Source organism: Scleropages formosus, chromosome 3 (assembly GCF_900964775.1).
Source record: "Scleropages formosus chromosome 3, fSclFor1.1, whole genome shotgun sequence".
NCBI classification, from domain to species: Eukaryota; Metazoa; Chordata; class Actinopteri; order Osteoglossiformes; family Osteoglossidae; genus Scleropages; species Scleropages formosus.
This window is the reverse complement of record NC_041808.1, coordinates 34,205,412-34,349,590: the sequence shown is the minus strand read 5'-3', so window position 1 is coordinate 34,349,590 and position 144,179 is coordinate 34,205,412. Positions and strand designations below refer to the sequence as shown.

Sequence of the window (144,179 nt, the reverse complement as noted above, 5' to 3'; positions counted from 1 at the left end):
TTCTCCAATGACTTACATCTCATAGAAAATAAAACTTGTGCATTAGATCAGGAGAAAGAGGCACTTGGATGCAGACGCGTGATTGTTAACTTAAGGACAGTTAGTTTGTTTCTTTGCACTATATTTGCACCAGTGTTCATCACCCGAGTAACTGCATAAGTACCCGCAATAACGACTTCTTAGAAATATATAGAGACACTTTGGACTCGCTCTCGCAAATAAGACCATGATGTGCAGGTGGGCACAATCACGACGAATATGCGCGTATTTACGCGGCTCCTGCATTTCGATAGGAGTCGGAGGGTTTATTTCCCTGCTCTCTAAACTAAGCGACACTGAATGGCGCTTTAAGTCGCTCTCGCAAACCTTCAGCGCATTCGCGCAGCTATTTAAAGACGCCGCAGTTGAAGCGCAGCTCTCGTCACGTCGACTTTGTTACTTCAGCAGAAGGCAGAAGCAGTGAAATCAGATAAGGGTTTTAACGCTGAGCGCTTCCTTAGAACCGGCTGGGTTAGCAGCCTGCTTTGAAGGCGCTTCCATGGAAATAGAGGTTGCGCAGGCGGGGCGCGCAGCTCTCTCACGAACCAGCGCAGAGGAAGCAGACGAGCACGAGGGCGGCCGACATCGAGGGGACGCTGCTGCGTCACGTAGCTCATGCGGCAGACAGGTGTGCGGAGGGGGGTGGTCGGTTCCTGTGTCATCGCTTTCTGTTCAAAATGCATTAAAAACTTCAGAAAACGTTTTAAAGCTGAATCGCGTTACAGCGACGATCCACGCAGTTCTCAAGTTCTGCTCATGAACGCGTAATCGATGTGTGCCGAGCAAGAACTGTGTGTGTGTGTACAAAGTATGGTTGCGCAACACCGTGTGATTAAACGTTACGCCGAAGGGTTGTGCTTACATTTTGGGTTGGGTTTTTAAGAACAGCGAGAGTATTTAGGATTAAAAATGAGGTTTTTCCCGGCTCACTGGAAGTTCCTCAGAAAGCCTTATGAACACTGGGAGTTTAACTGCTGTACACACGTTTTTACATTGCTGCCAAACACTTCTATCCAAAAGTGATATGCCTTTTCACATGTATGCATCATATGTCCATTTATAAGAACGTTTCAAGCATTTGCATCACTCGGTTTATTCAGCCATTGAAGGCAGAGGCACTGCAGATCAGGACGTAAGGGGAGGATGAGAGGAGCTCCTGGTCGCGTGTACTCACCTCTGCAACCGAACACCCATCGGGGGTCCCTGATGGACCCTCACGCCTTTCCCCAATGTGGTGGCTGGTGCTTTGACCCTGGGAAATGGTAAACAGAGAAAAGCAGGGTGAGCGTCCCTTTGTAACACTTTGTCTTAATTGTTTCTGCATCCTAAAGTACTTCACCTCATTGTTTCCATAGCGAAATAATTTTTTAGAGGGCAGGGTTGCTAACCCTGCACTCAGCCTTCCTCCTTTCTCATCCAGGCTTAGGACCGTTAATGGCAGAGTTCATGAGCAAAGTTCATGATGTGGTGGCTTTGGTCTTGTTCCTCCATTAACACAAACATCAAAATCAGACTGTACAACAGCACCATGATCCCAACAGCCATCCCTGCCAGTGAAACCTGGATTACGAAAAGGATAGCCCACAAACTGAACGTTTTTCACCAATACGGTTTACATCAAATTTTGGGTATCTCCTACCTCGATCAGGTCACAGACAAAGAGGTGCTACCACATAGTGGTCTGCTGCAGCTGGAGGACACTGTTGCTGAACGATGAATGTGACGGGCGGGTCACATTTTGCAACTTCCTGACTAGAGACTTCCAAAGGTAGCGATGCGATGAGTGCCGCCAAAGGGAAAGCGCAGACAGCATCAGCCACTGAAAACGTGGCATTCCACCTTTCGAGAGGCCCTCAAGACCATGAACATATAATGGACAGATGCTGAGATCATTGCTGTCAACAGAGCCCATTGGAGAACACATGTTGCCCAATACGTCAACCGACGTGGGAGGAACTAACTAAAGTACTTCACCTCACTTCTTCTGACAAATTGAAAGTGCTATCAAACAGCTTGTAAAAACCCTAGTTATCCTCAGCATGGCCAGTATGGCAAGGTGATCGCCAACAGAATCCTTCTTTACTGCTAAACTATGGGCACTCCTCCTGTCAACACTCGATATCAAACAAGTGGCTTCCCGTCACAGCTGGCTATTCATCTGCCCAGCAGCTTGAACATGGGTCAAAGATCAGAGATGCTTTTTTCCCTCTGTAGCTCAGTCTTTGCCCTTGCTTGTCTTGTGTGAGGTAAATTTCCTCTCGGTATCCATGAAACACAGCCTTAAGGAAATCTAATGAGAAAGGGAACAAGTAGCTTATCACTTCTGCTTCAAATGTGAGAGGGGTCTAAGAAAGTGGAGAAGCTGAACACAAGCACCATGGCAGGAATCTAAGAGTGAGAAAATCTCAGCCCAAATTAACATGCCTTTTGTTTTGGGGCATTACACAGAGCAGTGGTCTGGTACTGTACACTCTTGTGCCAGATTACGTGCACATAGACACACACACACACATTTTCCAAACCGCTTGTCCCATACGGGGTCACGGGGAACCGGAGCCTACCCGGCAACACAGGGCGTAAGGCCAGAGGGGGAGGGGACACACCCAGGACGGGACGCCAGTCCGTCGCAGGGCACCCCAAGCGGGACTTGAACCCCAGACCCACCGGAGAGCAGGACTGTGGCCCAACCCACTGCGCCACCGTGCCCCCGCTCGTGCACATAGACATACAACACAAATTCATAAACACGCACATATCACTCAAATCTAGAATGTAACGCTTGCTGCATTCCTTTCCCTTTAGGTCTACACTAATAAAAAAAAGATCTACCAGGCTGGCCGGTATCCAGCGCACAAAAAGAAGTATGGGGTTCTAATCCCACTCAGAGAGCGGTCACCAGCAGGTCAGGCAGTGCACCAGGGGTGGGGGCTGAAAGAAAGATGAGGGGAAAGTGTTGTATTAGTTGATGGACATTTGGTGTTGGTTGGCATTCTGGGAATCTTCATCACTTGGTCTATTCCCATTTGTTTGGTTGGACTGCATTCTGTCCACTCCATAGGACACAGATCCATCACCAAGTCCTGACGTCTACCATCATTCACTTTCAACTGGCACACTTGGGTCCTGTTCTTGTGTCTCAAAAATGTACTGTGGGGTTATATACCCTTCAATGTACAAAAATGCTCCTTTTATTGGAGACAGACATTTGGTACAGAAAGGAAGAAGGGTTTGGCACACATTTTGAATACGGCCAAGTGTAATCCACTTCTTACGCCAAATATGTCCCTCCCATAAATTACGTAAAGAGCAAAGGTGCCTTAGGGACACATATAGCATGGTGTACAAACTGTGCCGTGGAAAAAGAGAAGTTCCACTTGCTGCTGCTTGCTGGCCTGTAGCTCAGAAGTGAAGGAAGTGGTCACCCCCTCAGGTTTTTTCTCATCCTTGATCAGCCTTCTGGAGATTCCAGTGTCTTCCCTGTGAGACAGAACATCTTTTTTCCTTTTGCCTATATTCCACGCTTGGCTGCAGCCCAGAGCTTATGCGTGTTTTACACCACAGACTGGAACAGCCGTAGAAGTGGTTCACACAGGAAGAGCCCAAGCCCATAACCCCATTAACCCACGGAGACAATGGACTCCCTCATGGGGCACTTCAGACTGACTTCTTTTCGGCCACGGCGGTAGTATTTTTCACTTGGGAACTGGATCCCATCTGTGCAGTGACATTGTGCACAGGTGTAAATTCCACATAGGGGACGAGCTGGTGTCCCTGTGGAGGTTCAGTAAACATGTGCCGGAGAGATGAAGAACAATATATTTTCCATGCTATTTTCAGAGCAACATGTGCCTGGCGATTCAGTGGTGTCTCCATTAATCATTGTTATGCTATTTCACTTTGCAGGATTTGTAAAGCACTTGGGTTTGGGGGAGTTCAACACAGGAGTGTGGTACAGACTGCCTTCAGAACCTGTTTTCTGCCACTGTCTCCCTTCACACTTCTAATTTTTGGTGTTTGTTCTTATTTTGCAGCCTTTCGATAAAAGGCACTGCTCACAATGTTCCGCTCTCGAGAATTATGGATAAAGCAGTTCGTATAACAAGGAAAACATGGCAGAGAATGAGTCGAGAATGATTATGCGAACCATCTGCTTTCAAGAAAAAATCAGATTGGGCGCATGTCATGTTTAGAGTGAAACTGCTCAGTTTAGATTTCTGAGATAGGTTTTGTTTTGGAATTACTTTGTAAATCAGTGCCAGATGCAGCAGTGATTAAATTAGAGGTTCCTGGGAAATCACTGACAAATTTCCTACAGACTGCATTGTATCGCTGTCTGCATTTTGCAGTGCAAAGACCCACTGAGTTTTTTCCCCCTTCTATTATTAGTGCTATTTCTTCGCAACTTATACTTGTAACCGGTACCTTACAGTTCTATCCATGAAAGCAACATGGATTAGATCATTTGTTGCCTTAACATATGACATATTTTAAATCAGTTCATTTTGAGGATTTAGCTAAAACTTTTAGTTTCCTATGGTGTCCAATAAAATTTCACCTGAAAGGTGACATGAAGTGTAACAGCAATTAGTGGCTGCTCTAAGTCATTATTCACTCGTATGAACTTTAATATTTTGATTTTCATGTGAAAATGGAACAAATGGCATGGGTAATCAAAATTAAACTGGAAATGTATGAGATTTGTGCGTTGTGGTAATTATCCAATACTTGATAATCTGCTATTTTTTAAGGAAGTCTGAGAAAATAGCTCTCTGAATAGGCTGAAACCATCATGAATTCAAGAGCATATCACTGCATCATGGCTCAAGCCTGACAGTTTCTAGGAGAAAGAAAAGAACACAAAGAACAGGTTTCAGTTTGGTAGAAAATAGTGCTCTTTAATATAAATTATTGAAATGTCTTCAATATAAATATGTGCAAAGTTGTTTTGATTCGTTACGTTTCCAAATATTCAAGCCATTACAGCCAGAACACCTGGCTCTGCATGTGGATAGAACATCTTTATAAAAGACAAAGAAAGAAAGCAAATTAACATCTGGCCCTTCCGTTGACACAGATGGAGAGCACATCTCTCTTCGGAAGAAAGGGAAAATTAAAAAGAAAAAAACATCTGCAGGCTGGATCAGGTGTCTGGCCCAGAAAATGAACACTAGTGTGTTCTCTGGGATACATTTTCCACGTATCGGCCGCCGCAGTTCATTGACACATCAGCCTGTACTCCAGCCAGCAATCGAACCATTCCGCTCCAGAACCAAAACCATGAACCCATGCGATGCCCGGGCCTGCAGCCAGATCCACAGAAATATTGATGCGCTCACAGTGTAGCAAAACTGAACACTAGGTCCACCTTCAGGACCCTCTCTTCATTCATGAGTTTCTTCAACACGAGTCACTAGCCGTCACTGCACCGAACCGCCGCCCCGTTCTGCTTTGAGGTTTTCTTGGAGATCACTGTTGTTGTTACATTGTCTCCACGAAAGGCACAGATCATGAGAATGTCCACTGAGCAGTGTCCCTGGACTGTGTGTGGAAAGCAAGGTTGTGGCACTGCAGAGACACGTGTGGAAGCATCCAGTCTTTTGCTTTGTTCTGACAGCTCGGGTGATGTGGTGTCCCCTAGAGTCACAAAGCAATCCTTGGAGGCCTTCCTCCACCCAGTGTCTCGTGCAGGATAACGGGTCCTAAATGGTCAAATGCCAGGGGTGGAGGGAGGAAGAAAGAGGTTTGATTGGTGGCTGGAACACAGCCAGGTGATTAGCAGCACATCTGGTCAGCAGTAAAATTCTCGGGGAAAAACGAAGAGGCGGGTGGCCTGTGCCGTCAGTCAAGTGTCCTTCAGGCAGAGCAGACCCTGTTTGTTCAAAGGCCTGGTGGTTGAAGCAGGACGCCACAGCGATGCGTCCTCCATGTCTCCATCTTGGCCACCGTTCTACCTGCCGCAAGAACATGGTGACTGGTGACTCCCGTCCTACTGGCGATGGTTGGCTCTCATGGGCCGAACAACCCATCAGCTGTGACCGGGGGAGCCACCTGCCATTGCACGAGATGCTCTGATACCCCCCCCGGGGGACTGTGCCTGTCAGAGGTCTTGGCCAAGGCTCTTTAGATGGGGGCATCATACTCCTGTAGGAACTCCTTGAGGGGGAGAGGCAGCTGGTCCCTTTTGCCGGATATGTCAAGGTGTCCATTCACTGTCTTGCGGCAGAGGTGCTGCAGAGAGGACAAGTTGGTGGACAGCGGGCGCAGCAACTCCAGGGGGACCTTCTCGCTGCCTGAGTGGATGAAGTAGGTGCTGCGGGGTCCCCCCCCGTTGACATTGCCTCTGGGGGGCATGTAGTGGTGCACCAGCTTGAGCACGCAGTCGAAGCGCGGTGCGGCCTGCGAGCTCTTGGGGTCACTCTGCAGGAAAAACGTGGTGCCATCACACTGGATGCGCAGGTTCTTGGGACCTGACGCTGTCTTGACACTGAGTGTGAAGAAGTGCCGTCTGTCAGAGCTGTCGCGCACCAGGAAGGTCCCGGCCGGCTCCGGCCCCAGCAGGCTGTTGGCCTCCTTCCCACTCATGGGGCCCCAGTAAAAGCCGCTCTCCTGCAGCTTGCCCACAGCGGAGAGGATCAGCTGGTACTGCAGCCTCGAGCTGAAGGTCTTGTAGTGATGGGGTGGCAGCCGCATGCTTGTCTCGAAGGGGCTGCTGCTCATGGCGGAGTCAAACTTGCTGTGTGTTACCATGGCGCTGCGCCGTGCCCTAGGCTGGCCGATGGCAGCACGCTGGTCTTGGAGGACGGGTGAGCGGAAGGCAGATGGCAGCCCTCGGGTGCTCTGTCCTGTCAGAACATCTGGAACAAGCGCTCCTTGCTCTAGGACCCTGGGCAGCTGCAGAAGAGAAGAAGGCAAAGTTTGCATCAGATGTCAGCACACTCCGCAGAAGAGGAGGCATTATTATTCTCCAAACACAAAGTGTTGTTGAAAATGAGCTCAAGGAGCCTGTTCAGAGAGAAAGTGTGGAAACACTCTTGTGGATCCAATCGCACGCAGCTGTCTGGCGCGCGCGCGCTCATCCGCAGTACCGTAAACTCATTATCACTCAACCCAAGTTTCCTGGAAGTGTAACCCGGGACAGCCCGCCTCGTGCTGCTCAGAACCGCCTGGCACCTCGCGCTCCGGTCGGTCCTTTAAAAAGCGGCTGCTGAGGGTTGGGCAGCGCGAGCCCCGCCGGCTCCTGTCCCGTCCTACCGTGTCCGGCCCAACCTGAGCCCCGTCCGAACCGAACCGTGTGCCCTCCACACAAGCGCGAAAAACATCCTTTATAATTTCTTTGTCTCTCACTGCGTGTGTGTGTGTGTGCAGCCGCTGCTCAGTCTCAGGAAGTCCAAGAAGAGCGAGGAGTGAGAGACAGATGAGATAGTTACCTGAAAGATGTCTGCCCGTCTGGACAAATTTTCTCAACTTCGTTACAACGAGAAAAAAGTCGTTTTTCTCTCCGGTTCTGTGCTGGCGTAGTCGCCGCGCCGGGTATGTGTACCGCAGTGTGTGTGTGTAGCACTGCCGCGCGTCTCCGCTCGGTCCCTGCGGCTCTATTTAAGCGCGCCGCCGCTCCGCCCCCCTTCCAGTAAGACGGCCGCTTCTGGTAAAGCGCACTGTAATAAGGTTTATGAACACACACTCGCATGCACACACACGCCCAGAACTAATCATGTTCTTCCTCCCCCCGCTTTTTTTTTTCTTTGCGGGACGATTCCTGGTATTCACAGAGAGAAATGACCCTTTGTGACGGTTGCGAATTTTGAAAAAAAAAAAGGGAAAAACAACAATTCATTGTCAGTTTATGGCGCAAGATCGAGTTCAGGAATACAAGGGAAATACTATTTAAATCATGTACTCCATTTAGTGAATGCAAGCGCAGCATTATAAATTAATATCTTACTGTTAAAATATATTTTTGTAGTATTCACTTGGAACGATTAATTGCTAATGTTACAGTGAAACATGGCTTTGCGGATGTTACACCGCATTTTACTGCAGTTTTGTGAAGCATAGGGACTCCGGCATTATTTTAGCTCCGCAAACCAGTCTCTGAAAGGCTACAACTGCGCCACCTTGTGGAAGGAACGAACACCCAACGTGTGCGTCTCACTGCCCTCCCGAGGCTCCTTCATGGACCTTCCCAGTATAAACTGTCTGATTACGTTTTATGTAACAAACATATTAAGTATGCAGTCAGTGAGCATATCTATCTATCTATCTATCTATCTATCTATCTATCTATCTATCTATCTATCTATCTAGCTATCTCATTAATCATGTGTTTAGTCTTAGGGAAATCATGCAGTGGACCTATTCTAAAGAAGACTCACTTCTCTAAAACCTGTCAGTCAGCTGCTGTGTCATCCAGGAAGTTCATTTACATGGTAGAATTTTTAACTGCACCTTATCATTTCCCAGGAATGGCTGTCAGACTCCTCTGGAAGATGATGATTGTTTTTTTTTTTTTTTTTTTTTTTTTGTTTCCTTCCCTTTGAACCTTATCATTCACTGATTGTGCATGAGTCTGACTGGATATCTTTAGAGGCTATCATCAGCACAGTTTAAAAAAAAAAAAAAAAAAACTTCTGCATTCGTTTAGGGTTTTGTCCGATTAAAAGATTAACATTGCTTTCATTCATTCATTCAGTGTACTGAGGTTCAAGCATAGCCATATTTACTTTTGTAAGCACACAAGGACATGCTGGCAAAATCCACTATGCCCTGTTTGTACTGTATGTTAAAGAAAACAGAGGAAAAAATAAGGCCCCTTTTATGTGTCATTTTAGATTTTCATTTGGATTTTCTGGAAGGCATGAATTTGCTGTGCTGAACATTGTGGATGGTTTTCTTGGAGGGAGGCATGGAAAGGGACATTTCATCCTCACTTGCAATTGTAGCCTAAATATTTCACATCGAGGGCACATAAGCAAGGAGTGTCACAGAATTTCCTTAATTTTTTCGGGTAGGAGCGCATTCTGCCTCTGCGTTTCGCAGTTCCAAGCACTTACTCTGGCCACTTGCCCACGGATAAACCCTGGGAACGAGAGATACCCGAGGTCTTCAGGGGACAAAGCCGTGGAATTGGTTGTGTGATTCAAAAGTCTGGAGTGTGCTTCTCGGGACATGCCTTAACAGGAATGACTCAAACAGAGCAGACAATCCTGTGGCGTGTGTGTGCTGGGGAGGTTCTTTACTTATTTTCATGAGATTGGAGGCCACCAGCTGATGCTGGAGAAGTGAGTCAGCTTGCGGGGCGGTCAATTACTGTTTAATTCTTTTTATTTCCTGATAGCCTAAGGTTTAGTCCTAGTCACACACAGATGGTCGCTCTGTGGGTCTGTTAGGGGAAATGGCTGCTGGGTACTCAGGGAAAGCCTGAATACAATGACTCCTCTGAGAAGAGGAAGAATTGGCACGTCCAGCGAATCGATGACCCCATAAAGGGAAAATGATGTGTGCAGAATATTGTGGCTCAGCACCAGGTGTTCCTTTGCTTCAGATTTACTATTCTTTTTTTATTATTCTTGAATCATATTTTGTGCTTTACATGCAGGATGTAAGCCACCCTCAACACCATCACCCCAGAAACATCTGGCATGAGAAGAAGAAGGCTGGTTATGGAACTGAACTATAGACCTTGTCCTGGCACTGACAGCCACAGTCAAGGACAAACGGCCAAACGACTTAGATGAGAAGCCCTTTATTCTACCAGCCCGTCTCACTTTTGGAGCCAAAGCTCTCTACGCTGCAGAGAATTTTTTCAGTAAGAAGCCAAGCTCTCCTGACCTTTGGCTTGAAATCAGAAGCTGCTTACAGACTACTTCAAGTGAACTTCCAACATCATGCCAGTGTTTGTCCCTGCTGTGGTTTTTCTCCTACGGATCCCTGGCTGAGCTTGTCTGCTGTGTTCCTGGGGCACAATGTTGTTGCACCTTAGTGATTCACAGAAGGCCTAACTGTTCAAAAATTCTCCATGTGTGAATCAGGATTAATGAAGGTTTCACTGATTCTTAACAACAAAGCGATTGCCTTTACAAATATGCAAGAATATGGCTGAGTGGCAAGTCAAGTAAAATTAAAGTCTCATTAAACAATAGTAATAGTTAACTGTTTAGAATCATTTATAATAAATGACTGTCACCTTTGGATTCTTAATAGCTGCCCTTTTTAAGTCAACACATTGTTACACCCCAGAAGGCGAATTTTACCCTGTCAGCTAAATGTAATTCACATTTATTCATTTAGCTGATGCTTTTTTCCAGAACAACTTATAATGTTAAAGTACTTACCATTATTTACCCGTTTATACAGCTGGGTAATTTTACTGGAGCAATGCTATGTAAGTACCTTGCTCAAGGGTACTACCACAAGAGGTGTCCCCAGTAATAATAATAATAATAATAATGTAATATACACACACACATTTTCAGAACCGCTTATCCCATACAGGGTCACGGGGAACCAGAGCCTACCCGGCAACACAGGGCGTAAGGCCGGAGGACACACCCAGGACAGGACGCCAGTCTATCGCAAGGCACCCCTCGCAGGACTTGAACCCCAGACCCACCGGGAAGCAGGACTGTGGTCCAACCCACTGCGCCACCTCACCCACCAATGTAATAATAATGTAATAATAATAACCCTAACCCAAACCCTATGTTAAGGAGCACCAAGGAAAAAAAGGTTCACCAGATTTCTCTGATGGAGAAATGATGGTGCTGCTACATCCATAAAAATGTCCTTAACATTATTGGCTATAGTAAATATGCAGGTGCGTTAGTTATTTATTTATAAAAGCACCTAATGAGTAACTGCAATGATGATTACAAATGATATATAACAGCTGTGTGTATGTTCTAGAATAGTCAATGGTAGTTTTTTTCACTCAGGATGTACTTTCCAGTAATGTTTGCTTCTGCAAGAAATATGGTTTATGTGAAGTCTGCCAAAATGCAATGGAAAGTGAAAAAGACTTCAAAATGTCACAGCGCTATAAAATAAACAGCGTTGATCAGTGAGTAAATGAAGAAACGGTTCCACTGATGCTAGCTGATAGCGCAAGACCAAGAAGGTTTATGAATTGGAGAAAGGAGAAGGTTCCCAGTTCAGGATGAGAGATTTCTTAAGACTCATTGCAATCAGTGATGGGTGGGGAGAGGGAATCTGCTCAGATGATTTGAAAGTCACAATTATCCCTGGACTTTCCTGAAAAATAACTCCTTTTGTGGAGACGCTGGCATGGCTGTTTACCATAATTGTCAATGTTTCCTCAACAAATGGCTCCACAGCACACCATGTTGCACCACAAAATAAGCTCCATTTCAGGTGTCAGAGTTGGGCCTTTCTTCAGTTATGAACAGGGTCACTTCCTCTAGGGAATAATAAAATACATCAGGGGAAGCAATAAGGCTTTGTGGTGAGAACCAGTATCTGTGAAAGAACATTGAAAAATTACATTTGTTGTGTCCCCACAGTTGTCTAGGGGTGTAACATACAGTTTTTGTATCAAGTTATGGGTTATGAACTGAAGAGACAACAAACAGGGTGCACCAATAGGAGTGTGTGTTTAATGTTCTTGTAAAACAGCAAATAATGAAAGTGCACAAAATAAAGAGCCAAAAAGTAAACCTTACAAAAGTGGACAGAATGCAGAGGGTATTGAAAAACACAAGGAAAACCCTGACTAACCTAACCCTTTTGGACACAAAACTTTCTAATGCAATGCCTGTAAACAAAAAGGGTTCGAAACCCAAAACGAGGTCTTCTGCCAACTTCCTGACTACACTACTTTTATATCACCAAAAAAGAAGAAAACAAATAACCAAACAGATGTACAAGCAGTTTACAAGTGGTACAAATCAAGAACGAAGCAAAAATATCAAAGTGACGGTAAGAAGACAGAGAGCACTATGGAAATCACACTAGAATATTTTTCCATTCCAAGCTCCTCTAATGAGCTCCAGGAAGTTGCTTTTGAACCTGTGGGAAGTCCTGTCTTTCTGCTGCAGCAAATTATGTCTATCACTCCTGGACTGACACTGATGGACAGGTGCGACTCCAAATACAAGTCATGGGGGGGGGGAATGGATGTAACATACTCGATCCCTTCGTCTGAAAGAAGAGTATGGCACTACGTACCTTGAGATGAATGTGAATAGAGCTTCTCAATTCCCATCATGCACAAAAATGGCACTGCTAGCAGTACTGCTGCTATACATGTAATTCTGCTCCTACTTCATCTAGGTCTGCTTCTGCTGCTCCTGCAACAAATGCATATGATAAACATTTCATTGATTAAAAATGAGACACTTAGTTGGATTTTACCATGCATGGTTCAGTTTTGGGGGCACAGTGGCGCAACAGGCTTGGCCAGATCCTGCTCTCTGGTGGGTTTGGGGTTCAAGTCTCGTTTGGGGTGCCCTGTGACAGACTGGCATCCTATCCTGGGTGTGTCCCCTCCCCCTCCAGCCCTATGCCCTGTGTTGCTGGGTTAGGCTCCGGCTTGCTGCGACTCCACTCGAGACAAGCGGCTTCAGCCAATGTGTGTGTCAGCTGAGTTTTACAAAGAGGGCAGAAAGGTTATTGAAAGGATTATATGACTTATATACACTGTTTTTACATTACATCTATTAGTTTAGCAGATGCTTTTCTGCAAAGCAACTTAGAGTCATTTACTCTTTTATACAGCTATATGATTTTACTGGAGCAATTTAGGGTAAGTACCTTCCTCACAGGTACTACAGCCAGAGGCAAGACTCAAACCTTCAACCTTTAGGTCCAAAGGCAGTAGCTCTAATCACTACACTACCTGCTATCACTTCTATGCACTTTTTTTTTTTGCACTCGTGGCTGTTGTACAGACTGAAGGCACTTCACAGAGGTTTTAATGTAAATCCCACACCTGTAAGGAGAGATGAAAGGATACAAGGTGTGTGTGAGAGAGAGAATGGCACAGTAATGGAGAAATACTTAGGCACCAAAAGCCAGTGTGCATTTCAAGTGTGAATAGTGATGCAGTCTGATGTGGAAAAGCAGCATGTCTCCAAGTCACAGACACAACGGGCAGCTGATTGTGGTTAGAACAGGTTGCAGGTTCAAGTCCCATCTTCTGTTATAGTACCCTTGAACAAAGTATTTACCATGAATTGTTCCAGTAAAATTACCCAGCATATAAAAAGATAAATAATAGGTATCTTAACATTGTAAGTCTCTGGAGAAAAGCATGAGGTAAATAGAAAACAGTGGAAAGGAGAATTTGCACATACACTCTGTGGTAGAACGTTAGCAATCAGGGAAAGAAAGGGGTCAAAGAAAGCGTGAATTTCTCCGATTGCAGCACCGACAGGAAGAAATCGTTGCGTACTGCAGTGACTCCGCGTTGCTTTTCAGGCTTTTCAATGTGGCATCAGATCAGTATTTGTTCGTACCTTGATTTGCCTGTAAACCCTTCCCATGAAGTTAGTCAATCCTTCCAGTGACTTTCAGCCTCTGATGCAAATTAGGTGATGAAGGAGTCACATTTTGGAGAGACATTATGTTTAGACTATCTAAAGAAGGCCAATTAAAGGGCCATAGCAAAGTGTCCCAAGTCACTGGAGCTGGAGATGTTATCCGGTTTGCATTGATTCCACTCAGTTGTGGGTCACCGTCATCATGGCTGGAGTTCCCAGCAGCTGTGAGTGCGCTGCCCTCTCTCAGGCCTGTGTTGTTTGCCACGTCAGTCAGAAAGGGCTCCCAGGCTGGTACAGGATGAGATGTACCACTCAAACAATGATGCCAAAACATGGCAATGACCCTATTTTGGTTTACTTTTTATTTTTTGTTTTCTCTTGTTGTCGTTTTACAGGTTATTCCAGTCAGACATAATGATCTCTCACATGACTCGAGCAGAGCGGATCACTCTGTCAAAACTGAATTTCCATGTATTTACGGGAGGCCACATGGCATGACCTTCCCTCTGTGTGGACCTTTCCCATAAAGTACGCATCACGCAAATGGCAGCAGCCAGAAGAACACGGATCGCTGTGCTGTCATAGCTGAGGTGGGACCAAATGTATTTCAGAAAAGAAAAGAGCAACGGTTTACGGTCTGCAATGTATTATGTACGTTGCTTTGGAGAAAAGCGTCTGCTAAACGAAAAAATGTAAAAGTAAATGTTGACAAGCGGAATGTTTGGCTGGTGCATGACTCAGGCCACATTCCCTTGGCCTTTTGATAGGATTACTGTAAGCGAACAGGGGAACAAACAACTGGATCTGCAGAAACCACAGCAACCAACTGCTGTCTAAAATATCGCCAACACAAAATAAACTAGACTGCAGGGTTCGGGGGTAAAATGATCCCAAATGCTGAATACTGGTTCATAAAAACGTCCTGGTACTGTAATTTAGACACAGAAAAGATGCAAGGGCACAGTGCAGGCAGTAGGTATCATGTCTAAGCTCACTTAAATACCCCTGGCCCCAGGATGCTGACCTTCTCACGCCTGGGCCATGGAGAAAGCTTTGACTTCAGCTTTGTGGCACCACGTAGATGCATAGCCCCTGTTCCTTTAGAAATACAGTTGTTAAAACTATCATATTTAGTTGTGTTAGCAGATGCCACTTTCAGAAGCATGAAAGTGAACCCCTGGCAATTCTGATAGACACATTAGCACATGGCTGAAAGTACAGCTACAGAACGAGTATTACCTACAACTTGAACCGCAAACCAGACACAACTCTAACTTTTGTACTTTTTTTGCGAACTGCTATGGCTTTGCTAATTTCTGCTCAACAGCACTCCTAGGGGCCAGACACCGGTATGGCAGAGCAGAGTGAAGGGCAGCAGCATGATGAATGACACAACTGGGGTAAAATTAGTCTCCTGGCTGCCCGAGGCCCCCGAAATAGTCCTCTGATGTCACACTCCTGGTGGTAAATGATCCGCCTGCACTGGAAAAAGGAAAAGGCATCTTTACAGCAGCGCCGGGGAGACAGAGAGAAGGGGCGAGCGACTGGTCTTCAGTGGAGCACCTTGTTAATGTTTAAACAGTGTGTTGCTGGAAGTGAAGAGTGACCGGCTGCTACCCCTCTCGTTCGTCCACTTTCCGGCACAGCTCTGTGGGGTGAGTGCAAGAACGGGTAGAAATTGAAGATATCCAACACGAGTGCACATACTCATCTCCAATCAAACAAGGACGCTCGCCGACACACTCTTACATACATCTGACTCTCTCACATAGAAACACACATGAACAGACCCATGAGCTTTTTTCTTTATCCAGACCTTCCTCCCCTCCTCCGACCCGTGCAAACAAACTTTGTTCTGTCTTTGCACGTCTTAGTATTCCTTTACAGATGCAACCCGATTCTCCTCAGTGCCAGTAACACACTGCCCTGCTGCCAGAGTGGGTGGAGCTCTGGGATGTGACCATTTGCTGTTATACACATCTGAACTGCTCCTCGTGGTCAACCACCTCTTTGACCGTGACTTTGCCTATCCATTTAGAGCTTCCTTATGGAATGAAGCGTTGGGCCTACAGCAAGTGGGTACTCAGAATTACCAATCAGGTGTCAAACCCATCAGCCTCCGCTGCAAATGCAATACTTGAGTCGTTATGCTTTCAAGAAGTCTTGCAAAGACTGAGTGGTACATGAGAGAGGAGATCTTTTTTCACCTTTTGATGCTCACAACAAATCCTTGATGTATTCTCTGAATGGGACAAATGTTTGTGAAGGGGGATTACTGGGGAGCTCGGTGTGTGATTGCTAAGACATGGTTCTGATCCCCAGGGATCTGGTGCAAGCATGTCCTCCTGTTGTTCAGTGTTCTCCCCACAGCACTCTCTGTTCCAAAACTGCTGCTTCCTTGGAACAACCCGTTCTTGGCAACTCCCTCGTGTGCTTCCTGCCCCATCGCTCCTGGAGGCTGCTAGTGGTACTGATCTCATGGGGAGAATGTAGAGGGGGGAACGTACACAAACAGTTTTAAAAGATGCTCTCACACTTTGGATTGGTTAACAGGGCGGTTCTGCTGTAACTACTGCTTTCTTCACACTGGTGTAAATTACATCAGTTCCCCTCCAGGGAAGAGTGCTCTTAAAGAACACACTGTACTGACTGTACTGGAAATGGACCAGTCATCCTGTGAGAAGTTTGAGCAGTGTGTGCTAAGCAAAGTATGTCACCTGCTCCGCAGGAATGTCCGAGGGTGGCCGCCGTGACCAAATAAAGGGTGTTTTTTTTTCTGCAGAAAACCTCCAGGATCAAGCAAGTGGAAGAACAAGAAGGGCTCCTCAAACAGACGGCTACCGCAGCCCTTCTCGTGAGTCGTCTGGGTGTGAGGCTCTGTTGCAGGATTGCTTAAACAAGTCACAACCAAGTAGGGGGGCCGCGGTACACTGTTGACTGCCAGCTCTGCTTCTTCTTGTTCAGCACAGAAACAAGGGCTGCAATGAAGAGAAAGACTCTTGAAAGACTCTTGAAATGGTCCCAGTTGTTGGACAGCAAAACCAGACACTGTGTCCTGGTGGAACTATCAGACATTTAGACTCATAACAATAATTGTGTGTTTTTTTAATTCCTCCTGGCTCACACCATAAGCTCCCTTCATAATTATACTGTTGAGTCAACAGGGAAAGAAAAATAAAACTGGAACTTTGGTAAAACTCAGCCGAGCTCTGGGAAATTAGATCTGTATCATCCGTTTGGCCTTGAAATGTATTCTCTGTGTACATTGACTTTGTCTCTATTGTCATGACTCAGTCCTGTTTCCAATAAAAAAAAAAAAACAGATTGTTTTAACACCTCATATGTGCCCAAACAGTGAATAGTATCTACAGCGCAGCCTTAGTGTTACTAGTAGAAAATAAAATAAAAAGTCCTGGTTACAGCACTGTTGGATGTGATGTCAAAAAGCTTCATTTGTTCCCCTCAGTGAAGCTACAGTGCAATAGTGAAAGTTTTAAAAAAATCTGTGATACACTTATCACTACCACCCAAAATTTCCTTTTGCCCCGAATGCTTGTATTTATGTCCTGCTCCCTTGTGTATCTATATATTTGTCTAGGTACACAGCTACATATCTATCTACATTGATTCTGCGATAGGCTCTGGACCCCTGCGACCCTTACCAGGATTAGTGGTAAATAAAAATGGATGCATGGATAGATGCATTTCTATTTGTGGGCCCCTTTTTTTTCTTTTTTTTTTGAAATTGTTAAGTGCTACTTCTTCGTGCTTTTTTTATCAATGGAGCTGGGACGAGCAAAGATGATTTCTGTGCAAACTGGGGTCATGCATTGTAAAATAATCTTAAATAAAGTTTTTTACTTTTGGGTAAAAATCTGGACACTTGAAGAACGTGGGTGGGTTTCCGGTGGTGTGGAGGGGTTAACCAGAAGCCGACTACAAAATTCAATTTGACACTGTCAAAGTGTGTGTGTGTGTGTGTGTGTGTGTGTGTGTGTGTGTGTGTGTGTGTGTGTGTGCTCAGTGAGGCATGCTTCCGTGCAGCTTATTAGATGAGGCACCATCTTGCTGTCTTTTCCAGGAAGCCCAGGTCAAGTCACTTTAAACAGGACATGAGTGAAATGTGTTAATAGTGACCATGAGGAATGGATCATCTGCCCAGTGCCAGGCTGACCTGCAGGTCTTCTAGGGGACGCTTTAGCATCCTTCAGCTGCACTGCGTTCTTCACTGTGTCGCACCAATCAATAAAGCTAAATCCTCTAAATAAACCTAAACATTTCCAGCATCATAAATGTATGTTTTTTTATTTGTAACTAATTTAGCTGACACTTTTTTTCCTATGTGACGTACAGTGCTGGGTTTGTATACTGTGTAGTTGGTGAATAAGGTGTGTGGGCTGATAACACTACACAGAATTCATTGGAAGTCGCGTTGGAGAAAAGCTTCTGTTAAATAAATAAATGTATACTGTACCAAAGATTGTTCACCCATTTATATAGCTGGGTACTCATTTAATTGAACTACATCAGGATTTAGAACCCAGCTCAAGGGTGTCAGAGCAGGAGCAGGAATTTGAACCCAGATCCTTTCATTGCAAGGTGTCTGCTCCAACCTTTACCGTACCCCTGTACATTCCTCTTTGAAGTTCTAAATCTGGTCAGTAATCTCCAATTGAAATGACTATTAAGGAAAGTCCGTGGAAGAACACAAACTCTTAAAACCTTCAAGCCTTCCAGAAGAAGTACTTCTTAAAGAGCTATTAACATCCTTACGGACCCTCCTTTCACATATATATTGTCTACAGTACATATGCGCTTGACTCCAAAGATCATACATGTCTATAAATGCACATTCTGAATTCATATGAACGTAAAATGTGTATGCCGGTAACCATGACAATGTTCAACCTTTCCTGGACTGGGACTTGAGCAGAGAACAAGAGGCGGGGGTTGCTTTGCGATTGCACGCCGAGGAATGACACAAGCAGAACAACAGAGAGCCCACCCTCAGCAAGTGGGCTCTGAGTTCCTGGAAGTGGGCGGGGCCTCGGCGACATTGAAATGAGCCCCTCTTGCCCCTCCCCCTGCCTGGCCTGCCGTGCTTCCTCATTGGTCACCGGCGATGTCAGTACAAGTATGCTAATGAAGAGCACAGACCCAGACGACCTGAGGCCGCCTCTCACTTTACTGCACGCACAGTTGATTTTTTTTTTCTTCTTCTGTTTTCTATTTCTGCTCCTGTGAGGTCATTTACAGTCAGCGCGCCTCTGGGCCCCCAGCCCTGCCACCTGGAACAAACACTGACGACACACAGAAACGACAGTGCCGGGATTCTATCTCACCCGCAGCACAGGGAAATTAGCTGCATTCAATATCTGAAAAGGAAGACGTGCCACTGCGCTTAATCTAGAGCGAAGAGTGTCCGGGGCTTAACACCACATTAGTGATAAAGCCTATTAGAATGAGTGACGGCAGCGCTCTTGTTGCAGTTTCAATTAAAACCAAATTCATCTTATCCATTTATAGAACTGGATTTTGCACTGATTTTGCAGATCAGATGAAGGATGTCACCGAAATTATTCCAAGCGGCACTCATCATGAAGCCAAACCCATGCGTTTTTTAGCCACTACGCCACCTGCTGTTTGCAGTCTAACCTGTGCTGCCCTCTCAACAGCAACCAATAATCACATTGCGGCTTAAAAAAAAGAAAAAAAAAACAATGCCAAACAAGCCACAAGATAATATTCTCATTTACTTAGCTGGCACTTTTATCCAAGGGGGTATAAACTTCATTCACGCTCTTCGTGTGAGCAGGTCATGGTATCTGGAGAGCGGTTAGAGTCCCCTGAGGGCTCTGAAGATCAGCTGTTACAGTCTCATCAACACTGTGCCCTGAAAATCGAGACTCATTACACATGACCACGATACCACGATCAAGGAAGCCCAACAAAACCGAACAGAATGCAAGGAAACGATCTGCAACGAATAAATACATACGTGACCGAGAGCCGGTGGAATGGAATGGAAGGGAAGGGAAGGGAAGGCCGTGTGCACCTACGCCCGGCTTTAAGAGCCATGTTGATTTTATGGCGCGAGACCAGTCTGTACTTTCCCATGTGTGTGATCACCTGACTGGGAATTTCAGTCCAGGGTTCAAGGCAGTGTGCTTTTAGAGAAAGAGATATCACGTTACCTGGAAGTTAACAGTGCTGTAAATGAAAGTGTTACCACCATGTGAGCAGTTCCTCATATTAAATTAAGGCAGTGGTTTTTTTTTTTTTCCTATTGGTAAACCGGTCCAGGAAAGCGAAACGGCTTTTGTTCCTTCATCGTTATACCTTGTCACAGGTATCCCTACACCTGGGCTTGCTTTGCACTGCGCTCTAAAGCCACATGAGAGGTTCGACTCGCTGCCTTTGAGTTACAGGTTCGTACAGGAGTGCTGGTATAAACCTGTACAGCGAAGGGGGGTCTGGACATCTTTCCCAGAATCCACATGGAGGACATCTAACAGCAGCTCCTACACAGGATGAGACTCTGAGCTGTGTAGGCTGGTGGGAAGGTGGTGCAGGCTTCTTCAGTTCCTGTTGCCAGTACCTACAACCCATTTAGGGAAGTAAAACATTCGACGGGGTTTCGTACCATTGAGCTAATTATAGGAAAGCGACTCAGCTGGGGAGTGTGGGTTATTTCCCCCATATCTGCGCAGTTATAGGAAACACACTCTGGAGCTGAAAAAGGCCACAAGTCACGGGCGAGAGGTGCTTCTCGATGCACGGCTGCAGCAGGGCAAGTGTCACAGCACTAAATGGGAATCAAAAAGTCGTCTCACGGACATGGCTGGTGTGTAGGAGACCTTTCCATCACACGTTAGCGACTCTCAACCCTCTACCTCTCCCTCAGCCTGCCCTCGGTGACTGGTTCTGACTGCAGCAGCCGGCGCCATCCATGGAGGGGACCTGCTGGTGTGCCTGAGCATGTGGGGCATGGATATAAGTCTCTGTGTGTATGTGTAAGTGTAAGAGAGGGAGAGAGAGAAGATAACAGTGCAGATCGCATGGCCTGTGTTATAAAGCCCTGCTCAGATTCCAGAACGGACAAAACCCGGGCTCGCTGCGGACGTAACCACGACGCATGGTGAGCGAAATTCCTAAGTTTTTACACTTCCAGGATGCAAAACATGAAGTGAAGGAGCCTCTGAAACACACACATTTTCAGAACCGCTTATCCCATATGGGGTCATGGGAGCCTACCCGGCAACACGGGGCGTAAGGCCAGAGGGGGAGGGGACACACCCAGGACAGGACACCAGTCCGTCACAAGGCACTCCAAGTGGGACTCGAACCCCAGACCCACCAGAGAGCAGGACTGTGGTCCAACCCACTGCGCCACCGCACCCCAGCCTCTGAAGCATCAGGGTCCTAATTTACAAATAACCTCGGAGGAGATGAGCTGCAAGAGATCTGCTTCTGGCTTCACGTCCTGGTTCCCTGTTGAGTCGCGATTCCTGGACTGGTTGATCTCAGAAAACATCCTGGCAAAGCAGCTGCTTCGTACATCTCGAGCGCGTAGTCAAATGAGCCGAGCGAGAGCTGATCCCCGATAAACGCTCAAGGGGTTACTGCTCGAGTGTAACACATTTTCCGCTGAGCGATGACACAGTGAAACTAAGTGTTTTCCGGCAACCAGCAGGTGTTGCTGTGTGTGAGACAGAAGACAGAACGTGTCATTTCCACTGTGCCCAAGATCTGGATCCATGACAGGTCAAGTGAACAGGACTGATCATTGCTGAGGGAGAGAAGGGAGTTGGAAGTCTGGATAGTTTCAGAAATCCCACTCTTCTTTGCTAATATGGGGCTGAAGAGCAGTTGCCTGGCCCCTTTGCAGGAGAGCTATCAGAGAACACCTGTCCAAGGCCTGTAGCAAACCCTGATCGTTCGCTCTAAAGCTCCACCTCGACTTCTAGAGAAGTGGCTCATTTCTTTACTGTCTGACACAGAAGACTTTCTTCCCCTTTGTTTTTCTATTTTTTTTTTAAATGCACCTGCTCAGCTATCTTGTGTCATTTTCTTAGGAAAAACCATTAAGTAAGAACTTGAAACTCCTTTTGTATATACTGGGGGGGGGGCATCATTGACTACAATGGTCCTTTCTTTTACTTTTCACCAGTGCTGAAGATCCATCTTTCTTAAGGTAAACAGCTGAGGCAAACAGCTTACGGGGGTTTTACAACCTTGTCACAGGGCATCACAGTCCACTTCTGCACATCCTGTAGTTCCACAGTCCCTCTGTGGCGCACAGAGACTTGGGGAACATGCTTCTCTTGAACATGATCCCCTTTAGTGCCGTGCAGAACGGCACACAAATTTTGGCCTTGCACAGAACATTCAGTCAGCGTCACCGGTGCAGATGTCCTCTCCAGTTCCCTTTCCCACATTCCATTCCCTTAGCTAAATTCCTGTTTGGCCACATCCTTGTCCTGGGGGCATTGAATTTAGATAACTTGGGGGGGGGGATACAGGACACTGATGCAGTACGCTGCAGCCAGTAAACATTTTAAAGTTTATATTATTCCCTATTTTTTCTTACACATACTGCATTACGAAGGGATTGTTTAGTCTTGCAGGCTTTAGCAATTTCTTTGGGACATTACAACAAGAGTGTAAAAAAGTTTGCTTCAACTTAACTCTGGTTGCAGAGATGGATAAGAAAACATGCAGGCCTGCTGGACAGGACATCAGGTAGAGTAGGGGTTTGTGCTGCTGCTTTTGACCCCACAGGTTCAAATCCCATCTCTTCCTCCACTAGCCTTCAGCCAAATACAGTTGTGTAAATGGTTAAATAATTGTAAGCTGCTTTGGAGAAAAGCATCAGCTGAAAGTTCAAAAAAAAAAAAAAAAATTCTAATGCAAGGTAAAAAGTTCAGTACATGTTATTAGTGGCTCTGCAGATTGAAACCATGTTGTAAGGGTCCCAAAGTGGTGTGGAAGCACATGCAAAGACTGCTCCCTGGTGGACATTCTGCAGCATTGCAGCCCTTGCATTTGACAATTTAAATTTCATAACACATCAGAAGGTTCACTCTATAAATGTGCAAAATTAGGCCTTGCTTTTTATGAATTTAGCTCATAAACTGAGAATAAGCATCCTCAAAATGCCAGTGACAGCCTTGCACCCGGTGCGTAACCTCAGCGTCTACTGCTCAGAGTTGGTGTACAGCTTTAGTGCGACCCTCCTCTACTGCCTAGGGTGCAGCTGGAACAACTCAATGTCACAGAGTCCATCACTATGGCAAAAATGGTCCTTTTTTGGTATTTACTCATCTTTTTACCATTTCAGGTGAAAGTTTTCATGTCCGTTTCACTAGCTGAGAACTAGTGCTTGCGGGCATCGTACCCCAAAGGAAAGGCCTGATGTGCTCCAAGTTATTGGAACTATTCCATCCAAGTTTGCACTCCCCACATGGTTTCTTACCTTCTATTTACTGTGTGGAGTTTACACTTTCCCAAGATGTGTTTCAGGTGAGCTGACACTAATGAAACTGTTACACTGCTCTGGTGTATGGATGGATCAATTATTGGCTGTTTAGTGTAGTGTCAGAGGCTCACTGGCTTTCTCACGCAGGGAGCAAAAAAAGAAAATAAAAGCAGCACACAGGAATAGTGCAGGTGGCTTAAGGTCTAGTTTATTTTAAAAACTACCTCCTTACTTCAGTTGGAGTTTTCCTAATTGGAAGGGGTGGTTTCCTTAGTGCTTCAGTGACATTTCTCATCTTTAGTGACTCATCTTCTCCACATTCTTTTAAATGTTACAAGCAGTGTGTAATGTTGCCACATCTTACACAAAGTGCTTCGGCTCAGCCATGGTGGAAAAGAGGCTGAACAGAAATGACTGAATAGGAGCCAAGCTCCCTCTGTCCCTGCTGTGCATGTGGTGTTTGTAGAACACATTTGGACTATAATGTAATACCACACACTTTTCACCTCCACTTCAGAATCAGGCTATGCATCTGAAGAGGGCTGATACTGAAACCTCTTTATGGAGAACGAGTCATTTTCCTTTTCTCTTCCAGAAACCATTTCTTGGTTAACATACTGAGAAAAGTACCAACTAATTCAGTTGAAAAACATGTGAAGTTTATGAATTTTATTTCACTTAAAGTCCTAACATACATGGTAATAAGAATTCTGAAACAAAATCAAAAAGACAGGAAAAACCCTTGCAAGTAAATGAAAAAACAATATAAAAGTCAGAAAGCTCTACATTCAAAGTATATACAATTGATAAATAGACAAATACTGTCAGTCTTAAAATTAAGGAGGAAAAATGTAAATCGATCAGTGCTCTGAAATGTAGAAAACAAAAAATGTTTCTCAGAACAAAAATGCAAACAAATTGTTTTCTGTACAAGCAAAGCTGCAGTTTTTCTGAACACTACAACATTGAAAAGTAACCAGAAAATATAAAATGTAAGTTCGGAGAATCATCCAACGCCAATTTGTACTTTCACTGCGTGGAACAGCATAGCATACAAAAATTCCAAAACAAAACTTGCGCTGCCCACAGAAGACAGGCTCAAACTGAAATCCCTGCACTGTGTTCGACATGCGATCGTACATGTGATTGGTGAGGCATTAAAAGGCAGGTTATTCTGAGCCGAGATGCCAGCAGAGTGACGCCAAGCTGTTCGTTTGATGCCTTGTCAGCTAAAGTCACAAGAGAGGACTTAGCTCGCCTGTTTCCATTCACATTTCTGATCAGCTGTGGATGCAGGGGCACAGGTAGGAACAATAATTACAGGACTCCATCTAAACCCAGAAGAACTGGAAGGACCTCCAGCTGAGTCTTATCACTTCTGTGTAGTTGGCAGAGTCCAGATACCAGACCAGCTAAAGTGACCCCTGTCGGTGTGTATCTGGCATTGATGGAGGAACCTCAGCCACATCCCAGACTCCAGACAAAGTACTGACAGGAATATCTTCACAAACCCATCAGTCAAGGAAAATCTCCTCTGAGCAAGTGTGGTGAGGGGGAGGAGCAAGAAGGGAGAGAGAGAAGAAAAAAAAAAAAAAAAAAAAAAAAAAAACCTACATCTCTGCATATTGTTCTCAAACGAGAAGATATCAGCAGGTTATGCTGACCCTTAGGGCCTCATAACAAAACATTTTCTAAACCAATCTAACCAACCAAAAAACCATATACAGTGTTTGCTGTAAAAATAAATGCATATTCCCTGTGTATCTATAACCAATGAAATATATGCGCTTGGTTCCGTTTGTCAGTTCTGGTGCAGTTTGTCACATTTCATCAGACCTGCTGAGTTCATAGAAACGTGTGTGCGCGCGTGCTAGAGACCATACTTATTTGGTTTGATCAACTGAGTAATGTCACTCTTTTGGATTAAGCTCCTTTGTGCACTGAGGGTGCAGAGGGGCACAGGACCCACCAGGGATGTCCAGGACAGAGCAGAGAGGCAGGTGAGTCCAATGTGAGAGGCACAAGAGAAGGGGGCGGGGGAGAGAAGGCCTCCCAGTGAGGCCGCAGCACCCGCGCTGCGCTAATCTTCTTCCAGTGCTTCAATCCAGGAGAGATACACTCAGCTCAGATCGGTCAAGTGCAGGGTCCAGTCTAGTGCCTCTTCATGGAGGAGACCTTCTTCTTGCGGGCAGCTAACATTTCATAGAAGGGGTCTCTGCTGATGGCAGCCCTGTCAAAATAAGAATTTATTTTCACTGCTTAGCTCAAAAATAAAGTGACAGTTTCATAGTATTACTCTATTCATCACCTCTATCATTGTGCACCTTTCCTCCAAAATGCTCCAGCAGGGATGGTAGTGTGTACTCGTCTGAGCCCTTAAACACCATCGCTATGTGACCTGGATGACCGACCCTCAACTAAAACTCAGCTGGTACAATACTTATATAACCTCCATCGTTCCTACATGTCCATTTTGATGGCTCTCATTTCATACACAAGTGTCTCTCCTGACACACTGAAGCCATCGCAACCCATTCCTGCAGATACCTCTTGTGCATCATCTGCAGGACTGCCTCATATCTCACAGCATATACCACATAATCCCTGGTCCACAATAGTGTTGTCCTGCCTGGACAACTGCACATCCTATTTGTCTGGTTCTGGCATCTGCAATCAAGACTCAAGAATGCTGCTCATGACCTGTGTTTGATAGGAAGTGACATGAAGCCAATGGAGCAGGACAAGGAGGGGAGATATGTGGGAACGTGTTGACAGGTCAAGGTATCTGTACTCCAGCACCTTCAGGACCTGGTCATCTACATCCTACACTTCAGCAAAAGCACTGTGCTTCTCCTCCACCATCCTCTTGCCTCCTTGCATGAGGTCTTAACTCTAAAGTCCATTGACTCTCAGTCTCGGCCATGACTTTGCATAACTAACTTCCTCTTTCCCTCAGAACTGCTGAAAAACTTCCAGCATTAAAATAAATGTCAAAACCAATCATTTTAAAACCATTTTCTCTCGCAACAGTTACAATCACACCATCTGTTAGCATCTAAATGCAATTTATTTTTATACAGCATTTTCACAGAGTAAATTAGCATTTACCTTACATCTTTGTCCAAAAGAGGTTACAATGAAAGGTTTGTACATTATTTATATGTGCATAATGCCATGTTCTTAAATAAGAACAGGATTGAGACAAAGAACCTTCAGCTTCCAAAGTAATGCCTGAAACTTCACCCAAACCTGCAGCCCTAGTATCTCACCTACGGTCATGCACCTTCATTAGAGTAATTTACGTTAAATATTCTTCATCCACACACGTTTGCATGCACCTCCACAGGCACATGCACCATTCATACACACAGAAAGTCAATACTCACTTAATGCTGTTGATCCATTCATCCTTCTCTTCCGCAGTTGGGGCAGAGATGCGGTAGAAGGTGTGATTGCCCTCTACCACACGTCCATCAGCCTCGGTTTTACAGGCCTTGATCACTTGATCTTTGTTGTCTGGGATGAAGAGCTCGAAGCAGTTCTGTGGCATACACACCACTGTTAGACATACTGGGGGTATATAGTGCTTATGAAAACAGCTTCACATAAAAATCATAGAGATTGTATCTTACAGGCTTCTTGTCCTCCACCTCCCGAATACTGAGATTCTCCAGCGGAATGATTCCTCTGGGCTCCTTGTCCTGTCAAATGGAAGGAATATCCAGAAGTTCCACACATTTACATACTTTCTCTGCCAGCTCTGACATTCTCAGACTTTGGTTCACAGTTCAATTAGTGTGCAGCTGAGCTGGACCACTTAGTATTGATATTATGATTATTATTACACCTCTGACCCTGTACCTAAGGTGACTAAAGATATCAGTTATGGCCTAGCAACAGTGGGCTACATCTTAAATGGCTCCCAATAAGGACCAGGAGATTGAAGCAGGAGCACCAACATGCCTGTTGTGTATATTATGGGAATGCTGTAGGTTTGCGCAAACAAAGGCCAGAGTCTGTTAGAAAGCTCACCAATAAATATACCACCCTCCCAAAGATAGTGTATGCATCATTTTCAAATGACAGCATGGGCTATAGACACAGTGTCCTAAGCTTTCGTTCCTCACAGCAGACTTGTTACACCACTAAAGCAATTCACATGGTAGCTCATTTCCAAAATTTTTACTTGTCTACAGATTAATCTAATATCCTGAAGTAAGCAGGGATGTAAGAATACAAAACTTTTGGCCACCATCTGCTCTCCTCTTCGAAAGCAGATAGCTGTGCAACACCACTCAGAAGCAGCTCTCCTCTCAAGTACTCACCGTGGTGTACTCGAAGTAATAGAGGCAGTTGTCTGTCAGGATGAACCATCTTCTTTTCCACGTTTTCACGCGGCCACCTGGGAGGCGAGAACTGAGATCAGTGGGGGTGTTCAAGGCTCAGGATGGGTGGCTGAAGAATCAGGGCACACAGCAGGAGGCAGGCAAGAGACAGACAGACCAACAGAAAATGCAGCACCTGTCCTGTAGCAGGATGAGATATGAACTCCCCTAGCAGATGTCCGCACGTTCTGTCCCCCACCCCATTCACCACATGTTTCTCCTGTGGACCACTATGCATGCAGAAGTACCTGTACATCACTGTCAAGGTTTTACAGATGAGGAATTCTGGGTGACGGGAGGCAGGGGGAGGAGGAAAAAAATTGGACTGATGAAAACGAGGAACTTTGGAAATCTAACTATTGTTGATGAATGACACAGCCCATCCTATCTGTAACGGATGTCACAGAAAAGATCAAAAACATCAACAGGTTTCAGCACTACAAGCCATGCTCTCCTCTTACGTGAGCACAAATAGTTACCTGAGCTTTTGAGATTGAGATAGACCTGTCCAGAAAAAATTATATTGGGCTCAAGGATGCCTGAGCTAAGGACTCACACTGATTCTTCATGTTTAAACAGCAGAGCGCATGGGTGACTGGGATTATTGCCTTATGTAAACAATATCGCACCCTGGTTCTTGCTTTTGTGCAAGGGTAATTAGTTATTCTTTCAACAAAATATCACACCCTGGACAGTCATTGGGTGGCTTATACTGCAACCTCCCAAGCACTTTTTTTTGCCCTGTATGAACCTGTAAGCTGTCTTGGACAAAGACAACAGCTCAAGAAAGAAATGATGAAAAGAACAAGGCAGAGCCCCTCCCTAACAAAGCACACAAGTACAGACCCTTGCCATTATGTGTCAATCAGACAAAATACTAACATCACCAGAGAATATTATGAGTTCCAGAACACTCCGCCATCATGCAGTTAGCGTATCGCCAGTTGACATTAGCACTGGTCACCACCACTACAAAGTAGCATCAGAAAAGCACTAGATGAGTACAACAGGATCTACGGTCACATCTAACACATAGCAGGGACAAGTCATTTTCAGAATTTTTTTTTTTAAGACAATCCACATCAAATCTTTGGATGTTTCTAAGCCAGGGGTGGGACACCGCAATAGACTAATGACACGCAGGGTGGAGAGATGGCATGAAATCTTATTACAGTCATGGGCCAGGCAGTGACCAGAGGCCCTTGTCGATGATTCCTTCAGCATCAGCCAGCCAGGAGGACAAGCAGGAAGCCTCCACAGAAATTTTCAGCGTGACATTTCTGTGACTGAGGCACTGGTGCTGGACAGGAGTGGAGGAACATGGGGCTGGAGCTGCAAACAGACTGGGGGGCCCAGAAATCCCAGGACACCCAAGAACAGCCCCTTGCTGTCAGTTGTGCCGTTAAGTCACGTTACAATACATTGTGTAAAAACAACACGGCCAAGAAGAGGGTATAGGGGGGGCTTTTGCTGACACTAGACAACCACTTAACCACAGTATCTCAGATATGAATGTTCTGCTTTTTCTACAAGTCAACAACTGACTCAGTATCCCAAACAAAATAAGTGGTAACAGCTACTAAAGAGTGGAGAACTGGAATGTATTGTCTACTACATTATGAATGTTAAAGTCTGGCAAAATTTCAGAAAAACTGGAATTTTTTTTTTTTTTTTTTTTAAAAGAAAAAAAAAAAAAAGAAAAAAATTTAATGCTACGTGGAAATGCACGTACCAAAGCAAACCTCAGACAGCATAAACCACAGTAAAACTGGTGTGGACAAAGGTGGTTTAAAAATTATTTTCCAAGTCCAACATCAATCAGCGTGAACTGCAATTGAGGAAACGGGGACATAAGTGTAAACTAACTGACCTGGAAGTAAACAAACGCAGGTCCTGCACCGAGGGTGCACTGAGTCACAGGAGGACTCGACTGCACATGTGCAAGAGAACCCACCCCCATTCCACTGAAGTCCAGCACCACACTACACTACACAGCCACTTTCTACGTTCCCTAATAGCACAAAGAGGAGCAGAGCTTGGGCCACATTGGTTCAGATGCAGTATTCCCCTTTTCTTCCAATGAAAGAGCACATGGCAGAGAACTGACCTTAAATTCATCCAATTGGTGAAAAAAAGCTTAGGGAAACAAGGTGTTGCCAGGGGAGAGCAGATCCATGGCAAGAGAAAAATAACTCCAAAAATTGTGTTCACACATTTTCTTTAAAAAAGTAGGATAAGGCATTTAAAATGCAAAAATCACATTGAGAAGATAATGCTTTAAGCTCTTTATTGCCCACCTCTCTTACAAAGAAGTAGTTATTGGAGTTCCAAAGAGGATACTGCAGCTACCAAGAGAGAGACCCACAAGACTGAACACCACAGCAAACAGGAAGAACGTAGTCTCCACAGCCAACAACCCCGGCAGCAGACAGGCCGGCTGTCTGTGGGGTCCGGACTGCAAGTGCCCTGGTAACCACACAGCAACCACACAGAGGCAGCAATGCACGTACAAATCGTTGGCTCGGAATGAAGGACCGCACACAGACAGAAAACCAGATTCTTTAAAAACAAAACAAAAAAAAAAAAAAAAAAAAAAGAAATGAGAAATCTTTGAGTTTACAACCCAAAGAAACAAATGACAGTGGAAAAGAATAAAATTTAAAAAGCATGGCGGACCACCAGAAGCACCCGAGAGCAGAGCGATGGGCAAATTTGAGGAAGGGCAGATGTACATACCTCCTGAGGAAAGACAACAGCCAAAATCATGGAAACAAACAAACAAGGAACGAGGAAGAAAGAAAACAAAATGAAATTAAAATGGTAATAAATCATTATACTGTTCACTTGGGACACAAGATAAGCTTAGTGCAATGCTTTACAAACTAGGCAATTTAGCTGGTGGCTTTGTAGAACATGCAAAACAAATTTAAAAGGCTTAATTTAAAAACTGCATTCATGTACCAAATTACAGCTATACACACACTATCATAAATTTAGATTAACAATGAAAACGTACTAACAATTTCAAGGAGCGATTCAGTTACTAATACAGATGACTGACAATTGCACTAATTGGCCACCAGGGGGAGCCCCAATGCAATCAAATGGGGCAATACCAGCACTAGGACTGCTTCTTTGACAGAAGCTCCATAAACACACAGGTTGGAGGAGCTGCAAAGCTTGTAACACTGCATCGCACTGAACATCCTCTGGACCCTGCGAGGCTTTCAGGAACACTAACTGGCCTAATTTGAGTGGTCAGTCTGGAAAACCTCAGCCTGCTGCGGCAGCAGTGGAGAGCAGCAGTGTGTTCACTGCCCCCATGGCCCAGAGGATTGATCCCACTGTTAAATTAGGGTACTCTGTGATTCTGGGTGTCAGTTTCATAACAAAGGACACTTCAAACGTAACCACATTACCACAGAGTTAACCCATACTAACCCAATAAAGACAGGAAGAGAAATTAAAGGTCAAGACGGCACACGTGAGGTCCATTGTTTGGATGGGTGGTGGTGTGTAGACAATTTTTTGTCATCAGGAATCATTTAGTCTCAAGATACATTTGAGGTCTAAACCAGAGCACTACACAAACAATATTTTTAATACAACTTGTTCATGGTCTGGATGTTTAGGATGTGAACATGAAACAATGAATACAGAAAATCTAAACAGTGCTTGTGTGTGTGTGTGTGTGCGTGCGTGCGTTATGATGAGGAATCCACCTGTGACAGTGCAGCCTTAAAGTTACATGCACAATGGCTTCCATAAGAAGGTGTGCGTCTTCAAAGTCATCAGTTTTTGGAGACTACATCCTTGGTGGTAGCACTGATGTTCATATACACCTGGGGGTCAGAGGTCACAGCAGGCAGCTTCAGATTCACACTCACCCAGTTTGAGTAGCCAGCCCTCCCGGTCAGGGTTGAAGAATGTGTGCGTTAGATCATTGCCGTCATCCTCAGGGATTTTAAAGGGTTCGTTTTTGATGCTGTCGTAGAGGTTCTGAAGGGGGGACCAGCACGCACAAGAGGTCCACGTGATGACAACACGACAGAACAAAAGCTATCATGCCAAAACACACAATCATAACACTATTGTGAGTGAGGAAGAGAACAGGCAAAGTTGCGCTGACCCGCAGTAATTCATCAGGCAGGTCGCCCCCGTCGTTTATGCCTCGGTTCATGGAGATGAAGCGTTCCAGTGTGGGCTTGTCCTTCACATTGGGATTGTGGAGGCTGGTGTTCAGCATGATGATGGCAAAGGACAGGATGTAGCACGTGTCTGTGAAAGACACAGTACTGCATAACTGTGTGTCTACCAACAGAGAGCAAACCAGCCACTTCTCACCAGTCTTCAGCACAACCCTCTATTAGGACTGACAGAATGTTGTGTGTCAGACAGACATGACTGGTTAATGCACACTGAATATACATGCCCGTTACACGGTTTAGGGTGGGGTGCTAGGACAGGGGCTGGGTGTGATTCATGCAAAGGTGTGTGTGTGCGCGAGAGAGAGAGAAAGCATGAACACGTGGCAGTGAAGGACTGCTGTGTGACAAGTTCTGGTGACATAGCACTGCCAAGCTGTTTGTCCAAATCAGCAGGAACAAACAACTAGTTCAGCTCTTTTATGTACCCTGTGGCATCAACGTGCCAGGGGGACCCTTCGGCAGTTAGATCTGAAAATGCCCAGAGACAGGGAGTGGTGTGGGATGGTCACCACTCTGTATCGAGCATGCACGTGTGCGCACACACACCTGTGGACTGGAAGACTCCAGGATTACACTGGCAGTAGCGCTGTGCAAAGGCTTCCATCATACGGTCGATTTTCTGTGCTTCTCCTGGCAGTCGGAAACTCCACAAAAATTGTCTATAGGCAGACAGTACAGAGGAGGTCAGCAATGTCGGTTTTATAAGGGCCATGGTGGAATACTAATAATTAATGGAGCCCCTAGGTTAATGAGTCCAGTGGCGGGTGTCTCACCTGAGGGCCTGTACCAGGTTTAGGTCTGTGAATTCATGCAACTCCACAAAGGCGTGGAGAACAAGAATGTTGAACTCATCCCTGCAAGAGAAAGGCGCAAAGAGAGCATTTCAGGCAAAAAAAAAAAAAAAAAAAAAAACAGAAAAAGCAGGGATGGGGGTGGTGCATATGTGGTGTGAGGCTTGGGCTTTTAGCATCTTCACACATTTCCTGTGAAGCATTACATCACTCCTGACCCCGGTGACTTGTGAGCAAGAGATATCACACATGGGACTGCAGAGCTCCCTTGGGTGGTGGTGGGGGGGAAATTCTGCCACTTAAGATGGCGTTAAATAAAATACTAGCCTGTAACATATTCATGAGGAGCTACCACTGTCACCCCTTCTTCACTAGTCACAATCTCAGCTTCTCCCATTAATGTGCTCATATCAAACTTATAAGAAAGGTGAGGCCAGGGGGGGTGCCATACATTGGCAGACTACATATAAACCTTTGTGTACAGTCTTCATAAATATGAAAAGGTTCATTAATAGTAGTTTGTGCTCATCATTTAACAGGAGTGTGTGAAAAAGATGTACCTCCAGGAGATGCGCGCACACACAAGCAAAACAAACAACAAAACAGGAAACTGTGGTACAAACCTCTCCCCCAGGTAGTCACCAATGGCTGTCTTGTTAAGCCCCTCCCCCTTGTACAGGAACTGAGCAATGTCCTCACGTGTGTTTTTCAGCAGTTCGTTCTCAATAAGGAACTGGATGCCCTATTTGGAACAAACAAAAAAAAAAAAACCCATCATGTGGGCAAACCACCATATCTAAGCAATCAGATCAACATAAACAACCAACACAGGCATGCACGCGAGCACGCACATGCACAGACAGACAGACAGACACTGAGTGATCAGTCTGTTTCTCATTTTCAAAGTGCTTTACCTTTTTCGGGTCCATGTTGAATTTCTTCCGGCCCATGGCCACCTGTTTGTTCCTCTGCATGTTCTTCCTGCAACACAGTGAGACCAAGACAAGCTCAGAGACAGTCATCATTACACAAAGAAATCATTAATACCACCACATTTTGTATTACACAAGCCACACATTTCCAAAACAATAAAATTAAGAAGCTTTCCAAAGAATAGGACTAGCTAATCTTACGGTATTAGAAGCACTGCATGTCATTCCATAGGGAGCCAATAGATTGTTTACCCTCAATTAGCCAAAATGCCAGCCATAAATAAAATAGCTCACTGGTTTGCACAGATAAATTCCTGGTCTTTATGTTGCTTAGTAATACTTGAGGTCATCAGCTAATTTAATACGTGCCATTGTCTCTTGTTCTTAAAAGGACTCCATGATGCAATAAGATGCACTAAAGGAACTGATGGGTGTGGCACTGACTAATGTGATGGAAAAAATGCTGAGGACCTTTACTGTCATCACAAAAACATTCAAACAGAAAAAGGGATTGTGGTGGGGGTGGCTTTTCTCAATGACCTTTGTAGATGCTATGACTATTCGCCAGGGTTCATTAGGAAAAAATGGACAGGAATGGGGATTTCAGTAGTGAGAATCTGAGGTTTAGGAACAGAGTGAATTTTAGCCAGATAGCTGGTTTAAAAAAAAGGTACTAAAGCAACCTGCAGTTAAAAAGAAAACCAACAGAAATTAAATGCCGTCCATTCGGAAAACTCGGCTGGAGCATACTTGTAAACAAATGGCAATGACTAAACTTTGAAAGTCTCAACATCTCTACTGGTGTCAAATTTTGACACTTCTGTGTATCTGAAGCAAAGCATATCACCTTATGCACTGAGTTACAAGCACAACTCCTGACCAGGTTATTGTGGAAGGCAGACAAGACTCCCAATACCCAAAACCACCTCAATACTCCTCTGTCCAACCCAACAAGAATTGCTGTGGTTTTCCTTACAACAAGAGGGGAAAACATTTCAAATTTGACCATGCAGACTTCAGGCCAGGCCCAGGATAAAGCCAGATCCCCATCAAACCAAACACCAAGCAATATTTTCTTTTTTGTGATCACCAATCAGCAGGTTTGCAGGCACATGAAGTGATCATGCACTGAACATTAGTATGTAAACAAGACAACCTTACCTCTCTTCAGTGGAACCCAGGTTCTCAATCTCACTGGTCACCTCTGCTATCTCATCCTTGAGACGCTGTGGAGATGGTGGGGTGAGTAAAGGCAACACGCAAAACGGTCATCCTTTCATTTATCATCAGGAAATTAATGGTGAATTATGATGAAGGCGCCACCCCAAGCAGGGGGAGGTACAAAGGTTTGCATGTCAGCCCATATGAGAACCTGAGCAAAACGCGTGTGGTGTTGTCTCGAAGTCTGCGGATGAGTATTTATTTAGCAGTGTGAACTCTGCACAATGCTGTCTTCAGTGGGTCATGACCTTTGACCCCTCTCACACCAGCCCCCAGGATATTTGCTTGTTCTCTTCCTGGCTGTAAGCCATCTGATGCTCTTCTACACGCGAGCGCCCTAACTGAAACTGACAAGGCGGCCAGGTCTAATAACGGAGGACCTGCAGGAATCTCTTCTTCCAAATAGCTTGTTTACCCAAATCAAATCACGTGATAAAGAAACTGGCTGACAACCTCTAAGCAAGTGAGAGCAGTAGGAAGGCAAATCTGATTCTGCACCCTATAGTTATCAGAGCACATGGGTGTCCTGCTACCCCTACAGGCAGACGGAGAGAAGCAGAAGGCTCTGTCCAGGAACACTCGTGGCCAGCGTGCCCTGGTGTACAGAATTAATAGTCACACAACCTGGGATTTTTTGTGCCAAGTAGATGTAGGTTTAAATATGTTCAATGAAAACCTCGTTGACTGTATTGCTGACTGTTCGCTATGACTAGTTACGCATCACCAAAACAGAGGTGCTGTGAAACAAGGGGATCCAATTTGAGAGACAATGACCAAGCAGCTGACAGGGATTAAAGTCCAGTTTTTGGCAACAAGGGCAACTGAATTGCTCCAGTGAGCACCTCTGACATTAAATCAGTCCAAATTAATTAACTGGCCCAACATGAAACTATATATTGGCAGCAACTGTCTATAGTGGGGATGGACAGATTCATGGATGGGTGGGTCAACAATTTAAGGAAGAAAATGAAGTTATGCAGCTACAGAGTCAAAATAAAACCCAAAACATCAAGTTGCCACAAATGGACATCTGTGGAGGGTGTCCACAGACAACACAGCCTTAACACTACCCATGTTTTGGGGACCCACCAGTGCCATCCTGCACTCTAAAGCATCCATGATATTCATAAGGGATCTTCTAATGGCACTGTAAAGATTTGTGGTACTTGGATTTTTCATTATGGAAGGCATCTCAGTGGGACTACATATTAAATCAAACGGCGCTGGAGCTCAAGGCAGGCTTGGTAAGACGTGCCAAGTCCCTGAACAAAAGGGAGGTGACAGGTGTGAACGCATGTGTGCTTTTCTTGGAGTTTTCAAAGTCAACCGTTGCGTTACATTTTGAGATTGCAGACATGAAATCGGAGCACATGTGCAAACATGCAAACAGGGATACCAGAAATTCCACCGAAAAGACTCCCTACAGAGGTAAATATGGCGAGCACTGCTGCAGCCCTGCTCTGTACCTGAATATCTTCTAATAGCTCCAGCTTGCGCCTCCGGATGTTCTCCAGCTCCTGCTTCTCCTCAGGGGTGAGGTCATCTGGCACTATGGGAAGAGGCACATGAAGTGAGATGTTTAGTAATGACTCATATTGCATTCCACAGCACACATTTATTCGCATTACGTTATTCCATTGTCCCTTGGTGGCACTAGCATGTTGCACACATGAAGCACATTTCAGACTGAAAATGAACAAGTCTTCTGCTGGTAAACAAATAACCTAGACAAGAGGCAGGACATTCACCAGTCCTTCCATGTTTCAGTAATTTCACTTCAGAGGTGTACATTTAATTCAGTTGATGCTTTTCTCCAAAGCAACAAACGCTTACTGTGCTTCTGAAAACCTTGATAAGACAGACGGCACGGTGGCACAGCAAGTAACGCCACTGTCTCACAGTGGCTGGGTAGTGTGAGAGGACATGGGTTCGATCCCTACTCAGTTTGTGTGGACTTTGCATGTTCTCCCCATATCTGCGTGGGTTTCCTCCCGTAGTCCAAAGACATGCTATTCAGGTTCACTCAATGTGTGAGTGACACGAGAGAGAGTGTGTGTGTTCCACTGATGTATGGATGAGTGAGCCATTGTAATTAGTGTATCTAGCAGTGTAAGTCACCTTGCTGAATAAGATATGTGGGCTGATAACACTATGTACTGTTCATTGGAAGTGGCTTTGGAGAAAAGCATCTGCTAAATAAATGCAACATTTGTCTTCTCTAGAACCAACTACTCCACTGTTCTCTTCAACAGGGCCTCGAAATCCAGAGAAGCTCCACTGTAGTCTGGACTTAACAGGAAGAATTTTGTCCAAGTCCAATATAAGTGACCACAACACAGGTTTAAGGTTGACGACTTCAAAATCTCCACACTTCCCTATAAAGCTTTATATGGTATGAAATCTCTGTACCTCTCTGACCTTCTATCAGGCTTTCCCCCACCTTAACATTTTTGATCAAATGCAAGCCAGCCTACACTCACCTTTTCTCCTGCTACACCGCAAAAATGTCAAATTCCCTTCAAGACTATCAGAGATTCTCCTTTTCTAAGTACCTTTAAAATCAGGCCGAAGACCTTCTTGTCTATAATTTTCTTCAAACATGTTGTCCTTTGTTGCATTTCTCAATTAATAAACCATTGACTATAGTTTTGCTGATATCTTATTGCAGTATTTTACACTGACCATGCAGCCACCAGGAAGTAGAAAAACACTACTTAGACAAATCACAGGCGAATGCAATGAAAACGTGCAGCAAATCTTAGGACACCACATGACTATGGTGAAGTTGCCCTAAGGAAGAGAAGTGGGGGTGGTGTTACCTAGGAAAGCTGTAGAGCAATTTAGCATGGCAGACAGTCAGCAGGATTCAAGAACACATGGCAGCTCAGTGTTATCAGTGTAAAATCCCTCTTGTAAGCTTTCGAAGCGACCCCCAGCTTCCTTTGTGGCTCACTAACACCCCCCCCAACACCAAATCTTATCCTGAGTAAAAAACCTTCAAAGTTCATGACCTCTGAGGGTCCTCGAAAGCAGCAGCACATTTCCCAGGTTTCCATTTGTCTTTGCATCATTCCTGTAGTTGCCTCTGTCAACCAAGACAAAGCGTCTGTCGGACAGGCCCTCCATTGCCCGATGTGATGAATCTGGATGTGCTCCTTTATAAAAGGAATGTACGGCCATTGTATTGGACAATTGTTTTGTATGCTCAACATGGACAGAAGACTGTGGGGCTTTGGGTTACAAAAAGTTCACCACCCAAAACATGCTCATCTGAGAGTGATACTGAAGCCATGGCTATCATTGATCACCATCACGAAAAATTTTCTCCAACTTCACAAGAGGAGCAACTGCAGAAGAACGTGAGCTTTTGTCATACTGTTTCACTGGTTGATACAGTTAAAACATCACCGCAAGCAACAGACTTCAGGTTCACAACACCGTACTTCTGAAGGGGACTTCAATACAACTGGAGTCTCCACACAACTCTGCCGGAAGACAATGTGAAGAAACCGGAAGGCGGTTTGGATAATGGGGATCTTTACATATCAATCCAGACCTCTAAAGCACCGTGCAGTAACCAGGTTTCTCACTGTCACACAAAGACACTCCATACATGTGGAGCAATACTATCATTAAACACCAACATCAAGGTGAAAAGTCTTATCTGAACAAATAAAACTAAAACATTAATACCAAGAAGTCTGCACATTTTTTCCCCCGGATGAAATTTTGAATAATTCCTTCAAATGTGTGTATGTGTCCTTCAAAATGTACAGATCCATGCAAGTTCATGAGCTAGAGGAAGACAACTTTACATCTTACATATTGCTTCCAGGAAACTAACAAAGTTAAAAATACGACCGGTACTAAAGTTCACTGCAAAAAAAAAAAACCACACACACAAGTGTACAAAAATGGAGTCACCCTGGGTGGAGCAGCAGTGAAACTGCTGCTCACCCGCTCACAGCATTTTTGTGACTCTCTGGTGGCCCACGTCCAACGTAATTCACTTCCGCTCTTGCTAAGCACCGGATAAGAGACACATTCTGTACCGCCCTTTCCCAAAACCCAGGGGAGCAGCCTGTCCGGGATATTCCTGACCATCTCGCACTTCGCATATTGGAAGACAGCTGGCCCAAGAGAACATTCCCTTTAACATACAGTACTTAAGAAATTAACTGCTTGACAGTTGGGACTGAGTAGGCATTTGGGAAGATTGCTTACTTTTATTTTCTGCCATTTTAAATTAATGTAGCCAATAGTTATAAAACCTCAACTCTTTTCAATAATTCGATAATTCAACGTGATATCAAAATTTAAAAAAAAAAAAAAACTTAATCCAGATTTCAATGACTGATTTAGTGGTAAAAGTGCAGTTTAAGATACTGACCAAACCTGTCAGGAACACCTTTCCAGTAAGAGTTTGGTTTTTAAGGTGAAAAACCAGCCTACAGTCATTTTCAATTCTGTCTGCTTAAGCCGTGGGCCACGAGACAGCCTGCTCCCCAGGTCCATCCATCACTGGGGCTAAACAGCCTACAGAAAAACCATTTAAAGGGCAATAAGAGCAAAGCATACCTAAGGCTGATCTCCTGTAAACCGCAGTTCCCAAACTGCCTGCGTTAGTTTTTTTTTTTTTGCATTTTCTCCAATGGAGAAACATGGGGTAGCTGAAAACAACCTCCAAAACATGCGTGAACTGTAAAGAGTGCAAAAGCAGTCAGTTGTGATGTGTGGAGAGAAGAGACCACTTCAAAGCCAGACACTACAACTTAATGCAAAAAGCAGGATTTCGGTCCCAAAGTACCAGGGTTGGGAACCAGTGTGCTAGATGACTACATGGAATGCTCCGGAAAGCAGACGTAACCTGGTTAAATTTTGAATGACAACTTGCTCTCCCCGAGCATCACACGAGGAATTCCAAACATGTTGGCAGATGTAATTGTAAGACTATTTCAGTAGACAACACCCCTGGCCCCTTAACTCTATCAACAGCATTAAATACACTTCATTACTGTGCTACAAGACACTCATTTTTAGTTCGTTCCACCAGATTACTTTCATAGCCTCAGGGGAAATTTACAGCCTCATTTCTGCTTAAATCATCATAAGCCTCACCACAGCACACAGAAAGTAGTCTTCTGCGTCAGATTTAAAAAAAAAAGTTTCAGTCTTTAAGTCAAAACCTGCATCATTTTCTCGAAAATGAACAAAGGGAAAGAAACAAGACCTCCTACATCTTTTCTTATGAAACCTTCAGGCATCCACCTTTTGAAATGAATTTGATAATTCAGGGGAATAAGCACGAGAACAGCTTTGAAATGAGCCTTCCTGCATTTCACTGTCAAAATGCAACTGGGAAAAGAGTAGTAATCCAAGCGATAGCACAGCCACATAGGCTGTACATTCAAAACATCACATGTCAAGAAGCCACAATGAACAACAGGCTTGAGAGAAGAGTCTCCTGCTTCAACAACGTATACCAGCCATTGTTATTAAGAGACAACAGGTAGCAAAGTGGATGTAGCTGATGCTTTAAACTCAAAAATCCAGGATCGAACCCTGCCTCCTGCTGTAGTACTCAAGCAAGGAATTTACCATTAACTGCTCCGAGGGGGTTACCTAGCTGTATATCTGGCTACATAATTTCAGGTAAATAACTTTGGAGGAAGGTGTCAGCTAAATAAATAAATGTAAACGGCTGAGATGCTGTGATCTCTCTCTCTCTGGTGTCAGTCTCAAATTTCTTGAAGTAAGTGGCGAAGGCCATGTCAAAGTTAGCTTCAAGTATGACCAATTTCTCATTTTAAAAAAAAAACCCTGAAAACGATAACAAAGTCAATTTTAATCCTTCAGCAGCTTTCTGTAGCACTGACAAGCCTACCCATCTGCGCAAAGCTATCAGCGCATCCTGGACAAGATAATGTGACAAATTCACCAAGTGTGAATCGAACCCCATCTGTCAACAACAAAAGGAGGGCTGTTTCATCACCCGGGGGTTTGCTGGTCCACATTCGTCCAAGGCATCTAGTTAAAGACTCCAAGGAGGCGCTCCAAGGAAGTTAAAAGTAGCTTTTTCATTGTTTACTTTTGTTTATAAATTTCCTTCACATTTTATGAAGTAAAAGAATATTTCTGTGAATGTCACAGTAGCCCGTCAGAACTCCAGCATCTCTCATCTCAGTTGCTATGGAAACACCAGCCTGTGAGTCTCCTCCACTCCTCAAAGCCAATGCAAAGACCTCCTTCTGAGCACATGCAGAGGGTGCAATAGTGCACCAGGACCAGAACAGCTGGGAGAGAATCAAGGCAGCAGGAGAGTAACTGCAATTACAGCGAGAACAGTCCACCAAAATGAATCTCATTACAATCTCAGCACATGTGCCAGACAAAAATTACTTCCTATCAGATTGCGGGAGAAAAACAAATAAAACTGTCTCCACCATAACCTAAGTTAAAATTTCAAGTGGAATTTGAGTTTTCAAATCTGACCCTTTGACTTGTGCATGATGGGGTCACCAGGTTACTGGAACCCAACGTGAGGGAGAGTGCGCGTGATATGCATCCATGTCAGACGACTCATTGTTAAATAAAACCAGAGACCACCGGAACATGCAGAGCCACTCCCAGAATGCACGTCCAATACTATTCAAGGAAAAGTTGAGCATTCAACCTCATCTTTTAAAAGCTTAGGTATCGACTATTCCTGAAAAATGGTAGAATCCTGTACAAGTATATATAATGTGGTACTAACAGACAGTTGTATAGTAGGTACTGGGGGTTCCAGAGTGCAGCACACACAGCCAAAGAGAGAACAATGCATGTTTATGTTGACTTCCATAAGTGTTATCCTTCCCCTCTCAACATAACCTCTCCATTTCCCATACCATCAGCACCAGACCCCTCCACCCATCTCCCATTACTTGACCCCCCCCCCAACCAACCCAACAGCAGTGGGCCATCCCTTCAGGGAGAGCTAAAGGAAACTGCTTATGTGCTTGTTGGAGGATCAGAAAACTCAGATAGCGTCGCTAAATCCAGGATGAATCCATCAGGGGCCCTTGTATTGTTGGAGGAGCCCAGACCCGCCAGCTAACCTCCTCTGCCTCAACTTGTGAACAATTCCTCACCACCCTTCCCATACATGTGCCGCTACATAACATTTATTCACTTAACAGTTGCTTTTCTCCAACGCAACGTACATCTCAGAATAATACAACAGTGCATCACACCAACAAAAGGAAAGATCTGAATGCAGACATGATTAACTATAGTCAGTTTGTCTCATACCACAGTATAGACCAGTATACAAGTAGCTGCATAGCTTTTTCTTTTAAACCAATAAATGTTTGAGCCCACAGAAGATCAAGGTAGATATTAGTCCAAAAGATGTGTTTTGAGATCCTTAAACATTGAGAGGGATTCAGAAGTTCTGAGTAAGGTCATACCACCACACTGGAGCCAGAACCAAAATCTTTTGTGCTTTTGATTTTGGACCTTTTGTGTGTGGGATCACCAGGCGGTAGAGGTGGAGAAATACAGCAGTCTGGCTGGAGCGCAGCAAGTGATCAAGTACATTCCGAAGCAGTACAAACACTCAGCAAGCCGGCATGAAGTGGACACTAACCCTTTCCCCCCACAGACCCTCCATTTCACTACAAGAAGCAAAGGGTACAGGGCCCATTAGCAGGCTCTGGAGAAGCAGCCCACTTGTGGTGGAGGGTGGGTGGGTCTCAGGGGTTTAGACACACTCATGCCCTCTGAATAACAGCTCTGATAAGAGGCAAAGGGCAGTACAGGTCCAAATTAATAACCCCACCGGTAACCTATGATCTCTTCCGGGCCAAGCCTGTAACACTCATAGAAACTTCACCGCTAGACACAGGCAAAGACAAGGAATGACGCCACTGCAGTCCTGTCCTGGCAACACACTCACCTCTGCTCAAATGACCTCTGACCCATGTGATTATGCTCAGGACTGGAACAGATCCCTAGCTACCACACAAGACAATTGGGACAATACACCCATTGACTTCAGAGGCTACCAGCCGCTGCTAGACCTGACAAGAGTGGGTGTTTGGGGAGGGGGCCGGGGAACATGTGGGTTTGTCCATGGCAGGAGAACACAGCGTGAGAGGGAAGATCTGAGCTCTCATTGTTTTACCATGTCCCGACATACCCCAGACATTCCCAGCACAAAGCAGGCACAAGAAGCTACGTTCCACTGGCATATGCAGACCTGCCCCAGCTGGTCGCTTCTCCCCAAAGAACCGCATAAGCTACATCCTTCTGAGCACCAGCCACATGATCAACTTGATCTTACTAAAATTCACCCCATTTAAACCGAAGGCCACGTGATGTAGCACACCAAGTTTAATCTCAGGATTCCTTAATTTCATTTTGTGGGGCCAGAATGAGGTCTGCACTACAGTGCTTTACTGTATGGACTATCAGGACAGCCTCAAAGCTATGACGACATTTCTACGATCCTACTGGACTGACCAAAACTATACAATCAAGGCCTAAAAGCCATGTGGACAGTCTCCTCCACATCATAATTGCCATCAGCTGCATTGCATTTAAGTCCATTTCAAAACTTATCCTAGCACATCCATTCAGTACATGTGTACAATGTTCTAGTATAAAATTTAGGCTATGAAAGTCCTTTTGGATGAAATGCAACAACTGAAAGAAAAAAATGCATTTAAAAAGGATGTATGCATAGGTACCTCTTTACAAGATCATATGCACTGTACTACAGGCATACAGGCTTCTATGCAACTAATCCTACAGTGGCAGATCACCAGTACCCTGAACACAGCCCTTGCATCTAATGGAACCAATGAAATGGAAAGCAAGGAAACTGGAGTAAAGCAGCTAGGGAGCACTGCTCCTTAATCTTCTGAAAGAAAACCTCTCATCTTGGACTCTGCCCACAAGTAATTAAAATACACACACACAGTGAGTAAAAGCATCATGTGTGCCTTACCACAAAGCAGAATCTCTCAGTAGACAGACAGCCTGCCTGACTGCTGAGCTGTCCCTTCTGTTTCTGCCCTCCACTCCCCTCTTCCCGATCCTTTAGGAAGCAGGGCAGTTACTCCCGAATGTTGTCAGCTCCTCTGCACCTCCGACAGTAACCCAGAGAACTCCATGGTAAGCGACAACAAGGCAGCAAGTCCCCAAGCGAACGATTCCTGTGGCAAATAACAGTGTGTGCAGCACTGCGCACTGAGCAAGCCCACCACACCATGGTACAGTTGGAAAACTCCACCTCCCCCCAGCACTCCTAATACTTTTCTGTGCCTCTCGTTTTCTCAGCCACAGAAGACAGAAGCTCCACCCAGTGGCTGCACCATGTTCCTTCTTTTAGTAATGCTCTTGCAGATTTACACACCTGCAAAGACAGACACACTCAAACGCAACCTCTTCGTGCAAATGTTTCCTGTTCTTGTTGCCTGCAGCAGATGAGCTGTCCGGTTCACAGACATGTGCTGCGTTCAGACAGCGTTGTTACACTGTCTAGGCTACATGCTGTTTGCACTCCACTGACAACGAGACAGAAAAGAGAGCGAAAATACTTGCTATGACGACATCTGCCTGACACACAGCAGCACTTCATATGTTCTGTACTCAAGCCAGTGAGTCAGTCCACAGTCATCAGACAAACCTCTATGCTGATCCCACATTCTCCGTCTTTAAACCTGCACTCCCCTTCACTGCTGAGACATCACTCAAAGTCTCCCAAACAGACACAAATGCGTTCAGACTGAACAGCTCACTCTTATGTTTACTGGAAATGTGACCATGGAATGCTCCAGCAAGCCCAATGAGAATTCCACTGGTGTGCTGCCCCACATGGAGAAGTGGAAGAACTTCTGATTGAGGTCACTACAATTGGGTTTCTCCAAACTGCTTAGTCTGTCCAACACACAATTTATGAGGGTCTCCCTGCCCGGTGCAATGCTGTAAGATCTCCAATCCATCAGCATATAAAGCTATCAAGAGCAATGAAACAGAAAGAGCACACAACTCCCGGGGTGAAACACACTAGTCTCCTGTCTTGATTAAAGAGGTAATAACTGGACAAACCAGATGTTGTTCATTATTCAGACAGTCTTATAATGACGGGGACAGGCAGATCTAGGCAGTTTACAGTGCCCAAAAATCTGCATCTCTGTTAGAAGGTGGTACAGTTTGCACAGCACTTCTCACAGGCAGTAGAAATCCAGGCAGGGCTAGAGCACAAGATTCAGCAAAAGCAGAAGAGGCAAATGTCTTTCTGAAGAATTTACCCTATGTGCTCAAAATTTCATCATCCACTATGACTCATTGCACTGTTACCATATTACACTCACATAACACTTATGGCTGGATATACCTCTTGTTGCACACGCATTCAACAAGAAATGAGAAATTAATGTTTGATTCAAATTTTGGGTTTAAAGTACCCCAGCTGGGCAAGATAGTTATTTCACACAGTTCTTGTAGCTCCTGAGGCTGAAGAGGGGGAGGGATGGAGTCTAAACAATCCAGACATCGTGCAACAACATCCTGTTACTGGAGGAAACGAAATGCATGCTCACACACACGCACACTGCATACATCCTCTGTAGAAGGATCTGATATTAGCAGGGCTATCAACTCATCAGGCAAAATGCCACACCTTGATTTAAGCAATTCCCACGAGAAGCTAGTTTCTTCCAAACATTTTACCCATTGTGCTCTTATCTGAGCCAGTTTCAAGGAGTTACAGCTCCTGTCAGACACCATTTCCTCTCAATCAGAAGACAGGCAATGGAAAAACCTGGTGAGAAGCTGCCAGTCATTACAGAAACGCAGTCAGCGCGTCAAGATATGCAGAACCCAGCTGCTCCCTAACCATAAGCAAGAGAGATAAACACGGGCCATGTGGTGGACTGCACTGTCATCTCTACACAGACACTGAGCAGAGATCTCATCCTCTCACCATAGCACCTAGAGACAAGGAAAATTGGAGTTTCGCTTTGACTTCTGGTCAAAACCCTTTCTCAAACCTCCCACATCCAGGAGGTGTGAAACACCACAAGCCAAACCATGGCCACACCCATCGGACAATAAGTGGTGGAGCCACATTTTTGGTTTACCATTTCAAAGCGGTCATCGTGACAGTTTCCATGGCGATGCAAGATGAAAGAATACTTGTTTAAACACTCAGGCTGCAGCTCTTTACTGGGCTTCAATTCATTCAAATGACACAGATTCAGAAACACACAAAGAAGCTTCTTACCAACAAGCAGTCAACACAGTACATAACAGCCGACATTAATTTTCATAACAGCCAATACTGTGAGAGTTCAGATTCCACTGGAAAAGTGGAAATAAGTATACACTGAACATCAGAGTCCTCTCAGACTGCGGCGAGTGGAGCAGACACAGTGAGCATAAATCCACGTAGATGCTGCAAATTCAGGTAAAGACACTCTAGGAAAACCAGCATACAAGGGCCATCAAGTACATCTTCTGTCAAATAAGCCAGTTCATTCAAACAATGTAATGCTATCTCTCCATCTTTTCCGTCTCATTAACCAACAGCAAACACGAACTGAGCACAGCTGCTCTGCCCTGAAAGCAAAGCCACTCAGCCATCAGGCAGATTTCCGGCTCGCGGTAGAACTTTGAATAACAAATGAAAAATCGTGTGTAGCACTGCGCTTCACCAAGGCAGTCTGCTGCGCTTAGTCCTGCTCTTCTGCAATCTGGGATCTTTGTCAGCAGCCCAGATCTTGCGGTTTCCTGCCTGAGCACACTGCCATGATGGGAATGAGGACCTGCCTGTACAGGTCTAGTTCACATCAGGTAAGAGAGAAAACAACGCAGCGAGAGAAAGGTGGTGCACTCAATATCTGACAAACGCTGGGGGAGACCCGAGGTAGTTATAAATCAGAGAAATCTTTGAAACCTGGAAACCGGGCCTCATGTTACACACTTTTAGAGATGGCAGAACACACATGCCGTCACCTGTCTTGCACCAGTTTCACAGATCTTCAGCGCTAGCAAGTAAGTGAACACCCAGGGAGCGCACACACCCACTTGCACACACAAACAGTGCCGTGGAGTCGGAGTCAGAAGCAATTATTGCGTCACTGGAGTCAGTGTTGGTAAAAGTGTACCGACTGACTAAATATACCACGTATACCGGCGTATAAGTCGACCCCGCAAAAGTTAGAGGTGTATATACATTTAGACCTGCATTCGCCGGAAGAGTCGACCCCCAAAAATAATGTGCGACTTTTGGGCAGCGCTGTGGAGTCGAAAGCAATTGTTGGGTTACTGGAGTCGGAGGTTTTGCGTACCGACTTGACAGCCCTGCACACAAACACAGAGAGGGAGCAAAATGACCCAGTGATTTCATAAATTTAGAAACACCCACACGTGGCAAAGAGCAGGCACACTGCCAGCCTTCAGATCATGATGGTACAGACGTGGCCTTTGCTTCAACAGCCTCAGGAAGATCCAGTAAGAGCCACACACAAGCCTCCAGACAAACAAAAACTGATTCACAGCTGACTTAAACAACTTTCACTGATTCTTCCCAATTCTAGTTAAACCAGTACTACGTAAGCCCAAGACCTAGAACAAATAGATGTAGAGAGGTATTTTAGTCCTACTATATATTCTAGGAGGAGGCAACAGAGTCTGCTCAATACAGCAATGGCAAAACAGAATCCACACCAACTGGTTTCCTAATTTCTCTTCACTGAATTTTAAATTAAAGCAAGAGTACCAGTGAATTATTAGATCTTCCAAAACATCCTCTTAACTCAAACACTGCAGCCCTGTACACTTCAGATGATGACTAATAGCTGAACCCAAACCCAAAAAGTTGTTAAAGGCTCATTTACATCACAGAGCAACAACTACACTTCCATGGCGAAGAAGAGGGATCACAGAACCTTCAGGACTGTCAAGCAAGGTGCAAACTTTGTGTTGCTTAACACATCCAAAGCCCAAAACCCCTTATATTTCTGGGTTCACTGGTCACCGCAGCTGAGTGAGCCCACCATACCATGGTACAGTTCCACAGGCTCAACATGTGACTGTAGGGGACAGAAAAGGGGGCACCAAAACCTGCAACTATAAACTGTTTAACGTCCCATGGTTTTCGCTTTCTGTATTTAGAAAGACAAGTGCATGATGATGAGATCAGGTTACCAATAAGAAAGCTTTACGATATGATGTGGATGCGTTTTTTTACCCCCAATTTTGAAGTGTTTTACATTATTTATTCAGCAGACACTTTTCTCCAAGGAACTTCAGTGAACTCTATGAAGTGTTATCAGCCCACACACCTCATTCACCAGGTGACTTACACTGCTAGATACACTACTGACTACTTATACTGCTTTAACTTTAAAAAAAAAAAAAAAAAAAAAACCCACAGTGCTGAAGCCCAAGCTGCTTCTGTACCACAGGAAACGAGGCACTAAGCGTGCATTGCGGTCTGCAAAGGAACAAAATCAAGGGCAAAGTCTCCCGGAAGAGCCCCAGCCACTCACAACAAGCGCGAGCGCCACAACAAGCGCGAGCGCCACAAAAACCGGGCCGCCCAGCCAGGAAACTGTCTTCGTGAAGTACACAGCTCACCACCAGGATTTAATCTTAGAATTAAATAAAAATACGCGAAGCGAAGGTCGTTTCCCGCCACGGCTTTTTTCTCGTCACTCTACCCCAGCCGCGTTGAAGAAAACTATCCGCAACACACGAGCATCACGCACACAGGACAGTCAGCCACTCAGCGTTACTCACAGATTTATAACTTAAGTTAGTCGTAGCTTCGCGACCGGAGAAACTTACCTACGCCTTCTTCCGACTTGAGTACCATTGTGTGAGTTCTGAACTGTTCCCAAACGTGAAGTAGAAACACGAGGTCAGCGTCTTTTATGTTTTGTCCTTTTTTTCCCCGCTTTTCGCCGTTCAAACCACGAAGGCAAAATGTAAAAGAAGACAGCGTACGAGCCCTTCTTCGCTGGGAGTGGTGTTCCGTCCCGGCGATAATACTCAGTAAACGACCGAGGGGGAGGAGTCACCATCACGACCGAATAACGATCGGTCCCCGCTGGCCAATAGTGTCGCGGTTCTCACCACTAGCCAATCAGACTCATCGCCCTGTCCGCCGACCCGTAACAATTATCGCTCTCTCCGCCGCGACCAATAAGAGCGACCGCTCTCACCCCAACCCAATAATATTCGCCGCCCTTTCCGCCGACCAATAATACGTTCACTTATGGCCAATAAGAGTCGTTTTAATTCTGTCCAGACGGAGCGCCTGTACTACAGGCTGCAGCGTCCGCTCTGTCGACTTACGTAAGAGCAAGCGCCGATTTACCACTGGAACACTTTCATATAAATGCGTACTGGGAAGCAAAAAATACAGACTAGAAGCTTATGGAGTGCACAATCTGGAATATCGTGATAAACTTTATTACAGCGCTTAAACTAGCTAATAGCGTGGCTTATAAAAATGATTTGAAGACTCCTCACACGCAGTTTGTTAGTTATTTCAGGGTTTTCAGTCTGAGTGTCTGGTGGTCCCCACCCATCCTGGACTAGAACAAATCAGCTCAAGAAAACACCCATCCAGGGAGTTCACACAGATTACTTTGCTGGAGTGGCTGCTGCTGGTGAGTTCCAGATGTGCCACTCCCCGGTGTTATAACACTTACTTAAAAACACAGTGGTTTCAAAGAGTGACTGTGTCTTGCAGTGCTACGGCTTGTCTCAGCATGTCCAGCAACAGCCTGAATAACGTCGGGAGACGAGAGGCCGCACAGACAGATAGACGCATTACCACCATGTGGTCCTCCATCAATCGCAGGAGGCCGGTCTGCGGCCTGTAAATCACAGCATGCATGCAGAACCAACCTCCACAGGAGAGCCTGTCAGCAAGCCAAGAAGGAATAGGACAGCGGGGTGGAGGCAGCAGCACATTTCCTCCCTCAAAGCCTTCATTGACCCTCAAGGCGCACACACACACACAGTACCCCCATCTCCAAACACCCACGCACCTTCGCCGTTACAACTGACCATTCAAGTCCAAAACATAGTGCAGCATTAAATTCCGCCGCTGCTGTAGTCACAAAGTACGTCATTGCAGATGATGTAATGCAGATGTGATGTTAATTGGATTGTTACGTATTAATTTGGAGCGCTTGTCCCTTTCTTGCCTTTTTGTCTGCTAGAGACTCAATCTGGGACCATGTTTTGCGTCATTCTGTCCATCGGTATCCTGCCATACAGTGAAACAATGCTCTCCTTTGCTTGACTCACAGATGGAAAAAAGTACTGTGTGGAGAAACGCTACTAGTCTGTACACATCTATAACTGTAGGCATACTATTGTATTAGGTATGTAACAGCGTGTTACATATTTACATGATGTTTTTCTCCAAAGCAACTTATAACATCAAGCTTTTTTATGATTATTTACCCATTCATATAGCTGGATAATTTTACTGGCATGATTTAGTAAATATGGTGTTCAAGGGTACTACAGCTGGAGATGAGTTGAACCTACAACCTTTGCATCTAAAGGCATCTATTTAACCATTACACTATCAGCTTTCCATATATGATATCATCTATTACTATTGCATTATTGAACCACTCCTTAAAACTATTGTCAGTGCTCTGTGTCACACTGGTGCGAAGCGTGCAATATAAAAATAAATTGAATTGAACCTAACTGATATATGAATACAGTTATACAAGAGTTCAGACTAGTGAAGTTTCTCTGTACCACATTTTTCTGTTGTTTTCAGGCTGTAAGTCATCGACATGAGAGCATTGTTTCACATCCCATGGTCACAACCAGGGCACAGAGTCCCTGGGCGACCCCAACAGCCTTGTACACTTCCTTCAGGTTTTGGAGACAGTAGCATGAGGGGCTATTTGTGGAATGGGGTTTCCTTGAATTGTTTCACCAGCCTGTGTCAGTAGCTGCTGCATTTACACTGGAAAGGCATCCTTCTTTTGGTTGAGATGCAGTGGGATGTTAATCCAAAGAAACAAACATGCCTTCAGCCACAGTTAAATACACAGTTCTTGAGAGGTGCTACGCTCAAACATTGTAGCTGAGTTTCTGATCTATGACATTTCTGCAGTGGGCGAAATTGATTGTAACTACTTTCAGAGGCTGTAAACATACAGTACAATAAGTCAACAACCACTGAGAAAAGCCACACTAGAATCTGACCTCAAACTTTGTGAAATTCATGCAAAGCACTGCTCTTTTGGTTATACGCAAAATAATTAATCCAGGCCACACTTGCTCGTTTATCATCATAACTCACACCTTTACCCCAACAGCAAAATGCAGAAGAAAAGAATACACCCATCCATCGAAAAAACACGGTTAATTTGTTCTGAGAATTTTCACCCTGTTAGGCAAATTTCCTAATGGACAAATATCAGTTCCAAATGAAGAATGTCACCAAAAATGAATTAAAATACCAAAATAAAAAGTTACGTTTATACATAACAACGATAAAAGCAAACATATTTTATCATATTTGAACCTAAATGATTATTTCTAGCTTATTCCATTTCATATTTTTGTTCATTGATTCATTATGGGTAACCGCTTGTCCAGTGCTCTGTCATGGCGGTCAAGAGCCTATGAACGGAAGCATCAGGCACCAGGCATGAGGCAGGGTACATCCTGTATGAAGACATTTTGAGAATTTGACTTGCACTGAAAGGACCCAAGTTCAAATCTAGCTTCCACTGTAGCACCCTTAAAACAAGGTAGTTAGCCTGATTTAAGTTAAAATTACCCAGTAGTATAAAGGGGTAAGTTATTGCAAATAGCTTAACATAAGTAAGATCATAAATCCCAATATACAAAAAATATCAGCTAAATAAATTGTTGTTGTTAGAACGACAACTAGTATTTAAGTGATTTGCAGGATATTTACTTTAACTGATGGTTGTGATTCAGATTGTCCCTGGTTTTGTTATGGAAGAAGTGTGCCATGGAAATGCACTGCTTGAAGGGAAGTCTTATCTGAATCCATTGCCTATGTCACAAGAGGAGTTCAAGTACCACAATTTGAACCCTACCTGGACACTACAGGTCACTGTTTTAGGGTCATGAGTTTAATACACGTATTCGGACAAACTCCTTTTGAATTTGAAACTCTGAGAGTGTATCTCTACTCCAAAACAACTGATACAAGGTGCTGTCAAAGTAAAGTAGTAACATCGCACAGAATAACAAGTACAAAAAAAAAAGGGTATATATTTTCATAAACCTTTGTAGTTTTTTCCATTGTTTAACGGATGAGGGTACGTTTAAACCTCTGTTACAATATTTGAGAAAATGCTCCCTCTCAAATAAGAGTTGTTAATTATTGTTGCCGGAGCTGTAATGACTAAGCATGCTGGGAGAGCTTGTCAGGGTTTCGGAGGCACGTGGCAGGGCTTGGCTCAGCTACACATCCATTCAATGCTGTAAGTGCAGCCTGCCAAGACCTCGCGGCCCCATGGGCCCTCGTAAGCCGCTAATGCCACTAAGGAGCGCAGCAAATCCATTTCAAATCCCGTTACAGCGTTAATTAAGCCTGCACTTTGCACTGCCATCAAAAAGGAAATGTCTGAGCTCTAGCTGCTGCTTATGGCAAACTTCTGACGAGGGAGTCCATAACTGCATCACAGCAAACTATCTGATAGCAGTGTTGTCCGATTTAAATCGTGGTTTAAATTAAAAGATTTTTTTTTTTTTTTTAAATCAAGTTTACAGATTTTTTTCAATGTATTTATTTTTCGTCAAATCTTAGGTTTATTTGGTAACATATCTAGAAGCACTTAAAAACAGCTTTAAATTACAGGACACTATCAGCAGAAAGTATTTAAATGAAAAAAAATGACTTAAATGACCAGCGACAAGGATTCTAGGATAATTAAACTACCGTGTTTACTACACAAGTCAGCTTTAAAATGCTTATAGAAAACACAAACACATTGACTGAAACAGTTTGTCTCCAGCAGGGTCGCGGCAAGCGCGGGCCTAACCTGGCAGCACAGGGTGCATGGCTGGGCGGGACACACACCCAGGATGGGACGCAAGTCCATCACAAGCCACCCCACCACAAGCCACCCCAGGCGAGACCTGAACCCCAGACCCACTAGAGACCAGGCACAGGCCAAACCCACTGTGCCCCTTTTCATAAAAAACACACACACACACACACACATTTTCAGAACCGCTTGTCCCATACGGGGTCACGGGGAACCGGAGCCTACCCGGCAACACAGGGCGTAAGGCCAGAGGGGGAGGGAACACACCCAGGACGGGACACCAGTCCGTCGCAAGGCACCCCAAGCGGGACTCGAACCCCAGACTCACCGGATAGCAGGACTGTGGTCCAACCCACTGCGCCACCGCACCCCCTTCATAAAAAACATCTCAAATAAAACCACAACTTTTACATTTATTCATTTAGCTGACATGTTTCTCTAAAGCAACTTAAAGTATGAAGGTTACAATTATTTAGCCCTTTCTACAGCCAAGTAATTTTACTGGAGCAATTTAGGGTAAGTACCTTACTCAAGGGTACTACAGCTGGAGATAAGGCTTTCACCTGTAACTTTTGGATCCAAAGGCAGTAGGTCTAACCACTATGCTACCAGCTGTCCCTTTTAGATGGTACTTATGGCTCACTCATCTCAATGTTCTTATTTAGCACCTTGAAGAGAAACAAGTTTTACTGCATTTTCTGTGTCAAGCCTGTTCCTAAGTTTATGCTGGGTAAGTCCATGTGTGCTAAAGACATGCTCCATGCCTGCAGAGGATGCAGTGGCAGAAAGAAGCTGGTTGACAGCAGCCATGGCTTCTGCATCAATGACATAACTTTTAAAAATTAACATTTTCAGGAAGAAAACAAATATTTTGGTAAGTGTTATTAGAATAAGCATTTAGAGTTATGGAGAACAGTCAAGAGTTTAAAAAAAAAAATCTGAGTTAAAGCAAACAAAATGTTTTTTTCAATGTTAAAAAAAAAAAAAAAAATTATCACCCTGTCTGATAGTACTGACATCAACATGTAAATGAAATTATTTTCCATAAGAAATGTATAATTAAATCTAAATTTGAACAAACATTTTCTTGATTTCCTTGAAAACTGAAGGTGTGCTGTGAGGCAGGGGAGAACCCACCGGGGAAACAGGACAGCACCAGGAGTTTTTTGCCAGAAGTTTTTTGCTTCTCAATATCATATATTACAGCTGTCCCTGTAAAGTGTGTACTGACAATGTGAGTGGCAGATGCATAAAACATAGAACACCCTGACTTCGATGCATGCCAAAAGATGCAAGTTGTCTAATACTTGAGTGGCAAACAGGAATCAAAAATACATTCAGTAAAATGTTACTGAACATACACCCAGTCTGATTAATGTGCTTGTCCAAATCAGGGTCAAGGTGGTCCAGAAAAAATCCTGGAGATACATGGCAAAAGGCAAAGGATGGTACACCCTGGACAGAGCGCCAGTCTATCACGAGGTATCCACATATCACAGTCACACACTGTGGGACATTCAGAATCACCAGTCAACCTGAAACACAAGTCTTTTTTTTCTTAAATAATTTTACTTTTTTTTTTTTTTACTTAATTAGATTCTCTTGTCTTTTTTAAATATATTTCTCTTTTAAATATATTGTCTTTTTTGCACAGTCTACAGAATTGACTAGATTAACATTTCACTACAGATTGTATGTGTGTGTAACTGTGTATGTGACAAAATCTTGAATTGTGGGTGGAAACCAGAGCACCTGAAGGAAACCCACACAAACGTGGAGAGATGATGCAAACTTCACACAAACTGATCCAGATTTGAACCTGCATCCAAACAGCCCAGGTAATGTGGGACAGCAGGGCTGCCCACTGTGCCACCCAGTATCGGAAGAGCAATGACCACTGTTTCATCCTGGATTGCACACCTGACCTCTACTGGTCTAAAATATTATTACAATTAACTTTTTAAAAACAGGACAGGAAATTAATTACAGAAAATCAGTACTATGAGTAAAACTGACACCCACCACTTAGGGGAATTAGCGAGATGCGTCCTCTCTGTCACGCCGCTGCATGTCTCTGATCAGTTCTTCATTTCCTTTCAACCCTGCCTCACCACTAATTCCTCGCCTCTTTCTGCACCCATTGTCACCTTCTGCCGCAATTTAAAATCTCTTTCACCTTCCTGCTTTGCCTCTGCTACGCTGTCTGCGCCCCCTTCTGCTGCACAATTTTCGGATCTATCAACAGATGATGCCACTAACATTTTCCTCTCCGCCCTATCTTCCTCCCTTGACCCTCTCTATCCTCTGTCTTCTAGCTGTCTGACCAGCACTCCCCATTGCTACCCCATGGCTGTCTGATACGTTACGTGCTAACAGGACCAAACTCCGGGTTGCAGAGTGAAGATGGCGAAAATCCAAGACTCGCTCGGACCTGGATGCCTACCAATTACTCTTAGCTACTTTTCACTCTGCTGTCTCTTCAGCTAAAACCTCTTTCTACCACAACAAAATACAGTCTGCATCTAAAAAAACCACACAGACTCTTTGCCACCTTCTCATCCCTTCTGTGTCCTCCACTGCCTCCTCCTCCTCCTTCTCTCGTTGCTGATCACTTTGCTTTGTTTTTCCGAGACAAAGTCAAAACAATCACTGACAAGTCCTCAACATCACCCTGCCCAGTTTGCGCTGGACCTCCCTGCGAAGCTATCCTATCCAACTTCAAGCCGCTCTCCGAATGTGAAATCTCTGACCTCCTGATATTGCGCAAAGCCACCACCTGCTCGCTTGATCCGATCCCACCGTCGCTCCTACAGAACATTTCCCCGCAACTCTCCACCTTCATCTCTAAGATCATCAACTCCTCACTTTCCTCTGCCTGTTTCCCAGCTGCCTTCAAAACTGCTCTCATTTCACGTCTGTTAAAGAAACCCTCCCTGGATCCCAGTTCGGTACAAAACCACAGACCGGTCTCCCTCCTCACGAATCATCAATCAAACTGGACAACTCACTCATTTTACCTACCTCCTTGGCTAAGAGGCTGGGAGTGACAATTGATTCAAGTTTGTCTTTCTTTCAACACATCGAAGCCACAACTCAGTCCTGCAGATTCATCCTGCATAATATTTGTAGGATCCGCCCCTACCTCACAGCTGACTCTGCCCAACTACTTCTCCAGACCGTGGTGACATCCCATCTGGATACTGCAACTCTCTCCTGTGTGGCCTTCCTGCTAATGCCATCAAACCTCTGCAGCTTCTACAGAATGCTACTGCACGAGTTGTTTGATTTGCCAAAGCGCTCCCATGTATCTCCTCTACTCATTTCTCTGCACTGGTTTCCTATAGCTGTCTGAATCAAATTCAAGACTCTGGTTATTGTCTACAAATGCATCAATAGAACTGCTCCCAGCTATTTACAAGATTTGATCAACCGCTACACCCCAGCCAGACCCCTTCGCTCGTCTACTTCTGTTCGCTTCGTGGTCCCACGAACGGAAAGTAAAGCACGGAGGTTCTAGGTTCTGGCTCTGCTGTGGTGGAATGACCTTCCCCTTTTACTCAGAACTGCAGAAACTCTGTCTACATTCAAGAAGAGTTTGAAAACTCACTGTAGCACGCCGAGGCTGCCCGGGGAGGGGGCAGAGACGAGGTTAAAGCAGCCACAGCTGGGGCTGATTTCATCCCCGATTTCATCCCCTATTTCTTCCCCGGTGCCCAGCAGTAGAGAGAAGAGACCGAGGAGGAGAACCAGACCGAGACGACTGCCGACCCGACCCCTGACACGAAGCCCTCGTCCCGATCGACCCTACTCTCCCAGCCTGCACGAAACCCTTCCCTACCTGTTCCCTGCTTCCCCTTTTCCATCTCCGTCCTTCTCCGCTGTCTAGCAGATAAAAGCCCACAGCTACGGGCGACTGCATCTCCTGTCTGCTGCCTCGTCTCTTACAGTGGTGCCGAAACCCAGGAGAGACCAGCTGGAACGCATCCTGGAGCGGCTCCAGCTGCAGCAGCGAGAGTCCCTGGATGCGATACTGGCGGTCCAGCTCGCCGAACACCGCACCCTGGCGGACGCTCTGGCCACCCTGGTGGACAGCCCAGCCCCACCGACAACCGGCCCCGTCCATCTCCCGAAGATGGCGCCGGAGGACGACCTGGAGACTTTCTTAGAGGTCTTCGAGCGCACCGCCCATGCCTGTCGGTGGCCTCAGGAGGAGTCGGCCCTACGGCTTACTCCCCTCCTCACGGGCGAGGCCTTGTTGGCAGCGCGTCAGGTCCCAGCCGCGGCCGCCATGGATTACGGCGCCCTCCGGGAGGCCATCATGGAACACGTCAGTCTGACAACTGAGGGCCACCGCCAGCGCCTGCGCGGTCTGCGGTGGGACAAGTCGGCCCGCCCCTTCCTCTTTGCGCAGCGGGTCCTGGACTCCACCCGGCGGTGGCTGCAGCCGGAGCGCCAAGACCAGGAGCGGATTGTGGAGCAAGTGGCACTGGAGCAGTTCATGGCGGCCATGCCGACCGCCACTGCGGACTGGCTCCAGTGCCACCGACCGGAGACGCTCACAGATGCAATCTGCCTGGCCGAAAATCATCTGGCAGCGAACCCCAACAACCCCCTAGCGCCCCGACCCCCCACCTCGCGGGTCTCTCAGCCCAGACTCGCTGCCCGTGCCGGGCCTTTGCCCGACCCCGGTGTGGGGATCCGGGACATCTGCAGCGAGATTGTCCCGTCATGGACATCGGCGCCGCAGAGGCCGCCGATGAGACCACCGGCGCAGCTGCTCCCGGTCCAGCTCCTCGATACCGTGTTCCGGTAAGGTTTTGAGGGGGTATCTGCTGGGCTTTGTTGGACTCGGGTTGTCAGCAGACCATGGTTCATCAAAGCCTGGTACCGCCGGGGGCATGGCGTAAGCAGGGCACGGTGAAGGTGCGGTGTGTGCATGGGGATATCCACGTTTATCCTGTCGCGAGTATCATGTTCCGAATGGGGGGCCGACGGTACCAAGTGCGGGCTGTGGTTACGCTGCAAGCCCCGTTTCCATTGATCCTGGGCACCGATTGGGTGGGGTTTGTCTAAGCCCTCGCGCGGGCGGCAGCAGACCGGGCCCGCTGGAGGGGGGAGGCCCTCTGCCTCCCGACCACGCCACGCGACGACGCGCCGGACCCCGCGACGCCCATTGCCCGGCTCGCGGAGGTGAGTGATTTCCCCCTTGAGCAGTCGCGGGACGACACACTCCGCCATGCGCGTGAGCAAGTAGCGAAAATTGACGGCGTGCCAGTCCACCCCGGACAGTCACTTACCTACCCACACTTTTGTGTGGTTAACGATCGATACTATCGCGTGCACCAGGATCCAGAGACCATGGAGGACAGCCTCCAATTATTAGTACCCTGGGGGCGCCGAGAACCCTTATTTCACGCGGCCCATTCCAACCCCATGGCCGGACACCTCGGGCAGGATAAAACACTGGGGCAGCTCTTGGCGCGGTTTTATTGGCCAGGTATTTGCGGGGACGTCCGTCGCTGGTGTGCCGCGTGTCCTGAGTGTCAGAGAGTAAACCCCCCTGCCGTACCGCGCGCACCACTGCGCCCGCTTCCCCTAGTGGACACCCCGTTTGATAGAGTGAGGATGGACCTCATTGGGCCCTTAGAGCGGAGTGCGTGGGGTTTTCGGTTTGTGTTGGTGCTGGTTGACTACACCACGTGGTATCCAGAGGCGGTTCCCTTGCGTAACATAACGGCGCGCACGGTGGCGGAGGCTTTATTTAAAATTTTCACGAGGGTGGGTGTTCCGAAGGTAATCCTCACTGATCAAGGCACCACGTTCATGTCACGCACCCTCAGAAATTTGTATGAACTGCTGGGGATTCAGCCCGTTCGCACCAGTGTGTTTCACCCCCAGACAGATGGGCTGGTGGAACGGTTTAACCCCATTTTAAAAATCATGATAGCCAAGTTCGTGGCTGACGACCCCAGACACTGGGACCAACTGTTGGACCCCCTCTTGTTTGAGGTGCGGGAGGTGCCACAGTCCTCCACAGGGTTTTCTCCCTTTGAGCTGTTGTATGGCCGGCGTCCCCGAGGGGTCTTGGACATTGTAAGGGAGGCATGGGAGGAGGGTCCCAGTCTCAGCAAAAATGAACTGCAGCATGTCCTTGACTTAAGAGAGCGTTTAAATGCTCTCGGACGCCTGTCACGTCTGCACCTCCAGCAGGCCCAGGAGAGGCAGGCGCGTGCATACAACAGGGGGACGCAGTTACGTCACTTCACCCCAGGTGAAAAGGTACTCATTTTGCTTCCCACCTCACAGTCTAAATTGCTCGCCAAGTGGCAAGGACCCTTTGTGGTCACATGGCACACTGGGAAGGTCGACTACGAAGTCCTCCACTCCGACCGAGGCAGCGCGCGGCAAATATACCACCTTAACCTCCTGAAGTGTTGGCAGGAGGCCCCTGTTGCCTCCTTGGCCACCACAGTCCCGGTACGGGATGAGTTGGGCCCGGAGCTGCCCGACCCAGGCCAAACCCCCCTTCCTGTTCCAGTAGGCCCAGGCCTTACCGAGGCCCAACAACAGGAGGTGGCCCAGGTACAGCAGGAATTTGCCGACGTGTTCTCCCCTCTGCCGGGTCGGACAACACTCATTCAGCACCGAATTCAGCCCCTTGAAGGGGGCCCGGTGCGTAGCCGGCCGTATCGTGTCCCTGTCCACAAACAAAAGGTCATACAGGATGAACTGGACAAAATGCTGCAGTTGAGCATCATTGAGGAATCCCACAGCGATTGGAGCAGCCCGGTGGTTCTGGTCCCCAAGCCGGACGGCTCCACTCGGTTTTGTGTTGATTACAGGCGAGTCAACGCTGTCACCAAGTTTGATGCGTACCCCATGCCCCGGGTGGATGAGTTGTTGGACCAGCTGGGTTCTGCTCGCTTCTATTTGACACTGGATCTCACCAAAGGCTACTGGCAGATTCCCTTATCTCCAGAGTCTAAGGAGATCTCAGCTTTCTCGACCCCTTTTGGTTTACACCAGTTCGTTACACTCCTGTTTGGTTTGCATGGAGCCCCAGCCACCTTCCAGCGCCTCATGGACAGGGTCCTCGCACCCCACGGTGGGTATGCTGCGGCCTACCTTGATGATGTCATCATTTACAGCCCAGACTGGTCGCGGCACCTGGTCCACTTGAGAGCGGTTCTCCAAGTCCTGAGGGAGGTGGGCCTCACTGCAAACCCGGCGAAGTGTGCGATTGGAAAGGGAGAGGTACGGTATCTGGGGTTCCTCTTGGGGAACGGGCAAATTCGGCCCTAAATTAACAAAACAGCCGCCATAGCGGCTTGTCTGGTCCCCAAGACAAAACAACAGGTGAGGTCTTTCCTGGGGGTTGCAAATTATTATTGCCGGTTCATTCCAGGCTTCTCCACCTTGGCCGCACCCCTGACTGACCTCACCCACCAAGGGGCCCCAGAGCCAGTCCAGTGGACGGAGCAGTACCAGCATACTTTCCGGAGGATCAAAGAAACGTTGTGTGGGGGTCCCGTCCTTGCCTGCCCTGACTTTTCTCTTCCCTTTCTCCTGCAGACTGACGCTTCCGATCGGGGTTTGGGGGCGGTCCTCTCCCAGGAGGTAAACGGGGAGTGGCGGCCCCTGTTGTACCTCAGCCGCAAGCTGACGGCTCCAGAGTGTAAATACAGCGCCATTGAAAAGGAGTGCCTGGCAATTAAGTGGGCCGTCCTCTCCCTCCGATATTACCTCCTGGGACGGGAATTCGAGCTGTGCACCGACCATGCACCCTTGCAGTGGTTGCACACGATGCAAGAGTCGAACCCCCGCCTTACTCGTTGGTACCTGGCCCTCCAACCGTTCCGCTTCCGAATAGTACATCGGCCCAGACGGGCAGGTAGTCCCCGACTTCCTTTCGCGGTGGGGAGGGGCGGGGGTTCGGTCCGTCCACAGCGGGGAGGACCCCACGACCCCAGCCCCTGGGAACCTGTCAATGGCGGCGGAGGGGTGTAGCACGCCGAGGCTGCCTGGGGAGGGGGCAGAGACAGGGTTAAAGCAGCCAAGGCTGGGGCTGATTTCATCCCCAATTTCATCCCCGGTGCCCAGCAGTAAAGAGAAGAGACCGAAGAGGAGAACCAGACCGAGACGACCGCCGACCCGATCCCTGACGCAAAGCCCTCGTCCCGATCGACCCTACTCTCCCAGCCTGCACGAAACCCTTCCCTACCTGTTCCCTGCTTCCCCTTTCCCATCTCCGTCCTTCTCCGCTGTCTAGCAGATAAAAGCCCACAGCTACGGGCGACTGCATCTCCTGTCTGCTGCCTCGTCTCTTACACTCACCTTTTCCCAACTCACTTCGCCCAAGATCTCTCCAGCTCATGTATGGTGTAAATGTTCATGCACCGTAACTTTATATTCATCCCCAGATAAGCCTTTACATAGCTGCTACTCCGGTATTGTATGGGAATGTTTGTGTACCTTATTTTAAAAAAATAAAAAATAAAAAATTAAATTGTAGGAAGGTTATCAGGATTCATCTATCCTGCATTTTATGCACCTACTCGAGAGATGAGCATCAGTGCATTAAGTAGAAAGTAACGAACTAGGTTTACTTAATCACTTGTCTGCAGGTATGTTTCTTTCTCTTAATGTAATGCACAAATTGTATTTTCGCTGAGATGTACAGTATGTCGCTTTGCAGAAAAGCGTCTGCTAAATGAATAAATGTAAATGTAAACTGTCTAATTTACTGGATGTTGAACAGATTGAACAGACACAACTGAAAATATTGATGATGGTGATGATAAAGTGGTTCTGATGCATACACCACTCACATGAATCATAAACCCACCTGTACAGTGCTATCAAGGAGAGTAATGCAAACTATAATCCAATTTAACTTAGCAGGTAATGCAATAGACAGGACCTGTGGAGATACATGAGCTGATCCACAGCTGCTCAACATTTCTTTATTTTCCCACCATCACACACATGTGGGGCTTGAGGAAATCAATCAAACAGGGTAGGGCAATTACAATGTCTGCTACATAAAGTCTGCTTGGCACCAGGCTGTGGTTCTAATGCCCTTCAATTACCATCTATTATGTATTAATGCTTTCATTTCCCCAGCCATAGGGTTCATTACCTCATTCTGTGAAAAGACTGACAAATAGAAGAGATGGGGATTTGCCCTTGTAAAAGCAACCTTCAGAAACAGGAGCCTTGTGAAACAGCCGAAGATATGGAAGGCTCTGCATCAAGACATCGCCCTGGAGTCTGAACAGAGCAGCGTCATTCACTTCTCTTCAGTTTTCTGCCTCTGTCTACAGCAGCCACAAAAAAACGATGCTGGTCCTTCACTGACACAGACACCACCTTCAAGGAAAATGTTACACAAGTCAAAACTGAAAGTGAAGTCAGTTGCAAGATCACAACATGAATGGGAGGCTGAGCAGTGAGGACCTGGTAACAGACAATTGACAGCATCTAACTCTATTAAGCACAGCAAGCACATGCTGTGGCCCAGGATGTCACAACTGGTCCAAGAGAGATCCCATTTATGGGAAACCTGAAATCACATGTTGTCATGGCAATAGTTCTCTTTGCCTATGAAAAGAATTCAGCCACACACACACACACACACACACACACACACTAATTACATTAAAAAAGATTAAATACGTAATTAAGCGCTTTTTCGATGCATGCCCTCACAGGAGCAACAGATAAAACCAGAAGAAACTATTTTAGACAGTAGCTGCATAATCTATGCTTTGGGCTGTGCAAATACTTGACTGCAGGCCTACTGGAAAATGCTTTCCTGCCACCTTGTTTACTTGTGTTTGTCACAGTAGTCCAAGAGAAATTGAAGTCTTAATGAAACAAAAACAAATGATAAAAAAAATCTAAAACAAAGAACCTTTGTATATCGTTAACACGTGCAATCATGCATCAAAGACATATTTTCATTGCTTGTCTGGGAGGGCAATCCAGCCCAAGTTGACTACAGTCCCTTTGGAATCTCTTGTTCAGTACACCAAGGAGAACTTTACTCCATATTTCCCTGGAGAAACACTCTGACAGGAGTAATGAAGTAGTGTGATACAGCAGCTTTACATAGTTTCATTTCTATTAAATATTTCCTTCCTGTTGCTGGGTTGGAGGACTACTACTTTATCCACTGAATTAGCACTTTCACTTCTTTACTCTTCTTACTTGTCTTTTGGTTTACTTTCATTTTTTTGAGTATATTCATCCTTTTATATTGTACTGTAAATCTAAAAAAGGGATATTCCATCTGGGAGGAAGAAAAAGTGCAGTTCATCCTATAGATGCAGACTGATGGTATAACATAGTCAGCAGGTGGTGCTGTTGACAAAGGTGACATAAGTGATGAGCTCAAGAGTTTGTAGAGTTGTGCTCCAAGTACATTTGTAGAATTCATGACTCTTGCAAAGGAGTAATATTATGACAGTTAAAAAAACAGCTCATCTGTAATGTGTGAGTGGTACAGCAGAGGTTTTTCTAATCCATCACTGTACACAACTGAAACGAGGTCTGGTGGCTCTCCAGTCCCAGCTAATGTGACAAACACGTCAGGCTCACCCTTTAGTTCACATTTTTATGGAGCAGTTCAGCCAGCCATCACTGCCAGCAGGCCTTGTTCTGGACCTGGAAGCCCAGTGACAGCACACCTGGGGTGAACTCTGTTGTGCAGATCTCTGCAGATTTCCTGCAGACCCTTACACCTTACTAACACACCTCCTCATTCATATAAGTCAATGATACAGGCAAAACAGTCCATCTCTGGAACAAGGAACAGCAGCCGAAAAATATAATTTTATTTTCAGAAAGATAAGAAAAGAAAAAAGAGTGACATTTTCAAAAAACACATAACAATGGGCATTAAACAATAAAAATGTATGAATAGATACACATATACATATAAATACAGAGAGGAGGTGAGGCTCCTGGAAGAGTGGTGCCAGGTCAGCAACCTGTCTCTCAATGTCAGTAAAACTAAGGAGCTGGTGATTGACTTCAGGAAACAGGATATGGTTCATGCACCCATCTACATAAGAGGGGACATTGTAGAGAGGGTCAACAGCTTCAGATGCCTAGGGGTCACCTTCACTGCTAAACTCACATGGACTGAGCACATAGCATCAGCCATCGAAAAGGCCCATCAACGTCTCCTCTTCCTCAGGCATCTGAAGAAAGCCAGGATGTCCACTACATTCCTCACCACTTTCTACAGGTGTGCTGTAGAGTCCGTCCTCACAGGGTGTATTACATTCTGGTGTGGCAGCTGCTCCATACAGGACAAGAAAGCCCTAGAGAGGGTGGTCAAAACAGCTCAGGGAATCATCGGCACGCAGCTACCAGCAGTCCAGGATACCTACACGCTGCCTCAGAAAGACGATGCGCATCATGAAAGATCATAGTCACTCCGCACGGGCACTTTTCTCTTCTATGCCATCTGCAAAGTGGCTCAGGTCTATTCAAACCCACACTGCTAAGTACAGGAACAGCTTTTACCCCACTGCTGTAAGAGTATACAACACTAATCAATGTGCCACCTTTAGTAACTAGAGTTGGACTGCTCCTCCCAAGCACATTGGTAAATTACACTGCCACTTTAAGCGTTCTCATTCTCTTGTTCTGAGTTCTCTGGCTGTCAGCTGGTATTATTGTTATTACTGTTACCATTATTTATTGCTATTGCTGTTGCACTACTCACTGTCATTGTCATTGTTTTGTTTGTGCAGTATTTCTATTGTCTCTGTCCATAGTCTGTGCAGAAGCATTCAGGAAGAATCTCACGATACTTGTATGTGGTACTTGTACCTATGACAATAAACTAAACTTGAACTTGAACTTGAAATATGTGGATACAAGTGTGGTTGTACACAAACATTTGCAAAACGCAGCGCTGAACAAACCTTGCGGGTAGGTCTATCACAGATTGCCTTATTAACCAATTAGGTTACTGCAAGAAGGAGACGGCCAAAACACTCATCACAAAATGAGGAGAAAAACTTAGGTATGTTCCAAATCTTTTCTAAAGTTTATTTTCTATTTCACTTGCATTGTTTATTTTCAGGAACATACATGTATGTCTGCATACGTATTTACATTTTAATAGGACATTGTGTATATGTGTTCAAGTATACACACACACACACACACACACACACACACACACACACACACACCAGAAGCATAAATAACTAATGATTCTCCTTCAGCTATGGTCAATATACAGAGCATAGTATACAGAATATTAGAAATACTTGAAAAGTCCACCTTGCGGCTCGTCCTTTACCTCATTTTTACAATGCCTGGAACATGTACTGTGGCTGTGAGAAAGGTCTGACACACCTTTGTGTGAAAGCAAGCAGCCTCTAACTAGACTAGCACCTTGTCTACCTCTGGGGGCAGTCAATCCCTGGACAGCCACAGGACCAGGAAATACAGTCCATATTATTTCCTTCATTAACCCACCCAGATACATACAGGCACCCATCCGTTTATGAACTGTCTTTGTCCAAACTTCCAGTATAGCAGCTCTTGGCTTTTGATACCCCATTTTCAATTTACAGAATGGAAAATCAGTAAATCTGAAGCCTGTCAAAATAATAAAAAAAAAACATTTAAAAGTCACACGTCGTGCAACGTGCACTTGGTGTGCATTATTATTTTTCCAAAATAAAATCATGGAATAGGCTCTTAGTATCCAAAAATTTGGTACATGCAGCATTTTCAAGAATGGATTAGTCCTGTAAATCAAAGGATGCCTCCATTATTCTCAAAATGACCAGCTGTCAATGCAGTAGCCATCGTCTCCTCATCCAAAACCCAACAAAATCACAACTAAATACTTACAGAGAATATGTAGGGGCAGCAGGCATTCAATAAAAAGGGCAATCAAATTTTCAGCTTTTCTGTCTCAGTATCCCCACCTGTCAATGCCTCATGCTTTTCTGTGATAAATTTCAAATTCCAAAAACCCATGTCATGAATGCATCTGACAAAATAAACTAAAAACTCCTGAATTTTTTTCTCAAAAAAGGTGATGAAACTTACAGTCTGAAGGAGGACCCAGATGAGGCATTTCAAAAAAAAAAAAAAAAAAAGCAGCTATTCTCCACAACATCTGCAGAGCTGTTCCACCACAGGGAGGAGACACTGACAGAAAGATGTAGATAGCTGTGTGTATCTGTGTTAGGGTGGGACGCAGGGTGTTTTAATTGCTTTCCTGTTAATCTTCTAATTGCTTTTAAGTGCCACACCGTCAATATGCTAATTGTATCCTTTTATGGAATCCTGCTTAATTAGGCAGAGCTACAGCAAGTGTCTCACTAAATTACATCACATTTATTTATTTAGCAGATGTTTTTCTGCAAAGCGACTTCCAGTTAACTCTATGTAGTGTTATCAGCCCACACACTTTATTCACCAAGGTGACTTACACTGCTAGATACACTACTCATAATGGGTCACTCACCCATACATCAGTGGAACATACTCTCTCTGTCCCTCACACACTATGGGTGAACCTGACCAGCATGTCTTTGGACTGTGGGTGGATTAGAGACATGTGACAACAAAAAATATTGTTGGGGATGAGGGCAATAAGCAAAGCCAGGTAAGTTAGGAGACCCTGGTGAAACATCTAGAAAAGCATGGCCTCAGGAAACGGTATCCATCAGCTGGGTGCTAAACAAAGCAGCATGAAAACCACACTCTTGTGACTTGCCCTGTCAACAAGACTAAACAAGGGTTGGACTTGGATATAGTTATGGCCTTCTGCCATTTCCCCTCACATCATCTTACAGATACTATCCTGCCTTTTTTGTCTGAGACAGGCCTGCAAGAGGTAAACAGAGGGTAGTCAGCCTAGTGGTTAAGGAAACGAGGCTTGCCTTTGCACATTTTCCATTGCTTGAGTGAGAGCATGAGCTAGCAATAAAAAATACATTAATAAAGAAGGCACTGTCATCTGAGAAACAACATGCTGGAAACTCAACAAAGAGGACTGGTACTGGCTTCTGGTTACTGGTCTTCTGGTACAGGAGCTGCTTTTGAAAATGTCTTTTCGAACACCCTCAGTTGGACCAACAGCAGCTACCACATGTGTAAAATGCAGCCAAGAAAAATTTCCCAACTCCATAAAGGGCTTGAGCCCAGCTTAAGAGCCCCATAACAAAATCTTGAAGCAGACATTTGTCAAACATCAATGTCCTAAAACAGTGACCTACATGGCAGGCTGTAACGTAGACTCACGCAGACAATCAAGGAGACAACCACCCAAACAGACTGCACCGCACAACCCCCCATATAATAACATTTTAGTAATGTTGCAGCAAATGGTTTAATCCCTGGTGCCTTCTGTTCATGCCTGTGTGTGCAGACATACACATGCATTTGCTTTTCAGTCTTTTTGGGTGTTTCATTCAGACTTCCACTTCAATTCAATGAACACTTAGACAGAAAACCCATTCACCCACCCTGGAGCAGTCCTCAGCACACTGTTCTTCATAACTATGAACAAGTTAAGCACAAGTGGGACATCTGACCCTCCCTATTGGGTTCCAACCCCATCCATAAGGACAGCCACCTTTGCAAACATTGTCCAAGTGGCAGGATCACTTCCTCTTTTGTGGAGATGTTGTGCTTACTGTTGAAAAACAGACACCGAAACTAATGTGTCAGCTGTCCACAGGAGAGTCTTGCCTTGAACACCAAACTACGACAACCACAGCATTTACTGTATCAAGCAGTCATTCTCTAGGAAACTTGAACAGTTTTTGCCAGTTTTCCTTATGACCAATCAAAATGACACCTTACTAATCCCAGTTATAGTTCTGGTGACACTACACTGTAATTTTCTGCCTCTTCAAAACAAAGTTTCCTTATGAAGATGAAAAACTGATGCACAGATAAAAAAAAAAACATGTTGCTGTATCCATCAGCAGCCCCTGGTGCATACTTGAGAGTCCACTTTTTTCTATATTCCCTCTGGTCTGCAATTATCAACAGCAGCTGGGTGATATTTTAATCCCCACTTGAAAGAAACAAATCTGTGATCTGTTTAGAAAGAGAAATGACAGCTTGCATTAATTATCACCGAGGTTAAGGACTGAGAAATGCTGAGCCAGACACCTGGTGAATGGGGTGAATGGAGGGAAGGAATGACTGACTAACAAACACTGGAAAGATACATGCAAACAGAGAGTGAATTATCTATCAATCCGTGCATAAAAGGATGAATCCACAGACAGAAGTGTCACCCAGTTTCTCTATGTAACTACTTGTGTCAGCACCTGTACACGTATATCTGTGACTGCCTGAAACTGCCAGGCCACATGGGGACCTGCCACCAATATGTGCAATTCTGGTGTGTCAGTGCCTAAGGGAGTGTCAGTGTTCACACAGGTGGAGTATCAGTGTATCAGTACCTATGAAACTATGTGTTTGTGTGTCCATCTGCACAGACTGTCACAGAGAGTACAGAAAGCGGCACAAAAAATCCAGGCCAGCTTTCCCCTGCCTGATGAGCAAAAGGAGATTACTAAGCACGGGATCATTCAGTGCTAACAGAATTAGACCAAGATTTCTCCTCTCCCTACAAGGCTTAGCAGGGGTGACCCCACCAGGCACACCTAAGCCACACTCTGTTCCTGTTGGAGTTTGTCTGTCTCTCTGAAGTAACCGGGAATAGAAGAATGAATTACACTGATGAAATGACTTCATAAGCCAGGGACATCTGGGCTCTTGGGTCAGGTGATCTATACAAACTCCACCTCCTCTCTCTCTTAAATTGCACCCATCTCTCCATGGCCCCACACAGATGATTTGAGGCAGGCATTTAAGTGAAGCGCATAGATTTTAGATTTTTTTTTTTTTTTTTGACTGAAGAGATGTGAAGCTGCAACGTGTGAAGCAGGCACATCGGATAGGACTCGGGAATGGCATCCTGGTGATTCAGCACACGTGCAGGGCTTAGCTGTCAACCCTGCAACTGCTAATACCAACTGACCTGAAAGTGTGGTGGGTCTCCTTGACATCACCACACAGAACCACAGATGTAGCAAATGAAAGTAATAAGGACTTTTCTCCAGAAAGAAACGGGTTCACGTCCCAGGAATGACACCGTTTTCATACCAGTAATTAATTCCTATGTAAATGAGTACAACTCAAAGCTACATAAATCTCTTTAGATAACACCATCTGTTATGAAATTATGGCTACAGCCCAAATGTGATGATCATGACACATCAGGAGGAAACAAGCAGGTCAATGCCAACCCCAAGCCGGACTGAAGACGACTGATCCAACAGCCTGCACGTTCCCACTACAGCAACACCTCGCTCGTCTTGCCAAGACAACCCTAGAGCTCCCCTGAGAGCCTGGAAACAAAGTCAGTACAGAAAGGACAGCGATATTAAAATCCCATTCTGTCATCAGTGTGTTGCTCATTTGCTCAGTCTCAGGCTATTACAAATCATTTGCATCCAGAGCCTTCACTGAGCTCAAAGCAATCACATCAGTTTTCTGAAGAAACTTTTAACGATCGGTGAAAGCTCCTGTATGTGAGCACGAAGGGAGAAGGAATATTAGTACCTAAGGGAATGCAGAGAGTAAATCTGATTAAAGGGACAAACGGTGCACACACTCACGTCGAACACACTTCAGCTGCTCAGACAAACAACCCGGCGGAGGGGACACACCTGGGGCAGCAGAGGGTCGCACCGTGGGGCACAGAAATGCTTGAAAGCTGGATGCACAAAGTTCGCTCACGGTCCCCATGGTTGCTCAGGAAAAGCACCAGGATGCAGGGGCACGGCAGTAGTGGCAGGGAACAAGCTGCTCCTGCGGTCCGTCAAGTAGTCCACTCCTGGTGTCTGTCCACACGACTTCCAAACAGTCCTCCCCTCTTATGTGCTCAGTCTCCTGCTTAAACACACATATCTGCTATGCCTTCCTTCTGGTCTGTGGCATCTGCTTCGCTCGACACTGTTTCTTTCCCTCTCTCTCTCTCCTCTCTCTTGATCCCCTATGCTGTCCCTCCCTCTCTTTCCCTGCCTCATTTTAAGCCAGCCTCCTTACACTCTCCCTCTCGCTTTTCCATTCTCTTGATGCTCAGCACAATATCCATGTGAAATATTTTCTCCCCCTGTAGAATACACACAAACAGGTGTACACAAACCTGAAAGCACACACACAGACCTACAATGAAAATAATGTTCAATATTTCTCTACCTCCAACCCCATGGTCTGCTCCAGTCTATTTTGTGGAAAATTATTTGGTCTCAAACCCTGAAATATCAACAACACTTTCCAAAGGATATGAATAGCCCAGAGGCATGCATAAAGTTTAGTCATTTGTAAGCATTAATGAAGCAGAAGATTAACAGCAGGATTCTTGTATAGCTTGTATGTCTTTTTCTAGATAAATTAGCATAAGCTAGCATCATCTATGAAGCTATATCAAAGGCACCAATCAGTGCTGGATTCATCGACCACTGACTCATTTATAGCATAACTGTTCAACCCCATCTTAACAAGCAGATACCTATTGCTACTACCTAGACTCACAAATGGTGAGTATGACAGTTTGAGAAGGGATGGGGCGAAGCCTCAGCCTAGCACTGAAAAATACTTTCCTTCTGCAGTTACAGCTCCTTCACTCATTTTCAGGCAGTAATCTCCTTCTCATCATGCTGAAACATTCGTCATCCGCGAGGAAACAGTGACTCCCTCCAGAAGCGCACTAATGTTTTCTAACAACTTGTTAAAAACATTATACAGAATTTAAATGTATAGCTTCTGACCATTGTCCTCTTCCAAGCATTTGTATGCCAGACCAATTTGGATTTCATAGCAACATGCCACAAAAATGTTATATGACTCAGTTGTCTCTCCACCTTATTCTCTTTCTTCAGCTGTCTCCTCTTTCCCTCTCATCTTCCCATGCCTGCAGGAGACCACCTTCTTCAAGGGTGGTTTCTAAACACACTGAGGCTGACAAATCCAAAACACAGGGCTAAGTGTGTTCCTGAACAACGTAAGGACCTAAGGTCCAAAAATTTCACTTAAATATACATAAATATTAAAAACAAACAAAAAACAATATATATAGTCTATATATGAATTTATAGTAATTTTTTACACAATTAAACATGCACCAGCACACACACATGCCATTCCCCAGAGCAAAGGAAGACAGCAGAAGGCATCAGCTGACCCATGTGGAGCACGCTCAGTCTGGTGCCCAAAGTGCTGTCTCTGCACATGAAGGCATGGGGGTGAGAACAGAATACGGGACGCTGTGGACTCAGCAGAAATGCTGCTGTTTCGTTATTAATACTTGCATTCTCCACAGCTGTGCGTGCTTCAGCTTCTTTGTTCAGCTCCAAATAATCACAGAACATATTAGCATGGTGAAGTACAAGCAGGGATTTGTGGGACTGAACCCCAGTAATTGTGCTGAGAGTTCCAGGCCTACTAAAGTGTCTTTGCGTCACCCTCCCTCACATGTCTTTAACCCAAGGACCTTCACATCGCTCTCCGTTTCCACCTCCCATATGCCCTCTAGTGTCCTTGACCTTTGAACTCTACGGTCTTCTCCAAGGGGGGGGTGGCACAGCAGGCTTGGCCTGTGCCTGCTCTCTGGTGGATCTGAGGTTCGAGTCCCGCTTGGGGTGCTTTACGACTGACTGGTGTCCCATCCTGGGTGTGTCCCCTCCCCCTCCAGCCCCGCACCCTGTGTTGCTGGGTTAGGCTCCAACCCACCGCAACCCCACTCGGGACAAGCAGCTTCAAACAGCGTAGGTGCGTGTCTTCTCTGTCCGCACCATCTCCTCTGCCACCATCTAATCAGTTCCTGTTCCCTGCAGCTTCGAAACATGCTGTAATTCCCAGGCTTTTAGAGGGCAGGAATAGTGAAAGAGCACAGCTGCTGTGATAATGTTCACTTGATTATTCCATTACATTTTATTTAAGATACCCCAATTTCACAGGCCAGTTGTTTTACAGTGTATAACAGAGGGAATAAAAACACACGCTGTCATTCATCCAGACATCCAGAAATTTTCATTACCTCCTTATCCATTTACTCACTTAGCAAATGCTTTTCTCCAAAGCAACTTAAAATGGATACTGCTGTTTCATTATTAATACTTGCATTACCAGCCCACACACCTTATTCACCAAGGTGACTTACACTGCTGGATACACTACTTACAGTGGATCACTCACCCATATATCAGTGAAACACATGCTCTTTGTGTCACTCACACACTATGGGGGAACCTGAACAGTATATCTTTGGACTGTGGGAGGAAACCAGAGCACCTAGAGGAAACCCACACAGACATGGGAAAACATGCAAACTCCACACAGACTGAGCAGGGATCAAACCCGTGTTCTCTCACACCACGTAGGTGCTGTGAGACAGCAAAGCTACTTGCTGTGCCACTGTGCCACCCCGTTCAGGGCTGAGGCAGCTCAGACCCAGGCCCAGGAGGTATGAGTCATAAGGTCTGTCACATAAGGGACAACCACCTATCGCAGAGGGAAAAAAAAAAAAAAAATTCAGCTTTGGTATTCAGAGAACACGGAAAATCATCTGTAGAGACAGGTTGCTGGAAATTAGTGCTCCTTTCAAGTCTCACTTTCTGCCAAAAGAAAAATGAAACTACAAAACAATGTACACCAGTTGTATGAGGATAGTCCTACATATCCTATCTTAACAGTGGCAGAGGAGTACAGCATCAGCAGTTGATTCCACAGCTGGAGCTTTCACCACAGCACAGGCAGGGACAGCAAGAACAAGGTCTGCTCCATCATGCAGTCCATGCGGGGACTGCTTTATGCTGGCCATAGGGAAACATGATTTCTCTTTTACCCCAGTGTAGTCTCACTCCAGGCCTCTCCTTATCAGAAGCTGTCACATATGAGGAGCCCCAGGCAGGTGGAGTCGGAGTTTGTCACAGTGGTCGAGTGAGTCCCTTATGCATTAAACAACAGAGTATGAAGCCTTTTCTGGAGATGGATGTGCTGCTAGAGAGGGTACTCCCTATGGACTCTGCCAAGAGATTTCACTACACATAATTGAGAAATAACAAGGGAAGCTGGGGGAGACAGGATATATAAAAAAAAAAAAACTCTGTTCGAGCATAAAGAAACTCCCAAGTATTTGTGGTAACAGGGTACATTAGGTCAAAGGTCAGTGATCAGCCATTTGGAGAGGGACACGGTTTATGATGAGCTTAAGTCCAACCACAGGAAAACTTTCACCTACACTCCATGAGAAAACAGGACCAGGAAGTTCAAATAAACCCAGTTCAAGACTGCCATTATGGAGACTGCTTCAGTGAGGTGTGGTTGGTGCCCATCATAAAATAAATCTGTGAGGTTGAAGAAGGAAGTCTGTAGGATACCACTCGCTCATAGAATACCAGATTTAGCAGAAAGGTACAGGCTAAAAAAGCTACTGCATCACTGGTTACAGAATCAAACGCATACATGTTTGGTGAAGCTATAGAACATAACTGGACTTCTTCAATAAGGTTCTGGCAAACTATCCGGTGACACAGGAGGAGAAAACAGAATGTCTCCCAGAACTGCCTGAAGAAAAAGGTGGAAGGCAACACACTCTTTCACTGCTGCTGTACCTTTTTGACCACAAAGTGCTCTTTGCCAGCCTTGTTTCTACTGAGAGAGTAGCTGGCCATTGGCAGCAACTCCTTTTCCCCGTCCACGTGGGTGGCTTTTGTTTCATAATGAGTAACACCCATTATGGACAATCCGCCTCAACAGCAGCCAACCCTTAGTTCGGCGTGACTAAAACCGTGATCTTGCCACTTTGTCATAACAATGACTGAATATGCACCTCAGTTCAGCGTGACTAAAACCGTGGTTTTGCCACTTTGTCATAACGATGACTGAATTTGCCCCCACAGTGAGAGCCGCCTCACCTCTGATCAGCAAACCACCGTTAAAACTCAATCGCTCCTTAATAAATTAAAATAAATGCATGAAAAACAAAGTAATGCTAACATAAAGGGAATTTGGTATTACAGTTGCTATTGCCACCTAGTAATCTCATTTACACTGCTTTTGTCATAAACACTTGCTTTGTTGTTATGGAGTTGCAGCCAAATTCAGTGGATGACTCGTACGTTCTACAGCTGGCGACAACAGTTGGTAAATGCTTTCAGAGTCCCTCTTTCCTCCGCTAGAATGTGCTTACACGTCTCGCTCCACCAATGCCCCAACGTACAAGCTGATGCCACTGGGCCTGAAGCGTGAAGAAACATGGGCTGTCAACAGCTGGGGAGGGGGAATTGCAACAGTAAGAGTCACGACTGCGAATGAGGTCACTGAGCTCGGCATGCAAAGAACAGACCAAACTGCTGGCCTGCAATGCCGTCCCACTCGCGACTTCATTAGGTGCCCTCAGTATGCACAGCTTTCTCACATTGCTACTCCACCCTGAGCAATGACCACTATCCCACTGCTGATGCTACCAAGGTTCCTGACCTGGGAGAAAGTTAAAAGGGCACCTTAACCCATTTGTCAGCACAAAGCTGCCCTGGCTTTTGCAGTCAGACCCCCCGGGCCTCACTCTCACTTTCCAATTAAGGAAAGGAATGATGACACCCTGCTGTCACACTCACTTGTGAGAAGCATGAAGCCAGGACCCAGGAGTACTGCAATAGGGCGGTCTGGATAAACCCTTACCCCACTCCCCCAGCTCCCACACCATGAGGGCTCACCATACAGGGAAGCAAGTGAGCAATTTGTAATGTCACCATGGACCTGGCAGGTGAAATCCCCCAAGAGACAAGGCAGCGGCATCCATCACAGTCCTGTCTGAGGCCACTTTGTGGCACAAGACACTGAGCGACAGCTAATGCGAGACAGGCTGCCACAAGGACGTCAGACCGTTAACCCACAACTACCGTTTCCAGCTTTCAGAATGTTTATCTACTGTGATACGGCAATAAAAAAGTAAGTTAAGATAGGCTCAGAAAAACAATTAAGCAAGTGCTTATTTCTGTATGTGAAAAAGGCAAGAAGTCCCCCCCCCCAGCACTTCTGAGAATGAGGAACTAAAATTTAGTGCTTTTGAGAAACAGAACAAAGCAGTGGTCAACAAGGACGTTAAACTGGGGGTTACTTCACCATCCAAGGAAACTGACTGTTACACCGCCAATAAACCAGAGCCTTCAACAGCTAACAAGAAGTTGCATGAAAAACAAACAAGTGTGGAGCCAAAGTGCAACTGCATAGAAAATATTGGTGCCTTTACATTTCACAAATTTGTCTTGCACTCACACAGCAGCAGAAGCTGATAGCCTGGTATTTCTTATTTTATCTTACTCTAAAGAGAAAAAATTACACTAAGAACCACAATCAATGTAAGAAAACATCAAAAGAAGTCTCCAGAGTAGCTGCTCACTACTTGCCATCCTGTGAAAAAGCACAGAAAGAACAACGAACATGTGAATCACAAAACAAAAGAAAGACAAAAACACAGTGGGGAGCTTCACACGGGCTCTGGACACAATTCCTCAGCCCTTTCCGTGTTTGTCACCCTGTGGCTCTTTCTTCAGATGTAACGTTCAGCAACACAATGAAGGTATGAACATATGTGCCGTCCAGCAAGAGGGCAAAAACTAGGAAAAATGGAAAATTTTATTAGCAACAGACCAGAACTGGATGACATGAATATAGACACAAAATCAGTATACTGAGAAATCCAAATACATACAAGTCATACATACAATTCAAAGGCAAAAGATTACCATAGTCCCAGAGACCTAACAAAGAAGCTCAGAAAAGTTGACCAGGTTTTCTTTAATTCATTCAAATATTCCCACAAATTAAGGATCAACTGTTCTTTCAACCTTTGAGCCAACAAATATTTATCAAGGTAGTTTATGGTGCGGACAAGAAGGGACAAATGAAGGTTTACGCAAATAACTTTGTTTACTAAAGTCTAGACTGCCCATTCAGAATAATTTCAGTCCTGATTGTTGTCAGTTTGTTTTGTCAGTCAAAGTTAGTCAACTAAATGTTCTATTATATAATCCAAGCATCAGAACTCTGATAGGTGTGTGCATGCAAACAACAAATGCTATATACTGTAAAAAAGCAGCCCATGACTTAGCATGGCCAAATTGCTCACAAAATCCAACTCACCAACACAAGTGAAATCACACACACTGTCTGAAACCACTTGTCCCGAGCAAGGTCGCGGCGAATCGGAGCATAACCCGGCCACACAGGGCACACGGCTGGAGGGGGAGGGGACACACCCAAGATGGAACACCAGGTCGTCACAAGGCACCCCAAGCAGAACTCAAACCCCAGACCCGCCAGAGAGCAGGCACAGGCCAAACCCACCACGCCACCACGCCCCCCAAGTGAAATCATGTTTACTGAAATACCAGGATCTGAGTAAACACCCATCAGCCCTGAGACTCCAGCTCTCAGTTGTATCTACCTCACCAGCCTGGAGAGCCCAACAACTTTAAAAATTATGAAAAAAATAAAGAAATAAAAATAAAAGCAGCAGCAACCAACCCTACCGAACCACCTCCAGACTATATCTAAATCTTATTCATTCTAGTTGAAGAAAGCTGGGAATGCCAATCACACACAAAGAAGAATGGACCAATTACATAACTGTAATTAAATTGGGCTCTCAGTCAATGAGGTTTATCACTTTGAGAATCTCTGCTCATTATGCATTCTTTGTGCTGATAGTGCCACCTAGTGCCAACTCCTGTGAACAGTATGAGGTGGTTTTCTCTACCCACCCAAGGAATGCACTTCCTGTCTCACCTTGCTATGAGGTGGAAAAGAAATGAGATCTTTCATGGCGATGTTTGCCAGTGAATCAAAATACTGCCTGGCATTACTTGTTAAGTTTTACATTTAGATGGCTCAGGAAATTGGCATTATTTATTGTTCTGGGCCATTCGTAGCTACCACAAGAAGCTTGAGCCACGTGTTGGAGATGCACATCAAGCCTGATGGTCCCTGGTCTTTCCTTCCAACTATAGAATAGCAGCCACCCCAGTGGGAGGTGTACATCTGCTTCAAGAAACAAGCTGCAAGGAACTGAAAAAGTTGCAAACTCTTTCTCCATCTCCCAAACATTTCCGCACACATACTCAAACACGAGATATACCTGGACCTTGTCCCATGGTTTTCACCTTTCAAGGAAATCCTTTCTCTCTCCCAACATCAGGGAATTAGCACATACACCAGTGTTTGCCAATAGCAGGCCACAAGTGGGCGTAAAGGTTGAAGTACGTCACACATCCGTTTGTGTGCGCTGGTACAGCTAAGAGTTTTGCAGCCATTGCCACTTCTACTCTCCAGTGTTTTGGGTTGCATATGGAAACCACCACTTAATACTGCCAGCACACAAAGAGCACTTAATTTTAAAAAAGGTTATTCCTCACTCTATGCAACATGACTGGCAAAAATGGAGGCGGTCTCACAAAGGCAGCCTCTTTTTGTAAGACAGCTCTGCAAATCAAAAACCACCAACACAAGTCCATACACTCCAGCAAACAAAGCACATCCTGACAGACGTCACTCACAGACAGAGGTGGGCCTCTTGATTAAGAGAGAAGAAAAGGGTTACTGAGGACAAGCGGCTGGGCGTCTGCGAGGCGACGCGGCTTCCTGGATGCTGAAACCGCAACAACCACACACACCTGCATAGTACAGACGGGTCTCCACTGCATAATAACCACTGCACACCCAGGAAATCTGAATAACGTCTCCGAATGCATCAAAATGTATTCAGGGGACATGTCAATGCACCACACACCATGTCTCCAACAGACAGTCTGTTGAGGAAACCGGTAAAAGAAAGCAAAGAAATGTTACAAAAAAACTGGGAAACGGGAGAGATAAAACAACCACACAAAAAGGAACATGTCAGAAGGGGGACCACTTCTCAAAAACTTCAAAAGAATACAGATTCTCGATATATACCATACTCCAAACATAGACAAAACAGCTGGTTTTCATCTGATATGAATGTTCCACATTAGCATCAACATTAAACATCACAAAAAAGGATGCAACTCTGTAGGAAAGTCTCTTCTACAGCTGCAACACAAAAGTAGCCTTGCTTTACAGTGAAGCACTGTTTTCTAACCCACTGTTAAATAAGACATCATCTGCATACTTATGCACTTCCTGTTCAATAATTTTTTTTAGCTAAGAAAAATCCACTCTGTGGATGTTCCAGCTAGAAGGAACCTGAGTGTAACATTGCACAGGCTTTTGCTTACATCACACTGGCTTTCCCAAGAGGTTCATTAAAGACTCTTCACTGGCCCCACTCAAGCCACAGGACAGCGGGTAGTGCTGGTGCTTCACATCTCCTGGCCTGTGAATTTGGATGTGGGTTCACATTCAGTTCAGTCTATGCTGAGTTTGCACAATCTTCCTGTGTTCACATGGGTTTGGACAAAGGTGTCAGTTAAATACAAGTTAATAATAAGAGACGCTGAAAGTAAACAAATTTCACTATATATAAATATTATACACTAATTATTATTTAAATAAATCTGACTGATGAAGGAGTCCAACTTTAACTGAACGGCAGCACACCAGCACCTGACCTGCACCGAGTCCTCAGTGACACATCCGTGTTACTTTACTATGTTCCCCCCAAGCTCGCAGGGCTTGGTGCTCATCATGGGCATTACATTTAGTGATTTAGCTGATGCTTTTCTCCAAAGCAACTTACATTGTTAAGATACAATTATTTACCCATTTATACAGCTAGGTAATTTTTACTGGAGCAATTTAGGGTAAGTACTTTGCTCAAGGGTTCTATAGTTGGAGGTGAGATCCAAAGGCAGCAGCTCTCACCACTACACTACCAGCTGCCCCCACTAGGCACCGAGAGGCACCGGCCCCTCTCCCTGCACCTGGTCCTCAACTACATGAAACTATTCCTTCACCATCTTGCATTCCAAAAACATGGCTGTGTGACCATGGAGGTGGTAATGTGGAGTGACCCAGAGCAGTACACATGCACACACACGCGCACACGCACGCTGCATCACAAGTGTGTCACTTGCAAGTACAATTTCAGAGAGCAGCTCATTCAAATGAGTTTAATTAACATGCATGCATGTCTGTGTGTTAGGTTCATTTACCTTTATTTACGCAGCGACTTGGAGTGTTAAGCTACTTACAGTGCTTTATCCACTGATACAGCTGGGTAGTTTAACTGGAGCATTTTGGGCTAAGGACCTTGCTCAAAGCTACAGGCAGGAGATGGGATTCGAGCTTCCGTTCTTTGAAATGCAAAGTCACAGCTGCTGTCACAGATTTGATCAAGACTAATAGAGTATAGGAGGAGAAACAGCCATGTGTACAGTGTATCTTGGTGCATAAAAGGCCCAGAGAATGACTAAGGGAAAAGGGGAAGTCCGTTACAGAGTCATCACACCAGTTCCTCACAGAGCTCTGAAGGCTACATAAGATCATCTACAAGATGCACCAAAAAGAGATAAAACTCAGTTGCTTTCTGCCTGCTGTCCTGGGTTTCGACCAGCTGTCAGTAGGAGCTGATGAAACCGCACTCGCCACCTAGCCACTCCTGTTGAGGAAGAACTGAAGAACCTCTGAGGGAACGAACCCGTCCGTCCACCTTGACATGATGATCAGTCACAACTTAACAGCAATTTTAAATTCAAATTGTTTTAAAGAAGATTAGAGCGGGTTACAAGCGCAGATCCGACACGATGATTTAACATCTTGTTTAATGTTGCACTCGCGCTGGCTGATGACACAAACATCATGCCAGGTGAAAATGAGGCACCAGTGGATTTAAAAAGCACCACTTCCAGCCATACCCGGCCGCCGATAATTTTATCTGCCTCGCGCTCAAGCGCCTATTTCCTGACCTCGCGCGCACCGATTGCGACGAAATACCAGGATACGCGCGATTTCCTCGCGCGATTCACTTCTGCAGAGCTAAAAGCGGACAAACTGATAGATGGAGCGGCGACATCCACTCCGGCGTCACCTGCCTCGCCTCACATCGCAGCTACGCTTCACGTCGCGTTCAGTGACACCTTTTCTCGCTTCCGCCATCCCAGTGCAAAACTTTGCTGTTAATAATTCTTATAATGACAGCGGTAGTCTTACTGTTAGCGTTTCTCTGTCAGCGGTGATGCTGCTGTTGTACAGTGAGTGTCCCGCGTGCTGCAACCTCCTGCCCGCGCCGTCGTACTTTACCGGCTAAAATACACGAGAATATGTTCGCGCAAATTTGCAATGCAGCTACTTAGACCACGCTTACAATTACATTTCGTTCAGGTGGCGACAAACACATGCTGGGGGAGTAAATATTTCCAAGATGACGTATTCACACCCCGTCAGGGCAGTGCCCCCGCACTGCCGTGCCCTACCGTGCTCTTCTCCCTCCATGCTCGCGCGATGCGGTGCTCCCGCCTCAGCTTCGCCACGCGCTCCGAACACACCCACGCGCCGCTTTCCAAGCCTGTCTCGTGCAGTTCTTCAACTGTCACGTTGCCCGCGCGCTGCCCCTCCGCCGCGCCGACTGAAGCTGCGCTGAAGCGTTTCTGACCGCGCGCTCACTACACCGCGCGAGTCCTGCTGCCTCGCCCGCGAAATCCTGCTCCCTCCCCCGTGCCGCACGCCAGGTGATGTCACGCGCTGAAACTCATACGTGTTCGATCAGCCCTCCGCCGGCAAGATGTCCTGGAGTGACAATTAATGGGCACCTGCTTTCTGCTATTAAATTACCTCACTAAATATTTTTACAGGTTCTGGTAAGGTTATAAAATACGTCCAGGTTTTAATAATCCACTTATTGCTTGTATGAACTAGTAAGTTAAATTTAACGATACTATAGTCTCACAAATTAGACGGAAACAAATAACTTCTAATGTATTTTTCGTTCCACCAAACTTAAGTTACAGGGAATTTCAGTGCTGCAAATTTGCCAGAAATAAATCATGTCAAAACACTGACGTCACAACCTAAAAATAAAACAATATTGATATGAAGAAATGAGCAAATGCACATCAAGAATGTTCTCAATAATTTTATTGCACCAAACGCTTCTTCTGAGTTCTTATGTTGCCCAAACGTCCCAAAAAACTACACGACAGATTTAAATCAAAATCTTTTTCAGCTCATTCAAAAAAAATGCCACTTTCTGGATGTCGAATAATTTCTGTAAATTGCACAAAATATACTTGAACCCGACGAAGCCTGCTAATGCTAGGAACACTTAATGGGCGCTGTTACCTGTACCTCCCTACAGTACAGCCACTTCACAGTGCAGTCACACTGCTCACAAGCTTTTGTGCTTTTTTGTGAGTTGGATTCCTTTGAAATACTGAAAACAAACGTTGACTAGATTCAAATCAACCTGTTAAACAGATAAATTGTAGGGCTGCTTTGCAAATTTTTACATCTCGTTCTATGCAGTCATACCATGAATGCATGGCTTGTCATTAAAAACCTATTGGAAACATTTAAAATATGCTTCATTCTTTACAGATGGAGCAGGAGAACCTTTCTGAGTGTGAGTACAGTATTTATTGCAGGGCGACGTTGTCCTCGTCCCCCTTCCTCCTCCTCCAAAGAATGAGGAGAAGGGGTGGCTGCTCAGGGTGTGTGAGGTCACAGAGCAGAGCCTCTGCCCCTTAGCTGGCCTGCACCTATTGACAGGTAAAATCTTCTTGGACTGACGAAAAGACAAAAACCTTCTCGCATATAAGAATAATGAGGAAGGAAACAGGATTCGAAAGAGAAAATGAACAAAGGGGGAAAACAGGATGAAGAGGAGATAAAGAAAAAGAAATATTTTTCTTGCAAGACTTGGTGAAGCAAAGCAAGCAACAAACATTCTACATCTGCGGAAGAGCAAGAAAGACATCTGATCAGCTCCCGATGTGTTAAGCCAGTGCCACGTGGGAAGAAAACTGGTTTCCAGAAATTGTACTCAAATTTTTGGCTGGTACCATAGAAAGAATCTGAGAAACATATTATGAAACAGTTTGGTCACTCCATCCTATCAGTGAAATGCTCATTTCAAATTTAAAATCTGATCATATAGCTCTGATCATAAAGAATACAACTAAAATGGGTCAACTTAATTTTACCACAGTTAATACGGTGTTCACTGAGCAATGTAAGTACACATACAGCATGGAACAAATATACATAGCACTGTCAGGTTTTTTCAGCTACCTACTGGTTTCCCACAATGCACCACTGAGCCTACTTCGAGATCTTATCTCTCACAAAAGCAAGGTACAGATTGTACAGACACATGCCGGAAGTGAACTGCTGAAGTCAATGAAAGCTTGTCAGAGAGCATTACACACCAGTCTTCATCTTTGGGAGACAGTGGCTTAAGATGCGATACCACACCCTCTGCTGTCATCACAGGAAAGTTGTCTTCTTCCCTCTGCTTCTTCTTTTCCTTCCTCCTGGTTTGACAAGGGAGGATAATGGATGGCTGATGGGGATGGGCAATTTCACAGGAGAAAAGCAGAGCATCACTGTTGCCCAGACTCCCACTCTGCCTGGTCTGCTGTTATGGACAGAAATAAAAACTCGGTGGTCTAAAGGAAATAAAAAAAACCTGTCACTTGAATACAAAAAACAATAAAGCAAAATTTTTTGGTTGTGTCTCCAGTGTGGTGGAATGAGCTCCCTCTCTCACTCAGAACTGCTGAATCCTTCTCAACATTCAAGAAGGGTCTCAAAATACACATCTTTCTGACCCACTTTACTCCTGATTTCCCATCTTCTCAGTAAATTTTACTGCATTATCTGTTTGAAACAAGTTTACTCCCTATCAATTCTATATACAGCTGTAGTATCGTACACCGCTGTCGAGAAAAGCATCTGCTAAATGAATACATGTAAATTTATTGTAAATGTCAAACAAAACAGCCTCCCAGGTGCTGCTTATTCACCTTCATGGCAGGAGGCAGGGTGTGGCACTGGCAGGCTCAGCAGACATGAGTGTCTCATTCCGTGCACCCACAGCTATACCTGAAACCCACCTCTCCACAGCATGCACTCTGAGGGCCCCCACAGTGGTGTAACCCACAATATGGAAAATAAAAACAGCTTTGAGGCGCATCTCAGTGACCCTTGTTTATGTGCTTATGTACTGTATAGGGCTTCCCAGCTATACTGTATATACACGTATAAAAGCTTAGGGAGCCACACTTTGTACTCTAAGGAGTTACTGGAGGACTCAGAGAGCAACTTCAGTATTTCTGTAATAAATATTCAAATAGTTTCTTGACCTGTGAGCTCCTCCTACCTGTCTGAATTAATGAATTAATGAAAGACAGAGACAACAATTTCAACGAGTACTGGGTAATCATTCTGGGCTACTGTCAGATAGCCATCCATAAAATAAGTTAAATAATCCCAAGGAATCATAATATATTTTAAGGACTTCAGAAGATCAAATGAAACAAAAAAATTACATTACATTTATTCATTTAGCAGACGCTTTTGTCCAAAGTGGACATCTCAATGAAAATACAGTTTGTGCATTACATTGAGAGAATGGCTGCAGGCATGTGACTCTTAGGCAACCCAAGTTTGTTACTTTCCACTTGATGCACCAATGTTCATCGCTCGAGTAGGTGCATAAAACGCAGCTTAGATGAATCCTGATAACCTCCTACCAAATTTTTATTTTTTTTTATAATAAGATACACAAACAATCACATACAATGCCAGAGTAGTGGCTGTATAAAGGCTTATCTGATGATGTTTATGAAGTTACGGTGCATGAACATTTACACCATACATGAGCTGGAGAGATCTTTGGCGAAGTGAATTCAGAAAAGGTGAGTTTTCAGACTCTTCCTGAATGTAGACAGAGACATTAACCAGGGTCTTGAATTTGATTCAGGGAGCTATAGGAGGCCAGTGCAGAGAAATGAGTAGAGGAGATACATGGGAACTCTTTGGCAAATCAAACAACTTGTGCAGCAGCATTCTGTAGAAGCTGCAGAGGTCTGATGGCAGTAGCAGGAAATTGTCCATACAAAACAACAGTAAAATTAAAAACTAAAATATTTAGTGTGTGATCTGCTCCAGAGACTGTTCCTTCTGTTATAGACATCTGCATAACCTTGGTCACTGTGTAAAACGACCTTGGTTCAGTGAACATGTTTTTCTTTAGTTGCTCATATCCCTGTAGGCTGGTCCACACTCTCTTTGCTTTCAGAGGTTCTACATGAGAAAAACACGGAAGAGAGATGCACATGTGCCAACCAGTCGTAGAACAAATCACAGATTCGTTTCCTGTTCAACTTCATATACAACAGAATGTCAGATTGTTGACTAAGTATTATCTTTACTCTGGTCGAAATTAATCAAAGAGTCATCCATTTGGTACCACTGCCTGCTCCTGACCTGGAAACCCTGCACAGAACAATTCCTTCTGCTTCATGTACCACCCACCTTCACCACTACATGGTTTAGATGCTCTAACGCCACTGGCTGGTGAGATGGGCTCTTCAAAATGCTGCAGTAAATCCTCACTCCTGAGGACACCAGCTGAATTTTTTTGTTTTGTGTTTTTCCACCAAATTTCCGTATAGAACTGAAACTCTACTAGTTGGGCCCAAATACAATGTTTAAAAAGGACTGCTGGTTCTGAGGGTGTTCTTTAAAGATGGGCATGGTTCAACTCCGTTAATAAAAAACTGTGTTTGCGTGTCGGAGGGGGTGATGGTAATTATTAAGAACAATAATAATAACCTTCATTAGACAAACTTTTCAAGTACTGTAATTATTAACAGTAGCATATTCTTACTATATCAATTCAGTGTCAGCACATTGATCAGGAAGGAAAACTGCTGGGTAAAAGTTAGTCATTTTTAAAAATGTATTTTCATTATATGTAGTTTACAGTGAACAACAAAGAGAGTATAACTATCCTTTAAACAACCCCCTTCCCCACCCCAACACACCTGGGATTAATAAAATACTAATGTATAAACTATACTATTATAAACCATTTAACAAACAAAAAAAATATTAAGGAAACACAAACAGTCCGAAACGGCCTGTCACGAGCGGGGGTCGCAACACAGGGCGCAGGGGATACACCCAAAACAGAGCACCAGTTTGTCACAAGGCACCCCAATCAGGACTCGAACCCCAGACCCACCAGAGAGCAGGCCCCAGGCAATCCTGCTGCGCCACTGCACCCCCTAACAACAAGACAAAAAAAATCCATATACACAGCAAAAATTAACATTTGATTTGCACAGCAGTTCTAAGGAATTCACAAGTGTCTGGACACCCTTGTGGAATTTGTTAATGGCTCATACCTGTAATATACTGTGATCTTACAGTGCTTACTGGACACACTTTGTGGATGACTGGAAATTTGTCTTTCATATGCTTTACTCCTTGCCTGACCCTGCAAATGCCCCACTTGGCATGTCCATATAGTCACTGGAGTTGAGTGTGATTAGTTGCAGGGTAAGTTTTCCCTGCTTCCCAAGAAATTCAGTCTCTGCACATTGTCTAAATACATCTTTGTCAATTTTTTTTTTGCATTGAAGCAATGACCTGAAACAGGTGACACTTTTCATTGTGACAGATGTGAACTGCTACTTACAACTAAACTCAATCTTGTAAAGTTAGTGTCTAATACTGTAACTTCACTTTCAAAAAATACCAAGAAATTTGCACTGAACAAAAATAAAGAGGAAATAGTTCACAATAGTTTTATTGCACTGATTTTTCTTCCATCTTTTGCAAAAGTTCCTAATCAAATCCATTTTAAATCTAAACAGTGCAAAATACAGAAGAGTAAATGCAAACTTTGACGCATGGATTATTAAACCCACAATCTTTTCTCATCTTACCAAAAATGCCACTCAAAAAAAAAAAAAAAAAAAAAAAATGAACAATCCAGTTAATTTCACAAAAACATTTGTAGTCTACAAAACACAGTACTAATGTAGCCATACCTAATTTTTACAAGTCTTGTTTACTGTACCAACCTAGTGTAAAGGCATTGGTAAACTGTATGAAACATTTTTCCCCCCAAACAATTTCAGATAAACCCTAAAATTACAATTTAACATTTTGTATTTTGACATTTTCATAAGATATTCAATTATTTCAACATTTAATGTATTTAAATTAAATCTAAATACATTAAAAGGGAGATTAAAGGAAGGGCTGCTTCCTGAAGTTGTATTAACATAAAAAGCACAAGGTGCATGTACAATTTTGCAGGTGTAAAGCATTACTTTCTCATTCTTTGATATAGTCATAAATTCTCTCTAGATTAGTGGAAGACCCCACAGATATGAAGAGTAAAGTGAGAATGATCTAGAAATCCAGTGGGCTTAAGGGTAAGGGCTTGCTTGAGAGGTAGGTACCTGTGTACAGGCATGGGATATGGATGTATGATCACGTTTGCAATTCAAGCTACCACTTTAAAACTGAGTCCAATATTGCATAGTTTTAGAAACAGGCAGAGGAAGAAAAAAAAAGCTGCTGAAAGATGACAGGTGTTCGGGATGATGAACATGTAGTTGGTCATATTTTCACACAGCTGATCAACAATTACACTGCTGTTTGGATACATGATACAGGAACCACACAAGAATCTTGGTTCCATCTATGTCAGGAGGCTAGAAGTTCAAAGGGACATGCTTGTGTTGGTCTTCCCAATGCCCCACTTCAATGAGATATTGAAGAAAACTTGTGATGGTCCTATTCCATGGCAGATATTTCTTTTAAAAAAAAAAAAAAAAAAACTGCAGCACACCATAAAATTTAATACAAGTAATCACTGCCAACATTACACTTTTGGCAACAAAATGTACAGGTTATAATTGTTTGCACTGGTTAGGATGCAGTTTCTCAAGAGGATGAAGGTCGAAAGCCTGAGCACGCACTAGAGATGCTTAAGTTTTAATGTACTGTCCCAAAGGTACAAACAGAATAAGATAAATAAGAGGTAGATTTAACTGGGGATGGCTGACAGCTGAGCCTGCAATGGTTTAATTCAAGTCCAACGTAAAGCCTTCAAACCACAAACACTTCTGAAACAACACTATTTCAGAGAAGTGGTTGCACAATGGTTGTGTGTAAAATAACTCCAATTTGACAGACTCTAGATTGAATCGTTAATGAAAACATTGTTCATTTTCACTGGAAGGCTTTGTTTGATATGCTGACAAACATGTGCTCACACATGCTTCCTGGCCAACCATCTGATGAAGACGTGTAAGATAAGGGAGAAACAGCCAAACTAGCTGCATTAACATTTTTATGAACAGTGGAAAATGGAATCAGACATCTGTCAGAGACCAAGACAACCTCAATATTTGACTCGTCTCCATTTTTCCTTAGGAAAAATAAACAGTATGAACTGGTTAAAATGTAAATTTTAATTATTCCTGAAAAAAAAACACAGTTCAGGAAAACATTAAAATTTAAATATTTTCTATAATTAACACCTTTTTTTTTTATCCAGGCAACACACACACAAAAAGTTCCTTAAAGATCCACCGAATACAAAAGAAAGGAAACTTTACTGCACAGAATACTGTGGCTTGTAGGTGATGAACAGGGAAAATGGAGAGTGATGTGACGGACCTCAACAGTACTCAAGGGTGAAAGGCACAGGGAAGGGTCCTGTGGGTCTTTCACTACACCCAAATTCCACGTCCGCAACCCTTGTATAAATCACGTCATCGGCTGATTTTTGTGAGCTTCTTGCCAACTGGTAGATACCGGTAAGCCATCAGGGAATAATACATTCAATCCAGTGGCTTAACATCCTAGTATGCCCCCACCTGACATCTCCCTTCCCCAATCTACAAGCAAACACAGACGCAGAGTGTATTGCAACACATTTAAGGCTTCGCAAATCTATTCACTGACGTTTCCCCCTGCAGATGCAGAACACAAAATTCCCACAGAATTCATAAACCAATGAGAGCAGGTGACTGACCAGTGGGCTGGGAGGACTGAAAAAACACAAAGTTTCACATGCCCTGTGGCGCACCTTCAATTAAAAACTGAAAGATGCTCATAACTCATAAGTTATGAATGAGCAAAAGTTGAGATATCCATTGAAATGAGAAATTGTCTTTAGTTAAAAACTATGCGAGGAAACAAAACTGCCTTGTTAAAGATCACCTTGAGTAATTTGAAGGAATAGCAGGCACATGTATCAGATTACAGAGTTGATTTACTCATCATAGAAACTATAGATGATGAATGGGGGGGAGGTAATTTCATGGGACTGCTGGCATCCCAGTAATAATGAAATGGTCAGAAAGTCCAACTGATGCTGGTTGTTCCCCTGGCAAAAGCACCTCAACTGAACAGATACTGGAAGCCATGGAGAAGGCCTAGTCACATTCTGATATTCTTCAAGGCGTAGGATGGGGAGTAGGCAAACTTCTTCAAAGCTTCGTAGGTTTCTGTAGGGGGGAATGAGGAAAAACAAAACAAACTGACCTTGACATTCTCAGAGGTGCACCAAAAAAAGGGAAGCCTGGTCGTTTCTGTTGGGTCTATCAGAGTCTTGGGACAGCCTTACCAGGCTTAGTGGCGGTATCCAAGGCAGCTTTTCTTTCCTCCAGAAGTTACAGACCACATGTTCCTCCGATCCTGTACCATTTGAAAGACGTTGCGGCGACGACTCCTCTCTTTCTTGTACTTCTTTACTTTCTTCAACTGTTCATGGGACAACAAATACAAAGTCAAAATTTTGGACGACTTCTGTTAAGAGAGAATAATCTTAATACACAGTCTTCTTGGAGATCTGGAATAAAGCCCGTTTGTTAAACTTCTTTGCTTTGGGTTGAAATCACATTTAGCCAGATATTCCCCAACACAAACATGTGCTTTACAAGCTAATTCTGAAGCAGAACTAATCAAATCTGAAACACTGATATTCAGCAATGACAACTGGAGCCACTGCCAAAAAAGGCTTTGCTCACCAAATTAATCTTATACAGGTTAGATGTTCTGGGCAGATCAAAATATGGAAAGCTTAAAGCAGCATAATTCCCCGACAAAGTATAGCAGTAACCCCACCAGTTTGAGTATGGTGAGCTTTGGTTCTGTTTCCTCACCTTCCCCCTGTCAAAGTCCTCATCCCACTCATCAATCACAGTGTCATCCTTGGCACAACGTGCATCTGCTATGGCATCACGGCTGATAGCAGAAAGCTCCCCGTCCCATGTAAGAACTGCAGAAAAACAGCCAGGGGATGAGAGCCAGGAACTTAATCACATGAATTGACTGAGTAAAAGCAACAGCTCTGAAGAAACGGTCACACAAGCCAGTAAACTTTCAAAAGGGTTCTCTCTATTAAACTTCTATTCTTAAATGCTGAAAAGTGATCCCAGAAACAGTAGCAGGATGGGCTTCAATAAGATGACCACCACAAGCATCATCTTAATTTCACTTGAATTCACTAATAGTGGTCAACAAAAGTTCTAAATTTCAGAGCCCACCGTGGGCTCCATATGCTTTGTCTGTCGAGTTCTTCAGCAGTTCCTCCACCACGCTGCTGGTCCTTTTGCCATCCCAGACCGTCGAGGTGGGCAAAGGGGTCTCTTTAAAACCCTTCTCATTGGCTTGGGGTACCTGAGAGCGCTTGTAACCGTCCTGGATATGGCTGTCCCATACAAATACTTGCGCTGCAAGACAGGACAAAAACCACAAAGGGAAGTTCCCCCCCCCCCCAACAGTCAGAATAGCTCCACCTTCAAATTTACCTAAAGCACAAACTAAAAATTAACTGCACAGATCATAATTCTGAACATCAGTACCTTTATTGCAGCCAGTTGATACCTCTGACTCCACAGAACTCATCTGAGTAGGTGGGTCTACACCAGCAGACCATTCTGGGTCACTGGTGGAATTAGTCTTCTGCTTCAGCTTCTTCTTCCTCCCCTGTTTCAAGTTTATCACATCTGTCCCAGTTGCAGCTTCTGCAATTGCTCGTCTGAAACGTAACATTTTTTTGTCAGCCTGACTGTACTGCAAATTTAAGATCAACAGATTATCTTCTGCATCTAAAGCATTGGCATACACCTCCTAAGAACCTACAAACACAGTGTACCAATAGCATCTGACTGTACAAATTGCTGCCACTGCTCTACATTTAGTGAGAATTCTAGAGTCATCCCAAAAACCTAGGTCAAACCCCTATGCAAGGAAACAAAACCTTGTCAAGTGTCACCTTGAATAATCTGAAGGACTGTTCCTTCAACCCAAACCAAAAACACGCACCTGTTTCCCAGTTTCAACAAAATGTAACCATTACTGGATCATTGAAACACACTGCAAAGAAACACCTTTTAAAAGACTTATTTAGCAAATTGGGGTACTTCAGACCTTTTTGAAGCTGAAGGAGTCGATAGGTCTTCTAGCCCATCAAAACTCTTCCTCCTCCTCTTCTTCTTCTTACTCAGAAGAACTGTCTGCTCTCCATGACAACGGGCCAGCTGCACAGAACGGAGCTGCGTCTGCTGCTGCAACAACTCCCTGTGGTCAGGGGTGACAGTCCAGGTCTTGTTTTTGCACAAGGTCTCATCCTGGGGAGACACTGGTTGAAGGTGCGACACTACACACTCCGGTGTCATCACAGGAAAGCAGTCTTCTTCCCTTCGCCTCTTTTTCTTCTTCTTCTTCCTCCTCCTCCTTTCTTCAGAGGAAGGCACAGTCTGCTCTGGGGGATTCAGCTCCATTGCTCGTGGCTGGCACTTGCTGCCTGCCTCCGAGTGACAATTCTTATGTTTGGTCTTTTTCTTCTCCCTCTTTAATCCAGGGCAAGTTGGCTCTGGGAAGATTCCCTTTTTAACCTCCACAGGGCACGTACTCAGCGACCTTGATGGACAACTGGTTTGAGTGGGACAAGAATGGAAGCCGTTGGTTTGCACTGAGGGTGTAGAGAAGGCAATGGGTGGAGAAGGTGATTTGGGCGAAATAAATGAAATAATCCTGGGCAGGGAGCAGAAGGGGGGGGAGGGGATACTGGTGAATCTTAAATACCTATCAAATTTAAAGGAAATTACACAACATGGCAACATTGTGCACATTCCATAGTGCAAACATGGATTTGTACCTGGGTTTGTGATTTGAAGGGGCAGAACTGCAGGAGGGTGGTTGATTAGGATGTGTGAAGTCACAGGGGGAGAGCAGAGCGTCACTGTTGCTCGGACTCCCACTCCACATGGCCTGCAGTTATTGACAGAAATAAAAACTTGGTGGTCTAAAGAAAAGAAAAAACCCGTTCATGTACAAGAAGAAATGAGGGAGGAAACTCAGGAAATGAGGGGGAAAAAAAGGGGGGGTGAGAAAAAAAAAAAAAGGTACAGCAGAGAAGAATTAGAAATGGTGAGAAGAAGAAAAAAGAAAAATGCAAGACTTAAACAGATTAAGAGAAAAGCACGTATACAGTTGGGTGAAGTGTTAAGTCAGTGGTTGTTCTGAACGGGATGCTTACTCGGCATCATAAATTAGAATTCAGCCCAAGGAAAAAAGAAACCAAGAAATGATTGAACTGCCTAATTGTATCGTGCTCAGCAAGAACATGTGCGTACAGAGCAACTATATGTAGCAATTAATTCCCACAATGCATTGCTGCATATCAGATGTTACAGTTAAAACTGCGCAAAGATAGGAAAGTAAATGCCTGAAGTAAAACCTCCCAGGAGTAGCCTGCTCACCTTTTTGGCAGACAGTGCCAGCTTCTTGGCAGGAGGTGGAGATGTGGCATTGGTAGGTTCACTGGCCATGTTTGAGAGGGATGGAGGTTTTAACTGGGTTGCCTTCTGTTCATCCAAGGCTCTATACTCCACAGCCTTAGCACCTTCCAGGGCATGGCTGGGTGACGCGGTCCTGTTCCCTCCACTACGGGGAGTATTTGATCCAGTCTCTGCAAGGGGTGCACTCCGAGGGCTGCCGAGGTGCTGCAAGCCAAAGCACAGAAAGTCTTGTCTACGTCAACCTGATTCGCAGTTGATCTATAGCATGCTTTGACATATCAAAACCCGTAGGGTTCCGCAGCTGGTGTCAACTGACTGGGGATTTAACTTTTCTGGATTCGACCGCGTCGTGTAGCTGTGCTTTCCACTTGCACTGTACCTTTCATGTTACAGGTCGGCTCGAGCTCGAATGATAGAGTGCAAGTGGAAAACAGAGCGGGGGCACCGCCTATGAGGACCACCTGCTACAACCTTCAACCCTGATTCTGCCCATAAATACACCCACCCTTGTCAAACGCTCCAGTTCACATCTAGCCTCTACAAGATGTGGCAACTCCCTGATGATGCTTCCAACAAGGGAAGCAAAACGTTGGAACCAGTGTCCTACATGGCACGGTCGAATCCAGAAAAGTTAAATCCCCAGTCAGCATGCTTTGACATATCAACGTATACACTATCGTGACAAAACTTTTGAAATTTGGATTGATGCACGAACGGGTTCTAAAATGTGATTTAACTAAGTGAAATAATAAGTAAAGAGTCTGATTAAACAAATGGCATACACAAATTTGTACGCTGCATCTTCAATGAAAATATTTTTTTATAAATAGAAAAAAAATTTAATTGCCATGTCAGGAGTCCTGATCTCAGGTATGAAATGCTGTGGGACAACCTGAGGTAAGTGGTTCATGCAAGGCATATCAGAAAGATAATCAAACAACTTTGTGAGGAAGAATGGGCCAAAACACATCCTAACTGCTCCACGGGTTCGATCAGCAGGCACTATCAGCATTTAATTGAGAGCAGTGCACCCGAAGGAGGTTCCAGGTATGAAATCTAATGGAACACATACGTATTCTTGAGCATGACTGTTCAACTAGTATGTTTAATAAAGATATGACAATGTTCAATTTTGTGTGAGCTATTTGTTTAATCAGACTGTCTATACCTATTCTGATATAGCTAAAGATCACACTGAATTTTAGAAGCCATTCATGCAGAAATCCAAATAATTCCAAAGGTTTCACAAACTATTTCTCATAACAAAACATACATTTTTAGGGAACCAAACCTTAGACTCTGACGAATCACTGGAGGACTCTGAGAGTGACTTCAATGAGGTAGATGCCGCAAGACCCTTCCCCTCTTGCCCCCTTCTCTTGTCTGTGTGATTTGTCCGGTCCAAGCCATTGGAGGCAGCAAGGGTTCTTCCATGCGTCTCTTGTTGCGGTAGGGCCTTCTTCACTTTTTTGAGTGGCCCTGGGATAAGTGTGGGTCCACTAAGCAGAATTGGAGATGTGCCATTGGTCAGCTTGTGGACACTTCTGGGAATGGGAGTCCCTAGCCCAGTGTCCAACAGTGAAACCTTCTGTAATTTGGATGACTCCAGCTTCTGAAAAGAGGCAGCCATTTTAAAATTTGCCAATAACTCCTGAGGTATTGCCACATACCAGCCTTCAATTACCAGGGTAAACAATCAGAATAAGTAAGTTGCATTTTTAAGAACTTCAATAAATTAAAATGAAAAAAACTGTCTAGGGTGGATAAAAATGGATTCCACTACATTAACAAAATGATTGGTTCCAGCTCTTCTGTTACCTTGGTCACCTGTGAAGAAGGCTTTGGTCCAGTGAGAGTGACCTTCTTTAGTAGCTCCGGAGTTGCACTGTTCTTCCCAGAATACAAAATGCCTTGTTTTTCAATAGGCAGGTCAACAGTCTTCTTAGTTTCACAGATTCTATGTGAGGGAGATTTTAAAAAAAAAATGAAAAGAGTGGCACATCCAATCATACTCAAAGGAATATGAAAAAAGTTCATTTTGTATTCTACCTCATATAGAAGAGGACATATGCCTGTTGATTGAGCACTACTTTGATGTTGCTACAATGTACCATAGAATCGTTCATTTGGTACCACTGACCGTTGCTGGCCTGGAATCAATAAAGAGGAAAAAAAAAAAGTTATCCCATTTGCTCTCAGCAAATAAACATTTAAATAAAATCTTTGCTTTATAGGCATTTACCTTAATGTAGCAGTAGTAATGGCCAGCATGACAGCTGTACCCAGAATGCACCAGTACAGCATACAGACCATACATGACAGGATCACCTGTGTTCTGTGACATGAAAGGCCGGATGTTTAGGAACTCTGGGTAGCTCACATCCTGGAAAGAAAAAAAATTGAAAATGGCAGCTGAAAAAAATGTTTTCAAATGACACAGTATAGTAATAACACTGTCAGAAACCTCACCTCCCATCTATTAGACCACATGTTTGTTATATTTTACAACTTGAAGGGTTTCTTCGGTCGACTCCAAAAAAAAGTGAAGATTTGAGTGAACAGGGCAGCCTTGTAAAGCTCACCTTGGTTATCTTTCCCCCTCTGAAGTTGGCAAAGCGCTTCAGTGACAGTGTCAGTATATTGGATGCCCTGTGTACTGTAAACCGTTTTGTTGCAGGCACTTTCTTCTTGCACCTGAGTCACAGTAACACATAGTTATTCAGAATCTCCTGGGGACCAAAAGTCAGCTAAGAACTGGAGTTAACGTATAAAGGAAGACAGTTTTAGAAAGAAAAGCATGCACTCAAGAAAATCAGAACTCATGGCTATTACACAAACAGTATAACTTGTTAGCAATGCTGTACCTGAGGTGAAGGTAGTATGTCTCAAAATACAGGATTACTTTCATAACAAGATAATTTACATTTATTCATTTAGCTGATGGTTTTCTCCAAAGCAACTTACAATTTTAGTCTACCTACAATTATTTACCCATTTATACAGCTGAATAATGTTACTGGAGCAATTTGTGGCTCATAAGGGTTTGTTTTACATATTTACCTTGTTTACCAAACAATGTATTCTTGAGCCACAAAAGGATCAGCAATTATATCAAACTTTTAAATAAAGAAAAAGCTATTTACAATCAAGTTCAAAATACCAGAGCTACCTTAGATGTCTTTAAAGCCAGGTTTAAGACCCACTATATTAATAGTTTGGTGGGTTTACATATCAAAGGTATGTATGTATATATACACGTAGTACACAAAAATACAAGTCAGTGGGAACAACATTTTTGGAGCAGACACTGCCTCCCCGTAAAGTCCATTTCTTTGACAACGGACTGTAAAATCATGCATCATTTCAGGAGAGCCTGGATAAATTTTTTTCCATAGAATTTATAAGAATATTCACATAAGATAGGAAACCATCAGGGTTTCACTGTCTGAACTCTGCATGCAATGTTTCTACAGCAGATGTTGCAATAAATGAAAGTTGCAGTAAAAGCACTTTTGCCCTCAAAACCCCCTCTCTGGAATTACAACTTTTTTTTTTTTTTTTATAAACACATCGCTGTTGACTAGCTGCCATGGGTACAACTCATTTATAGTTATGGCTGATTCAGAATAAACACCTCCCTCCACTCACCTTGCACACATGTATGCATTGTCTCCACTCAGCACATCTGCCTTGATGAACAGCTCAAGCGCCCGGACAATATTTGATGCTTGCTAAAAAGTAAGACAAACGAATTCTTCAATCTTAAACTAAGAGAGCTATTTTCATGTTAATAAACTGGACCAATTTATCCCACTTGATATTGAGGTGCTAATGACACTTAAGCAAAACTACAGAACTCCAGTACGTGACAACCAGGATTAACCATTTAAAATATTTACAGATTGACTACTTACAAATAGATAAAACAATGTCAGGTCCCCTATTTTAGTCAACACGTTACACTAAACGACACTGTCACCAAGGTCATCATATGCAGGACTGAAGGAGAAAAGGAAATACCTCTGCAAAAGAGCAGAACACAGACTCACCCGGATCTCGAGAGCAATGTCCAGGTAAGGGTCGTAGGTGTCTGAGACACTTTTACAAACGGAGCACTTAACTAGTTCGAAGAAAGAGGGAAAATAAAAATTTAAATACTTAAACAAGTTTAAAACTGATGCATGTTATGCATACAATGCCACTAATCTGAGTGCTCTTTGGCTGTGACTGGCTGCAGAATGAAGCTCTTCCTGTCTGAGATTTTACTTTATAAAATTGAGGCCTCTGCGACTACAAATGGCATACAAACCTCGTGACCTGAGGTAACCTCCAAATATCTGATGTACCAGTGTGGTAGCTTGAGTCTGCCTGTCCAGCCTAGGAGCAAAGAGGCACCATTTTACTTGAGAAAAAAGGTGGGGGGGACCTCACTTTATATAAAGTAAGTAATATAACCGCTGCTCATCTGACCCTTTCATTTTCTTCATATATGGAGGCAAATTTACTACAGCAATTAAGGTTAAGTACCTTCTCAATGTACTATAATGCACCACTACTCTGACAGGCAACCTACAATTTGCAGGTTTGTGTCAAAGTTCAGCTATCTTTTGGTCTAAATGCACAATCACATACTGCTGGAATTCTGATGTGCGGCACTCTTACTTGGTATAGCCATTGAGGCATGCCTTCTGCATAGCATCAATGGTGTACCGGAGAAACTCGTGGGCATCCTCCTGGTTCCCAAAACGGAAGTGATGAGCAATTTCTGGGAAAAGTACGAGAGCATGTCATTAATCTCACTCACAAACTCATTCCCTGAGGTCCCGTGATACATGTAATATGGACATTACAGACAAATGGGAGAAAGAGGGGCCTGGATTAATGCAGTCATGATCACTCATTGTGGAGAATGTAAGAAGGTGAATCACAGTTGAGCTGGGGTGGGGGGCAGGAAACATTTGCACCACACCCTGTCTGTTCAGGGACTATTGTCCTTACCAGATCAGGAGGGCAGAGAAGGAAAAGATGAAAGACACACAATCTCAACAGGAAAAAAGAAGGGGATCTCAGGGAACAGGAGTAGCTGTCTTCCATGATCAATTAATATATAAAATATTCAGTCACCCTTTCCCACAACTATTATTGTTATACGCAATGTATAACAAGTACAAATCTGTTCAGTATTTAACGTATCACACAGCTCCCAACTTCTGAATCAAACTTACTTTTTAAGTCTCGGATGAAGGAGACAGGCTTGATGGCATTTCCCGTATTGGCAAAGGCTTGGATGATGTGGTTTTGCATTACACATATCATACAGAAGTCTGTTTGGCGGCCTGTAAGACAGGAAATCTCAATAAGACTAAGAAGTAACAAAACAACAATGAATGTTAATTACATTAGTACCCCCTTCTACACACAATGTATGTTCTGGGGATCAGGCAATAAATTAAAAAAAAGTAAGTAGGGCTCAGCTGACTCACAAACACGGCTGTGTTCCTTGGAGAGCAGGTAGTTGGCCAGGGGTGGGGTGTAGGTGAGACACTGAACCGTGGAGTTCAGGAAGCAGGTATTTCCAAGATTTAAGAGGCCAGCCCCAACCCTGTAGACACGCTCCCAGCGCATGGAGAGCTTGTTCCCAGGAAACAGCATTTTCTGAGGGGCTGGTATGCCATCGTTAAGCACGCCTGGCACACTGTTCGGAGCTGAAAAATGAGCTGGGTTACTACACACACAGGCTCACCTCAAAAACACAACAGCATAGATTAGAACAGACTGTGCAGGGTAAACAGCTAATAGTCACAAATTAGCACAACCACACACAGTGAAAAGTGGCTCCTTAAGTTATAGACAGTAGCTTTACACAATTTCAGACATTAATTTCCCACTTTCTGTCACAAAAAAGAGAAGTATAGAAAAGTGTACCAGAGCACACATAACCTTTATCTATTAAGCTGATAGATGCTAATAAAGTGCACTCAAGCAAAAGATGTGGGATCCGCTTAATTCAACTTGCTTCCACAGTGTGTACAGCTCATTTCCGGTGTTTGAGAGAGTTGATGTTTCTAATAAAGGGAGTAAAACACCACATTACCAGATAGGCCAAAACTTTATTATGTCAACTTTGATCTGCACAGTAACAATGTGGCTATTAGAAGTCAAATTACTTCATTCCCACAGTCCGCTTTAGGTACACTTCACTGCCAAACTTATCAGCTCAGAAGGTAAACATGTTGAGTTGGTTCTTTTATGAGCAGAGAAACGAAAATTAAGACAATAAGTGAAGAATATGCCATCTCAAAATAGGCTAAGAACATGAGTAGAACTGAAAATTAATTTCTAATTGGAGCAGCCAGCAAAGCACCAAACAAGCAGTTCAACTAAATGTGTACAAACAAATCAAACAATCAACAGCAAAAGGAAAAAAGTAACATTACTCATAAAACCATCCTGTGCTACTGTAGTCGTACCTAGGAGTAACAAAAGATATCCTTCTCTGAGGCTCTCCGAGACATATTTGTTATAATAAAAGTCCTCAGTTCACTGCAGGACAGAGTTTACAGCAAGTTGCTGTTTACATGGGTGATAACACAAGAGTGGACAAAACCAGTCATGCAAGGAGGGGGAGAAAGGAAACGAGACTCCAATAGTTAAATTGCATTAAATTGATAGGAAATCGTAAAACTGCGAATTGACTTTCATCGGTATTATTCACACAGCTAGTTTCATCTCCTCTTAAGATTTACATTTATCAGATGCTTTTCTCCAAAGTGACTTCCAATGAACTCTATGTAGTTTTATGAACCCACACACCTTATTCAGCAAGGTGACTTACACTGCTAGATACACTACTTACAAGGGTCATTCATGCATACATCAGTGGAACACACTCTCTCTGTCACACACACACACTATGGGGGAACTTGAACAACACGTCTTTGGACTGTGGGAGGAAACAGCAGACACAGGGAGAACATGCAAACTCCACACAGACTGGGCGGGAATCAAACCCACATCCTCTCACACCACCCAGGTGCTGTGAGACAGCAGCGTTACTCGCTGTGCCACCGTGCCACTCTTAACTCTTAGACCAAAACAAAAAATCATTTTAGTGTCAGTCATCATTATGGAACACGTTCATTAGAAATTTGACACTTGTCACTTTGACAGAACCTACCTGGCTTGCGAACCTGCAAGGACTCCTGAGCCCTCTGTTCTCCTATGGCCTCCACCTTTGGGTTCACAATCACATACTTGCTCTTTAGCCCCTCAAGTTGGTACGAGAAGCTCCTGCTAGCCGGCTCAAACTCGATCTTCTGCAGTAGCACCTTTTTTGCCGAGGAGGCCAGCAACTTGCTGAGGTCACCCTCATCAGTCGAGTCCTTCCTCCCTTGTTTCAGGGCCTCTTTCAGCTTCTCAACAATAGGCATTTTGCATCACTGCAGGCAGAGCTGTAAATGACAGTGAGACTCCATTGAAAAACATCACAAACATGGAAACGACTCCTCTCCAAGCACTGCACTCAAAAGTTGCTGGGCTCCACTCAAACAGTCTAACGGCCTCATTCACCTTAATTTAGCTGACACCTTTGTAAAACACAGTATTAAGAAACTTTTTTTAAAACAATGATTTACCCATTTATAAGCACAGTTATTCTTACAGGAGAAATTCAAGGTTGGTTATTTTCTCTGGGTAGTACAGCAGGAGCTGTGATTCAAACTAGGTACTTGCCACAGTGTGGCTGAGAGGATAGCTGTAACGATATGCCTGAGTGAGCCTTGGTCAGCATCCTTCCGATTAAGCAAGAGAGGAGAAGACAGAGTAGGCTAGCATCCATCTGCATGCGCCCCAACGCCACCGAGTGTTGGGATTCAGTTTAAATGAACACACAGATATATATGCAGGGGGGGGGTTCTCCGGTGCTGTTTTGCCACCTGCCCCTTCCAGGAGAGTGTCAAGAGTTGACCCCGATATAAAATACAACCCATCACTCGCACAGGTATCAGTGTTACCCCTATACGAGTTGAGAAAAAACAAGATGTATTACACCACCTGCCTAATACACACACTGCATCAGATTACAGCTGAAATTCATTTCAGCTGTAGAAGGATGTGAACCACTAACCACCTTCTACAGAAATGCGATCGGTGGAGGTCTTTAAAAATCAATACATTAATCAGGTGTGAAACTGAAAAATGCAATGGCAGCTGATTTTTGGCTGTAAACAAGTGCAAAGAAAGTGCCCACCACAATCTGAAATCTCTCTAGGACACCCCATCAATGACCTCAGCAGCACAGAGAACTATGTTCTGGGTCAGAGCAGCATTGTTAACGGTCTCTGATATTTAAGCTTGGCTTCAGGCAGAATCAACTTCTATGTCAGTGATGTTTATGCTATAACTGGGTGCTTCTGCACAATCGCATGTAAATACGGATTGGATGCCACATGCACTACATTTCTGAATTATAGAACCGCTTCAGCAAGGACAAAACTGATCAGCCCCTAACAGGGCACATGCTTCTGAAGAGTAAAATGGTGCACACGTGTGCAGAGTGTAAAACAAAAATCCACTTTCGTTCAGCAGAAACAGAGTGGACTGGAAATGATTCTGCTGGGTTGCACAAAGGAGGGCGCAGTTTTTCCAACACGGACATAATGAACAAGGAGAACCTGACCGCCAAGTACACACGCGGCAATAAAATTAAAGCCACTATCACCTACCAGTGATATTAATGGCTGCTGTGACGCAACATAACTTTAAAAAAAAGGCTGGGGAAATCGGCTGAAATCCCAGTTTTGGGAGAGTAAGATGCTCACTGTCAAGCATGATGACTCTTCAGAAGTGAAGTATTCACAAAATGACGACATCATCAAATATAACAAACATTTAAATGTGTTCAGAAAAAAAAAAAAATTTACAAATGTGCAAGTGTGATACAGAAATTTGGTACTAAAAACCCATTTATTCATTTGAATTCTGGTACAGTCAAAATAGGAAAAATTTTGAAAGATTAACATGGCATGGTTTTTGTTGAATAGGGTTAGCATTCTGAATGATTCCAAGCAGATTCTGCGCACGCACACACAGTCTACAACCGCTTGTTCCGAGCGGGGTCGCAGCAAAACAGAGCCTAACCCAAAAGTTTCTTTACTGAATTTTATTCTTCATTAAGTTAGCTCTCAAAAGCATGCCACAAAACAGTTATATAGCTGTCATCTCACATGCCATAGGGCCCATGATAAATCTCAGCACTAATAGAGTTGCACATAATATAAAACCTCCATGGTTCTAACAACACGTATTACAGCAGAGGGACCAAAAACACACTTTGTCTTGTATTTTAGAGGCATTAACAGTTTCTGATAACATCCCTAATGAAGCGCTTTGACTTCAGCCCATAGAAGTAGAAACATAACTATAAGTGAAGCGCAATAGATTTTTGAAGCAAAGCCAACTGCCTGCAGCTATCCTCGTAACGTTACGCAGCAAAACCAGCCAGCCAGCCGGCAGATCTGCGCACATTTCCCAGCAAACCTCCACGACAATTCAGAAATAACTTCGACCTATTAAGAGCGCATCAAAGAACGGCGAGGTATTGATGTGTCACAGCTGGCTGCAGCCGTGCGTGGTGGGAATAGCAGGCCTTTGCAGTATGCTCCGGAGGACGGTTCAAAACGCGCAAACAACTTGAAGAACTCTGGGTTCCTAGCACATCCTTCACGCAGGATAGAGATGCTCTTTTCATGGCCCTGTCACAGAATGCGAGGTGGAAGCACAGGAACAGGAACACGCTACGGCGCCTTTGTTCGATCACAGCTGTTCTTGCAGTCCGAAGGTCCCGGTGCCCTTCGGCATGATACTACTGAGGGCGACAACACGCTGCTGTATAAGAAAAGAGTAAATCATTAGGCTCATTGACTCATCACCTTTCAAATCACCTTGGACAAGGAAGTCAGCTGAATAAGTGCAATAATACGAAGTAGGAGGAGCAGCATCACGTGACCCAACACACTCAGTGCCATGTCTACTGTTCACCTTACTGCGTGTAACACTGTCTAGAACTTGACCGTTCCGTGAAATGGATTTCCACAAAAAAAAAAAAAAAAAAAAAAAAAAAAAAAACGTGCACAACCAAAATGGTTTGACCAAACGTCGAGTCTCGTCAAAAAGGACACGGGAATCTATGTGCGGAGAAGCGCGCCTCAGCTGGAGTCGTCGGGTGTAACCGTTCTGAAGCGACCCGACCGCGGAGCCGGATTTAATTTAAAAGAACTTAAACCGCAGCCCGAAATACATATCAAACGTACAATATTTGCATACAGAAAGCCGTGTGTATCTTATTAGAACGAAGAACAAGAAGCTTTGAAAGTTAAGTCTCGCGAACTGCACGCAGCGCCAAGTGCTGGACGCAATACGACGAATTTAAATCCCAGCCAAAGCAACGGCGGTGCAGGAGGGACAGCGTGGCCACAGCGCAAGGCGGGAAGAGTGACGCCACGCAGCAGCCGCCGTCCGCGAGAGGCCTCCTCAGCACACACTTTCGCCACAAAACGTCGCAGGGCACGGGGTTAAACGGTCTACCTGAAGACAACGAGCCGTATTATTCGTAGGAAAAGAAGAGGAGGCACTCCAGGCCAGGCCAGGCCTGGCCGCCCCTCAGGCTGAGCAGCTAAGTAAGTGTCAACACGTGCGCTTCGATAGTGACCGGGGGCTCCTCAGCGCGCGCTCCAGCACCGCAGCGAGATTCGTTTCTTCACCATCAATCCGGACCGAACCGGTGGAAATTCGCTGCACCGCGCGCGGCTAAGGAAGCGGTGAACTGCACTGCTTTAACAAAGACGTGGCAAGCTTGCAAGCAAACCGGAGCACCACCCGCTTAAGTCACGGGCAGCAGTAGCCACGAGCTAACCACGTTTTTATTATTTTTTATTCGTTTTTTTCCTCGGAGCGAACCCCACTGATGTGACGGGACACTACATAAACTCACGTTCGTGGCCATTTCGTGACAAAGACGTCCAGCTGTGCGGCTGTGTCTGTAAAGAAATGCGTGCGTCCGGCAGCGGTGCTTCCCGTCTCGGCAGTACTGATGATGGCGGCTAACTAACTAGCACATCGAGGCATTTTTCGCTACACCATCGATTACCCCCCTCCGTATCCGCGTTTCGTTCGGTGACTCTGATTAAAAAAGACAACGCTACTAATAAGTATCGCTGAAAAAATTAACAATACGAGAATACTATTGTTATCTTCACCTTATTTCCGAAACGAGGATAACCAAAACACCTTACTGTACCTGAAATGTGCTACATTCCACCTCCATGCTGCAATATGAAGGGGCGTGGCTGACTTGAGTGACGTTGTCGCTGTGCAATCCGGATGCAAGGCAATTACGAATGACTCGTTTCAAAGGTGGTATTCATATCCAATCAGCGAGACCAATGGGACGGTCATCTGCCAATGTTCCTTAGGGTTCCATGTTTGTTTACGACTGAGTTAATGTGCCCTTTGTGATGTATGTATGTACGGCGTTTTTTGTTTTGTGACCGATGGTATTTTTCCAACAGATTAAAATAACCCTTTACATGACATACAAGATTGTATAACATCTACGAATAGTATATATGTATGTATTTACATAAAAATAAATATAAAATTCCCTTTGTCCAGTTCGTTTGAGACAAAATCACGAAATGATTGCGCACATGAACCTTGGCTCGCCCGTTACGTGGAAGGGGTTTGATGCTGTGGCGTTACGGACACCAAATCGTCACGTGACTACAGAAATTCATTAGGCGGCGCTGTACCACGAGAGGGCGCTCTTTCGAACAAAATCCCGTACCGGTTTCTCCACTGGTCCTGCTTCTGCATGACTGCGCACGTTTCTCCTTGGATTTTAGGTTCCTTTCCATCTCCTTTCTGTTTCCAAACAGGATTCCAGAAAGACCTTGATGTTGAGATCTTAACATTGTAAGTCGCTTTGGAAAAAAGCCTAAGCTAAATGATTAAATGCAAGTCTTGCGTTACAGCACCTTTGTACGATTCTTAGGGCACAAGATGCTCCAGCTTTTCACTCATGCAATTAATCATGTCCTTTCTCCTCTTGTCTGTTTTTATTAATATGTGAAATTAAATGGCATATTAGACCTTGTCTTCATAGTGTTTTTGGAAAAGCTGGTGACCTGGATTTGAGCTTCAGGGGTGTTCATCAAATAATAAAAGAACACAGAGTGTTATTCTAAAGGTTTATTTGATAATACTGTGTAATTGGTCCATTGCTCTCAATGTAAGAATTACACAAAGACATGCATAGTTTGGTTCTCATTCATCCACTCTCCTGTGATTCCAGCACAAGTCTCACACATCACCTTTCTGAAAAAAAGTATCCAGAGAAAACAAAGAATATTAATATTACCCTGGAAATAAAAAGTAATAAAATGTTTTTTTTTTTTCCCCTTAAAAAACTTAATATACAAGAAAATGGCAAAGAGAATGACTAAACAGGGATCGACCCCATTTTAATTGATTGTTTCCAATGATTATTTATCCTTGCAAATGTACCGAGTAAAAAAAGTGAATGTAAACTTTTTCCTAATTTCTTTGATTAAAACATACTTTTGTGAAGTCCAAAACCTCAGTGGGTATAAACAAAAAGAAAGGGATTGTGATAACACAAGAGTCTTGGGGGAAAATTTAAAAAAACCAAAAAAAAAAAAACCGGTATTAACGATCAAGGTTAAATTATAGCTTTTGAACCATTGTTTTACTGTCTGGCTTCCCTTTACATCTTGACTATAAACATAAAATGAGATGCCGATGAGGCAGATCAAATTATTTCTCAATTAAATTGAGGCACCAGTGTGCTCCAATGCCTCGTTTTCCACGTATTTGTGCCAGAGAGACACACGATTTCAGTATGTTTTTCTCAGAAGAAAGCACACATATTGGCCTATTCACTTCCATGAGAGTAATTTCAGTAACTAGGGTGAGTGTTGTGGTACAGCACAGTAAACTGCTGAGCCCTCGTCGGTGTGATGTCTCCAGAAGCCATATGGTGGGGGCCCTCGCAGCCCCACTGAGGCTCTGCCCTCATCTTGTCTTTGCCATCAATATTAGCACAGTTATTTCACTTTTCTAACACTGAATCAGACCAGACTGTACCAGTGCTTGAAGCACATCTTCAGCATAATTAATATTTACTAAATGTTACAGGGGCAAACAGTTGTGTTTTATTTTACAAGCTGATGCCAGATTTTGCACTGTTTATACTGAAATGTACAGCTTCTTTTAGTGTCAAACTTGAGCAACACAGTATACAGTTACGTGCCACCCTACCATCAATGGGGGAAGAAGGAATGAAAAAACACCTTACAAATGTCATTCGACTATGTGGAAAGAGAAATACAAATACAAAAGCAGTCACTGTAGAACATGAATATAAAAAAATACAGAAAAAGTAAAAAACAAAAGTCCTTGCAACGAAACATCTGTCTTCAGACAAAATGTGTCTTTTGCACCTATTCAATAGAAAATAAAATTTCTTAAAAAAGGATTTTGACATACATATACACAACACAAGTGTTTATGTCAGAACTATACACAGGGAGACAGGGTTCGGACCGGGATGTGGGGACTGACACGAAGAACGAAGCAAGCCAGCAAGCCTGATCCTATATCTGCAGGAACACACACTGCACAGAGAGAGAAACACATCAGCAATTCACTATAAAGGTGAAAGGTCCAATCTGGAGCCAAAGTGGAAATCCCCCCCCATTCGAAGTATTTTGGTTTAAGGACCACGATTGCGTTTCGTTACCCATCAGTAATCAGTGACACACTTCCAGCTGTAACGCTAACGTTAAGATACATACATTGGTGTATGAATTGTGCAGGACTGCAGGGAATTCTTTTGTATGCAAAAACCCCTAATTTGTCTGAACTCAGCCTTATGAAAGATGTTACGTTAATTTTCAGGACTGTTCTACATTAGTATCAAACCTTATATAGTGCAGAGAACAAATAATCTGCTTTTCACGTGAAACATTTTTCAAGAGCCGTCGTTGAGGCACCTCACTACTGCCATTAGCGAATGTCAAATCTGTCTCACAACTAACTCATCTGCACTGCAGAGTTTGCTTCCTAATAAGTGGGATGTGTGGCCATGTCACGTTTAACTTTTCTCAGTTAAATTCGGCTAAAGAGAGTCTCGGGTTAGGAATTATGTGTCACTGAAAACAATGTGTGGGAAGGATTCATTGAATTTCACTGGGGCTGTAAACTTGGTTATGAGTTTATTATTAATAATAAAAGAGGGGTTAAGCGCTTCTTGGGGGAGAGTGCTCTCAACACAAGACTGCCCCTCACATGGTGACACCGTTTCTCCAAGCCAACTTTCCAGAGGAAGTGGCACTCAAGTTGCATCTCACACTGCACTGAAGTTATGAATGAGCCCACCCACCCCCCCCCACCTCCGAGCATATCTGTCTTCATCCTCATCATCATGATCATTATTAGTCACATTTAGCTTCTTTGTTTTTAGTTTTGAGTAGGCATTTCTAATTGGGAGGTGCAGCCAATTTTCATGTTAAGGGTCTTCGATATCCAGGAAGTCGTTCTTGGGAGGGGCCGTGCCACGGTACCAGGCGCAGGAGCCATCGCTTCTTTTGATGCACGCGTAGTGGGAGGCTTGACTGCCACTCATGCTCTTCTCCAGCACCCAATCTGTCCACAGACACTCCTCTGGGGAGCCAATGGTGCAGGGCATAGATGTACAGCGGGTGATCTGCACAAGACGCAGGGTACAAAGACACGAAGACAAAGCGATTAGAAATATGGGTACACCAGCAGTAGGTCAGTGAATTCTGTTTGTTGGAGATGGTCGGAAAGTTGTGCTCCACTCCTCCACCTGCACGTCTCCCCTCCGCCACCCACGCTACACCACACCCTTTCGACCCCCAGCAATGCCATATGATCACCTTGACAACACCTAAACCACTGCTTTCACACCCACAGCCCCTCCTAGGTTGTACCTTGCAGTCACAGCCCATCTCATAGCGCTGAGTCAAGCTCTTCTTCTGAGTAGCAGTCAGGGAATCCCAAGGTACGATGAAGTCACAAAGGGTCACATGCATGGCTCCGTCACCCTCTGCCTTGCCTAGTGGGCGAGTTTCCGGTTGGGACATGAAAATGATTGGGTTGGTTTGCATGAACAAAATCTCAGTTTCAACTTGAAGCACTGATTCCTGCTTTTTAAGCCCACAGTCTGTGTTAAATAGTGTTATATTCATGTTCTAAGTGCAGTGATCAGCCCATGATGAAGAGCTGCACATCACCGAGCAAAAGTCCCACCTGCGCAGTCGGATTCATACCTGCAATCAGGTACTCCTTCTTGCCATTGTACTCCAGAGTGACCCCACACACCGAGGAGGACGGCGCAGTGAAAACAGACTCAATGTCCCTGTCCGGTCCTTTGAACATCTTCCAAACAACAGGATAAAGCAAATTATTAGAAGGAGAACTGTTTAGACTTACAGTCAATCATCCTCAAATCTGTCTTCTTGTGGAGTGTTTCTAGAGCACAGTCTATGAACACTAGTGTCACCCTTGCCAAAAAAGATCCAGAAAGAACAGGTCCATACACAGAGTATGCCCATCAGCTGGTGGCATCAGGGACAAATTGCAGGTGACAGCTGTACAGGGCGCATTTGGACACAAGGCAGAGCAACAGCTGCACTGTAGTTCAGACAAGTTATACTGGTTCATCTTACCTTGACCTGTTTGATCTCATACTGAGTCCTCTTGATAGGATTGCCATAGATGTCATTTCCGGAATCTACCTCTCTCCCTCCGACTACTTTTGCCCTGATTACTTGTGAAGAAACCAGAAAAAAAAAAAAAAAAAAGAAAAAAATCAGGTCAAATTGCTGTCAAATGTAGATTGGAACAAAACATTCCACAACAATGAAGATCAACAACAATAAAGAAGAGATACTTTCCATCCCTCGGTGGTGAGCGTTTCAGCCACATTACCCAGCCTTTGGCTAAACACATCTCACGATGTCCCGTTGGAATTTCAAAAGCGTTAAAGAGCTATAAGTGTAAAATCTTCATAATTTACACCTAAATTTACGGTAATTCACTGATCACCTTCCCTTGCAACGGTAAATGTAACAATCTCAATTATTCAACCCAGGGTTTATGGTGCATAAATTTCTATTCTTTGCCGATGTCTCAGACACACAGACAGCCAATGAATAGACAGCTGGACATGCTGGAACATAACAACATGCTCTCTGGCCAGTAGCTGACGCATATCCACATTCAGCGATGGAGCAGGGAATGTTAATATAACGCTGCAGTCTCGCCACACCCTCCTCATTCCAGCTCTTAGCGCATACGGAATCTGTATATATCAGAGCTTTAATTCTAACCATCTGGTCCTGGATCAGCAGAATACACAGATGCCAGGAGCTCAGGTCCGCTGGCGTTTCATTAACTGTGCTCCGACACAGAGAACAGAGAGAGTCTGCACCAGCCATCCAAGCCCAGGAGGAAACCAGTCAGCAGACTCCCCATCTGTGTCTCTCGCCTATCGGATCAGCTGACGCACTGGTGGGGCCAAGCAGCTTGGATGGAGTCGCTGACATACAGCAACCTCCTGCTCAGCAGCCCCCACTCCCCCAACTCTCCCAGTTACCAACACCCACTTTTTCCGCCCGTGGTAGAAACCCTGACTCAGGAGAGAGGAGGAGGGTCGGCTGACGAAGAAAGACAGGAAAGCCGATGGGGAAAACAACCCCCGCTGGACAGTGCCTTCAATTCCAATTGGGCATCAAAGGCCAGAGCGGTCAGTCGAGATGCTTGAATTCAACTATGTGTCCTTTGGGGGCTACTTGATGTCCACAAGGAAGCCAAACGCTCAGCCGGAGAAAAGTGGACCCCGCTGACACGACCTGGTTACTGTGCACATCAAAATTCTATGTTACCTAGCACCCTTTCTGCATCGTACTTGTGTCACCATTCCACTGTTGCCGGGGCATTTGTATGCCTGTTTCCAAGGCACCTACAGTATACCTAGCTGCTGGGAACGAGGAAGAGGTGCGGTGCTGCCAACCATACCAGCACTCAAGCCCACCGTGCAGGCACCGCCTAAAGAGCGGGCAGAAGAAGGTCCCGTTCCCAGGTTCCCGATCCCAGCATCGCAGGCAACAGCAGCGTTACTGGAGGACAAGACTTCTTGTTTTCTCACACTCATGGCAAAACAGAGGCCTGTGGCGTGCTAATAACTTCCAACCAACATATAAGGTGGAGGAGGAAACGGAGAGAGGGGAAACCAAGGATCCACATGGCTGAGGTGCTGAGATCAGGAGTACCACTTCCTGAGTCAGCAGAATGGTCTCCTCTAAATAAGACACAGACCTTCCAACCCCCCTTTTCTTCTTTAAGTAGGTCATGTGAAATGTTCCACTATCCCTTCTGTCTCTCGACCGCTTTCTTATTCACGCGCACTCACACAAACAAGCATGCGTGAAAATAGGACAAGTAAACACAGATGAGGTAAAGGCATTTATGGAAGCACATGATCAGCTCCCTGCGCCACTGATGACTAATACAGAAACCAAAAACCAATTTAATGCAAAGATTAACAGAGACGTTTGCAATGCGCAGCCTACGGGAGTTCTCCCGTCACTCCGAGGCAGAGATGCGATCACAAAGTCCCCACCGATGACACGTCGGACAGCGTGTCATATCTTCAAGCGTAGGAGCAGAGAAAGGTCAACCCCGCAAGCTGGATAAATCTCCTTTTCACGGGCTAAGCCACTCCAATGTTGCCACTTGGAGAAGTTAAGCTCAAGAGTTCCAACACTAAGTAGCTTGAATCGAGCCTTGGATTTAAATGCATACTTTTGCTCCCCCAATCCCCCAAGGTTAACGGTGTAACCTCCCACCATGCCCATGCCCACCGCTGACTCTTAATGAGCCCATTCATACTGGATCAGAGGCTTCAATCATGGTTTCCGGCGACCGATTCACAGAAAAATGGTTGGTTTTCATCCTAGGAAGCTACCGCCCTCGCTGTTTATTTATGCCATGAAATGCAAGCTTTCCGATGAAAAGGTGCAGTTAAAGGAAAAATCAAACTGGTAGCAAATGAATCAAGAAAAGCAGGACATAACGTGTGTCTAAGTCACAAGATGTACAAAACTTGAGTCCTGATTTTATAACTTGACGTAAAGGACACTTGTCTCAATACACACACGCACAAAAAAAAAAAAAAAAAAAAAAAAAAAAAAAAAAAAAAAACATATTTGCACAAACATCTCATTCGCCTCGTCTTCTGTAGCCATTTTCCAGAACTTTCCCGTAATCATGATTTCTCTGATACGTGGGCTTTGAAAGTCTGGAGGCAGTGTGGCTGCAGAGGCCAGAGGTCACTGATCCTTCCCTTGAGCGATAAACCACCGGAAAAATATTCTCCCCGTGAGTCACAATATAAAAAAATATACATGCGGTTCTGTGGGGAGGAGTGCAAATTCTCATCATGGTTTTCCTTAACCCCAACGTCCAACCTCTGAGCCGCTGTAGTAGGATGAGTGGACAGTCGACGCTAGGGACCAGCACAAGAAGGAACCTTAAAACAAACAATGACAAGGGTTCACGTGATCACCTAAGGCTGCACCATCTCGCAGCTGGCCGACCTCATCGTTCAGAGGGAGCTGGAGGTAGCCAGTGAAGACTGTTCCTTCATCTCTTCACAGCTGCACACTGAACTGGCTCTAGCTGGTTTGATTGTCTGGAAGATGAACCAGAGTCAGACCAAAGGTTTTCCAAAGAGGTTTTAAACTTGAAAAATTAAGCAGGTTGCAGGGGGGAGGAGAGCATTTAACAAAAAAAAATAAATAAATAAAAAATCTTGCGAGAACAGCCGTCTCCAGCTTAAACATGTCTGTCAAATCCACTTAAACTACTAACTTCTAACGACAACGTTGTCAAGAAGATTCTACAGGCATGAGCTGAGCAGTAATGCCTGTACATGTTTACTGCCTTGACTCGTATATCTGCAGCTCCTGTACGTTATACAGAACAAAGTAATAACCTCGGTACTCTACACACTTTGCTCTGCCCAGAAAAAACCAGTTTCCTCCACCCACCACTATTACACACTAGACTGAAAAAACCCGATGCTGCCCCATCGCTCCACCCAGGCGCCATCTCCATCATGCCCACATGGACTTCCGAGGTCTATTCCCAGGTCTCAACTTACTGCATAGCACGGGACCTTGTCTTGGCATTTCGAACAGACTGATAAGGACAGGATTTAAACAAACAAATGGATAAAATTGGGGACGGAAGTTCTTCTGCATGTTATCTTGTACATCCCACCCAACAAGAGGCTCCAGGGACAGCAGCTGAGCGCCACAAAACGCGTCCGACGCACTTCTTCGGGTTCTTGCTCCAAGGTCTGTCGCACGCTCCCTTGCCGCAGCTTGAGGCGCCAGAACACGCAAATGAGGCGGAGGTGGAGCCAACACGCGACACGCTCGGGGTAGGTCCGTTTGAGCCAGCTGGACGTGAATTATACGGTTGCCTCGCACCATGCGTCACCGCTGACAAGCACTTCTTTGCAGAGATCGTGTGCGGAGCAGGGTGAGCGGGGTAAGCTGTGCAGGAGCTCCTTCCAGTTTTGTCGTAAAGCACACACACGCACATGCACGTGCACGCAAGTTCACACGGTACCACCGCTCCGTCTGCTGTCCCCCTACCTCCGATGACCGTATAATGAAACGCAAAAGACGTACCACACACACACACCGGCTGCCTTCACGTCCAAAACCGGGTGCTCAGCCCAAATGATGGAGGATTCAATGCCAGTCTTCACGCAAGTCTGCTTCGCCTATCTCCCCTCCTCATGCTGTTCCAGAAAAATCCTCCCCAGAGTCTTCTCCATTCCTCCATGTTGCCTTTGAAAGAGCCTTCTGAGGCCAATAGCTCAAGTGGCAGCAGATGAAAGCCTATTCTGCAGATACTAAAGGATACTCACAGCCCTAGCAGACAGCTGGCACCAAAAACAAAGTGCCCTTCCTCCAAACCCCACCCAGTAAGTACTATCACATCTCAACAATAAGACTTGAAAACACAAATCAGTGCCCCAGGAATGCAGTCAGACAGGAGAGTGGTTATAGTACAGCTTTCCAATATAAAGGTCGCATCTCTGATTCACACCTACTGCTGTGGAGCCCTCGAGCAAGGTACTTACCCTAAATCGCTCCAGTAAAAATTACACAGCTGTATAAACGGGTCAACTGGTGTAAACAGCTTAATGTCGTAAGTTGCTCTGGAGAAAAGAGCCAGCTACATGAATAAATGTAATTTCCGGACGCCTAATTTATCTCGCGACTTCCTCAGAACGGGCAGCGTACAGGATGTCCCCAGAACCCCGTTTCAATCGCTGCACTCCCACGTACGGGCGGCTACACGTTTGGTTTCTTTCAGCGCCTAATCCGTTTACACGGCTCACCAGGTCTATCTCCGAGTGGCAGCCCGCAGCGTTCTGCGGCCCTTGAAACAAAAGGCACAGTTCTCACAGTCTTCATCTGATCCCGAAGACCACACGCGCGCCAAGTCACTTCCTCCTGGAAGGGCCACACAGATCGTGAACTGACCATGGAATACTCCACCCCGGACACCGGTGCTTCACATGTACCGCAGAAGGGACTCCAACACAGGCCGCTGTAGAGTACATTCAGGGGTTGGTGTCGCTGCTCCGTTCAGCCCTCAAAGCAACACGGCACAGTAGACCTCAGTTTCATCTACGCTGCGAAATGAACGAGTGAATTAATGACGAATCAACCGCTTGAGGCATTTTAGGTCAACGAGCCCTTTAGAGAATGTTATAACTTCATTCCAAGACAATTACACTCCTCTGCCAGACTTTGGCAGTATGGAATGGAACCGTACAGACACCGGTTGTTGCAAAAAAACATTATATCCGGTGATTATCATTTCATTCTTCCGATGACAAAAAGCACAAGTTTTAACAAAAAAAAAAAAAAAAAAGTGATACAGCACAGTGTTTCCCAGATCAAATTTAAACAGCGTATTTTTTTTTTCAAAGCTACAGTGGCAACAAATGTATAGCAATGGAACATGTAGTCTATGAAAATAAGGGGCCTGTTGTATGTAATACAAGCCTAAACTGAGCAAAAGAAAAAGCGGAACAGTATTTTTATTTATGGAAGAAGGAAAAAAAAAAAAAAAAAAACCCGGTGACTGCTGGCAAGCACAGGGGAATGTGTGTGTATGTGTGTTTTTTTTTTAAACCATAAACCACCAGTGTGTGAGCAGTGAAAAAAATAAGTATTTTTCCCTAACCCTGACAGCAATTTTTGTGACACAGCAGCTATTCCTTGACCTGCTCTTAAACTCTCTCCTAAACACCCTCATGCCACCCCCAAGCTGAGCTGGAGACACAGGACACTAGCTGAGGAGTGGCAAGGTGGCGCCTGTGGCACCATGACTCCAGGGATGATGTCATCAGTATGGCAGCCACTGTGCAACCTTTCATTAAAAGTTGCTCTTACCCTACGCAGTCTCTCACTCTCCTTTCGGCACTGCTGGGAAGTCACTGGCCGCCCCCCCCCTCAGTGACACCCAGCAGAGGAAAGCCCAGTGGAATGGCGGGGGTGGTGGAACAGGGGGCTACAGTTGACCAGGCATCCAGACTGAGCACACTATTGTCTCCTTCTAGGGAAAGTTATTGCGATGTGTACATAATCACCCCTTGTGCAACTTAAGATTTCTTGTATTTGTTACATCCCACACTTCCTGTGACACATCACTACAGCCTGTTTTACTTTCCCTGACGTCCAGCACCAGATGGCGGAGCCATCCGAGTACTGCTCATGTGACAGATCATCACGACCCCAGAAGCCCGGATTGTTTGAGTTTGACGAAAGCCTCAAGTTCAGCTTCACTGGTCCCTGTCGATCAGGGCTCATCCTTTACCTGCGACAGGTTTTAACCGCCGTTGTTGACAGGCCTTTGCCTCCACTTGGAACTTTCACTGCTTTTGTGCTATATTTTCTGAAAAAAGTTTCTGAGAGAACAACAAACAACACAACAAAGCCCATAGCAGCTTTCAAGGTGCTGAAGACACTCTGCAGTCTGATCTCTAACAATCTTTTAAATTAAATCTTAATGACTAATAGTTTTCTTAGCTTGTTTTCATGGCTGAAATGACTTCAACTGGTTTAGAGCTGCTACATCGGGTTCTCTCCTGGTACACAAACCAAAAATCTTCAGGTTAATGGACTGCATCCTAAAGCACCACACTACTTGCTCTCTAAAGGGCAAAAATTTCGCAAAATTAAAAAAAAAACCAAGGTTGATATTCATCTAATAATTAGTGAACCTCCTGAGCTACATATCTTCTGCTTTATCTCTTAACAAAAAGGGGCCACTTCTGCTGCATTCCCATCGCTGCTTTTCTGCCCAACATCCTTCTACAAGTGCTGACAGCAGGAGAGGCTCAGCTACGCAAGCATCCACTGCACCTCCCACTTGCTCTCTTTTAGCCTAAAATTCTCCGGAAATGTGGAGAACGCCCTGGAATGCCACAGTTTTGATGTTTTTTGAAGGCTGGAGACCCTAGGATGTGAATGCAGAGAGAGCGAATCACAGTCAATCAGGGGTGGGGCATTGTGGGGGGGACGGGACTCAAGCAAGCTCTGACTGAGCAGCTGGCATGTCTGGGACCATGCGTCAGTCACGAAGGCAACTGTCTGTGTCATGTACAATTGGGCGGAAGGGCACAGCAAAGTGGTTAACAGCAGCTTACAGTTACACTTATTTGTTTAGCAGATACTTTTCTCTGTGTACAGTGTTCAACAACCACTACATTGTATTTACCTTTGTCCACGGTGACTTACCAAACCAGACATGCTGCAGCAAACTCCCTATCTATACACTGGGGCACTGTAACACACGTTCACTCACAAACATGGATGAGGCTGGGAAACATGGGCATGCCAAAAGAATATTGCCCTGCGTCGCAAATTAAATAAATCAACTACTACTGGAAGGGGGCGCGGTGGTGCAGTGGGTTGGACCGGGTCCTGCTCTCCGGTGGGTCTGGGGTTCAAGTCCCATTTGGGGTGCCTTGCGACGGACTGGCGTCCCGTCCTGGGTGTGTCCCCTCCCCCTCCAGCCTTATGCCCTGTGTTGCCGGGTTAGGCTCCAGCTCCCCGCAACCCCGTATGGGACAGGCAGTTCAGATGGTGTGTGTGTGTGTGTGTGTGTGTGTGTGTGTGTGTGTGTGTGTGAACTACTACTGGAACTTTGTGGGCCCTTAGAATTATCACTAGTGACAGCCCTGCGCCCAACTGACCTGAAACACACGACTTCAGACACTTATTCCTTTAGTTGGCGCTTTTCTCCAAAGCGACTTACAGTGTTAAAATACTGAAAATTATTTGCCCATTTATACAGTTGGACCCTTTTACCAGAGAAATCTGGGCTAAGTATCTTGCTCAAAGGCACTAGAGCTGGAGGTGAGAATCGAACCTGAGCCCTTTGGGTCCAAAGGCAGTAGCGCTAACCACTAGCTGTCCATATGGATGTAACGGATTGTATGATGAAACCCATGCGAACACGGAGAACATGCAAACACCACAGATGGAGCTGGATTTGATCCCGGGTTCAAGCCCATCGTGGCACCATGCCACCTAATTCATGCTATTAATTTCAAGTTTCCTCGCTGTCCTTACTGTACGGCACCATTTCAGCAAAGCTGTTCAAGTACATCCTATAAATGAGTCGCACTCCTTCGATCTGGCCAAAGGGGTTCGACCTCTTTTTTAAAAAAAATAAATAAATAAATAAATAAAAAGGGCTCCACGCCACTAAGGTACAGGAACAGCTGGCGCGCGCACCCGAATGCAAGTGACGTCACCGCGCTGACAGCACGTGAACGGTGATGACGGGATGAGTGTTTCTGAACTCAGAGCTGAGAAGTTTCTAGACGGAGTCTCCAGAGCAGAGGACTTGCAGTTGCAGGAGCTCATATACAGAATGTCTCCCCAACGCCTCACCTAGTTCTCAAATCCTCGTCTCTCTGTCCCCTCACGAAATGTAAACTTAGGAAATCATAAAACACGTACAGTAAATTATAGTGCACAAGTGAAGTGTTCGCGGTCACTTCAGTTAAAGGCGAGTCGTGATTCGCTCGCTGAAAGTTGCGGAAAAAGGTGACGGGCTGCTGGTAAGAGCGCAATTCATAACACAGTTTATATATATTTATATAATATATTAAAAAATAGTTGTTATTAACAGTTCTCCATTTCACCCTCCGTGAACGGTGCGAGAGCGCGACCGCCTCCCCGCTCGTTCTTCCACCCGTTTGCACACGACTCGAACAGAAGAAGCGCGGTGCCTAAACCGCGGCGCAGCCTGCGCGCGAGCGCTCCCGCGACATCCAGCGAGCGCTGCACTGACTGAAACACACCTCCGTCATCCCCGTCAGAGCACAGCACAGCAGCCACCACAACATCGCAAGAAATCGTGTCGCCGTATTTACGTCACTGTCACCATTTTTTGGGAAGAAATATGCAATCCATCCAAATAGAATAATTCATTCTAAAAAAAGTAGAAATCATTTTCAGTGTTTACATGATGATGTACGTAACGTTTACAGCTGGCAGCAGTGAGGGAGGGGGGGGGCAAGGGGGCAGGGCGGCGCGCCTTACCGATGTCCGCGTTGCAGAACGCCTGTTGCGGGTGCACGGGCGAGCAGCTGCACGCCTCTGTCATCCTGTCCACGCGCCACAGCAGCAGCAGCACGGCGGCGGCCAACACGCCACTAACCATCGTGCTCATGGCTCCGCGCCTCGCTCTCTCTGACTTTCTATTCGGGAAAAGAAACACCAACAACGCGAGAGGTGTAAGTCGCGGCGAACGAACGGCCCCGCTCCCGACCGCTGGCGGATCAGTGTACCTGCTCGGAAGTGATGCAGAGGAAAATCCAGCAGCGGGATTGCTTGCAAGCGCCCAGGTCCGCCGTCTCCCACGACCTTCTATGGTCCTCTTCTTTTCGCTGAGATCATTTTGTATGCTTGACTCCGCCCCCCTCCGGAAAGGCACTGGCGCTCCGCTCGTGCGTTCTGACGCAGCGCTGGCCGCCAGACGTGCTTGTTACCATGGCAGCGCGGGCCTGCTGCTCTCTGCAGCGAGGGGCATTTAAAATAAAACATAAGTTTATACTGCGGCGTTTCGAAACCGCTTTCATTTTAGATCAGCAGACAGTGACTCTCAGCGTTTCCTCACCAACAATTCTTGAAGGATGGAGACGCGGAAAAGCTGCAGATGTCAAAACTGGCAGGCAGCCCACACAATTTTGCAGAGGTGGAGACACAAGTCAAGTGTGCTTTGCGTGATACATCTAGTAATATTCGTTTAGCTGACCCTTTTCTCTAAAGTGACTTACAATGTTCAGCTACTTATGATAATTTACCCAGTTGGGTAATTTTAGTAGAGCACTGCCATTAGGATTTGAAGCAGTGACCTTTGGATCTAAAAGCAGCAGCTCTAACCACAATGCTGTGCTAAGCTGGCACGGAAGTGTTTAAAACACAAGGAAGGAAGAGGGTGCAGTCACACAGAGTAAATGGAAGTACTGAACTTTCTCTTCAGGGTAATACCCTTTGATCTTAGCCAAGAAGCTTCATCTCCACATTTCTTCAGTAGGGTTGTTGGGTTAATACCTCCTGCAGGGCTGGTACCAGCATCCCGTCAATGATGCATTCATTGCATTGTCATTAACGGTTGACAACGTCCCGATGTGTACGACCAAACCACACAGGTCCTCCCAATGTGGAAATTAATATGTCAATGAATGAATAAAATTTTTTTTTAGAGCACAGTTGCTACCACCGGCTCCTTCGGGAAGCCCTAGACCAACAAAATGCCATAGTATGCCCAAGAGCAAAAGCCGTATGTGACACTTCCCCAATTTATAAAAATACATTGAATTGAATTTGTTTCAGAGAACGTTTTTTTGAAATCACGCTCAAGTGCGGAGTTTCTTCCGAGACAGGATTGCGATCAGGAATAATTGCAAGACTTGGCACCGGTAAAAAAAAAATACAAAACAAACAGTGGCAGGTGGCAGGCTCTTGGAACTTCAGCACTGGGGTCTCAGGATGAGTTCTTTAATGACCGACCAGCCTATTCTCTCTGTGAAAAGAGGGTTTCAGTATGCAATCAGGAGGCACAGTAACACACTCAGGTCTGCAGAAGGCATGGTAACTGGACACAGGTAATTTCCAGAGGTGTGATCCCTCCACCTTCTGCTGTTCCGTGCTACAAAGGAATTAAGGGAAACGTACTGATGACATATCCACCAACAGACACAGACGGCACCAAGGCCAATAAATGCATGACACCATCTGTTAAATAGTACCAGTTAAGTCTATTGTCATTTTGCCCAGGAAACAGCAACTGTAACTGGACAGCAGAATGTATCATACTCCATTTAAAATCCCTTGCCACCCCACCCTTCATAAACCAGTTGGTGTCACTGTGGTGAGAGTCAGTTCCCAGAGAAGGGCTGTGGTGTTGACCCACCCACAGACGGATATTTTTGCGAAAGTGCGCTATGTTCCTTGTTATGAGATGTAAAAAATGAGAAGAGCCTGTAAGCAGTCTTTCAGAAAGCTCTCCACTTTCTACATGCCATTGTCTCTCCACTGACATCATGCTTGGCTTAAGTTCTGCTGTGTTCTCCAGTCCTTTTTTTTTTCTGCAATTTTCCATTGGATTTAGACTTGTGGTTACGTATGACCTCAGCAGCCTTTCACAAATATTGTTGGGGGAAGTTTTCCTTTACCGTGGATGTCAAGTTCATAAAAAATTCTGAATCCTCGGCGACAGCTTTATCAACCATTCAATGAGAACAGTAGTGTTAATGTACATTTATAAGGTCAATATGCAAGTAACAGAGTGCAGCGCAGTACCTTTTTGAGAAAAGCCAGATCTTTCTCAAAAGTAATTGAGTTAAACAGTTATAAAAGTGTAAATTAATACTAACACATAACAGGAAGAAAGCCACTTGAAAAACACTGGAACATCAATTCCAGCAGTTCCAAAGGTGGTATTCTAATAAACTTTTGAGTTTTAACAATCTAATCTATAAAATTAAATCTCTGGCAATAAAGTTGAATAGTCCTAGTTCTAATTTGTGCTATACCTTCCAACTTGCAAACTCTGGCTTTAGGTGTCTGGGAATTTTTGTCACCACTGATCACAGTCACCTGCTAGATATCTGCTGTTCAACACAAGTTCAAAAGGTCAATGGATGCTAAATGAGCTTCTTTTTCCTGTTTCATTATTTGGGAAAATTAACATTCTTGGAATCAATATTTTACCCCTCCTGCATTCTCTTGCAAAATTTCCATTGTTACTTGTCTGATGAATTTAGAAGTTAACTGTCATAACTTCAAGATTCATTTGAAAGCAGTAAAAGGCCCAGAATAAAACTTTCCAAGTTTTCCCAACCAATGGGTGGGGCTTCTTTACTGAATGTGATATTTTATTGTTTGGCTGCAGGAATTAAACAAATGAGTAGCTGGTTCCAGGTTAAGTAGAATCTTGGGCTGGCATGGAGTCAGTTTCACATCAGCCAAGGCGGTTAAGATCCATATTTTATTAAAAATTCAGAATTTTTTATTCAGAATTGTATTCCAGTAAAATTGCCCACCTGTGTAAAAAGGTGTAAGGTAATTTGGAGAAAAGCAACAGCTAAATAAAGAAATGTGTTAATTCACAAAAATCTAGTTTATTTTTGATGAAGTTATACAATGTAGGGTAATTACTCAAATATTAGGCAAGAGAATGTTTTACAGTATTGCTATGGTCCCACCAGAATAGCCCTCTATAAATATGTGGTTGACCCATGGGTCTGATAATTCAAATGAATGTTTGGACACCCTTTTGGAACTTCTCAGTGCTACATAATCACCCCTGTGAAATACTGTAACCTTTTGCCCTTTTAGTACGTTACATATGTATATTTTTGCAGTCTCGTTGAGTCATAGCTGTTCTGTTCTGTTGCTAAATGATAAAAAGCAGATATTAGTAAATCAACCCAAAGTATGAAACAGTTATTTGTATTTATGCAATAATTCACCTCCTTCCTATGCTTATTACTCTCCTTTCACTGTGGTTTTTTAAGGGGAGATTGTGGATGACCAGTCATACAGGAGTGGTCCTGTCTGAATGGGCTTATGTTAGATTTAATACGCACGTGGGTGAGCTCACTTAAACACATGAAAGGAAATGAGACATCCCAAGTAAGAGGTTTTGGTCTGCTGGCTCTTTTAGTCGTCCTGTCCCACATCACACCACAGCCACTATGTTGTGACTGCAGGCATGTGGACCAGGAGTCATCCCAGGAATCCCAACAGGCCTGAGCTGGAAGCTCTCATCTCACCTTCCACAAATGTGCGTAGGATCTGCGAGCGGGAAATGTGTCGCACAGCAAAGGAAATCCTTCTCATGAGTTTGTCAGCAGCTCCTGAGGGCACCACGGGTTACACAATCTACGTCTGTTTGTCCTTTGTGTCGCAATAAAATTTTACCTTTCTCTTAAAACGGAATTTGTTTTCAGAAAGAAACATTAAACTGTTGTCTCCTTTCAGGCAGTTGTGCTCTTAAAATAAATGTTCTTGTAAAGTAAATGTGGAATTTCAAGTGGCACGTACATCTCATAGAAAATACAATGTGTTTATTACATTAGCAGAAAGAGACACTTAGATGCAGACGTGTGACTCTTAAGTACAGTTAGTTTGTTTCTTTCCACCATATGAACCAATGTCCATCACACGAGTAGCTGCATAAAACTTTATCAGAATATCCACAATTCCTGATCTCCTTCCTACACACACACACACCAATTGTCTGAACTGCTTGTCCCATACAGGGTCACGGGGAGCCAGAGCCTAAGCCAGCAGCACAGGGCGTAAGGCTGGAGGGGAAGGGGACACACCCAGGACAGGATGCCAGTCCATCGCAAGGCACCCCAAGCAGGACTCGAACCCCAGACCCACCAGAGAGCAGGACCCGGTCCAACCCACTGCGCCACCATGCCCCCTTATTGCTTTCCTTGTAATAATTAATTTTTTTTTTTGAGATACATATAAACATTTACATTACATTACAGGAGTAGCTGCGTAAAGGTTTATGCGGGTATCATCTTAAAGTTATAGTGCATGAACATTTATAGCTTACATGAACTTAAGAGATCATGGGTGAAGTGAGTCTGGAAGAGGTGAGTTTTAAGACCTTTTTTAAATCTGGACAGAAATTCAGCAGTTCCGAGTGAGAGGCGGTGGTCGTTCCACCACATCTAAGCCAAAACCGAAAACCTCCGTGCTTTAACTTTCGTGTGTGGGAACACCAAGCAGGCAGATGTGGCAGAGCATAGTGGTCTGGTTGGGATGTAGCAGATGATCAAGTCTTTTAGATATCTGGGAGCAGTTCTACTGCTGCATTTGTAGGCCATAAGGCCCATTTTTATTTACTTACAAGCTTCTGTTTACACACAAAGGAAGGGCATCTACCCCCACCTTCTCCGTTGGCTCTGTCCTGGGCAAGCAAATGTCTACTACTCAATGCTGTACAGGTCTATACTGCTCTGTTGTAGGAACACATGGACATGTGGGAAATTTTGTCTTTGGTTACGTGTCTCCGCACCTTCGTACTTGTATTCCTCTGTGTGTCTGTACCTGAATGCACTGAGAGACAGGAACAGTGTAGAGTACAGAAGTTACAAAAGTCCTGCTAAAGATTTCTTTTTGTATAGCTTAATCAGTATTATGCTTATGCAAAGAAAACTTCTACAGTTAAAATACAGAAAGTAGAAAAATTTGTGTCAGAATTCACGCCAGAGAGCAAAGCGACCTGAGGACATGGTTGTAGCCTAGGGTTGCTGGGTTCAGGCCGATCTTCTGGAAGTTTCTGTTCGAGATGCTTTGAGTCAAGGCTTCACAGCTTCATGAGGTATGTGGCTAAGAGCCATAGGCGGTCGAGGGAAGGACACAGTCACACGGGAGGAAGCCATTCACATCCCGCTATGTTTTTCCCACACATTTTGAGATGCTGAGAAGCAGCGTGTGATCACAGCTCGTCATCTAATCAGCTGTTTTCTGAGGGCTTGTACACACAAGTCTACATGCTCGCCTGTGTCACTCTCACGTCAAGTAGAATGACAAGTTGACTTCTGAGAAGCCCTTGTCGATCCATGTCCTTCTTCCCGTGACTAGAGTGCTGATCACCATGGGGGGACTTCTTACTGCTTGAGTCCTGCCTGGACCTGCCCAGGTTTGTCTGTGGGCTTTATTGCGTCTGAACGCAAGGACAGTATCTTCACTGGTCATCTGTGATGTGATGTTAATCAACAAATATAGTTCACAGTGGAACGCCCACACCTCCGAGCCGACACGGAACACCTGGGACGCAACGCAGACTGCAGCATAAAAGGCTGCGTCAGACCAACAGCTGATGCGGAACCTTGTTCAGCCTCCTCGTTTGAGACCTTCTAGCCATTTCCTGTTCCCGAACGCCTTCCCCGATCCCGTCCCTTGTACCCACTATCCTGTGCCTCTTTATGATCATCGACCTCTTGCCTGTATACCGACCTCGCATTTTGGATTCTCCCTGTTACGACGTTCGCACCTCGAATACCATTCGCCTGATCTCTGACCTCCTCTCTTGGATTTCCCCGAAGACACCACGTATACCGCTCTGCACTTGGGTCCGCCGCTTCCTTCCAGACCCAGCCATGACACACAGATACAGACAGACTCAGTACTTCATGTTTTAACATGATTTACCATGTTCCTTGAGTAGTACTGTTACCAGGCAGCACAATGCTTTAATAAGTTATTGAATTTACAGTGGGTCTGGCTGTGGTATGAATTGCCCTAGAGGAATTGGTCCAGTATACTATTCAGCTTTTGAAATGCTCAACATTGTACAATGGTTTGGGTAAGTGATGAAATAACACATTACCTTATTGCATTACACCTTGTTGGGAGTCTAAAATTATTCATATAACAATACAAGCTAAATTAATATGGTCTTAATTCTTTTCATGGTGTATTTTACACCATATATGTTTCTCCACTTCCCAGTTATTGAAACCAACCTAGTCTCCAGTGTCTATTTAATTGATCTAGCTTATATGTATTTATTTTGCAGATGCTTTTCTCCAAAGCAACTTCCAATGAACTCTATGTAATGTTATCAGCCACACACCTTGTTCACCAAGGTGACTTACACTGCTTACAATGGGTCACTCATCCATACAGCAGTGGAACACACTCTGTATGGGCAAACCTGAACAGCATGTTTTTGGACTGTGGGAGGAAACCCAAGCAGACATAGGGAGAACATCCAAACTCCACACAGACTGAGCAGGGATTGAACCCATGACCTCTTGCACAACACAGGCACTAGGAGACAGGAGCACTACTCACTGTGCCACCATGCCACACTGTAGAGTTCAATTTCATGTCCCATATAGCCTTTTTTTTGCATTTATATTATATATATATGTATATTTTTTACAGAAATCTTTTTTTAGCGTTGTGTACATTGTCTGCGTATATTAGAAATTGTATACGTTGTCATCAGACTCTGGCCTGCATACTGCACTGTCTTGCACTGTATGTTTTGTGTGGCATGGAAGTCCAAAAAGAAAGAGAATTTTGTTCTCCTGTATGTGTAACTCACATATAGGCAGAATGACAATAAAGCTGACTTTGGCTTTGAACACAATCTGTTTTTCTGTTGGAAAATGTTTTGGCTATAGGTTCACCTCACCAGAATAGGAATATATTAACTCTGTAAGTGTGGAAAAGTAGGTCAGATATCCTACTGAAATGCTGATAAATATTGTAACCTCTTGCACTTGTGCTGTTTTATTTATCCGTATGTATGTGGCATACTATTTCAGTCTCTGTGGTGTTGTGACCCGGTTCTGTTCTGTGGTTATTTAGATAAAAAAATTGCAAATTCATCCCCAAGACACACACACATTATCGGAACCGCCCATCCCATATGGGGTTGCAGGGAACCAGAGCCCACCCGGCAACACAGGGCATAAGGCCGGAGGGGGAGGGGACACACCCAGGACGGGACGCCAGTCTGTCACGAGGCACCCCAAGCGGGACTTGAACCCCAGACCCACTAGAGAGCAGGACCTGGTCCAACCCACTGCGCCACCACACCCCCCATCCCCAAGACAGTTCTTGCATTAATTTTAAGAAACATACAGTTGCATGAATATACTGTAATTGCACGAAATGACCATCCATCCATCCATATATAAATTCTTGGACAGTGCAGGGCAGGTGGAAGGGATGCCAGTCCATCACAGATGGGGAAATGTTAAAGATACAATAATTTAAAAAAACATTTAAAAGTTTTGCATTTCTGGAGACAATCTTACATACAGGCCACAATTTACCCCACCAAATGAAGTGAAACCCTATTAATATTAATTTCCCCTGCCAATGGTCACTTCTCTCCTAAGATAGAGGCATTATATCCTCCTCATACAAATTAATGAAAAGTATTTGTTTTTGACATCACAATTACATATAACACTAAGTGGAAATCTGTCATGACAATGTCATATTAAAAGCAACAGCACGACAGCATCTAAGAGAAAAACTAATTCCATTATGTCACAAAGGCAGAAGCTGGCCTTATTAAATTACTCCAAGGTAGGATATTAATGTAAAGTTTACTGTACGAACTCCAAAAACACTGGGCTAGCAGTTTCATATGACACTGATAGCATTTCTTTTTTGAGATCACAGTATAAAGTACTGGATACAGTGTAAGAAATGCTCTTGAGAGTCGTCTGCTGGAAAAAACCTCAAACTGCAATAAACTTTTTGATATGAGGTGTAGGACACAGACATTGTCAGATTGCAAAAGAAGTTTATTCATACTTCAAATTAGTAGTTTCACTGAGCTACACAATGTTATAACAATACAAACACACTAAACACACATACAATGATTTCTCCTGCTATTGGCTATTGAAAATATTCAAAAAGAAAAAAAAAACATTGCTTGATCTGCTAATAAAATTGCTAAGTATATATTTTGGATAGCTGTGGTTGATCATATGACCTTAGGCACTGAATACATGCAATTTCTGTATTTTAACTTTTGAGCAACTGCCACAGGTGGACCGTCAGATGTATTCTGGTCGCACAACAAACCGATACAGGTAGTTTTGTGAGTGGCAGGGATAGGTTTGGCCTGTTGTGCTATTGGAAGGGATCAGACCCCAGCCATTCTTGAAATCCTGGACATGGAAGACATACTCACCATCACAAACTAGGACCAACCTGTTGCTGTAGCGGATGGTCTTTTCTCTATCCTGTTTGTCCAGAAAGCTGGACCACTGGGACAGAATCACACAAAAAGCCATTGCTGAGACACTCCTGATGACTTTGAAAAATGTATGTAGACCAGCGTAAATTCTTAGACTTAAATAAAGCGCTGTTGTGGACTGGGGTATCAAAATACTTTGCCGTATTGTAGTACACATTGCTGTATCGACTGTACAGATTATATATACTTTGTCTGGAGGTGAAGTTTGTCTCCAGGCTCCATGGGCTGGATGTGTAAATCCTGGGCAAGCAGTCGTTAGTGTTGATGTCAGTGTGATTCCTCATCTTGAGGAAGGACACGGCATTGAACTGGTATCCCAGAAGCAAGCCAGCACAGTACAACTCCTTATGACTTGCGTATAGAGTTGAGTTGACCTGGATGTCATATAGCTTTTCTGGAGAAATCATAGTGAAACGGATCAAGCTCAGCAGAGTTTCCTCCTCCTCCAGCACAGCCACACCAGATGCAGCCCGCTGTGCCAGGATCCAGCTTTCCACACACCCTGTAGGAGGTAGGACTCATCTGGCACCACCACATCAGAACGGGACAACAAGGCAGAGAAAGTTCCAAAGGACAGGCCACTCCATGTTGGGGATTCTATCAATGCCTTGCAGTTCCAGGCCAGGTACTGAAAGCAGGTTTCTTGCAGGACCTTCTTCCCAGTGTGGATGGCATACTTGTAGAACTCAGCCGGAGCCTCAAATGTGGGGTCTCCTGGGAGCAGCCAGGAGAAAAAGAGACCGACCTCTGCCTGCAGCCACTTCAGTTGGTAGTCAGTGGCAAGCTGGTGCAGGCACTGGGCAGATGAGATGGTGACATCGATTTTGCTTGTGTACAGGTACCTGTACCCCAAGAGTGAGATTGAAGACATTAGTTCTGAACATAGGATATAACAATATAACACTATATAAAGATGAATATGCATTTTAACGTAACAGGTCAGAGATGTTTCTATTACTTCATTTAGCAGACACTTTTCTCCCATGAACACTATGTAGTGTTATCAGCCCACACCTTATTCACCCAAGGTGACTGACGCTTGATACACTGCTTACAATGGGTCACTCATCCATACATAAGTTAAACACACTCTCTGTGTCACTCACACACTACGGGTGACTTAGTCACCAATCTACCTGAACAGCATGTCTTTGAACTGTGGGAAGAAACCAGAGCACCCAGAGGAAACCCATGCAGACACAGCGAGAACATGCAAACTCCACGCAGACCGAGCAGGGATCAAACTCACATCCTCTCACACCACCCAGGTGTTGTGAGACAGCAGCGCTACTCGCTGTGCCACCCTCGTGAAACGAAATTATGGTAGTGCAAGCCAAAATGGGACAGGGTTGTAGGACTTGCCAGGACCAACTGTACACATGGATAGAATTGCATAGAGCCAGTGAAAAGTGTGAGTACACTTTCTGTGAGCCATTTTTTCATGAGGCATTCAACTGAAAAGTTTCAACAGGAAACTATCTAATATACTGTATGCCTTCCCAGGTCTTCTGCAGCAGTTCCCAGAGATGTAGGGCACCTGGTTACACATATAGAGGTATTGCCTGGATGTACTCAAACTTTTGACTGGTAGCGTAAATCAGTTTGAAGAAAAAATGAACGACTTGATGTCCATGAAAAAGCGTGCATTTTGTTTTGTTAGCTGAGCGCAAAAATCCCCTGACCCGAAGAGTGCAGAAACGTGAGGCCGGCAGAATTGAGTGTGGGCTCACTTTTCTCATACGCGACCCCTGCGTCCTCGCTGTGGGAACAGTCGGAGATCCCCCAGCCTTTAAAACTACAGCTGGACGGCAGTTTCTCTGTCCCTTTGCAGTTCAGGTCATCCAGCCAGATTTTCCCAGCACCTACAAGAGACGAGCAGAGTAGTGCATGGAAAGGGAACTCTGGACATCCCAGACAGACAGACAGGAGACCATTTACCTTGCAGACAGACCAGCTGGGTTGGGTTGCTTTAGCTTCACACATATACTAGGCTGTCCCTTTTATTTTATGGCTTTTGCTTTGAAACACATGGCAAAAAGAATGTACAGTACCATTCTTAGCGGTGGCTTCTGAAAAGGACTCACCTTGTCTATAGGTCCCCCCCGCAACAGCAGAGCGTGCACCAGGATAGCGGAGCTGCCGGCACACCACCTCTGCCATGTCCCAGTTGTCATCGCACACCGTCCCCCAGTGCCCAAGGCGGTACACTTCCACCCGACCCTCGGATGACAGCTTGCCCCCCACCAGCCTCACATCCCCGTCACGAGCGGCTGCAGAAGGGAGATCTCCTGTAAGAGCTACCAGTCAATGTCCCCTTCCCCACTTCCTACCCTGTTGTACCTTTTGCTGCAAACTTTCCTTCTCGTACTGACTATACTGAGGAGAATGAGGACAAAAACCTTGAAAAACAAAAACACAGAAAGTGTATGAAAAGATTAAGATTAAGATATTAAGATAAAACTGTATTCATCCCGAAGGAAATTCTTGTGCCAGAGATTGCTGAAACAGATTAACCACAACAATTAAATATAAAAGTAAAAAAAAAAAAAAAAAAGCAAAGTAGAAGGTAGAAAGTGACACAGCACATGATATTACACCTTATATTACATTTTTATTTAAAAATTTAAAACAATTGCACGTGACATTGGATGGTTATATTGCTAGTAATGTTGAAAGAAGTAATGATATTGCACATAATAATTATACAATTATACTCAATGTCTCAATGTTACCACTTTACTCCCTACAGAAAGGGGAAGAGTTATACAAATACAGTACTCAATACAGTACTCAAATCAAAGGTCATAATTATGACTCCCAGTGGATGCATTTTACAAAGGGAACTTGCTATGCCTCTATTCTTCTCTGTTCTGCAAGGTAATGTCCACCTTGGAATGCCGGACCACTTATTCAAACTCACTTTTAAAAAAATTATTTATTTAATTCTCAGGTTCAAGTCAAATTCGACCGCTTTTATAACTTTGGTCTATCATAAATGTTTTCTTTCATTTTACTGCCATAAGCCTTCATGGTACCCTCCTCTGTAATGATCGGAAGACACAATTAACGATCATCACCTTCCCTGTTGTTTTATTCACACTTTCTACATTTGTCATGTGTCTGATTAAATCTAAGAGGTGGTAGGAGGTGAACGGGGGAGATTATAAAAAACAGAATCAAATGCATTCAGGAATTCACACACGCGTGCACACACCACAGTGGTATAATTTCAAATTAATCAGAATCAGAACGAGCTTTATTGCCAAGTATGTTCACACATACCTAAATAAATGAGGTGTATTGATCACAGTATGTGGAAAACTTGTGATAATGACTGGGAAGCAAGTTGGTTAAAATGTGCAACAACAAAACATTAGATGGTTACCTATGTTTTATAATTCTTTTATAAATGAGTACAATGGGCCACCCAACTTTGAACAGGAAACGGTGTCTGGAACACAGCACAATAGAAGAATGGATTCTAGCTTGTTTGCCTTTGAGTTGTGTAAACACTTACAGTGTGGCTGCATCTCAGAGGTAGAGCAGAGCCTTGGAGACCTTCTCCCAGCAGCAGCAGTGTACAGCACATGTGTGCACCATGTAGGCAATGGTTGACATTTGTCACACTCACCCGCACAAAGCCCAAGCACCAGCAGAAGAAGCGACAAAGAAGAAGAAGCGATTCTGCACATCATCATGTTCTGAAAGCCTGTGTCAGGAACCTGTGGGCCACAATAAGAAGAAAAGAAAAGAAAACCTGCTCTTTTAGCAGAATATACCCTTTTCACTCTAGGGTGCATTTTTGGGATATGAAGGCATCTAATCTACAGCTGAAATCCACCCAACCCAGCCACTGTAATATTTTTGCTGATACATTTGCTATGTATATTCTATACAACTACCGGAAGAGGAGCATAATCTATCTATCTATCTATCTATCTATCTATCTAGGTTTATGTTTATGCTTTTGATGAGTAACAGGCCATTGTCTTTGAGGAATAAAGCTGGGAACCAAATTTCCAAGAAATATGACAATAAAGTATATAGTAATGACATATCTGTTTTATTAGTGTAGAAATAATTGGAGGGTTTTTCAATATAGTTTAACATATTGTCATACTTAACCAGACAGAACCCAGTCAAATGACTGTTACTAGTAGTAATAAACATTGATACAGAGGCAGAAGAATTACACACACACACACACATTTTCAGAACCGCTTGTCCCACACGGGGTCACGGGGAACCGGAGCCTACCCGGCAACACAGGGCGTAAGGCCGGAGGGGGAGGGGACACACCCAGGACGGGACGCCAGTCCGTCGCAAGGCACCCCAAGCGGGACTCGAACCCCAGACCCACCGGAGAGCAGGACTGTGGTCCAACGGCAGAAGAATTAACTATCATTAATTTATTTATGCTGTAATTTTTCATCCACACTAATTTAAAAACTATTACGTTAAATTCACTTATTTACTCAAAGATAACAGACAACTAATTTTTTGTAATTTATGTACACCTGTGCTTTGAACCCTATTAAAATGTCACTTATCCAAGTCCAGATGTAGCAGTACATATACTTGTGAAATAAATATGCATAATCAAAATAAACCCATAGAAGTCTTTTAACTCATAACCTAATTAAAAAAAAAAAAAAAATTGCATTTAGCACACAAAAAGTTGCCACTCAAGCCTACTTGTAAAAACCGAAGATTGTTATGAACAAGCTTCTTAAATATATTTTTAATTTCTTTTACGTTTCCTTCTGCACTTTACCTGCTGCACCGCTACAGCTACAATTTAAAGGAAAAAAAACAGGTCAACTATAAAGGCTGCAGTATTGCCATGGCAACCCATCGCACAGCGTACGCTTCTGGTTTGATAACAACAGACATTCTGACCTCGGCGAAACGTCAAGAAATGTTCATCACTGAACAAGTTTACGTTATTAAACCATAAAATGCCACTCAAAATGATGAAGCAGTTTTCACATCCATGACTGTGGATAATTACAGGTTATCTTACGCACCGCTCAGGGTGTTGCTGTTGTACTGTCTGGGCAATCTCCTTGCAGTCTCTCTCCAGTCTCCTTGCTGTCTCACTGTAGTCTCTCCACAGTCTCTCTACAGTCTCCCTGCAGCCTCTCTATGGTCTCTGCAGTGTCTCAGAACCTTTTTTATCGAGCGCGGCTCCTCTCCAGGGGTCCTGACCTCAGTGCGAGTTTCGATTCCACTGAAGTTGAGAAGAAAAGGCTTGAAAGCCAGAGAAACCAGTTTCATTTCTCCCCCCAAAAAAGAAATAGATTGAAGGTTATTTAACAATATATTCAGAGTATGGGTGTTTTTCCTTTAGAGTAACTTTTAAGTTATGCATTATTGTTCCACTTATGTTTTTAAACCCCATGATACTGCAGTGGATGGATTTTAAGAAATACACAGGCTTTGGGAGTTTTAAGATGCTGGCAGTTGTGTATTTTGGTAAATTGTGATCATTGTGTGCGCATCCTGTAGTTAATAGTATGTCAAATCCAAGTTTCTAGCTTTTACAAAGGGGATGTTTGTTTATTTAGCAGACACTTTTCTCCAAAGTGATTTCCAATGAACTCTATGTGGCGTTATGAGCCCACACACCTTATTCACCAAGGTGATTTACACTGCTAGATACACTACTTATAATGGGTCACTCATCAGTGGAACACACTCTCTCTGTCACTCACACACTATGGGTGAACCTGAACAGCATGTCTTCGGAGTGTGGGAGGAAACCAAAGCACCCATAGAACATGCAAACTCCACACAGAGTGAACAGGGATCGAACCCGCATCCTCTCACGCCACCCAGGTGCCGTGAGGACAGCACTACTCGCTGTCCCACCCATTTTTAATGAGGATGCATCTTCTGCTACCTGTTTGATATTTGTAAGTTCATGTTGTTTCTGAGTACAAATCTTTATTTTTTTAATCTGCTGATGGTGATGTGTAAGTACTCTGTGCTTTGTGTATTTTTAAAATTTAATCGGAATTAATGAAGTAAAAACTGCAGTGCGACTTTTCCCTCGGTTACTGCTCTGGTCGTATGAATACGAACAAAGAGAAAAAGTTGGTCACGTGACAGAGGTCGAGTCCTTTCGCTCGTCTTTATTCCATTAATGACACGACTTGACCACACGGTAACACGCTGTATACTGGTATTCTGTGTCTGTTCACTTTTTTCAAGCTGTATTTCAAAGAAGTGAATATGTTTCTGCTTGTAACGAAGTGTACATTCATACTTCGTGCAGCACACTTGTATGAACGTAGGGTAAATTCCCGAGATACCTTCTTCTGCACATCAGTCATACCTCATTTTGTGGCCCTACCCTGCTATTGGACACTTTCAACCTCCAGATATGCCAGTGGACAGGTGTATTTTTGTTTAAAATGTTTAGTCTTTTATGTTTATATTAGGTCTTTGGAGCAAACTGGCGTGGTGGCGTGGTGGGTTGGACCGGGTCCTGCTCTCCAGTGGGTCTGGGGTTCGAGTCCCGCTTGGGGTGCGAGTCCTGCTTGGGGTGCCTTGCGATGGACTGGTGTCCCATCCTGGGTGTGTCCCCTCCCCCTCTGGCCTTATGCCCTGTGTTACCAGGTAGGCTCTGGTTCCCCGTGACCCCGTATGGGACAAGTGGTGTGTGTGTGTGGAGCAAACTGGAGCCCTATGGGGGGCACAGTGGTGTGGTGTGGTGGGGTGGGTCTTGGGTTCAAGTGCTGCTTAGGGTGCCTTGTGACAGACTGGCATCCTGTCCTGGGTGTGTCCCTTCCCCCTCCAGCCTTGGGCCCTGTGTTGCCAGGTTCAGCTCTGGCTTGCTGTGACCTTGCTTGGTACAAGTGGTTATAGACATTGGGTGTGCAGAGCGCTGCGCATCCTTTTGACAGAAATTATGTCCCGCTGGACGAGAAGCCTATACTTTTTCCAGCGGACGCCCTAAATCGTGGATAGCACCGAACCCCATACTGTATTTTTTCCATATACTGAAGGAGAAAGAAAACTAAGGACCAATGGCCAGGTCCTCAGAAGTATAGATTTTTAAATAAAGTTTTATTTAAAAAATTTTTTTAAAAAAAAGGGTTACTTTAACACAAGCACTGCGGTACTACAACAGTCGGTCTGATAATTGAGACGCTATTACGTGACTAACGTGGGTAAGGGATAGAGCGTGGATACGCTAGAGGAAGGGATGATTCACGTCCCAGGCGGGACAACACGAGATTTCATCACGCTGCTCAGAACGGCACGCAATTTAAAATTTTTATGAGTTGTTTCTTTCTGGAATTTTTCATTTAATGGTTTCAGTCCTCCGTTGACCGTGGGTAACAAAGTGCAGGAAGCGAATCCGCAGATAAGGGGAGCTACTGTATTATTCATTCTAGTTTAGTGTGTCTGTGTTAGAAACCAACTTCTTCACCAGCTTACCTGTCACCAACCAAAGAACATAGCTGTCAGACCAAACATCTTCTGTAGAACAGAAAGTCTTTTCACATTTCAAACAGTGAAATGTCAAGTGTTGGGGTTAAAAAAAAAAAAAGAAAAAAAAAAACATTTCTAACAGCAACCACTGAGCTCATTATAAGGTTCACAATCCTTGAGGCACACAAAAAAATACCAATTATTAAAAAAAAAAAAAAAAAAAAAGACTTTGGTCCTTAAAGTTTAAAAATCAAGCACTCGTAGGAAAGACTACAGAACACAAAAAAAAATAAAAAAAAAGATTTCTCAACACTGCAGAGTTATTTCTCAACGCCATCACCAGATCTTAAACAGAAAAGACAGAGAACACATATACGGTAACCACAGAAACACACTTTTAAATTTGTATTCATGTGCATCATACCGATATTAGCTCACGTGACAGTTTCCGATAACTTGGCGTTCGCGTTGTGAAGTTTTACATTCCAGTTAAGGCAAGGACACTGCAGATGTGACATTTACCTTAGAAACATCACAATCGTTCACGGAACAGCTGCTGTCGCTCCATACCGCTAACCGGTGCCCTAACGTCAGTGCTGCAGATATTCAAAAAAAACAGCACCTTGTATTAACATACTAAAACACACAATTCCACCATTGGTGAGAGTCATAATTCCGGAAGTTCTCATTGTCTGAAAATTAATAAACACTAAAATAAGTCAAAATGTCCTTTAAAAATAGTTTGAAATAAGAATGGAAAACAATGTTTAACATGGTTGAAAAAGCAACAAGTCAAAACACTATTTTAAACAACGTCTTTATGATTTCTTATTGAACAGTATGTGACCACGTGGTGCTATATTTCACAACGCAACATCTGTTACTGTTTTCAAGCATGTAAAATGTGCAATACGGTTTTTCTACCCCACTTTTCTTTCACAAGTGGACCCGTTAACTTGTTCTTCCGGTGTTACATTCTGCAACAGACAGCAGCTTTGAAGTGTGCAAGTAACAACAGCAGGCTGTGGAGGAAGCGCTCAGCAGGGTGCTTCCTGCTCGCGGACTCGGAGGGAGCCTTCAAAGGGTACGAGGGCATGATCCTGACAGGGTGCCCCCTGCTGGAGGAGTGTGGTAACAGCCTCAGGGAAGGAAAGTGAGGCAAAGTCAAAAGGGAGGACTAGCAAGCAGTCCTCATCTGGAGATAAGTCTTTATCCAGAGCACAATCCTCCCCCCACATCCCCCCCTCTTTAGATGAACTCCAACCCCTCGTACTTGACGTCCCCAATTTTGGTCTCGGGCAGCAGGACACGGCCGTCAAGTGTGAAGGCTGTGATGTATGTGGCGATTTTGCCGGCGTCCTCCTCGGACTTGAGGGCCACCACGATCTGGTCGTCAGTGTCGGGCACAAACTTGAAAGAAGAGAAGCCGTGAGTGGGTATGAGTTGGCCCACATGGCTGGAGGTGATGTCCCGGAAGTCAGGCGAGCAGCTGAGCACCAGGTTGGTGCCCCGGCGCTCATCCGCTGCCTCATCGTAGCGCTCGGTACTGGCGCGCCGAGGCAGGAAGAACCAACGCTGCAGCGTGTCGCTCCAGGCAGCCGACTCGTGGATGAGGTACCCTGAGCAGCGGGTGGAGAGACAACGTGAGAATGAGGGTGGGCTTTAGGGCGGTCCACTACATACCACTGACATATTTCCCACCCCTTAAGCCTGTATTTTGCCCCACCGGTAAAAAAAAGGGGTTAGGGACGGTGCTTTAGACTGGATGACAGAGACAAAATCAGACAAGACAGGCCTGACAGCTGTGGTTTCTGCTATCTTGAGTGGGGGAGAGGAAAGATGAGCAGATGGTCTACTGATACAGTACTGTACATGAGAAGGAAAAGTAGCGCAAGAGTGAGGAGGGGAAAGGCATCACACAAGTTCCCAATGAACGAGAAAGACGGGGGAGCCTCGATGTGGTGACGCCGCCGAGAAAGGGCAGAAGGGTCTGCCATCTGGAGACTAAACGCGCCACAGCGTTGTTCAAACCCGTGCCTGACCTGGCGGAGTAGTCCCAGTGACGCTCCGCAAGGCGTTGTACTGAGGAACCCAGTTCTGATGTTCCACATCGCCCTGGAAGCCCACCACCTTGACCCACTCCGGGTTGTCGTTGACCACTTCGCCCGTTGTGGTGGTCCACTCCTTTCCCAAGCCGCCCACGTAGAGACGCTCATCCTTCACGGCCATCCACTCCGCCTTGAACCCTGGGAAGGAGGACGGGGGGGTCGGCGTTTGGTTGTGAAGATACACATACAGATACACAATCAGTACTTAAAGTACAGAACTGAGGAAATTTGAATTGAATACATATACAGTACAACACGAAACAAAACTGCCTCTGCAAGTACATTTCATTTAACTGATGCTTTTCCCCCATGAAGTTTACAATGTTAAGATACTTAAAATTATCTACCTATTTATACGGCTGGGCAATTTTACTGGAGCAATTTAGGGTAAGTACCTTCTCAAGGGTACTACAGCTGGAGGTGGGATTCAAACCTGAAAACTTTGGGACAAAAGGCAGCAGCTCTAACCACTACGCTATCAGCTGCCCAATAACTGATGATTTCTGCAAAAGAAAACGTGAGCAAACAATAACGGGGGCGTTTTCGCATAGCTCTACATATTTTTCCCACAAGGTTTCGTGCCGCCTTTGAAAGGTCTCGATCAATGGAAATACTACAGTCCACCGCAGAGTGAAAGTATCACTGTCGTTGTTAATGTTCAAACTTGCTGTTATTCACGAAAAGCAAACCGGTCGGTCTACAAAACAAACAGTAAGATGTGACACTTTTCATATCCAAATACGCAGGCATACAGCCGTGTAAGACGTCTGAATGCTTAAATATATTTTTCGTTATGTCGCTCACACAATATAACTGGTCCAGTGTTTTCCTCCTTTACCTGGGATGCTTTATGTAACAAGTCTGAAGAATGTGTCCGAGTTGGACGAAGGAGAAGAGAAACCATTGCCGCCACCCCACTGACCTTTGGGGACAGAGCCGTCGCCATCAGGTAGGATGACCCAGGGCACAGCCTTGTCACCGTCGATGCGGTACACCACTCCGGTGCGGTCATCCACACTGTAGAGCCTCCCGTCGAACACCACCAGCTCCGAGAGCTCCATGCCGCGACCCTTCTCTGCCAGGTGGCTCTCCAGCACCACGCGGTCCGGGTCCCACTCCACAGCCAGCCGGTCTCCGCTGTCCGACACCAGCAAGTAGCCCCGCCGCAGGTAGCTAAACCATGTCAAGGGCTTCTTGCTGCGAGAGTCTGTGTCCAGATCAGCGATGACTGCTATGCGATACCGCACCCCCTGCGGCGTGCGCTCGGGTGGGCTCAGAGGGTAGGTGTCGTTGTAGTGCCCGCCTGACACCGCCGCCCCCTTGAAGCGGCCAACCCTCCAGCCGTTGCCACGTGGGGAGTGTTTATGAGCACTGGCGCCCCCTGGTGGCCCATGCATATACAACAGGAGGACCAAGGTCAGCGCCACAGCTACTGCCACAATGGCCCTCCATTTTAAGCGGAAGCGGGAGTCTGTGGCGTTGGTCATGGTGGAGAACACGGGGAGGCCTCCCACGGAGATGCGTAGGGGGTTCATAGGTTCATCTCTACCCAGCAGGCGGGAGCCTGGGATCACAGGCATGGGGAGAACACCAGGACAGGACTCTGAGGGACACATGAGAAGGGAAAGAGCAAGAGGATGACGGAGCGCAGGGAAATGGACCAAGAGGAAGGAAAGAGAAGGGTGGAGGGATACAGCAAGGTGAAAGTAAGTAAGAGCAAATAAAGGAAAAACAAAACCCAAAATATTAGCGACAGCCACGGAGCTCACTATGTGCAAGATTTTTGTATCTTATTAAAAGTATACCTCATTATTTCGCAGTAACATAATCCCCTGTATACCCTAGAACACAGCAAGACACGACACACACGAGGTCCGAAATCGAAAAGTACGTTGTTCCGCAGTTTTGACCGATACGGTGGAATGAGCTCCCTCTTGCCCTCATGACTGCTGAATCCCTTTGAACATTCAAGAAGGGTCTCAGGACATATCTCTTTCAGACACACTTGCCTCTTGATATCCTAACAAATCCATAAATTTGCATCACAACATTGACCACGACTTTCCTGTCAGACTCCAACCTATAGCAGCTACTCCTGTGGTACCTCCACCTTACCTCTTCGCCTTACTTTCTGTAAGGTGTGCTGGCAGAAACACTGATATCGGACAAAGTACCTGCACCCAATACTCTTTGCCTGTTGTGAAAAGCACTTTTGTTTACTCCGAGCTGTATGTCGTTTTGCAGAAAAGCGTAACATAAAGGCAGTAAGCATTTGCTCAAAGGACTTTACTGTGGTAAACTCTCCTGCATCTGATGTATGCAACATGTTAACATCTGATAATTAACCACGTCTCTGCTGATAATGATGCCACCGCCCCAACTCGGGGATACGGGCAGATTTCAACACGTGTTCAACAGAGGGATAAGGGTTCAGCTCCTGCAGCTATGCTATGCTATGCGAGTCGCTGTGTGTTAGGTAATGTCTGGGGCCACACACTGTTCATCTACTGGCCATCACAAGGACATGCCACTTTCTCAAATCCCTGGACCTTCAAAGTCTGGCCAGAGCATGTAATTTCCCAGAGTGCTTTGCAGGTGTTCCCTCCTGCTGTATGAAACAAGATTTTGCTGCTGATGGCAAACCTGTTTCTCAACCCTTAGCCAGTTTTATATCACCGGTCCACAAAGGGGAAGAAAAAATGCAACATGGAGTGATTAAACAAACACACCCTAGATAACAAACAAGCCCCGGTCTTCAGTATCACTGGCCGTTAGTAATGCAGTTCACTCCGGCACCAGGGAGACCATGTGCCGTGTCCCCTAGGACACCATGACAGCGACCGTGCTCTGTTTATGGAACCTGACTCCTAGCCCGACCCGATCTCAGGGGAAGGGTTATCATACCATAAGGAGAGCAGTAACTACCAGTCTTTAGCTTCAGCAACCTAATGTAAATATTCAGCATCATAAATTTCGCTCTCACCTATATGTTTCAGTTTCTCTTGGCACCTGAGAGGATCAGACAACATAAAGGCTGCAAAGCTATGAAAAGGAAAAACAAATAATATATTAACAGCAAATACAAACAAAGAGTCATATCTCGACAATAAAGTAAACCGGGAGGGTAAGAGGTAAACGGCAATGCTGCGGCTACTCTACGTGTAATTTATCTGCATCGTTGTCATTGAAGAGTTGTCGCCGAGAAATTCCGAAAGGTCTCACCCCTCTTCGTTCACTCTTCTGTGTGAATTTATCATTATTGGACTCTACGTCAGATCCCCTCCGGCAGGCACATACCTTGGGGGAATGAAAGCGTTTGCCGGATGTGTTGCTCCAGTGCAAGACAGACAAGAACAAGTGTGCAACTGTGGACGTGGAGCCCAAAAGTGGTGTCGTCACCAATGTAGGCAGCTCAAGCAGGTAGAGCAGGAAGTGCAGAAAACCCTCAACCACTGAAATGTGGCCCCACCCAGCCATCATCCCACCCACTGCTTTGACAGACTTGTTAAGCAAGTTTGAATGTAAATGTGTAGTATAACCCCAACACCGCCTCCGAGCCTCAACATTTCTCCAGCTGTCTACAATACATTGCATCTCATACATCTCTATAATAAAAGCCTGGTGTTTTAGGCTAGGAGCAAAATATACATTCATGGAATCTTTTATAGATACTGTACATGACATGCTCAGTACTTTACCACACTTTACATTTTAGTGGAGAAAAAGCAAAAGTATGATTTCCTGATGTGTTTGTGGAAGAGCACAGTAGTCAAGTTAGGGTGTAGCAGTTGATCAAGTCTTGTATATCGCTGGGAGCAGTTCTATTGATGCATTTGTAGGCCATAACCAGGGTCTTGAATTTGATTCAGGCAGCTATAGGAAGCCAGTGCAGAGAAACGCGTAGGGGAGATACATGGGAACGCTTCGGCAAGGTCAAACACAACTCGGGCAGCAGCGTTCTGAATCAGCCGTAGAGGTTTGATGGCAGCAGCGGAAAGGCCACACAAGAGAGCACTGCAGTAGTCCAGATGGGATGTCACCATGGCCTGGACAAGTACTTGGGCAGAACGAAGCGTTCATCTAAACATCGCGCGTCTACAGCGGTTCGTGAGCCTGAAGTAGGACAAAGACTTTGTTCTTTTCAGTCAGACTGTAAACGCCCACAACCTCTCCACGAATGTCCACACCTGCCCGAAATCACAGCAGGGGGTATAAAGAAGCCATACCGGCACACCCTGGTTGCGGAAGCTCACCTGAGAAACCCGTCTCTCTTGCGCTTTTGAAAGAACCCACCACAACCTACCCGTCCTTCCAAGTCCCTCATTCTCCTCGCTCCCTTGTTCCCACTTCTGACGTCCATCTCGACTGCTCCCTTGTGTACCAACAATAAAGATCACGCGATTGGGAGTACGCGTGTGCGCATACGCATACACATACACACACACACACACACCTCAGTCTCCTGCCCACTCAGTATGACACGGACCATGTCCCTGTTAACTGCTGTCTCATGCGTTACTGTATTTGGCTTTAATTTTATTTTTGTTTTTACCCTCCTAACCATGGCACCAAAGCGTGACTGTCATGCATCAAAGAAAAGGAAAACAATCACAACTGAAACTAAAGTGGGGAAAAAAGTGATCGGAAAAAGGTGAAACGTGAACGAACGTTGGAAAAGCGAACATTCAAGTTTCTTTAATGTTTTTTTATACCCCCACCCACACACACACATTCTCTCTCTCCCTCCCCCATAATAAATACTGTAGTAACATTTATTATCTCTTTCAATGTCTTATAAATACTGTAGTTACATTTCTTATTATTATCATTACATTGTATTATTATTACTGTATTATTATTATTATCTTAAAGATGTTTTAATGTATCCGGAAGTGTTTCTATAATGTTCTTTAGTGTTTTTTATGCATCGAAAGGTACACAATATACTACATACTAAATCAAACATTTGACTAACACGTTAGATACAAACCATACCTAACTGTTCCAACTTACGTACAAGTCTGACTTAAAGACAGATTTAGGAACGGAACTCGTCTGTAATCCAGGGACTGCCTGTAGTGTATTTCTTTTTAAATTGTAACTTATCAAAGGAAGCCATGCCAATAATACCCAGCATACATACAGACTGACAAACTGTATCTTGTCCAACTTGTGTTGTATCACGACGGTGGTGAATTATTATGAATGCCGCGCCTTCACTTTATAGAAGGTTATAACTTCTACTGACGTCTTTGGTAGCTTTGCGCAACCACGGCTTAAAGCTTAGCCGTTTAAATGTTAACGCACTCTCTGACTGTAAAAATGCACCTGTACTTTTCAGTAAAACTATGTTTTGCATCTTTGCAATGTGACAGTTGCCATGGTTATTACTAGAGCTTCTAAGAGAGCGGAAAGTGGAAAGGGGCTTTGGCCGTACCGAACGGTCTAACTTTGTTTATTGGCAGTTCAGGTGGACATGAGACGAGTCTGCAGTAATGTAAAAAAAAAGCAGGCATCAGTGGACCAAAAAAAAAAAAACGGACCGAGATGGCACTGGTATGAAACCGAACAATAAGAACTGATATGAACCTGAGCATCGGGAGACCAATTCCCACCATGCTGCTGTCTTCCTCACACAGCTACTTGAAGCCACAGCACAATCTGCAGCCGGTACTCGGAACACAACAGATGGACCTTACGGAAAAGAAACCTGGCTGGTATTCAGAAACCCATTTCACAGCCCCTTTTTTTAAACAAATTATATCTCGTACAGGTTAAGATTAACCTGAGTTGATCGGAGTTGATGAGTACGGGGCACTTTAAGGAACACCCCCAGCAGTGCTTCAGCTCTAGCTTCCCAGGCCCAGGGTGTAAACAGCATGATCAAAGACACTCTTCTGTTTGAGAGCATTATAGAGGCCTGAAGCTTCTGCACCCACTGCCTTCAAACAAACACACACGCACCCCACACTCATACATACATAGATGGAGAAAGAGAGAACAAAATAAAGCTAAAGTAGCTCCTTTCCACTTCGATTTACCCCGTTTCTTCCGTCTTCTCCTCCCCAGTCGTTGGACGGATGGCATATTCCCCCCAAGAAAGGCAGCCACTCTCTTCCCCAGTGTTCACAAAATGCTCACAGCTTTCCTTGCAGGGTAAAGGTTTGGCTTTTATATCACCACTACCCAGAGTAGGACGGAGAACCTGCTGGGACTTCAGCACAGTGAGGATTATCATTGCATGATCTGGGTCCAAAGGGGCAAATTCAACAAACAACAATTGGATAGGCTTTCTCCTGCATTCATTGATGTCAGCACTGAAGAACTTTGCTCCAGCGGCCTGGAGAAGGTAACAGTCCAACGCTGTACAGAGTTCACCTGACTTGCAGAGTTGTGATAAGCAAAGTCATGCAAGTTCAGCACCTAGACCATCACAAACACCACCTCTCTCTGCCTCAAGATGCATTGTGAAGTCAAACCTTAAAAACATCCACCACAACATCCTTAAAAAAAATAAGTATAATTAGCTTCCCCAATTTATGAACACAGTCATATCCTGAGATACACCCATTTGCCTTCATTCACTCTTTATTCACGAGCATTCATTGTATGTAGGGTTTTTTTTTCCATAAGTTGGGAGAATACTGCATTGCCTGAGAGAATGTCTGGAAATAGACAAAAATACATATGGGATTACAAATACCCATGCTCTTGTCTTAAACAGTTGAATTTAAAATGCTGACCTAATTTTGTTACACTGGTTAAGTTCCCTTTGATTTACGGAAACCTGAGTCTGTTCAGAAGATGCCTGCGTGTCATCACTACATAGGAACACGTATCAATCATTCATTCATTCATTCATTCATTCAACAAAAACCACTCTGTCCTGTGCTGCAATGGGGCGGTCTAGAACCTATACTGGAAGCAAAGGGCACTAAGATAGGCATGGTATCTTAGATGGGAAGCTGGTCTATGCTAGTGTGCCTGGTTCACTGAGGATGAGGGTGAGGATGCTGGCGCAGGAGTACCTGGCCCAGTAGTACGAGAAGTGTCACAACCCCCCTGGGCAGATACATATCAGAAAATACATTTAGCCTTTACACTACATCTACCCTTTCCTACTGATCTAGCAACATCCAGATCCATAACTGCAAAGAAGAAAAAGTGACAATACCAGCAAGGTACTTACCCCAAATTGCTCCAGTAATATATTACCCAGCTGTATAAATGGGTAAATATTTGTAACCTCAACACTGTAAGTCGCTTTGGAGAAAAGCATCAGCTAAATAAATAAATGTAAATGACAATATTACATTTATTCAACACTTTCCCTCAAAACAACTTACAATTATTTACCAATTTTACTAGAGCAATTCAGGGTAAGCTCCTTGTGCAAGATTCGAACCCGCAACCTTTGCACCCAAAGACAGCAGCTCTAACCACTACACTAGCAGCCATTCCACATGATATTATTACTCAGGTTAACACAAGCAACTGGAATCAGTCTGAAGCTCATCCTGGATGCTCTGTCTGACTAATTCTGCTGCACATGTTCCCTGCGTGTATGTGCGGGAATGACTGTGTAAATCTGTGTAAACAAAGATACACTCTCATTACCCCAGCCTGGAGATGCAGATGTCGCAGCACGGAGCAGAATGCAGATCATCTGTCCACAACTCAGCGGTGACTGATTGGGGATCAACGCTCTTTCATTACATGTCGGACGGGGCGTGACAGTAAACTGTAACAACAGGCCCCTCGCGCCCCGCCACTGACAGCCACGCGGGGGAATGTCACCGATCTGGTGCAGCGATCGCCGATCGGCCCGAAGGGGGCCGCTCCAGCTCCCGATCACTACCGACTTTTCTGTAATTTCATGCGGGCGGTGGGCTTTCGGACCTTCCCCGAGCCAAACGCACAGGGCAGGCAGGTTATATATCGAACGAAACGCACGGGTTCTTGCGGGGCGATGCCGTGCGTGCAGCGAGGAAATGCCGCCGCCAATGCCAGCGAAAAATCGAATCGCTGCGTGCGTCGTCAGCTCTCAAACCTTGTAACATCGGAATGTGGAGACGTTTCCCCATTAAATGCATTCGGGTGATACTTACAGTAGACTGCAGACCTCCTGTGGAAAGGGCAGACATATTTCCGCCGCCGTTTCCTATCCCTTTTCCATGAGCCTGCAGCACTTCTTCCGCCCTCAGGAGCGCAGCGGGGATGGCGGCGGGCTGTGCGCATGCGCGGCGTTCTCGTTACGCACTTTACGTTGTAGTAGCGCTAGGCGCGCGGGGGTTCCTTGCTATACTGCTCTGAAATGGCCATCAAGTTTAACCTCTTCTGAGGCCTTTGAAAATCTAATGAAAATGGTGGACCCCTCATAGAAATATGCTTGGAATTTGGAGAAATTTTCTAACTCCACTCCAGGATACAACTCAGAGTGAAACTGAGCAGAAAATTTTATTTCACTGAAAAACAGAACATTTTTTGGTGTTATTTTCAAAGTAACATTTGTGCTTTATGGCCCCCTGGAGCAAATGGACTGCAGGTTCATAGCTCCTGTTGGACAGTTTTTCCCTCCATTATTTGTTCTTCTGTGACATTTGCAGATCAGTAATTGTAATGTGAAGCGTTGAGTTTAAAGTACAATATTTTGACATTAAGATTGAAAACTCACAGGTGGGAGAAATTATTTGACCTACAAGATCTTAATAAGCAAATAAGAATCAATAAAGAGTCAACCATCTTATTTCACTTTTTATTCCAGATTATGTAAGACAGTAAACATAATAATATTTACATGAACACTTTTGAGTAACATTTGTGTAAAATTTAGAAAGACTTGGATTATCTGCCATTACAAGAAAAATGACAGCATGCATCATTGGTAATATCTAAGTCTCTATACATAAATTCAACAATTTTCACTTTCACTGGATTTAAATGTTTCAGATACATAGGTTAATGCAGTAGATGTCATCTTCTGGACCTAAACTCTGATGTCCAAAGCCTGCTCTGGAATGCTGGTGAACAGCTTGCAGGTTCAATGGCATTATGGACAATGTGCCAGTGTACTTATTACTGCTATGAACTATTTTGTAGCACAGAAAAATTTGGTAGTAGACCACCTTGTTCAGCACTCTGTGTCACTGTGTGAGAAAATTGCTCTATGCAATAAATGGAATTGATTTGAACATTAATCTACTGCCATGCACTCTACTTATATTTTACATTTCACTGTTTTATACTGTTGGGGATTTTTCTCACTACAGAGATTCAAGTTAGGTACCTCTGTGGGATGTGACAAGTGCAGTGACAACATTTGCATAATAGGTATCCGGTTTCAGGGCAAGTCTTTAAATCTGAATGTCCAGCTCTTCTGGAAAAACATAAAATGCGTTCTTGGCATATCTACCACCACTGCAATGCTGATCACATGATAGGGATGTTACAGGGCTTTAACCCAGTGATATACATAGATTGGTCTAACGCAATAATAATATCTGTGCTGCAATAGCAATGTCCTTCACCATTTTGGAAAAAACGATTCACATAAAGAAAAGCACAAGGATTTGGATGCACTGAACTAAAAAATCCTCCTAAAAAGTCTTCTATCTTGAGCAATTCTCAGCTGATTTCCATGAAATATGGCTTTTTGATCAAACCAGACATGTAATATCAATTAGGAAAAATACTGAACTATTCCAGGAAGTTTACTGATGTATATATACGGTATTGGTACCTAGGGATTGG

At 44.6% G+C, this 144,179-nt stretch overlaps 6 protein-coding genes across 16 annotated transcripts; all 6 read right to left on the bottom strand.

Annotated features, from left to right (window-relative positions):
* Window positions 1-4,907: 4,907 nt before the first annotated feature.
* LOC108922562 (suppressor of cytokine signaling 3-like) lies at window positions 4,908-7,648 on the bottom strand. The gene is made up of 2 exons (XM_018732764.2): window positions 7,467-7,648; window positions 4,908-6,930 (listed from the first exon to the last, which is right to left on the bottom strand). The coding sequence occupies exon 2, from the start codon at window positions 6,784-6,786 to the stop codon at window positions 6,160-6,162; it is 627 nt and encodes a 208-aa protein (XP_018588280.1). The 5' UTR covers window positions 6,787-6,930; window positions 7,467-7,648; the 3' UTR covers window positions 4,908-6,159.
* A 17,049-nt stretch (window positions 7,649-24,697) lies between these two features.
* On the bottom strand, window positions 24,698-80,285 carry LOC108922545 (cytohesin-1-like). Of its 4 annotated transcripts, none has more exons than XM_018732737.2 (13): window positions 80,062-80,285; window positions 36,014-36,096; window positions 34,488-34,552; window positions 33,309-33,375; window positions 33,018-33,136; window positions 32,377-32,457; window positions 32,150-32,262; window positions 31,525-31,673; window positions 31,282-31,394; window positions 27,336-27,414; window positions 26,643-26,711; window positions 26,397-26,551; window positions 24,698-25,240 (listed from the first exon to the last, which is right to left on the bottom strand). In XM_018732737.2, the coding sequence occupies exons 1-13, from the start codon at window positions 80,078-80,080 to the stop codon at window positions 25,162-25,164; spliced, it is 1,191 nt and encodes a 396-aa protein (XP_018588253.1). In that variant the 5' UTR covers window positions 80,081-80,285; the 3' UTR covers window positions 24,698-25,161. The 4 variants fall into 4 exon arrangements, with proteins under 4 accessions (XP_018588253.1, XP_018588254.1, XP_029105899.1 ...); XM_018732738.2 differs by lacking the exon at window positions 80,062-80,285 and adding an exon at window positions 79,799-79,815; XM_029250066.1 differs by lacking the exon at window positions 80,062-80,285 and adding an exon at window positions 56,442-56,472.
* Window positions 80,286-87,164: 6,879 nt separating this feature from the next.
* On the bottom strand, window positions 87,165-102,761 carry LOC108922567 (ubiquitin carboxyl-terminal hydrolase 36-like). 2 transcript variants are annotated; one of them, XM_018732774.2, is made up of 21 exons: window positions 102,716-102,761; window positions 98,597-98,870; window positions 96,903-97,124; window positions 96,645-96,755; window positions 96,082-96,184; window positions 95,729-95,796; window positions 95,469-95,539; window positions 95,068-95,150; window positions 94,002-94,113; window positions 93,662-93,802; window positions 93,469-93,569; window positions 93,238-93,376; window positions 92,711-93,031; window positions 91,381-91,623; window positions 90,777-90,889; window positions 90,047-90,652; window positions 89,479-89,654; window positions 89,161-89,346; window positions 88,777-88,892; window positions 88,239-88,375; window positions 87,165-88,119 (listed from the first exon to the last, which is right to left on the bottom strand). In XM_018732774.2, exons 2-20 carry the CDS (start codon window positions 98,847-98,849, stop codon window positions 88,244-88,246), a joined length of 3,297 nt encoding a protein of 1,098 aa, XP_018588290.2. In that variant the 5' UTR covers window positions 98,850-98,870; window positions 102,716-102,761; the 3' UTR covers window positions 87,165-88,119; window positions 88,239-88,243. The 2 variants fall into 2 exon arrangements, with proteins under 2 accessions (XP_018588290.2, XP_018588291.2); XM_018732775.2 differs by lacking the exon at window positions 102,716-102,761 and adding an exon at window positions 102,675-102,706.
* A 2,817-nt stretch (window positions 102,762-105,578) lies between these two features.
* Window positions 105,579-116,517, bottom strand: LOC108922557 (metalloproteinase inhibitor 2-like). The gene is made up of 6 exons (XM_018732759.2): window positions 116,411-116,517; window positions 116,163-116,320; window positions 107,187-107,287; window positions 106,788-106,896; window positions 106,449-106,573; window positions 105,579-106,201 (listed from the first exon to the last, which is right to left on the bottom strand). Exons 2-6 carry the CDS (start codon window positions 116,290-116,292, stop codon window positions 106,004-106,006), a joined length of 663 nt encoding a protein of 220 aa, XP_018588275.1. The 5' UTR covers window positions 116,293-116,320; window positions 116,411-116,517; the 3' UTR covers window positions 105,579-106,003.
* An 8,161-nt stretch (window positions 116,518-124,678) lies between these two features.
* LOC108922515 (galectin-3-binding protein A-like) lies at window positions 124,679-131,216 on the bottom strand. The gene is given in 7 exon segments (XM_029250410.1): window positions 124,679-124,892; window positions 124,894-125,378; window positions 125,381-125,723; window positions 126,581-126,743; window positions 126,966-127,151; window positions 128,513-128,603; window positions 131,196-131,216. Coding segments are annotated over 7 exon segments (1,503 nt in total).
* A 1,498-nt stretch (window positions 131,217-132,714) lies between these two features.
* On the bottom strand, window positions 132,715-142,640 carry cant1a (calcium activated nucleotidase 1a). 7 transcript variants are annotated; one of them, XM_018732685.2, is made up of 5 exons: window positions 142,538-142,640; window positions 137,413-137,471; window positions 135,352-136,032; window positions 134,364-134,567; window positions 132,715-133,940 (listed from the first exon to the last, which is right to left on the bottom strand). In XM_018732685.2, exons 2-5 carry the CDS (start codon window positions 137,456-137,458, stop codon window positions 133,570-133,572), a joined length of 1,302 nt encoding a protein of 433 aa, XP_018588201.1. In that variant the 5' UTR covers window positions 137,459-137,471; window positions 142,538-142,640; the 3' UTR covers window positions 132,715-133,569. The 7 variants fall into 7 exon arrangements, with proteins under 7 accessions (XP_018588201.1, XP_018588202.1, XP_018588200.1 ...); XM_018732686.2 differs by lacking the exon at window positions 142,538-142,640 and adding an exon at window positions 138,733-138,963; XM_018732684.2 differs by lacking the exon at window positions 142,538-142,640 and adding an exon at window positions 137,727-137,856.
* Window positions 142,641-144,179: the final 1,539 nt, after the last annotated feature.

Excerpts from the sequence above, each read along its gene's own strand:
- LOC108922562 (XM_018732764.2), bottom strand. The coding sequence starts at position 6,786 with ATGGTAACACACAGCAAGTTTGACTCCGCCATGAGCAGCAGCCCCTTC.
- LOC108922545 (XM_029250066.1), bottom strand. The coding sequence starts at position 56,466 with ATGGAAAAGGGGAAGCAGGGAACAG. Across the intron at positions 33,376-34,487 it reads CTGGGTTCCACTGAAGAGAG|GAAGAACATGCAGAGGAACA; the intron begins GTAAGGTTGTCT and ends ACTGTGTTGCAG. Across the intron at positions 31,395-31,524 it reads TGCCTGATGAATTACTGCGG|AACCTCTACGACAGCATCAA; the intron begins GTCAGCGCAACT and ends TCCCCCCTTCAG.
- LOC108922567 (XM_018732774.2), bottom strand. The coding sequence starts at position 98,849 with ATGCCTATTGTTGAGAAGCTGAAAGAGGCCCTGAAACAAGGGAGGAAG. Across the intron at positions 97,125-98,596 it reads CTTGCAGGTTCGCAAGCCAG|CTCCGAACAGTGTGCCAGGC; the intron begins GTAGGTTCTGTC and ends CTCATTTTTCAG. Across the intron at positions 93,803-94,001 it reads GAGGGGGAAAGATAACCAAG|GATGTGAGCTACCCAGAGTT; the intron begins GTGAGCTTTACA and ends TTTTCTTTCCAG.
- LOC108922557 (XM_018732759.2), bottom strand. The coding sequence starts at position 116,292 with ATGAGCACGATGGTTAGTGGCGTGTTGGCCGCCGCCGTGCTGCTGCTG. Across the intron at positions 107,288-116,162 it reads GTTCTGCAACGCGGACATCG|TAATCAGGGCAAAAGTAGTC; the intron begins GTAAGGCGCGCC and ends TTTCTTCACAAG. Across the intron at positions 106,897-107,186 it reads ATGAGATCAAACAGGTCAAG|ATGTTCAAAGGACCGGACAG; the intron begins GTAAGATGAACC and ends GTTGTTTGGAAG.
- cant1a (XM_018732683.2), bottom strand. The coding sequence starts at position 137,614 with ATGACAACGATGCAGATAAATTACAC. Across the intron at positions 134,568-135,351 it reads CGACGGCTCTGTCCCCAAAG|GGTTCAAGGCGGAGTGGATG; the intron begins GTCAGTGGGGTG and ends CCTCCTTCCCAG. Across the intron at positions 133,941-134,363 it reads CACTGGGACTACTCCGCCAG|GGTACCTCATCCACGAGTCG; the intron begins GTCAGGCACGGG and ends CCCGCTGCTCAG.